The sequence below is a fragment of the Crinia signifera genome, chromosome 11 (genome assembly GCF_055691185.1).
Source record: "Crinia signifera chromosome 11, ASM5569118v1, whole genome shotgun sequence".
NCBI lineage: Eukaryota > Metazoa > Chordata > Amphibia > Anura > Myobatrachidae > Crinia > Crinia signifera.
The window spans coordinates 110,113,951-110,258,129 of record NC_139227.1 but is presented as its reverse complement, the minus strand read 5'-3'; the positions used below and the strand labels follow the sequence as shown (position 1 = coordinate 110,258,129).

General features: G+C 42.1%; 1 protein-coding gene and 1 long non-coding RNA gene across 4 annotated transcripts; one reads left to right on the top strand and one right to left on the bottom strand.

Moving 5' to 3' along the window:
• Positions 1–61,544: 61,544 nt before the first annotated feature.
• Positions 61,545–132,640, top strand: BDNF (brain derived neurotrophic factor). Of its 3 annotated transcripts, none has more exons than XM_083164217.1 (2): positions 61,545–61,791; positions 125,905–132,640. In XM_083164217.1, exons 1-2 carry the CDS (start codon positions 61,789–61,791, stop codon positions 126,670–126,672), a joined length of 771 nt encoding a protein of 256 aa, XP_083020343.1. In that variant the 5' UTR covers positions 61,545–61,788; the 3' UTR covers positions 126,673–132,640. The 3 variants fall into 3 exon arrangements, with proteins under 3 accessions (XP_083020343.1, XP_083020344.1, XP_083020345.1); XM_083164218.1 differs by lacking the exon at positions 61,545–61,791 and adding an exon at positions 85,484–85,821; XM_083164219.1 differs by lacking the exon at positions 61,545–61,791 and adding an exon at positions 86,674–86,988.
• LOC146045424 (uncharacterized) lies at positions 68,533–120,779 on the bottom strand. Its single transcript, XR_014465434.1, has 4 exons — positions 120,687–120,779; positions 116,331–116,465; positions 72,140–72,249; positions 68,533–70,740 (listed from the first exon to the last, which is right to left on the bottom strand). It is a non-coding gene; the product is annotated as an uncharacterized LOC146045424 (long non-coding RNA).
• Positions 132,641–144,179: the final 11,539 nt, after the last annotated feature.

The following is a 144,179-nucleotide window of genomic DNA, read 5'->3' as shown; positions in this document are numbered from 1 at the left end:
ATTATGCCGCCGCCCTTGTCTGCTGGACGAATAGTAATGGAGTTATCGTCTCTCAATGATTTGACCGCTGCCCATTCTGCCGAAGAGAAGTTGGAATGTCCAATATGATGTTTAGAAAGAATAGTTCTGGAATCTTGTTCCAATAATCTCCCAAAGGTTTTAATCGACGGGTTCAATGATGGGGGGTCAAATTTCGATTTTGGTTTAATTTTTGCAGGTACAGTATTGGGGTTCGACTTGATTAATTTGTTTGTCTTAATGTGGATGTACCACTTGTAGTTACCTAGTGCCAGGTAACTCATTCCATCATCCCCATAGTGGCAAGAAATTCTTTATTAGACATAGATTAAGCTGTAGTTCAAAATTTGTTGTGTACCTTATAACCTGTCCGTGTGGTCGACACTATGTCGGCAAGACGGACTGTACCTTAAAGGAACGTGCTGCAGCACATCGTTCTGCTATTAAAACAGCGTTGACCACAGGACATAGTGATCAACCTGTGGCACGCCATTTCTTGGAGGCGAGACATTCTCTTACATCACTTAGGTATAAGATCATAGACCATGTCCCCCCTCTTAAGCGTGGGGGTGACAGGTCCCTGCTGCTATTGAAAGCAAAAAGCCGCTGGATATTTACTCTTGATACATTGGCGCCCCGCGGTCTCAATGAGAATTTGGGACTGTCGTGCTTTTTATGATTGCTTTTTTGATAAGTATCATACTGTCACTGTCATCATTGTACTGTATATTTTGTTTATTCCATTGCGTTTATATTTTGATGCCGCTTGGCTGAGAGATCAGCGGCAACCGTAACTTAGCTCACTCCCATCCCTACACATGTAGGTGCATATAGTGGTGAGGCTTTTTATGCATGTATTAATCTGTGGTCATAGTGTGTTAGTTTGTATGTCCAGTATTTTTAATTGTAAATGTTTTGCTTATAGATGTTTGTTTATGGTGTTTCCTTGGTTACTCTGTTATTCCAGATTGGTCATTTTGTGTCACATGGTGCGGACTCTCCGTCAGTCTGTGAGCGACAGAGCCGGCGCGTGACGTCATCAGTGGGCGTCCCCCCGGCACGGCGTGCACGGACGGAACAGTCTGATAAGGTATTTAATCTGTTTGTATTTATTCATGTTCATCTCTCTTCCTTGATAAAGGGGCCAAATGGCCTTGAAACGTTGGCAATAACCAGCCTGTGTGTCATTTTGTTCTGAGTGCCACCGTCTGACTTCTACATTTAGCTGCGTTCAAACAACCAGCTTACCGGAGGGCACCAGCTATCCAAGTGTCAGTAACAGCCTTGCTGGCGAATTGGCTTGTTTGGAGTGCCGCCTCCAGGATCTATATATATATATATATATATATATATATATATATATATATATATATATATATATATATATATATATATAGTTGCATAGTAGGTGAGGCTGAATAAAGACTTGCGTCCATCTAGTTCAACCGATGTTTATAGTAGCTAATCCCTTGTTGTATAGTATGTTCTGATATTTTAAAGACAGATTGTTACTTATTCGTACCCGTGGATGTTTTTAACCAATAAATGTTTTTCCAACCTTATTTTAAATGTATTTATAGTGTCTGCTGACACCACTTCTCCAGGAAGAGAGTTCCAAAGTTTGACTGTTCTGGCTGTAAAGACATTTTTTCTTCTAGATGAACAAAATCTTTTTTCTTCTAATCTAAACTCGTGCCCTCCCATCCTAGATTCCTGTCTAGCAGAAAAAAGGGTGCTTGACAGTTCCTTATATTGGCCCCTGATATATTTGTACATGTTGAGCATGTCCCCCCTTAAACGTCTCTTCTCTAGTGTAAATAGTCCCAGTTTGCTTAATCTCTCCCCGTAGCTTAAAGTCTCCATTCCCCTAATAAGCTTAGTTGCTCTTCTTTGGATTTTTTCTAATTCTATGATGTCCTTTTTATAGTGTGGGGCCCAGGATTGTACTCCGTATTCGAGGTGCGGTCTAACCGATGATTTGTACAGAGGCATAATTGCTTTTGAATCCCTAGTTTCCATGCCCCTTTTAATACATGCTAAAGTTTTATTGGCCTTTTTAGTTGCTATATTACATTGAGCACTACACCCTAGTTTGTTGTCTATTTGGACTCCTAGATCCTTTTCGAGAACTGATTTACCCAATTCATCCCCGCTTAGGTTCTAACTAGCACACTGGTTATGTCTCCCAAGGTGCATGACCTTGCATTTGTCCACATTGAACCTCATCTTCCACTTTTTTGCCCACTCGTCTAGATTGTCAAGATCATTTTGAAGCGTGGTATATACATATATATATATATATATATATATATATATATATATATATATATATATATATATATATAGTAGGACATGGAAGATATAGCACTCCAGGCGACTTGATAAAGGAAATACTCACAGACCAGTTAAGGTTCACAACGTTTCAATGCCCGTTTATTAGTGGCATTTTCGTCAGGTATCATATATATATATATATATATATATATATATATATATATATAAACAGAATAGAGGTGCACTGTATCACCAATACCAATTCTTTAAATGGACATTTATTAGAAATTTTCCAATATATGTGATTTCATCAGCATTATCAAATATGTCACATAAAAGATCAATCCGCAGACCAACGCGTTTCGTCCTTCGATTAAAATTAATCATAACATGGCAGCAAGACGGTCGTTGGATACAAATTTCTATTTGTCCTGTCACCAATGTGGATAAATCCTCTCAAGTGGGAAAACGCTGTGTAGCAAGGTACTGCAACATAAGTATCCAGGTGGCAGCAAACAGCATGCTTTGGTGCAGTTGAAGACTGCTGAAGTAAGGATAAGCACATGAGGTAAGAGGTCCCTACTCCTGAGAGCTTACATTCTAAAGAGGGGGATGGGGGGGGATGAAGAGGAAGATTCTAAAGAGAGGGTGGGGGGATGGGGGGGATGAATGGTTGAGCTCTTGAAACATATATGGCTCTTAAAGTATGCCACTCTGTCAGTGTGGATATACTGTATAGGAACAAATACCAGGATTTGCTTTATGACATGGAAACTGGACATAACCTTAGGCAATGAGCTTGGGTTGATATTTTGCACAACTCTGTTCACATACATGAAGAGGAAAGTTTACTTTCACCACAATGCATTCAGTTCAGTAATGGATCTTGCCAAAGTGATGGTGACAACAACAGGTTGACCCTTTCACACGAAGTCAGGATCCAGGTTGCCCCACCAATATCCTAAGTCAAGGGGTATAAATTAGGAGAAGCCCTGGTTCTATTCTTTTCCAGTTCTTTTATGTCCTGCTTGCTAATACATATCTGGTATTTAATATAAGGAATCTGAGATTATCATTCTAAGCTGCAACCTCCAATTGGAGTCTGCCTGGCAGAGAGCTGCAGCTGTCCACTGATGGATGTGGATGGCTCACAACTCTGAAAAGTGTTTTGCTGGAGCCAATAAAATGCGCCCGTAAGAAGAAAGACCCTACACCAACTGAAGGACATGGATAAGACAGATGAGGGGAGGATGAGAATGACTCTATGAGGAAAGTGTGTAACTTACCGTCTCTACTTAATGGAGATAACCCATTCACTGTGACTACTATGGACTGAAGAGGGAATTGTTTGAACGATTATATAGCTGAGAACAATGATGTAAGATAAATAAACTCTTTGATTTGCCAATGTTGATGTCTACTGTATTACAGACTTCCGTCAATCCCTTACTGCTGGTTCTTCTGTGTGTTGAAGGCTTGCTCCAAGCATCTACTACTATTTCATTAAAATATTTCTAGCAATCCTCTGGAGTCTCCATCGACTGTAAGATGGGAGAGAAATAACCTCAACATTTAATTATTTCTGTGCATTGCAAGGGGGACAGTTGTAAGTTTTTTTGCCTCCAGCAACAGAAGTGTTATGACCCTGGGCTGTTTCTGCAGTATCTTTTGGTAGATTGAAAATAGATCATAGGAATAGTAAAATGCTCATCTGTAACATTGTCAGGAATCTTTTTTTTTTTTTTTCAAGGCCTTCCACGCTCTGTTTGGCCTTGTCTCTCCATCAATGCAAACGCTCTCTTTAAGTGATGGCGCACATGAAGCAGATTGTGAATGGGCCATACAATGCTGGCTTCCTCTTTGTTATTCCCGGCTGACTCATTGGGTTTAAAAGCCTTATGGATACTCATGTGTTTTTCCAACCAAACTTTAAAAACTCAAGTATAAATGTTCTATTTTTATATTATTATGTAAATAAGTTGGATGGCATTAAAAAGTACCAAGTTCAGGATAAAGGCTGAAAGGAATATTTAGCTTTATTATGATTTGACATTATATTATAGTTAAATAGCAATTTGCAGCTTAATAATGGGCCATGACTGCTAATTAAATAAACATTTGATTCATGTTTATTTGTATGTCTGCTTGTATAAGTCAAACTATATATAAAAAGAATATTTTTAGTCACTACAAAGTCGACATTTATATATGTGTGTGTGTGGTGTGTGTGTGTGTGTGTGTGTGTGTGTGTGATTTAGGGGGATACTGTATGTATAAATCCTTTTTATAGAGTGTACAAGTAGACAACTGGAGCCGTTGTAACCAATCAGTTTTGAGGTAGCCTTTATCAAGTACAAAGGATGAAGCTGATTGGATGTCCACTTCTCTACTCTTTAAGTTAGGGTACATCTATTGTTACATTTCAGTAATTGTTAAACAACGTTTTAAACCAATTGTAGAATCAGTCAATCCCTCCAATGAAATTGGGACCAGTCTTTAAATTAACAGTGCTAGCCTGCTTTCACAGGGCAGTATTTAAAGTAAAATTAACAACAACATTATTAATGTCCTTTTACAGTAGCAGAACTTCAGTCCAAGACTGGTCAATGTATTGATGATATCTGTAAGTGGAAGGAGAGAAGCAAGTAATATAATGCAACCTACCCCATGAGTTACTGGTACTACTCTGATCCGGTGGATTCTCTGCATCATAGGCAAAGTTTCACTTTAATGCACCTTTACAAAGAGCAGGACAATTGAATAGACTTTGCCAGCCACTACAGGGAATTCTGTAGTGTCTAGCCAAGTCTATTAAATTGTGCTGCTCTTTGTAAATGGGATTGGCTTTTAAGTCATGCAGACAATTTTTCTTTTTATTTGTGAATTAACGCAAGTAGCCAGTTCTCTTCAATTCATTTCCGTAACGATAATGTCATAAGATGCATCTTAACTAACACAATTTTAGCCCACATATCTAAAAAAACACCATAAATACAGATTGTGGTGCTTTATACATTGTTAATAACCTGTATAGCCAGAAAAGGCTATGATATAGAAAATTTAAGCAACTCAGAAGTATCATTTGATCCTGTGATTGGGGCTTGGCCAGGCTGCCACATACATAAAAATTAGGCATAAATATTTTAAAGGGTCACAATTAATTTGATTTAATCTTCTCTAATTAAATTTAAGATAACTTGCAATCCTTTTTTTTAATGGATGATAAATATCCAGGTCAGAAAGTTCAATAGTGTTGATGATTGGATGATTGATTGATTGATTGACTAATTTATTTATTTATTATATTGTCAATACATTCTGACTTTCTTAATGAGAAACTTTTGCCATGAAAAACTTTCTGATATTTTAAGGTGCCATGATTCCACAAAGTTTGGGAACCCCTGGTTTGGGTGATTTCACGGGAATAAAAAAAATATTAAAATTCACATATAAACGTTGGTGCTATAGTGTAACCCCCCCCCTGCCAAACATTTAAACGTTGATGATAAAAAAAATTGGTTAATGACTGTTTTTTGTATAACTACATGAGTGATATTTGGGTATATTTGTGTTGTTTTTTTTATAGTGTGATTTTATAGTTGGTAAATGTTTAGTTTCAGTATCATTAAATGCCTTGCCTTTATTGTTAGCATGTAAAATTGCATTTCTCACATCCGTGTACTCAGTAACTGGCAATGTTTTTTTATGAACATGTATTATTCATGTGTAGTCCTTTTATCTGTGTTAATAGAACATTGCCCAGGAAATGTGAGTCTTGACAGTCCGGGAGAAGTTACCTCCAGCAAATTTCTCCACCCTAGTGCAGGACCATGTCCTGTCCCTTGTATCCCCTTCTGTCCCTTGTATCCCCTTCTCTTCTGGTTCAGTGGGCCACGTGTTGCGCCCCTGCTGGGACTAGTAATTCCACACACTGCTGCCAGGAGGAGGGTGCACCTGCTGGAGCCAAGGTGGAGGACTGGCTGCTGGGGAGAAAGGTTGAAGCTCTCCCCCTCCCTCCGGGTGGTTTTTCCATGCTGCCCTAGCTCCGGCTCCCTAGCCACTGTGTGCCCTCCTGCCGGCTCACGGCTCTCCCCGGCCGCTCCCTATTGTACTAAATGAGCTGGCCCAGAAGCTGGAGGCTGCCAAGCTGCCCGGGGGGAGCCCACTGCTGACACCCGAGGCACCGGAGAATGGGTAGGTGGAGGAGAAGCCGGTTCTCCTGCATGCGGATCCGGCGGTGTCATGGTGGCTACAGTGATCGCTCTCAGAAGGCCACCACACACAGTGACTTTGATGGCCTTCTGAGCGATCATAACCAGCAGGTCTGTTCCATATTGCGGTCCTGCAGGCCGGCGCATTTGTATTGCTGTGTGGGCTACACACACAGCAATAGTCAGACACTTTCTGAGCGGTTTAGTAAAACCACTCAGAAAGTGACTGAATATCGCTCCATGTGTAGGGCCCATTACACCTGTTGAATGCACAACCTGTGCACCCCTTGATTTCCCTGTCTTCCCCTTGAGTCCTAATACCCTCAACGATCATTGCTTTCTGATCTTCTAAATCATTATCTACTTCTACTGTGTCTTAGTAGAGTCAGAGAAAAAAAGACTCTTTTGCTGGGGCACTCTTTGGAATTTGTGATAGAATTAACGATTTAAAATATAACTTTTAATCAAATTCATTTAAAATATGTGGCACAAGGTGACATACAAACATAGATAAATAGTCAAAAACTTTCAACAAATTTATACAGCGATGTGTTTCAATTTCCTGCTACCGTTACTGCGTGGGGTTCTATAAGTGTATGTACCCTGGAAGCTAGGAAAATATTTCAAGAGGTGGAATTCCTCTAATGCACAGAGAATTGATACAATAAGCAAATAAACTGTTACATGTTAAATGATTATTATCTTTCTGTTTGCTTCATTTAAATAAATGAAACCGTATCCCTGCTTGGTTCAGTGAGTGCTTGATGATAACATTTTAGCTTCACATATGTCAATTATACATACACCAAAGATTTGCTCAGGTAAGTAGTCCTTTTAGACAGTAATCTGAGTAAAAATTTACCAGAGGGTGAGATGCTTGGTTGCATAGGAAGAGGAATAACCAGCAGAAAAAGAAGGATATAAATACATTAGAGAGTAATCATAGAAAAGCAACTAAAATGGTGCATGACATCACAAAACATACCCAGAAAGACTAAAAAACTCTCAATATGTATAATTTGTAGCATAGAAGGAAAGGGGGACATGCCCTAAAATTGGATGGAGGCAGGTTCCGAGGAAATGTAAGGAAAAATTACTTTACAGAAAGGGTTCATAACTGTCATCAAATTCTGTGTTTCTAGGCTTTTGTGATATAATGCCTTCTTAATACAACATGGCCTTTAATAAACTAGGAATAAGACTGCTCAGGCATCCTGCAAAACACAGAAAAAAATGGATTTATAGTGTTCAGTTGCCATAATGTAATATATACACATATATGGGTAGTCTTAAGAAAAACTCAGTAGTACAGTAGCTGATTGAACACCTATGGTGAATTGAATGGTATTTTTAACAAGTAGAAGAAGAATAGATATTTGCTCAGGGTTAAAAACCATGTTGATGACATAAAACCACATTTGCCGGCATTCTCGCTGCCTCCTCTGGCGGAAGGAAGCATCCAATTCATAGAAGCAGTGGGAATTGGCTCACTAAAGGGAGCTGTGGGGTGGTGTGATGCCGAAAATGGGGAGGCAAAGGGACATAGTTGCACCTTTGCATTATTAAGGCCACTTCCCCATCTGTCATTGAATCCAGGAAATCTCCTACAGAAGTCAAATATCCTGGTCTTGGCACTCCCATAAAATGGTGGCATGACTCCATTTTGATATACGGCAGCCATAGCTACCCCTAAATGGCTGCACAATATTAATTACTTATCCAGAGCTTGATTAGCAATGGGGCAGATGGGACTAAAGCTCCATACCTCAACATTGAATTAGGCCCATGATTATGATGAGATGATTTCCATCCATCAACATGTCAGCCTTAAGTTTTATATTGCAATTTATCGGTTGTTGAGCATTTAGTCCAGCTAAACCCCTGATGATGGTCAACATTCCCAAGAAACCATAAATACCTACTTTTCTTTCAGGGTGCGGGGTGGACTCTGATGTCACCAAGCCCTCCTTCCATATTGGTAAAATTTAATTTTTGGGTTTTCAGAAAGGGTGTGTGGTTAAAATGACACTATTCTGATTATTTTAGCCCCACCCACTCCCCGCAGCTAAGCGATTGCTGGTGTTTGCCTCTTCATCCTTCCCACACCACTAAGATGTGGGTGGGATGCAAGAGATCTGCCTACTGTTCCGGAGATACTGGGGACTCCTTAAAAATCATGAGTCTTCCGCAATCTCTGGGAGAGTAGGCAGGTAAAAACTAGTGTGAAATTCAATATAAACTTCCCAGCTGAGTGGGAGTAGTACAGTAGTACTGCATTGTTTGCACACAGGCAATTTGAGTTTTCTATTGCTATAGTAACTGGAATAGAAAATCTAAAGCTGTCCAGTCAGCTCAAACAGCCCCCATGTCCTTTAGATCTCACACACATAAAAATTAATTTTAAGCATTTAATGTGGGTTATTAAGCCTATTACATGCTTCTTGACATAGATAATCAAAACATTAGGAACCTTGGAGTCACATTAATGAACATACATGTAATGCTTTAAATATATTGTTTTGTCTATGCCTTGAACAAGCATTTTTTTTTTAAAACTGAAATTTACAAGTCCTTATATTTGCCACAACTCACTGAGAGATAATGTGGCTGCTGGCCCATACTGTAGGATTGGCTGTGGACCACGTTCCCATCAACCTAACATGGTCAATCTAGACACCATTGATCTGTTGACTGGATATTGGTAGACAGTGGAGCCCAGACCTGATTAATCACCATGAGGTTTGCGCAGTGGCAAACGCAGGATTTTCAGAAGGGGGTTTCCAGAGGTCAGGTCAGGTCAGTTAAAGTATTATAGATCGACCAAATGTATATAAATAATAATAATAATAATAAATATATATAGTGGAGTGGGCTTAGTATTCATAATTTCCTGGTGGGAGGACAGCTTGCTTGACTGCAGATATCTCCAGTTCCCGAAAATAGATTTCTTAGATTTTAATGGAATTAAAAACTAGAGAATCCCACCTACTAATGGCACTGGGGACTAGGGGATCAGAGTTCAGGAGGCAGAGCAATCTTCCAATGAGGATATAAAACTACATACCAGGTGTGTGGAGCTGGAGCAGTAACCAGCTGCTGGAAGGCTGATATCTCTGGTTCTGGGAACAGTAGAGACAAGCTACAAGTATCCATCAAAGGGGGAGAGTCCCAGCTTTTGGAATATAGCCTCAGAAAAACTCTCCGTTAGACAAAACCTGAAATATCTGACTGGGAGGAGCAATTAACAGGCTTGGATGGGGACCACTGCTTTGAAGTCAGATATCTCTGGTTCCCAAGGGCCGATTTTTAAAATTCTTGTACCGATGGAAAGAGGGGACCCTCAGCTTTCAGCCTAGGGCACTTAGACTCCTGGGGGGGTTTCTGGGTACTCAGAAACCCCCCCTGCGTGCGCTACTGGTTCGCGGTCTTTAAGCTTGGTCAGAACCAGAGGGTCAAATATAACACTAAGGGACTGTCAGGGAACACAATACAGCAGCCCAATTAAATATGTTGCGCGTCTCCTGATTCACTGATCCACAGATATCCAGTGATAAGAGCCCTATGTGTTTGCATAATATGGGTCGAGGCTTGTGATTGGACATGCTGTAATGTAATCACACAAATGAAACACTTTTTAAAAGCATATATTAATATTGAATAGGACATTGTGGAATATGTATCAACCATTGGAGAAAGATAAAGTAAAGAGAGATAAAATACCAACCAATTAGCTTCTAATTGCCATGTTACAGGCTGTATTTGGAAAAAATGACAGTTGGGAACTAATCAACTGGTTATTCAGATATGGTTGAAATGAACATTGCTGCTGCTTACACGAAATCAGCAATGATGCTCATATATGTTAACCCTTTGAGTGCCAACATCTCTGTGAGAGATGTTCAAAATATCAGCTAAAAACGCCATAGTCGCTCACATTTGTTATATAAATTCAAATAAAAAATGTTTTGTAAAAAAAAAAAAAAAAAAGATTATATTTCCTATATATATAAGGGAAGCATTATAGGTCATTATGTTGAAAAAAAAATTTCTTGCCACACATATTTTGACAAATTTGCTTGGAACTCAATGGTTTAATGTAGCAGGAAGCCTCTGGTATTATCAGACGCGTTTGGCAAGCATGTGGGATCCAGTGCTATTTCCACAATGATGTACACTATTATATGGCTGAGTGAACCTCAGAGGTCACTCACACCTGCCACTGCAGATCCTCCCATGAGGCCAGGAATCTCCATCAGAAGACAAAGGCCCTATCCTTGGCACTCCCACAAAAATAGGTGCATCATGCCTCCGTTTGTGAAACAGCAGCCATCGCTGTCCTCAGATGAGTGCCAACTGCCAATAACTTGATGCCTGTAGCTGTAGTGCATCCAAAACGCAAGACCCGTACTGAATATGCATATGACGGTTCAGAGCATAAGCAAAGTACCAAATAAAAGTACTGTGTGTATTTGCCATTAATGCCTTGAAACATGAATCAGACCCATTAAAGGTTCATTCTAGCACCCTGCACCTGCCACTCTATGGCAGTGCTATTTTTTCAGCAGGAACCAGCAGGAACTCAGTTCCTGAACCTCTAATTATATATGACATCATCAGGAACTGGGTTCCTGTCCTGGGCCAAAATGTACTTTGCATTATATAAGTTTTGTTTTAAAGTCACCTGTGAGTGCCTTTGTATATACAGTATCTCTCTCTCTCTCTCTCTCTCTCTCTCTCTCTCTCTCTCCCTCCCTCTATTTTTATTTAATCAATCCACCCCCAGATCCAGAGTTCCTGGACCTATTTTTCCAGAAAAATAGTACTGCTCTCTGCTGTAGTGCTTCGAGCACAATGTGGTCTGTATTTCTTCACTGATATGCAGATAGACCTGTGCTAGAAGCCCCACAGCAGAGAGTGACACACCAGGCAGGGAAGTGAAAAATTGCAGGGTGCTGGACTGAACACTACATTATCTCTGCCCAAGGTTCGTAAATCTCCCTGTGTATTTTATGTATTTATCAAGTAGTAAAAAATATTACTGCTTATAGTATCTTGGCGACATATATTCAATAGTCAACAATGCTATTTAATTGTTCTGTTGTTATCTGATAGAATTACGCTCACACACTCATATAAATAAAAGTGCCAGGTGAATTTGTCAAAATAGGTGTGGACATTGGCAAACAAACATTTTTATTCATCAAAATGACCTGTAATGTTTCATTTATATTGGAAATATAATCTTTTTTAACACAACATTTTTCTATTAGAATTAATAACAAATGTGCATATTTTGACATGTTGACACTCAAAGTGTTAAAAACTTTACGAAATGGGTTGTACTTAACATTTGCATGACAATTTGATCACATTTAAAATATACTTACAAAATAATAGATTTCTAGAAGCAGTGCAAAAATATAGCAGTTAATTGTGTAAACATAAAAATTTGCCTGAAGGATTGTTCAAAGAAACCCCTAATTAGATTGTATTGAGAATATACCTTTACTGCTACGAGGAGATTAGAGCAATTTAGTAAATTGCAGGTTAGCTAAAACTGAAAGTGAAAAGCTTCAAAAGAATAAATTAAAAACAAAAGACAATTTACTCCTGCCAGTATCCCCACCCTAAAAAAAGAAAAAAACTCTAGACTTCCAGGAGGCAGCAGCAGTGTCACAATATAGAAGACGAAGGATTCAAGCTTTCACTGTGTCCCATGTCAGCTCATTTAGTTTTTTTTTTTTCAAACAAAGAATGTGGAAATTAAAGACAAGTGATTTCAGATTTTTAGATGTGAGTCATGCACCGGGCTGTTTTGGATTCCTGTATGCTTCCTAATGGATTTTTCTAGTGTGCCGTAGCACTAATGGGCACATTTCCCTTTTAAAGTTTTCCCCAAAAGAGGACAATTATGAACGATGGTTTACAGGAAAACGGTTGTAGAAAATTAATAAGAATCCTTGGGCAAAATGTAATAGGGTGATATTTAGTCATGTTTTAAAATTGCACTAAAACACATGCAAAAAAATCGCACATTTTGTGAAAAACTAGCAAATGTAATAGGGTGCGATTTTTTGAACAAAGTCGTAATACGCATGTGATTTAGTGCAATATTTAGTAAGAAAAAAGTGTGGTTTTTATTAATGAAAATGTGCCATTTTTAGACGTGAGATTTTTAGATATGTGTGATTTTCTTTAGACATGAAAGTGTGCCGGTATTTAGTAAAAAAAATGGTGTGGGGGTATGTATGTTCCAAAAATAGGTTTAACGCACCCCCACCCACTATCCAAGCCACCCCGAAGCATGGCGAGTGCAGCGGAACACGTCCTCCGACTTTTTCATTACCCCACTATCCACGTTGGCGTGGAGTTGATTTTATATAGTGTGGTGAGCGCAGCAAGCCACCGAGCCCGAAGCGTGGCGAACGCAGCGAGCCCCGCATGGGGATGCGTATTACTTTACATGAATTCCGCATCCCCTCGCGGGGCTCGCTGCGCTCGCCACGCTTCGGGCTCTGTGGCTCGCTGCGCTTGCCACACTATATAAAGTCATCTCCACGCCGACGTGGATAGTGGGGTAAAGAAAAAATTGGAGGACGCGTTCCGCTGCTGCTCACCACGCTTCGGGGTGGCGTGGATAGTGAGGGGTGCGTTAAAACTATTTTTGGGTCATACAATCATATAATTGTATACCTAATGTCATGGCATAGCACCCCAGAAAATCGATTTTGCGTGAGGTACGATGTCATCCGATTAAATGGCCCTGGGGACATAACAGCAGTGAATAAATTAACTTTAAAATTGCATCGCATCGCATCACATGCGATAAAAATTGCATGCAATGCGATGCGATGGCCAGTGAATAAATTAACTTAAAAAAATTGCATTGCATGTGATAAAAATCGCATGCGATGCGATTTTTTTTACGCAGAATAGCCCTCTATGCAATTAACCTAGTGGGCGCCATGCTAGGAAACAAGTACCGAAATTTTTGGGGTGATTTTTGGTAACATTTACCAAAAATCGCACCCTATTACATTTGCAAGTTGTATACTTTATAATGGGAAAACATCTGGATGGGAATTGAAGTGTTCACAAAACTTTAAAAAAAAAGGTCAAAATGTGTGAATTTTGTGGAAAAGGTAAGATTTTTAATACAATTTGCACCCTTTCACATGTGCGATTTTGGGAAAACGTGCAAAATTTGTGGGTAAGATTTAATCACAACAAATTTTAAATGTACAGTATGGTTAAACTTTTAAATGGAGTCAGTTACATAATTACATTTATAGGATATACTAATAAGAATGGTAAATTATATTTAAGCATTTACCCTCGTCAAGATTTGAAATCTTGTTTGCCTAGGACAGAACTGTTTTGAGATGTTATTTTAAACTTAATTATTTCGAGATTCATGCTCACTCCCCATACTGGTGGCAGGGCTACCAAGATCTCATATGGATTCCGGTGCTAGAAAGATGGCATGGCCAATAAAAGGGGCATCTCCATGTCCACATGACATACTGGACATTGTTAAGAATGTTCACACAATAATTAGGGAATTGCAACAGTTCTGTAACAGACCTGGACCCCATTGGGGCCCTCAGAGAAGCCTGAACTCACGTAAACTGTACCCGCCCCTGTCCCCTCTCAGCAACCCTGACTGGTGGGCACTGGGTAACTGCAAAATTTGCTGATTGATTGAAAATGGATTTTTTCATAATCAGTAACATTTTATGACAGCAATCATTTTTCTGATGAAGAAGATAAACAAAAACCTTTTTAAACTTTGCTGTGTAAAAATGTATAAAATAAAAAATATTAATGATAAAGTGGTTGGTTTCCTTTTTTGAAAATTACCACTCATATTCTCAAAATGACGCTACTTTCAAAATGGCTGCAACATTTTGACAACATTGTGTGCTGTAGAAACAACATTCAATAAAAGAATGTAAATGTCTTCCATGACTCATTCAGGCTTTCCATAAAGAGCATGGCAGAATTACGAAGACAGAAGATGATGATTTATTTTTTCTAAGACAAAACTGCTATACACACGTCATTACATAGTGCACAGCATTAACATTTGGTCTAATGGGCCGTATAACACAAATCAGCATAACCTCTTTAGCTTAGAAGATATACCTTTCTAATATATAAGTTATAAAGTTTTTATTTACACCTTACATATAATGTAGGGAATGTTAGTTTTTGACAGCGTATTGCCTTCACTTTACGTTGCTCAACACTTCGTCTTAAGAGGAATATTGCTAACACTACTGGCATTATATCTGTGCATCACATCTGTGGGCAAAACAGCCGGTGTAATGGTTAGCATTACTGCCTCACAGCGTTGAGTTTGATTCCCACCAGGGCCCTAATGGAGTTTGTATATTCTCCCTGTGCTTGCATGGGTTTACTCCGGGTACTCCGGTTTCCTCCCACAATCCAAAAATATTCTGGTAGGTTAATTGGCTCCTCACAAAATTAACCCTAGAATGAATGTGTGTGTACATGCAGTAGGGAATATAGATTGTAAGCTCCACTGGGGCAGGGACTGATATGAATGTTTATATATTCTCTGTACAGCGCTGCAGAATATGTGTGCGCTATATAAATAACATAATAAATCAAATAATAAATGAATACATTCATCTGTGATACTGACATACCACATGCATTTATTGGTCCTACAGAATAAGTTACTTAAATTACTTAATACCCAAGAGGTTTTTAGAGGTACCCTCCCAATGATCTATTGGGTGTTAGCTTTAGGCTATAAATAACATTTAATTTCAGTAGGTTCCGTATTGAAGTTGCATTCTAAATCAATTAAGACCACTATTAGCTGTATGATAAGCTGTGGGTATTATTGTGATTAAATAGAAGAAACATCTGTTTTGCAGTAAACCCTATCATTTTAATTTACAAGTTAAAGAAAACACACAGTACTATAGGGAGATGCACTGGAGAGTGATAAAGTGAAGAGAATCAGTCAGCAGCTAAATAACATGTTAAAAGCTGAGTTTAATAAATGACAGTTAGGGGCTGATTGGGTGGTCATTTTTCTCTATCTACTTTATCTCTCTACGGGCTTAGTAGAAAACCCCCATAGTTCTCAGTACATTAAGCATTTAACTATTTTACTTTAAGAGTGCACCCATCCGGGCACTTGACATGATTCTACCCCTACCTATATTATCTTACATCCTATGATCATGCAGGTCTGGTTTATGGGTAAATTAAGAGTGGTAGTAATTTACATTTCAGGGCAATACAAATATAGCGTTGATGTTCTTTCCAGAAGCTAATAGTTTGATTAACCTTACATGTGATGAACGATAAAGTAAAAATTATACAAAAAAAAGAAAGAATAAAACGAGCAGTTAAAAAAATAAACTGGAAAGTAGGAGACAATTTGTGGGACTGTGTTTATGGTAAGTCACACATTTAAAAAAAAAACAGAATAAATTAATGTTTGCATATGTATTATATACTACTCATAGATGTATGTAATATGTGGAACTCCTTTTTTTCTTTTTCAACATTTATACTGAAAGATCTCTTCGTTTTGTCTGCCCATATATAATTTAAGCATGCTTACCATATATTACCTTATCTTATCTTATAGTACAAATAATAATATAAAAGAAAAGGGGCACATATACTATTTTTATAGATAAGAGGACAGTATTACCATTTCTTATTAAGAAAGAGAAACTAATACTATAATTAATAGGTAAGGTAGAAATAATACAGTGTCAATTCTAGCCATATTTTGTTTAGCTAAAAAAAAAATATGGGCTGCAGCAATTCTCAAATTTGTTTAAAAAAAATCTGTATCAAAAGATGCAATAACTCCAACCTCAAACCATCTAAAAACATAACAGTGTATGTAAATAATCAATGTCAATTAAAATATATTAATATATTATTAATATTAATATAAACAATTTAGTTTATGTTGTTCTGTGAATAATGTTCATATATATTCATAGTATTTATTCAAACAGATACTTCTGGTAAAGAATATCTCAAAAGAGAAAAGGCAATACATTATTTTCTAATACGTACTGTTATCTACCATTGGACTCTATGGAGCAGATAGAAAGCTATTAAATATTCCTTGACATCTAAGAATGCTGATTAAAGGACAAAAATAATTAAAAAATATGTATTAATATTTGATTAAAGCAATTGTTTAATCATCAATTTAAAAAATTGTGTTTAATTTATTTTATGTATTGCTAAACCATTTATACAAAATTAATAATGATTATTATTATTATTGCGATTATTATTATTATTATTAATAATAATAATAATAATAATAATAATAATAATATTAGTACTTAAAATAATAATAGCCCAAATCCTGGAATTGAGTTCTACTCCATATGAAGTTAACAGTTGGCCGAGTCATATATTTCTCCCTGGTATTTTATTGTCAGTGATAACATGTTTTATCATAGTACTAGAATATCTTCAATGCCTGTTAATGAATAGCCTCGATAGTCTTTGTCAGACATTTACAATTAGATATTGACTTTGAAAAGTGTCACATCACCTGACCAATGAACATCTGCTTTGGTACCTTAAATTATTGAAAATATTTTTTTTTACAACTTGTTAATAAATACTTTATTTTTTATTTTATTTTTTTTAAATAGCCATGATAGGTGCAATATTGAATTTTAAAGAAAGTACAGTATAAAAACCTTTGCAACATTATTGCATATACAGCAATCTAAATGCCAATTGACTCAATAAAGTAGTTTTTTGTGGGGCGGCACTGTTTTTTCTTTGCCCTCTTGTTTTGGTTGGGCACTTTTATACAATTTTAAAATTATTTGTTGTTGTTCTTCTTCCCCAAGATGAAGACTGAGTTCCATGAAAGTAGCTACGGCTGAGTTCATGGTTAAAGGAGTACACTTGAATCTTGTGGCATGAAAGGCCCTTGCCACTTAAGGCCCCCTATAGTTCCAGAAAGCAAAGCTACTTTGCCAACTTCTAAATATTTAAATGTATTGGCATTTTTATGTGTAACTTCCCCTTTAATTGTATACAGTTCTTGTTGTAATCTTGCTTTTTTAAATTACCCAGCAAAGTAAATTTTCATGCTCCATTTAGGTAAGGGACTGATGTGAATAATTTCATCGGCCAAAAACCAAGCATTCTCAACTATTGACACAACGTAAAGCTATTTTTGTTCATGGAGAAAAGTTCTAGAAAATAAACATTTATTTTTGTTATGTTTTAAAATACCTTTAGAGAAAGGTGAATGGAGTGAATCACCAGCTATAAAAAATTGGCCACAAAAAATAAATTTCACTGTAAAAATATAATCAAATGTAAAAATCTGAAAATGTATAAAAATACAGATTTCTATAAAAATACAATAGAGAATTATATTTTGTGATGAATATATAACAACTATTGTATATTGTATACACTCTGAGCAAGGCCATAGTTATCCGCTCAGTTTCATGCCTGCTATCTTTAACACTGCTTTATGTATGTTCTCTTTTTCTACATTTTCTAATGCTGAAAAGCACTGTGACTAATAACAAATAAACAACACATAATAATAATCATAATTATTATAATAATAATTATATAGTATTTAAATAGCTTAACGATTGGTCGAGAAATTATTGATCTTAATAAAACGGCTTGCATGTACACTACATCTAAAATCAAGAATTGCAATTTTAATCAATATTAATAATAATTGAAAAATCAATAAATTAAAAATAAAGTCAAATACATATTTTTGCAATGCACAGGACCATATTTACAAAAAGAAACTGCAGTGAAAATAATTGTTGCTGAGCTATATAACATTTATTTGTTATTATGAATATCATTTTTTTAATCTCTATCTATCTATCTATCTATAATACAATCCTTATTATTATTGACAGTATATTACTAGAGAGTACAAGGGTGCATTTACGATAAAAAAGAACATTTATTAGCATGGTTATTCCATATTCCACAATATATAAGGTGTGGTGTACTAAACATCAAAATGCAGGTTTGATGCCATTCTGATGCATTAAAGTGACCACAATGGTTTTCAGATATATCCTATGCGGACTGCCATCACTGCAGTCCCCATAGAATATTATGGGGCAGTTAAATGCCAATACGCATCAATCTCTGGAAAGCCAAACTTTCAGGGGCTATTGTCTCCAAAGTCTATGATTTTATGTGTTCAGAACTCCGGGGGGTGATATAGAAAGTGATTATTGAAGCATATGTCGTTAACACCGGTACTTCTATAAAAAGGGGTAGGACATATCACACAGAATTTGCAATACCGTACATAATATATCCTGCCCATGCTGTGGAAGATATGGAAGTGGTCTGCTTATGGAGAACTCCTTACTGTTAGAAATTTTGTGATGAGAGCATAATTATCATCTATACCAGGGCTGGGCGATACCGGCCCTCCAGATGTTAGTGAACTACACATCCCAGGATGCTTTGCATAAGTTTTGCTATGTGGCCATGCTGGGATGTGTAGTTCATAAACATCTGGAGGGCCGGTGTTGCTCAGCCCTGATCTATACAGTATATATGTCTAGTGTCCGTGAGTCTCTGAAGCATTGCCATCCTTCTGTAGTAGGAAAGCTTACCCTTTTGATTGGGCATGGGAGTGGTAAATGGATAAAAACTACTACAATAAAAATATCTATACAATCATTCGTGAATTTGTGTGTGTGCATATATTGCCACCAAGTGTTTTTATGTGGGGTGAAAGCTACTCTATTTTTTCATTGAGGAAAAGAGAAACAACAAGCTTATGTGATCAGTGACGCATTGAATACAGGTTCCACTGCCAGGACAGAATGAATGTGGGAAGCCTTCCAACGCATTTCGTCATTGGGACTTAAAAGTTCCAGTGATAAAACGCGATGGGTGAACTCCTACAATCACTTTGTCCTGGCAGTAGAACTTGTTTGACGAGCCAGAACCTGAATTTAATGCAACATTGATCATATAAGCTTGTTGTTTCTTTTTTTTTCTTGTCATCGACAATTGTATTGTTTTTTTTGTATATTGTTACAATAAATCCACCCATACTATTGGGTGCTATTGGCCTTATGAATATAATACTGCACTATGTGCACCCCCTGTCTCGCTTTTAAATATGTTGTTTTTAAACCTCATTGGAACAACCATTTTAAATGGTTGTTGCAGTGCTTGTTGTACCTTGAAAAGAAGACACCATCCATGTTAATGGCGGAGGTGCTAATGTAAAATATAAGGATATTAGTATGTATGACCATCAATTTCCCAGTCTCTCAAGACTCATATCTCAATGTTTTCTATAGTCTCAAGTAATCTCTGTGCCTCTCCAGCCTCTGGCACTTTAGTCTCTCCATCGTCATGTCATCCATGTCTCTCTGTGACAGAGACAGAGACTCTGTCATGTCATCCATGTCTCTTCATCTTTGTCTTACTATCCTAATGATCCACCAGCTCCAGTACCTCTTTCTTCTCTAACACACTCTATCTCTTTCTCAGTTTCCTGTCACTCCCCATCACTCTTACGTCTGTCCCCCACAAATAATCTCCCTCTGTGGGAGGGATAATAGGGGTCTGTCATGGGATGCATCAGCTCCAAGCAATGATATGTGTCTTCCCCAACCTTATCATCTCAACTACTTCACTCCTCAAGTGTCTCTTTTATCTTTGTACTTCCCCTCTCTCTAGTTTTTACCTCTGCCCCCCCCCCACTCTCTCATCCATTTCTGTTCCATTTATTTTACCTCTGTCCTGCTCATCCCCAACTATACTACCCCTCATTTATTTTAGTTCTGCCCCCTCTCTCCTCATCCTCTCTCTTCTTAAATCCAGCAAAAGGGTGTGCCATGCAGAAGTGTGACAGTGGCTGTGCCAGATAGTGAATACTGTGAGGTGAAGGAAGGGTGGAGCTCCCTGCACCTTTTGAAACTATCCAATGGGGGGGTCTGTTGGCATGCTTGTGCATGAGAAGTTTAGCTGAATGCCGAATCCCGGGTGCACAGCACTGCTGATCCCTAGAATCACGCAGCCAACATTATTTCATACAACATTATGTATGTTCGTATGTGTTATCCAGTCAACACACCAAATGGGTGGTCTGCAACGCTGCACCACTGCCTAACACACATCTTTAAGGTGACTTAGAATGGGTTGCAAGGTTCCTTATAATACAGCAATTGATGACATCAGAGCTCATTGATTATACAAATATTATTTACAGTTGTTTACATATTGTTTTAACCACACTGATGTATAGCAAAAGTAGAACTGATTGCCTATGTACAATTATATTAGAAAAACAGACGGTGATATGTAGTTTGTTTCCATTAAAACTAAAATTACCCTTGCAATATATGTACAAACTGATAAAATTCAGTGCCAGTTGCTTTGATAACACTACAGAGGAAACTGTGAAACATGTATCACAGCTCCGAAATATTGAGGTGCATATTTCAAAATTAGTCAGAAGCATATTTTTGAACGCTGAAAATGTTCTCTCTAATACTAACGTCCAGCTGTTAAAATGCCACTTAACACATGGTTTAAATGTACAATGTTTCCCTTCCTCTCTTCAAAAATAAGTATTTTTTCAAAATTCCCTTGTACGGTATATTTTTTGCCTATTTACAAGATAGGAGTTATATTTCTTGGATAACTGAATAAAGCCTTCATAATTCTATTACTGTTGTTTTATGCTGAACAAAAATCTTTTAATAAATATCAATGTTTACTAAATCAATTCACAAAAATCAATTCTAAACAATAGATCTTACAGCGAAATTGTTTCTTTAAAAATAAAAAAACAACATATTTAATGATGTAGTTTTGAGACTTTTTTTGTGTTTTAACAGAAAGGGAAAAAAATATGTTAAACAAATGTATATTTTAATTTTTATACAGATCATTTCTTTTTACTTTACCATTTGTTCGAAGAATTAAAACAAAAAATGTGTCATTTGATGTGCTTTAAATTAATGTGCTAGATATTGCAAAATTTCCCATGGTGCAACCTGCTTTTAGATTTTAGTAGAGTTATTAATACACAGAAGCCTATACACAGTATTGGACATGAATGAAAACAGATAGCATAAGGCCACACCATCACCTGCAAGAGGTATGGACATTAATATCTGATTTTGTTAACCGTTTGAGTGCCAACATCTCTGTGAGAAATGTGCAAAATATCCACTAAAAAGGCCATAGACATTGCAATACTATATCAATCCAAAATATCAATATGAGTTTGTCGATTGGCCATCCAGGATGAAAGAAATAAAGGTCTTGGTGCCGTTGTAGGGAGTATGGAGTAGAAAATGCAGTGCCGTGGGCTAGAGGCTGATTTTCCAAAAGCAGCTTAGAAACCTGCGTAAGGCCCAGCTAGTCCCAAGGGGCCCCATAAAGATATCCTGCCCATCCAAAATGTTCCCGGAGGTTGTGCAACTACCACAACATGCATCTCGTAGACATTCCTCCACTCCTTAAATCCCTGTGATGTTCTAGGTTAGGATGAAAAATATTTGGACCCTCAAAAAAGTTTCATCCACTGTTTGTGTTCAGTTAATTTACTTTAAACGTGACACACGTATTAAGCCTACTTCCAAAAGACCTAGAGCCTGATTCAGATTTTTACGCATTGCCAAGGGTCACACAGCTGAGCATTTACCAACTGCTGGAATCAGCAGCGAACATAGTGCTGTGAATTGTTTGAGGATGGCCCCAAACTAGTATCTTGCCTAGGGCCTCATGAGGTCTAAATTTTCCTCTGTTGTGGGAGTTTAGCAAGTTTCTGGAAGCTCTCCTACACCTAACATGGGGCTGGTGCTAATAATTAGGGCTTCTGCTTCCGGAGGTTGATTGGTAATGAGCGCCACAAAGAATCCTGGTCCCGGATGCATTCTAGAAGCCCATTGGTTACTGTATCTGACCTAAGAAGGTTACCCCAGCCCTTCCCTGATGGTTACAGTTCATAATATCCAAGTTTGTTTTGTGAATGCTTTCAGACTCTGTGGTGTGTTCCGGAACCCTGGTTCTATTTGGAAGTATTCCTCAGTTTGTTCTGCATGACTCCAGCCTTGGTTCGTTGGGTAATTATATTCGGTGTATATTTTTCTCTGCCTTGCCTTAATTATACTATTCCACAACTGCTACTATCCTGTGATCACCCAATACTGTGTTCAGTTCTGGAGGCCATATCTCCAGAAGGATATAAGTACATTAGAGACTGTACAAAGAAGGGCAACTAAAATGGTGCATGGCCTACATCACAAAACGTACCAGGAAAGACTAAAAGATCTTAATATGTATAGTTTAAAACAGAGAAGGGAAAGGGGGGACATGATAGAAACTTTCACATATATCAAGGGTTTTAACAAGGTACAGGTGGGAGACATTCTTCACAGGAAGAGGAGCAACAGAACACGAGGACATGCACTGACACTAGAGGGAGGAAGATTCAGGGGAAATCTGAGGAAGAATTACAGAAAGAGTAGTGGATAAGTGGAATAGCCTCCCATCAGAGGTGGTAGAGGCAAATACAGTAGAGCAAATCAAACATGCTTGGGATCGGCATATTGATATCCTTACAAAGAAATAAGGATCAAATATGGTTTGAGGTAACATGTTTAAAAAAGGGGCAAACTAGATGGGCCAAATGGTTCTTATCTGCCGTCAAATTCTATGTTTCTATATAAGCCCCTACTGTTGGGAGTATAAGTACTTAGGCGGCATCCTAAGTACCAGTAAGTCATACTATAAGGGAACAACGGGCAGCTGTTATTGACAGAAGACCTCACTAGTGTGACTCCAGAGATATCTAATAACTACTTGGATATTTTTTAACATTATACTTGCTAGACATTGGCAGCAGAGGAAATGACTGAACTGCTTGCTGCATTGAGGATCCTCAGTGACAGAAAGGTGTTTTCTAGTTCTTACAGCTTAGGAAAGCATAAAGGGGGTTTATTAAATAACAGTGATAATCTGGGTTAGTTGTGGAAGAAGGAGAGTGAAATGTGTCCTTTATTAAAACCCAAAAAAGTAATGTATAATGTACATCCATCCTAGATAAAGGAGCATAGTTTTGCCATTGAGGAACTCATGTGGTTCTAATATACTCCAAAAATGAGGTCTTATAACTAAGCCATGATGTATTTAACATTTAGGTAAAAGGGGAGAACGGGGCACCACCATGGAGTAGTAATCATAAGGTGTCCAACAAACCCCTAACTACAATATTGAGCAAGTTAGCAGAAGTCTTTTTGTAATGGGTACCGGACGGGGTCCCGACAGTCGGGATACCGACAGTCATTTACCCGACATCGGGATCCCTGCTGTTAAAACACCGACAGACGAGTTCAAGATGGCCACCGGCTATTATCCCTCGTGGGGGTCCATGACCCCCATAGAGGGAGAATAGAATAGGTGGCAAGCGCAGCGAGCCCACAAGGGGCTTCACTCTTTGAAAAAGCTCAGCAGATGAGCGAAACGCGTTAGAGGTCCTACCCAGCACCACCTAGATACTGGTAAACTGCTGCCATACATTCCAAGGACTACAAGGCACTTATCAAAATCTGGCCAGACTTATTTCCATCAGTCCTTCCAGCTCCACGAGGAGATCAAATACACCTGACCATTTATCCTGAGGAGAGAGACGCAGGAGACAACAGCGTCCACCCCTCAGGCTTGAGACATTGATCACAGCGGCACGGCGGGCGTGAGCCGTCAATTCCATATACCGCTGCACCATCCATCACTGTGTCCACCTTGGGCTGTCGATTGGAGCGCCCCACGAGTGTGAGGTACAGGGTCAGAGCCAGATACGTGTAACGGCATTGCGGGTGAGAGCCGCACATTCCAACTGCCACCTGGCACCGCACAGACCCGGCTCATCCACAGCTGAGGACAGACTTACAATCATCTTGCTGCGGCACCAGTGTGTCCACTGCTTTCTGTCGATTAGAGCACCCCACGAGTGGGAGGAATTGGTCGGAGGTTACCTTGTATAACGGTATTGCGGGTGAGAGCTGCAGAATCCCAACTACCATCTAAACTCCACACAGACCTGCTCATCCACAGCTACGGATACAAAATACCGTCCCCTTGATAGAAAGGAGAGTGAGCACGTCACGGGTGAGAGATGTCTTGTTCCCCCATTACTCTTGCATTGCTCACTCCTTTCCCCAACAGACATTATATCGGCTGGACATTGCCGCAAAATTTAATACACATTGCAACCGTTTAGTGGTGTCCGGACTGACCACTTTATACATTATATTGCGAATTATACAAAAACTGCAATATTCTCCGCATTGGGATCCTATTTGGGAGTGTACATGACCCATCCCGATACAGGTTGTATGGCAAAATTCTAAAAAGCAGTATACCAGTAATATATATGCAAAAATATTATTAATCTATTAAATGTTTACTTTTTGATTATATTTATACAATTTTACTTATGTGTTGTGAAATATATTATATTTGAAATAAGGTGGCCACCTATTATGTATTTCTATATTCATATTTTATAGCAATATATCTTATACCCTCTTTTTGCTAGCTTTTAAAAATAAAAAAATAAAAAATAATAAAAAAGTAATTACTATGTCATTTGTATTTGTGTTTGTGAATTCAGCCAAAAGGTCAATTGAAAAATTCAGCGCAGAATTTCCTTTGTTCTGAAGATTGAGTGTCTGGTTCTAAAAGTCTGAGACATATATATATATATATATATATATATATATATATATATATATATATATGGTTCAGACCTAGACCAATTAGAGGTGAATACACTGACACCTCTGTATAAATTCTGCAGCTTGGTTGATATAACCTCATATTGAGTGGGTTAAATATTGAAATATATGAACAAAAAATATAATTTATTACGTATTAGCGCCTGCCCCTCTAGAGAAATCTAGTGCTCTTGGCTTTATTGCGCTCGCCATGCTGTCTGAGTCCGGCCAGTCGGGATCCCGATGTCGGGCTAATGACTCTCGGGATCTCGACTGTCGGAACCCTATACCACACCATTTTATATTGTCCCACAGTAATGTTAGAAATGTTGTGCTGCCGATTTGTCTTAATAAATTATGAAAGAATTGGGAGCGGCAGCATATTCAAAGCTGAGGTATGTCCAAATAAAGAATCTGTGCCAGTTTACTACTTATATAAGTAGTCTTTACCATTTGGGATAAAGTAATATCAATTGCTTTTGCAAAGTTTGAAAACTCCTATTTCATCTGTTGCCAAAGAAGATGGCTGGAGGCATGTTACACTCCATGCAGAAAAATAATGAAAATAAAATAAAAAGTTATTAAATGCCTTTATTATGTAGCTGTCTCAAATTAATAATCAATGTTCTGTACATTGTGGGCCAAATTTTCGGATGTAACAAAACCCACTGTTTATAACGGCGAAGAGATGGTCAAATCTCAGCCAGTTTTGGAGCCTATGTTCTGGCCAAAATCTGCAGATTCATGCTTGAAGATTAAAGGTCAATTGACTTCCATTTCTTTAGGTCCATAGCAAATAAAGGTCAGGCAGATATACCAGAAGCAAGCGAGTCTCACAGCTACTCTGCTTCTGTAAGTTATTTTACCAAAGTGAAGGGAGGTTTGACTACATTTTTTATATTGTGATCCTGTTTATAGGATACTTCCATTGTGTATAAAAATAAAGTTCTGTTGGATTTTGTCGCTAAGCTGTCAATAGCTTCTAGGTTGGCAGAGATTAGCTTATAAAATGGATCAAGAGAGGACTCTGGAGTTGGGAAGGGTGCTTGGTACAATGTCTTTCAAATGCTTGAGAAGGCCTCAAGGAATGTTCTGTGCGTTTGGATTGGGTAATAATATTTTGATGTATTTCTTCAGCATTATTGTACTGTGAAGTTTCTGATCAACCACAAATTTAGTTGTTACAATTTTCTGTTGAAAACATTTCAGCGAAACAGATTCAAGCCCAATGTTGAAGTCTCACACCGTTAACAATCTACTTGGGAAATTGGGGAAAGGGAGTGTAATTAGGTAGACTAACACCTAAATGCATAGAGAGATCAGAACCTATATTTCAATAGTACTCAATGTGACAGTTGCTGTTTATAATGTTGACATTAACAAAGTGGAAAATAGAAGGTTGACATTAATATTGACACCTACAACATTGCCATAATGTCAGCATTTCCATTAGAGTTAGCTGCAGTTAGATCTAGGGATAGGATTAGCATTAGGGTTACAATTAGGGTTGGAGATAAAATAAACTTTAGGGTTAGGGTTACCATTCGGGTTACAGTTTGTGAAAACAGAGTCATATCACTGCTGTTTAGGTGGAGGGAAAAGGCCGGAGGTTTCCGTCGTTGCTCAGAGATTTCATTCCCTCTAATTGGTGAGGTTTTTGATCAAATGTTTTTTTTTTTTTTTAAATAAGTAAATAAAAAACCAAAGGTTGAACTCGATGGACGGACATCTTTATTCCACCTTAAATACTAGGTGACTATGGTGCCGCCTTCCGCTCGATTGTGAGTGATCTGATTCTGCATTCTATGACTCCTCCAACCCAGTGAGATGCATTGAGGTAAATGACTCGGGAGGAATTGGCTAGTATCGGAGTCAGATTTGTACACATATATATATATGAACCTGAGGGTAAAACGTAAAATCCTCTTGGTAAACAATTCCTGTATTGAACTTTTATGTATTTGTATATATATATTAATCATATTCCCTCTTAGGTGCCTCTTTTCGTAATGAAACATACCCAAACTATATATCCTTTCCTCATAACCCAATGACTCTAAACCCTTAATCAATTTTGTTGCTCTTCTCTGAACCTTTTCGAATTCCAAGATGTTTTTTATGGAAGGATGCTCCGAACTGTACACTGTATTCTAGATGAAGACTTTCCAATGATTTATACAGTGGCAAGATTGCACTGTCTTCCATTGCCTCTATGCCCCTTTTAATGCATGCTAATACCTTATTGGCCTTCGCTGCTGCTCCTCGACATTGAGCACTGCTGATTAAGGTGCCCATACACGGTACAATTGCTGGGTGCGATGAGATGCGCGCTCCCGTCACACATCTCATCGCACAGCTCAAAAAGTATGTGCTGCACATACTATATATACTAGGTCTCATCTCATCGCATTGCAAAACCTATGCAATGCGATGAGGTGCGATATTGTATACAATACTGTATACAATAATTGTACCGTGTTGTTAAATCTGCTGTTGATGGGCACCCCCAAATCCTTCTCCATTAACAATTCCCCTACAGTCTCCCCATTTGAATTATACATTGCATGCTTGTTACTGGTCGCAAAATTCATAACCTTACATCTATCTATATTAAATCATATTTTCCATTTTACTGCCCATTGGACTAGTTTATATAAATCGCTCTGTAAAGAGACCACATCCTGATCTGATTTTATTACCTTACACAGTTTAGTGTCATCTGCAAAAATGGACACTTTGCTCACTAAACCATCGACAAGGTCATTAATATTTTAGAAAGAAGTGGCGCCAGCACAGAACCTTGAGGTACACCACTTAAAACTTTATCCCAATTTGATGTGATTCAAGCTCAACTATACATGATACCAAAGGCTGGGAGTCTTGAACCACCCAAGGCCTACATATTTCATGGATTGACCACACACCCAAGAATGATATATCTATCTTATAAAATGGTCCCTGTTGTCACAAAATAGTACTATGTGAGAAGATGTAAAGTGAAACAGATACAGAATAGGAGGATGTGTTTCTTTTCTGTGAGCAGTGTCTCTGTGAATGATGTTAGTGTTCACAGCTGTGGAGTGATACAGCAGTGGCTCTGTGATGAGGTTGGGTGACAGTTGGAAGTAGTTCTGGTGTGCAATCTTTGGCAAAGAATGCACTATCGTGTGATTTGGTATATCCAATCATAGTAGTGGGATTTCTCTCATTATAAGACACTTTTATATATAGTCCTCACCCACCGCCCTTCATGATGACCATGATGATACGTAAAACTTTCTGGAAAAATTATCTACGTAATTGTGAAACCTGTAACGCAATTGGTTCAGTGGTTTTGGAGTTTATCTAAATCAAACCAACCAACAAACAGACATACATTCATTTATGTATAGATAACTACCATGTCTATAAAAACTGCTATGGTCTAAATGAATAATCAGGGCGTAACTACCATAGGTGCAAGGGGTGCAGCTGCTATGGGGCCCAGAGCTGAAGGGGGGCCATATTTGCTGTCTAACTAATATATTTTACATACTTTTTCACCATCAGTTGCTAAATATGGGGCCCTTACAAACTTTTGCTAATATCTAAAGGTACGCCTCTGTACACACCTCCTGTATCTAAAGGGGCCTACACATCGTTGAGTGACCTGAGCAATGTAAGAGTGGTCTGAGGTCAGCAAGATCACTCAGCACACATCGCTGTATACCGATGCGTCAGCACTGTGTGTCACGGCCACTGTTGACCAGCGATTGAATAGATTTATCCAGCATGCTGGATACTAATCACTGGCCATAGCAATGAGTGGGGCCACACTTCGCTATTGCTGTGGTCCCTGCGCACTGGGGAATTTTCTAAGTGATCTAGTGTGATCACTTTGAAAATGCCCTGAAATCTCCCTATGTGTAGGCCTGGGTATCTCGAGTTGAACTGAAAACTATCTCTACAAGTTTTTAATTAGAGAAGCATACAGTATCTAGCACATTATTAGCCACTTTGTGCTCTTTACATCCGGCATCCTATGTTAAACCACTAACTGGAAAGTAAGACCGTCTATATAATAGTCAACCTTTTATCAGAGTTTAAAAGGCTGCAATCTGCCACAGAAAGTAAGAAGCATTAAAATGTGATCTTTCTGCTACAGCGTTTCCTACACAAGTAGTGACCTCCTCTAGTCTCGCTGTAACCTTTAACAGGTGGGAAGTGAGAGTAAACACAGACTTCGAATCTCTCCCAAAGGAGGAAACAGCGGCTTGTAGTCCTGATAAAAACATTGTCTTAAAAGATTCCATTATGGTTGTCATCTGCTGCAAAAATACAACATTCATACAAGGTGACAAATCTGTCTGCTTCCAGTTTATAGTGGCTCAGTGACAGGACATATATTACGAGCCATGATTGTCAAGTAAAGCAAACCGTGGGATCAATGTGCCCAATTAGGAATACGGTAAATGGGTGTGGAGACCCTAGAAAGTTATTGTTTAATCACCCTTATTATTAATTAAATAATACAATAAAATTTTATTTAAGTTATTGTTTAATTTATTTGCTCCACTTTTAGATATGTATGTTAACAGCCCGCAATAAATATTTCTCCTATAATGTATCATCCAGCATTGGGTAAATGAGCCATTGGTAGACGTGAGTGAATATTTCACCATTTTGATTTAACCCTGGTTCTCTGATCATATGAGAATTTAAAATAACATTCAATCCTGTGTAGTTTTTTTATCTGACTTTTAGGTTTTCAATTATCTGTAACTGACCTGGTAACTAGCCAAGGTTTGGCTCAAGTAACCCTAAAAACCTAATGTGTAATTCAGGTATTACCGAACTTCCATCTTCTAGGCAGAGTGTGCAGCCCATAGAGCCGAATTGGACTGCATGGCAAGGCAAGGAGTGGCTTTCTACAGGAAGCAAGCTCTCTGCCTATGGCAGCCTGGACTGGCAGTCCCAGAGGAAGGGAACACCTTCCAATGGGACTGCCGTACTGTGTGTAACTGACAAGTTGACTGGCAGGTCGGACTTCCACAGTGAAGCAAGTACAGTCTCGCAGACTTTATCTGGCTTCACTAAGGCTGATCACAGTGGTGGGTTTTACCTGTGGGGGCTGCAGTCCAGCAGCCCATTTGCAGAACTGGGAACCAGTGCACAAAACCATAGTTTGGTTATGTTTGATCTATACCATGTGTTAAATCAAATGATTAGAGAACAGGCTTTTCTCTGTAATCTGTTCTATACCGTGATTGGATACACAGCCCTGTCATTGACGGGTCACATAGGTACAATTTCCTACATCCACAAATACTTTTATTCAGCTCTAACATGTAGGAAATAGTAAATTGTCTACTAATCCACCTGCACATGATTCTAAATCAATCCAACTGCAATTCATATTTATTAAGGAATATTTGCAGGTTTATCCCTGAAATTCACCATTTCCTTGGGAACCCACAAATTTTAGGGATCCAAAGCATTTCACAGGGAGAAACTGTAACAGAAAAAGAGGAACCCCCATATGTTTCTGTGTGGCTGTTATGATGTTGGATTTACCAAGTACTGAACTGCAATGTAGATGACCTATGGCCTAATGTATGGGCTAGTCTTTCAGAGAGGTGCCTGATCCCTCTTCATCTGTCTGTAAAGGTGCATGCACAGGCTGCCAGACACGCATGTGCATTACAAGTCCTGAACCCTGAAGCAGGGTGAAAGTGTTAGCTATTGCTTCGGTTCCAGCTTTTCACTGAGATGGGCCCTTATTGGAGCCCATGTCCTGGCAAGAGAAGACAAAATTAATGTCAATATTTACATTGGTACTTGTGTACTTTAATGGCTCCCATCGCATGCCATTGCATGCCATATGTAGTGGCATGCGATGCGATACGATTTTCCCGATTTTCACACTTCTGAAGAAGGACTCAGTTCCGAAACGCGTCAAGCTTGTTTTACCAGCTTTTATTCATTGGACTTGTGCATCCTGGAGGGCTTTGCGGCTTGGATCCCGAGGACTGTGGCTGCCTGTTTCCGGAATCGGGGAACCCAGACTGGAGGACAGAGAACATCTTTGCCTGCTGTTTTGCCCTTAAGGAGTACTTGTCTTGTGCTTTTACCAAAGTCACTTTATTGTAAGTGCAATTATTGTATTAAATTCTTTTTACTCAATTGATCTGTACTATGCTTTGTTGTATTCTGTCTCCCCTGCTTTATTATTAGGGGAGAACAAGAAACCTGTGGAAATTGGTACTACAATCTGTGAACCCCGTTAATCAGTACCCTTTGCGCATAAGTATATTTATTATATGAGGTGTTCCTTATTTACATACAGTATTGTCATCTTGAGCGCTGACTCTTCAGGTTCAAATGGTCAACACACGTGGTTTACAAAAGATTTTTTTTTTTCAACTTTTTAATCCTTTGCCATTCACTTGGACTACAATTAATTGGGATTAGTAACCTTTTCCAGGTGCAACGAGCATCCTTGCCGGAAGCAATGCGAGCAAAGCAAGCCATGCGAGGGGACACGCTACACGCATAAAATGTGACTTCAAATGGTAAAAGGAACCTAAAAAAAAATTGTGCCAACTTGTGTCAGACACATTGCCAAGTGGAGCTTTTGTACCTGTCTACCTTTCCCATATCGACAAAATGACCCTGTGATCCTGTGACCTACACAATGCCAACCATATGGAGTCAAACTAGTCACTGTCGACCTACTTAGGGTTTACCAACTGATTCAAACCCATTAAGGATACCCTTAATGTCTCTAGCCCCCCCCCCCAACCCCCACCACCACCACCATAACTATATTTGTTCCAGGAATCACCTGAGTCTCCTTCATTTGACCTTCCCAAACCGTTATACATCCTGCATAGACTAGCACTGTGTATATTTCCCTCTGTACACATATACAGGAAACAATGATTGAATTTTTAAAACCATAAACACTCTCCGAGCATGGCAAATGAAAGCCTGCAAAGCAATGGAAAGTGGAAAGAATGTTTTATGAAAGCAAAATGAGAAAAGAACTCTTCTCTGTCAGGGTTCATAACATGAAAAATCCCTACTTGGAGTCTCAATGACATATTCTCACTTAAAAGGTTTGTGCAAGCTACACAGCTCTAGGTGATACTGAGTCATCATGTCTGTGTTTGAAACTCAGCGGTGATTGGTAAACTTTGATGAAGTTCTAAAATGAAGGATAATAATTATATTCTCTCCTACTGCCTGTGGTCAAGCTGTAGTTGCAAGTGGGTACTTTAACTTACTTGTATTGCGTAAATCCTGCAATGCAAACGGCTTTATTTTGTAGCTATTTATTCAGTTGGTACTAATGGGTTTCACAATAATTATTCATTATTTCTAACAAATACATTCATTACTTCTAACGTAAAGATTGACAATATTTAACACTCCAACTGCTAATAAATGTTAATTGGCCATTAATGTATTGTGGCAGATACAGCATATTTCCACATGAGGATTATGTGGAGAATCCAGACCAGGTTTTGATCAGCAGCAGCAAAAGGAAAATTAGATCCAGTCCATTTTTCCTAAGTGGTGTGATCAGGGTTGGGCTGATGAAGCAGCACCTGTGTTCTCCTGATATAAGTGTTTCCAAGGCAGAGGGATATTGCTTTTGATGGTGGAATACCCGCCCAAGTGATAGGCCCGGTGTGTGGGCTACAGTAGGGATCACTGGAGCTTTCTGAAGAATTTTTACTATGCTGGGACACCTGTATGCTGCAATGCTGTAATCATTCTTGCTGTGCTGATTACCTGGTATGCTGTTCACCCCATACAAAATAAAGACCAAGACTTCATCTTTATCCAGTGTATGTGATTCCTTGTCACCGTATACTATATTGGTAATGAGAAAAGGGTATATAAAATGTGACTTACAGTAATAAGACTGTAATTATTGACATTTTTAAATATTGTGCATTAATCACACATAGGTGTAGATTTATTAAGATCGGTGAAGTGATTAGGTGTCTGGTCTTTATCACTGGCCAATCAGCTACTACCTGTCATTTTTCAAACCAAGCCTGTAACTTCATAGTTAGGAGCTGATTGGCCGGTGATAAAGTACCAGCCACATTATCACTTCACCAAGCTTAATAAATCTGCCCCATAGTCTTTACACCCTGGCCAATTTTTAAAGGGCAAAATGCACCCTTACCAGTGATCGCTAACACAACCTGCCTGTGCCATGCCATTGACAAGGCATCTATTAACAATAGGTGAGGCAGGTGGCGCTGACCAGTTTGCTCGGCTGCGAGCGAATGCAAGAAAAAGAAGGGGGGATAGCAGCGCTCTAAGGGGAATTAACCCCAAAAATGAACATTAAAATTGGATGATCTGTACAAAAATGTATTAATATCCCATCATAATTGGTACATATTCTAAAAACATGATAAAAGTAAAACAATTAATATCAAGCATAGCCCATATCCACAGTATAGCAGCAAATATATTGGAGAGTCCGTTCCTATTATGGCCGGGTTGTAGAAACAATTTTAGATAGTTACCACTCCTGTTTAGATGGAAAAAGGCTTTTGAAGACACCATCCATAAGTCCAAGTGGCCGGCCCAAGCTTGGCACAAATAACCGAAGTCCACTGGCAAATTGATGGTTGAGTGGGTCTTGTGTAGCCGATTGGAGACACGCTGGTGCACCAGGTGGAGTTTCAGTGGCCTCCCAGATGGAAAGGAGATGGCCAGAAATAATCAATCCTGTAGGGCTGGTCCGGACTGCGATCCCAGATGTACAGGTGGATGGGGGCAAGCACTACTGACGCATTTCGCTGCTCCTAGCAGCTTTATCAAAGGTATGGTTCTAGGATCGTAGTCCGGACCAGATCTACAGGATTGATTATTCCTGGCCATTTCCTTTCCATCTGCTGAGACTGACGCCAAGCATTCCCTCTAGTCCCCCCCCCCCCCTTATAGGGTTGGCACTAGATTATTTTTCTCTTTTCTTTGCGAGTGAATGCCGCCTAGCAAACTGGTCTGAATAAGGCCCTATGTGATTGAGCTGAAGATATAAAATCTGCCCAGGCATGCATACAAGATCCCAAAATAAGTTGTTACAAAATACCAGAGGCGTAACTATAGCACCGCAGCCCCCGCGACCGCGGGGGGGGGGGGGGGGGGCGCTGTGCATGTGTGGGTTCCGGGGGCCTGTGGTGCTATAGTTAGCCCCCTCCTGTCCGCCCATCTGCCGCCCGCCAATCCGCCACCCGCAGCCTTACCTGACTTCACTGGTGGTCATTCTTCTGCTAGGGAGACGGACCACAATAAAATGTCCGCCCCATATAGCAGACAGTTCTCGGAAACTGTCTGCTTTATGGGGGCGGACATTTTGTGTTGGTCCGTCTCACTAGCAGAAGAATGAAGCCAGCAAGGGAGCCGGGACGGGACCAGCAAGACAGGTAAGGCTGCGGGCAGGGGGTGCGGCGGGGGGCGCCCCCCATTAACGGCGGGGGGGGGCGCCCAATTCATAGTTACGCCACTGCAAAATACCAAATGTTAAATGCAATATCTGCACTAATATAACCTAGAAAAAGGCTGACATGGACGAATCAAACTCAAGATTGTACTATATAAGAATTTATTACCTACATGTAAGCATAAAACCTATACATTTCAGTGTGCACACATAAAAAAAAATCACAAATGCATAAAAAACAACAAGAGGTGGATCTTTAAAAAATATTGGAAAATTAAAAAGCCTTGATGCATTTTTTGTTGGAAAAAAAAGGATACTACAAATAACATTGGGTTGTGCTGTAAGTCCCAGGAAGTCTTCCTTGCAAGCAGGGACTTGGAAAACCACAAGTCCCAGCAGCCTGAGTATTGTGGGGCCTTCTGGTATTTGAAGTCCCACAACCAATGTTAAAATTAAAACACACTGACGCCCTGAAAAGTACAACTTTAATATCATACATGCATACACACCCTCACACACGCAAACATACTGTTAGAAACTGCACGGGCAACGCTAGCGCGTGCCCGGCAGTCTCTAGGCGGCGCGTTCGGCAGTAGTTGGGCAGTCGGGACGCCGCCGCGTCACTATGACGGCAGTCTCTGGGCGGTGCGTCCTGGCTATTTAAACTTCCGGACCGGGACACTCAGACGCCGGTTATAGTTCCTGACTCAGCGTCTTGAGTATTCCCGGTTCCAGGCTCCTGTCTCCGTTGGTTTGCATTCGGCTGCAGTGTCCCTGTCTTGGCTTATTCAGCGTCCCAGTGTCCATCTCCTGGTTGCTCTTCCTGGCAGATCCTCGCCCAGGCAGTCTGTCTGTGGGGTTCAGATAAGTTGGGGTTTACCCTGTTCTCTTATCTTATCATTCAGTGATTGTTATTGTGTCAGCTTCTGTGTATTGTTACACCAGTGGGTATTCATATTGTGTCAGCCTTGTGTATTGTTACACCAGTCGGTATTCAGATTGTGTCAGCCTTTATGTATTGTTACATCAGTCAGTATTTATATTGCGTCAGCCTTTGTGTATTGTTACACCTGTCAGTGTTTATATTGTGTCAGCATTTGTGTATTGTTACACCACTGGTTACTGTTTCTCCCCAGGGGGGTCTTCGTTAGGGTGTGGCACTCACACACCTCCTCAGTAGGGCCGGGTGGTCCTCGCCGATAGGGTCTCAGTTAGTTTTCCCCTTGTTCACCTCTGGCCTTGGCGGCCGCGTTGTCACTCGTAAGACCAGGTGGCATCGGGGTTGGAGCCTGACTAACGGGCTCCTTCGGACGCGGCTATTAGTGGTGAAGCTTAGTACTGCACGCGTCCGCCAATTCCACTAGGTGACAACGGAGTTAGGTTCGGTGAGGTCACCCAGGTTCCTAACATTATAACCGGCCACACACACACTTCACCCCCAGACTACTTTCTTGCTGTCATGGATCCGGCTCAGCAAACTGCGGGCCACGCTCTGGTGGGGCAGATGCATACTCTTACTCAGAAACTCCAGGAATTAACCCTTCGGGTTAACTCACAAGAGGAACGGGTTCATGGGGCGTTATCCTCGCCAAGAAACCTCAAACCCAAGTTGAGTCTCCCTGACCGTTTTTCTGGGGATCTGTCTCAGTTTTTTAACTTTAGGGAGTCGTGTAAGTTATACTTTAAACTCCGCCCTGTGTCCTCCGGCTCTGAAACCCAGCGAGTGGGGATGGTGATTTCTCTTTTGCAAGGAGACCCACAAACCTGGGCTTTCGGGCTACCTGCAGCATCCTTGGCCCTCGCCTCAGTAGATGCCTTCTTTTCCACTATGGGGGTACTGTACGATGACCCGGACCGTGCCGCTTCTGCAGAATCTAATCTCAGAGCGTTACGGCAGGGGGGGGGGTAACGCAGAAGCGTATTGTACCCAGTTCAGGAGGTGGGCCATTGATTCAGGTTGGAATGACCCCGCGCTGCGTAGTCAGTTCAGAATCGGCCTTTCTGAAACCCTCAAGGATGCCCTGGTCCACTATCCTACTCCTACCTCCCTTGATGGAGTTATGGAACTAGCTATCAAGGTGGACCGGAGGTTTCGGGAGCGTCATAGAGAGAGGGAATTTGGAGTACTTCCCTCAGCTCCGCAGGGAGATGGTTCGGACTTGGCCGGGGATGAGCCTATGCAGATTGGGGCCACCCGTTTGTCTGCCGCTGAAAAGAATCGTAGGAGGCTCAAGGGTCTTTGTCTGTACTGTGGGGGCCAGGGTCACCGTGCTGTTGTCTGCCCATTGAAGGCGGGAAAAGACAGGGCCTAGGTGAGTTAGGGGGAACTCACCTGGGCCTATCCCGTTTATCTCCCCTAGACTCTATACTCATTCAGGTGTCCGTCTCTAGTGGTAACCGCACCATTGAAATCGCTGCTTTTATTGACTGCGGTGCAGCCGGCAATTTTATTGACGAAGGGTTGGTCTTTTCACTGGGGCTCGAGCCCATTCCCTTGGCCAATACGTTGTCGGTCTGTGGTTTAGATGGTCATCCACTCTCTAACAGCAGGATAACTGCATGCTCCCCCTCTCTTCAGCTCTCGGTAGGGGCTCTTCACTCCGAAGAGATTTCTTTTTTGTTGTTCCACTGTCCACTCACGCCACTCGTTCTGGGGTTACCATGGCTGAAGAAGCATAACCCCAGTATAGATTGGACCACGGGGGAGATCACACGTTGGGGGTCCTCCTGTTCTGACCATTGTCTTTCTCTACCTCTCCGTGTGGTCCAGTCTGTCCTTTCTTCCCTACCTTTGCCGTACAGAGACTTTGCCGATGTTTTTTCTAAGAAAGAAGCGGATTCGTTGCCCCCTCACCGCTCATTTGATTGTGACATTGACTTAATCCCCAATGCCAGGTTACCCAAGGGACGTCTATATGCCCTTTCCGGACCTGAATCCCAGGCCATGGATTCGTACATTAAGGAGAGCCTTGAAAAGGGGTTCATTCGTCCCTCAAAGTCTCCCGTAGGTGCAGGGGGTTTTTTTGTAGAGAAGAAGGATGGTTCTTTACGTCCTTGTATTGACTATCGTGCTCTGAACAAGATTTCCATCAAGAATTCCTACCCTTTACTTCTCATCTCAGTATTGTTTGACCAAATTCGGGAAGCGAGGGTCTTCTCTAAAATTGACCTTAGAGGGGAGTATAATCTCATTAGGATTAGAAGAGGGGATGAGTGGAAGACAGCCTTTAATACCCACACGGGCCATTATGAGTATCTTGTAATGCCGTTTGGCTTGGCCAATGCTCCTGCAGTCTTCCAAGTCTTTATCAACGAGGTCCTGCGGCCTTACCTGGGCTTATTTGCTGTAGTCTATCTAGATGACATTTTATTTTTTCCATATCCCTTCCTGAACATCGGCAACATGTCCGTATGGTCCTCCAGAAGTTGCGGGAGAATCAACTTTATGCCAAACTCGAAAAGTGTGAATTCGAAGTGTCTCAAGTCTCTTTCCTGGGCTATGTCATCTCTCCCAAGGGTTTTTCAATGGATCCAGGTAAGGTCCAGGCCATCCTGTCTTGGGCTCGTCCTACCAACCTTAAGGCTATTCAAAGGTTTTTAGGGTTTTCCAATTATTATCGTAAATTCATCCGTTCTTTTTCTGATATTGTCGCCCCCATTATTGAGTTGACCCGCAAGGAAGTAGATCCGGAAAATTGGTCTCCGCATGCTGTAGAATCCTTTGACAGGTTGAAAGAAGCCTTCAGTTCTGCTCCCATTTTGCTTCATCCAGACCCCAGGATTCCTTTTCTTGTTGAGGTCGACGCCTCGGATATAGGGGCCGGAGCGGTCCTTTCTCAAAGAAATGTCCATGATCAAAATATTCATCCTTGTGCTTACTTTTCCCGCAAGTTTTCCGCAGCCGAGAAAAATTATGATGTCGGAAATCGCGAGTTATTGGCCATTAAGTGGGCTTTTGAGGAGTGGCGTCACTGGCTTGAGGGTGCCAAGCACCTCATCACCGTCATCACCGACCACAAGAACTTAGCTTACATTGAGTCGGCCAAACGTTAAAATCCGCGACAAGCCCGGTGGGCATTGTTCTTTACCAGGTTTCATTTTATCATTACGTTCAGACCAGGCCCCAAGAACATCAAAGCAGACGCACTATCTCGCAGTTTTCAGACTTGTCAGAGTGCCGGGTTGGAAGAAGCACCCATTGTTTCACCTTCCATGATTTTCACTGGGTTGACCCAGGATCTGGCCTCCCGTGTTCTTGCTTCTCAACCTTCAGCTCCTCAAGAGACTCCACAAGATCGCCTGTTTGTCCCCAAATACTTGCGAGAATTGGTCCTCAAGGACTTTCATTCCAGTAAAGTTTCTGGACACCCTGGCATTACTAAGACCCTTGAACACTTGTCCAGAGCAGTCTGGTGGCCCACCATAAAACAGGATGTTGCTCGTTTCATCTCTTGTTGTTCTGTTTGTGCTCGTCATAAATCTTCCAGAATTTCACCTGTGGGTACACTTCTTCCTTTGCCCATCCCAGAAGTGCCGTGGTCCCATATTTCCATGGATTTCATTGTCGACCTTCCTCCATCTGCTCACTTTACCACCATTTGGGTTACGGTCGATCGCTTTAGCAAGATGGCACATTTTATTCCTTTGCATAAGCTTCCCACGGCCAAAGAATTAACACAGTTGTTTATTACCCATATTTTTAGACTTCATGGTCTTCCCGTGGATATAGTTTCGGACAGGGGGTCTCAGTTTGTGGCCAGGTTTTGGAGACACTTTTGTTCTTGTTTAGGGATACAGGTCAGTCTCTCGTCTGGGTACCACCCACAGTCCAACGGACAGACCGAAAGGGTCAATCAGGCCTTGGAGCAATATTTACATTGTTTCGTTTCTAAGTGTCAGAGCAATTGGGCAGAGCTGGTACCATTGGCCGAATTTGCTTATAATAACTCCTATCATGTGGCTTCCAAAAGCTCGCCTTTTCTGTGTAATTATGGGTTCCATCCCAAGTGCAACTCCTTTTTGGCTCCCACAGTTTCCTCTAGATCTCCTTCTTCTACTGTGTCTCTCCTCAGGAAGTCGTGGCAAAAGGTGCATCTTGCTCTCAGACAGGCTTCAGCACGCTCTAAGATCTTTTTTGACAGACATAGGAGGCCATGTTTATTCAGAGTAGGACAGAAGGTTTGGTTGTCTACTCGTCACATTAAATTACGCCAGAGATGCCCTAAATTGGGACCCAGGTTTATCGGACCATTTCTGATCACGGAACAAATCAATCCGGTAGCATTCAGATTACGGCTCCCCAGAACATTACGGATCAATAATGTTTTTCATTGTTCCCTTCTCAAACCAGGCTGGATGACTTCTCAGTCTGGGCCTGCACAGAACAGTAAACCTGTCATCATTCAAGGTCATAAAGAGTTAATTGTGGAACAAATACTAGATTCCAAGATCGTTTGGGGTCAACTCAAATTCTTGGTCCATTGGAAGGGTTTCGGGGAGGAGGAGAGGTCCTGGGTGCCCGAGCGATTCCTGCATGCGCCCAGGCTCAAAGCAGAATTTTTTCAAAACTTTTCCGTCCAAACCTGGGTCGAAGGGTTCGGTGACCCCTCCTCAAGGGGGGGGGGGGGGGGGGGGTACTGTTAGAAACTGCACGGGCAACGCTAGCGCGTGCCCGGCAGTCTCTAGGCGGCGCGTCCCGGCAGTAGTTGGGCAGTCGGGACGCCGCCGCGTCACTATGACGGCAGTCTCTGGGTGGTGCGTCCCGGCTGTTGCTAAGCAGCCGGGACGCCGCTGCGTCACTGGGCGCACACTTCCGCCGGACAGCAACGTGCTTCCTGCGGCTCAGGCGCAGCCCCTTCCTCCCCTGCCGCAGCGGTTGCCTAGGCGACGGGGGACGCCAGGCGTCCGCGGCTAGGAAGGGGTGCGCCGCTCGCAGCTGATCCATCAGGCGCCTTATTTAAACTTCCGGACCGGGACACTCAGACGCCGTTTATAGTTCCTGACTCAGCGTCTTGAGTATTCCCGGTTCCAGGCTCCTGTCTCCGTTGGTTTGCATTCGGCTGCAGTGTCCCTGTCTTGGCTTATTCAGCGTCCCAGTGTCCATCTCCTGGTTGCTCTTCCTCGCAGATCCTCGCCCAGGCAGTCTGTCTGTGGGGTTCAGATAAGTTGGGGTTTACCCTGTTCTCTTATCTTATCATTCAGTGATTGTTATTGTGTCAGCTTCTGTGTATTGTTACACCAGTCGGTATTCATATTGTGTCAGCCTTGTGTATTGTTACACCAGTCGGTATTCAGATTGTGTCAGCCTTTGTGTATTGTTACATCAGTCAGTATTTATATTGCGTCAGCCTTTGTGTATTGTTACACCTGTCAGTGTTTATATTGTGTCAGCATTTTTGTATTGTTACACCACTGGTTACTGTTTCTCCCCAGGGGGGTCTTCGTTAGGGTGTGGCACTCACACACCTCCTCAGTAGGGCCGGGTGGTCCTCGCCGATAGGGTCTCAGTTAGTTTTCCCCTTGTTCACCTCTGGCCTTGGCGGCCGCGTTGTCACTCGTAAGACCAGGTGGCATCGGGGTTGGAGCCTGACTAACGGGCTCCTTCGGACGCGGCTATTAGTGGTGAAGCTTAGTACTGCACGCGTCCGCCAATTCCACTAGGTGACAACGGAGTTAGGTTCGGTGAGTTCACCCAGGTTCCTAACACATACATATACTCACTTTTCCACGCTGCCCCGCAGGCCAGTCCTTTTCTCCATTAGTGACCCCCGGACTTAAGGATCCGCATGCGGGTCCACCACAACAGTGAGGGAAATCCTAGACATCAGTCACTGGGACTCAAAGAGTCTGGTGCTGGTTACATTTCAGAGTTTTGGGGCTTAATTTTTACCTTAAACACTTTTACAGACAGAACCATGCACAGATCTCACTGAACTGTTCTGTTAACTTCGCCTCACAGAGCCAGGTATATTGTTCTGGAGCTTTTTGGTAATGATGATGCAGTGCAGTAAGTCACCATTACATCAACATCAGGGGCTAGATGCAATATCATGCCCCCTTTGTGTGGTACTGTGATAGGAGGCCACCTTTGTGTGGTACTGTGATAGGATGTCACCTCTGCGTGGTACTGTGATAGGATGCCCCCTTTGTGTGGTACTGTGATTGGATGTCTCCTGTAAGAGGTACTATGACAGGATGTCACCTGTGTGTGGTACTGTGATAGGATGCCCCCTTTCTGTGGTGCTGTGATAGGATGCCCCCTTTCTGTGGTACTGTGATAGGATGCCCCCTTTCTGTGGTACTGTGATAGGATGCCACCTGTGTGTGGTACTGTGATAGGATGCCACCTTTTGTGGTACTGTGATAGGATGCCACCTTTGTGTGGTACTGTGATAGGATGTCACCTTTGTATGGTACTGTGATAGGATGCCACCTGTGTGTGGTACTGTGATAGGATGCCACCTGTATGTGGTACTGTGATAGGATGCCACCTTTGTGTGGTACTGTGATAGGATGCCACCTGTGTGTGGTACTGTGATAGGATGCCACCTTTGTGTGGTACTGTGATAGGATGCCACCTGTGTGTGGTACTGTGATAGGATGCCACCTGTGTGTGGTACTGTGATAGGATGTCACCTATGTGTGGTACTGTGATAGGATGTCACCTGTGTGTGGTGCTGTGATAGGATGTCACCTTTGTGGGGTACTGTGATAGGATGCCACCTGTGTGTGGTACTGTGATAGGATGCCACCTGTGTGTGGTACTGTGATAGGATGCCACCTGTGTGTGGTACTGTGATAGGATGTCACCTGTGTGTGGTGCTGTGATAGGATGTCACCTCTGTGTGGTACTGTGATAGGATGCCACCTTTGTGTGGTGCTGTGATAGGATGCCACCTTTGTGTCTTGCTGTGATAGGATGCCACCTGTGTGTGGTCCTGTGATAGGATGTCACCTCTGCGTGGTACTGTGATACAATGCCACCTGTGTGTGGTACTGTGATAGGATGCCACCTCTGTGTGGTACTGTGATAGGATGCCACCTTTGTGTGGTACTGTGATAGGATGCCACCTTTGTGTGGTACTGTGATAGGATGCCACCTGTGTGTGGTCCTGTGATACGATGCCACCTGTGTGTGGTACTGTGATAGGATGCCCCCTTTGTGTGGTACTGTGATAGGATGCCCCTTTTGTGTGGAGCTGTGATAGGATGCCACCTGTGTGTGGTGCTGTGATAGGATGCCACCTTTGTGTGGTACTGTGATAGGATGTTACCTTTGTGTGGTGCTGTGATAGGATGCCATCTTTGTGTGGTACTGTGATAGGATGCCACCTGTGTGTGGTACTGTGATAGGATGCCACCTCTGTGTAATACTGTGATAGGATGTCACCTATGTGTGGTACTGTGATAGGATGCCACCTCTGTGTGGTACTGTGATAGGATGCCACCTTTGTGTGGTACTGTGATAGGATGCCACCTGTGTGTGTGGTACTGTGATAGGATGTCACCTGTGTGTGGTACTGTGATAGGATGCCACCTGTGTGTGGTACTGTGATAGGATGCCACCTGTGTGTGGTACTGTGATAGGTTTACACCTCTGTGTGGTACTGTGATAGGATGCCACCTGTGTGCGGTACTGTGATAGGATGCCACCTGTGTGTGCTACTGTGATAGGATGCCACCTCTGCGTTGTACTGTGATAGGATGCCACCTCTGTGTGGTACTGTGATAGGATGCCACCTGTGTGTGGTACTGTGATAGGATGCCGCCTCTGTGTGGTACTGTGATAGGATGCCACCTGTGTGTGGTGCTGTGATAAGAGACCACCTCTGTGTGGTGCTGTGATAGGATGCCACCTTTGTGTGGTACTGTGATAGGATGTTACCTTTGTGTGGTGCTGTGATAGGATGCCACCTTTGTGTGGTACTGTGATAGGATGCCACCTCTGTGTGGTACTGTGATAGGATGTCACCTGTGTGTGGTACTGTGATAGGATGCCCCCTTTGTGTGGTGCTGTGATAGGATGCCACCTGTGTGTGGTACTGTGATAGGATGCCACCTGTGTGTGGTACTGTGATAGGATGCCACCTGTGTGTGTGGTACTGTGATAGGATGTCACCTGTGTGTGTGGTACTGTGATAGGATGTCACCTGTGTGTGGTACTGTGATAGGATGCCACCTTTGTGTGGTCCTGTGATAGGATGCCACCTGTGTGTGGTACTGTGATAGGATGCCACCTGTGTGTGGTACTGTGATAGGATGTCACCTCTGTGTGGTACTGTGATAGGATGTCACCTGTGTGTGGTACTGTGATAGGATGCCACCTGTGTGCGGTACTGTGATAGGATGCCACCTGTGTGCGGTACTGTGATAGGATGCCACCTCTGTGTGGTACTGTGATAGGAGGCCACCTGTGTGTGGTACTGTGATAGGATGCCACCTCTGTGTGGTACTGTGATGGGATGCCACCTGTGTGTGTGGTACTGTGATAAGATGCCACCAGTGTGTGGTACTGTGATAGGATGCCACCTGTGTGTGGTACTGTGATAGGATGTCACCTCTGTGTGGTACTGTGATAGGATGCCACCTGTGTGTGGTACTGTGATAGGATGCCACCTGTGTGCGGTACTGTGATAGGATGCCACCTCTGTGTGGTACTGTGATGGGATGCCACCTGTGTGTGTGGTACTGTGATAAGATGCCACCAGTGTGTGGTACTGTGATAGGATGCCACCTGTGTGTGGTACTGTGATAGGATGTCACCTCTGTGTGGTACTGTGATAGGATGTCACCTGTGTGTGGTACTGTGATAGGATGCCACCTGTGTGTGGTACTGTGATAGGATGCCACCTGTGTGCGGTACTGTGATAGGATGCCACCTCTGTGTGGTACTGTGATAGGATGTCACCTGTGTGTGGTACTGTGATAGGATGCCCCCTTTGTGTGGTGCTGTGATAGGATGCCACCTGTGTGTGTGGTACTGTGATAGGATGTCACCTTTGTGTGGTCCTGTGATAGGATGCCACCTGTGTGTGGTACTGTGATAGGATGCCACCTGTGTGTGTGGTACTGTGATAGGATGCCACCTGTGTGTGGTACTGTGATAGGATGTCACCTCTGTGTGGTACTGTGATAGGATGTCACCTGTGTGCGGTACTGTGATAGGATGCCACCTGTGTGCGGTACTGTGATAGGATGCCACCTGTGTGCGGTACTGTGATAGGATGCCACCTGTGTGTGGTACTGTGATAGGATGCCACCTGTGTGTGTGGTACTGTGATAGGATGCCACCTGTGTGTGGTACTGTGATAGGATGTCACCTCTGTGTGGTACTGTGATAGGATGTCACCTGTGTGCGGTACTGTGATAGGATGTCACCTGTGTGTGGTACTGTGATAGGATGCCACCTGTGTGCGGTACTGTGATAGGATGTCACCTCTGCGTGGTACTGTGATAGGATGCCTCCTGTGTGTGGTACTGTGATAGGATGCCACCTGTGTGTGGTACTGTGATAGGATGCCTCCTGTGTGTGGTACTGTGATAGGATGCCACCTGTGTGCGGTACTGTGATAGGATGCCACCTGTGTGCGGTACTGTGATAGGATGTCACCTCTGCGTGGTACTGTGATAGGATGCCTCCTGTGTGTGGTACTGTGATAGGATGCCACCTGTGTGTGGTACTGTGATAGGATGCCTCCTGTGTGTGGTACTGTGATAGGATGCCACCTGTGTGTGGTACTGCGATAGGATGCCACCATTGTGTGGTACTGCGATAGGATGCCCCCATTGTGTGGTACTGTGATAGGATGCCACCTTTGTGTGGTACTGTGATAGGATGCCACCTTTGTGTGGTACTGTGATAGGATGCCACCTTTGTGTGGTACTGTGATAGGATGCCACCTGTGTGTGGTACTGTGATAGGATGCCACCTTTGTGTGGTACTGTGATAGGATGCCACCTGTGTGTGGTACTGTGATAGGATGCCACCTTTGTGTGGTACTGTGATAGGATGCCACCTGTGTGCGGTACTGTGATAGGATGCCACCTCTGTGCGGTACTGTGATAGGATGCCACCTGTGTGTGGTACTGTGATAGGATGCCACCTGTGTGCGGTACTGTAATAGGATGCCACCTCTGTGTAATACTGTGATAGGATGTCACCTTTGTGTGGTCCTGTGATAGGATGTCACCTTTGTGTGGTACTGTGATAGGATGTCACCTCTGTGTGGTGCTGTGATAGGATGCCACCATTGTGTGGTACTGTGATAAGATGTCACCTGTGTGTGGTACTGTGATAGGATGCCACCTGTGTGTGGTGCTGTGATAGGATGCCACCTCTGTGTGGTACTGTGATAGGATGCCACCTCTGTGTGGTACTGTGATAGGATGCCACCTGTGTGTGGTACTGTGATAGGATGCCACCTGTGTGTGGTACTGTGATAGGATGCCACCTGTGTGTGGTACTGTGATAGGATGTCACCTGTGTGTGGTCCTGTGATACGATGCCACCTGTGTGTGGTACTGTGATAGGATGCCACCTCTGTGTGGTACTGTGATAGGATGCCACCTGTGTGTGGTACTGTGATAGGATGCCCCCTTTGTGTGGTACTGTGATAGGATGTCACCTGTGTGTGGTAATGTGATAGGATGCCACCTGTGTGTGTGGTACTGTGATAGGATGCCACCTCTGTGTGGTACTGTGATAGGATGCCACCTGCGTGTGGTACTGTGATAGGATGCCACCTGTGTGGTACTGTGATAGGATGCCACCTCTGTGTGGCACTGTGATAGGATGTCACCTTTGTGTGGTACTGTGATAGGATGCCACCTGTGTGTGGTACTGTGATAGGATGCCACCTGTGTGTGGTACTGTGATAGGATGCCACCTGTGTGTGGTACTGTGATAGGATGTCACCTGTGTGTGGTCCTGTGATACGATGCCACCTGTGTGTGGTACTGTGATAGGATGCCCCCTTTGTGTGGAGCTGTGATAGGATGCCACCTGTGTGTGGTACTGTGATAGGATGCCACCTTTGTGTGGTACTGTGATAGGATGTTACCTTTGTGTGGTGCTGTGATAGGATGCCACCTTTGTGTGGTACTGTGATAGGATGCCACCTGTGTGTGGTACTGTGATAGGATGCCACCTGTGTGTGGTACTGTGATAGGATGCCACCTGTGTGTGGTACTGTGATAGGATGCCACCTGTGCGTGGTACTGTGATAGGATGCCACCTCTGCGTGGTACTGTGATAGGATGCCTCCTGTGTGTGGGGTACTGTGATAGGATGCCACCTCTGTGTGGTACTGTGATAGGATGCCACCTGCGTGTGGTACTGTGATAGGATGCCACCTGTGTGGTACTGTGATAGGATGCCACCTCTGTGTGGCACTGTGATAGGATGTCACCTTTGTGTGGTACTGTGATAGGATGCCACCTGTGTGTGGTACTGTGATAGGATGCCACCTGTGTGTGGTACTGTGATAGGATGCCACCTGTGTGTGGTACTGTGATAGGATGTCACCTGTGTGTGGTCCTGTGATACGATGCCACCTGTGTGTGGTACTGTGATAGGATGCCCCCTTTGTGTGGAGCTGTGATAGGATGCCACCTGTGTGTGGTACTGTGATAGGATGCCACCTTTGTGTGGTACTGTGATAGGATGTTACCTTTGTGTGGTGCTGTGATAGGATGCCACCTTTGTGTGGTACTGTGATAGGATGCCACCTGTGTGTGGTACTGTGATAGGATGCCACCTGTGTGTGGTACTGTGATAGGATGCCACCTGTGTGTGGTACTGTGATAGGATGCCACCTGTGCGTGGTACTGTGATAGGATGCCACCTCTGCGTGGTACTGTGATAGGATGCCTCCTGTGTGTGGTACTGTGATAGGATGCCACCATTGTGTGGTACTGCGATAGGATGCCCCCATTGTGTGGTACTGTGATAGGATGCCACCTCTGCGTGGTACTGTGATAGGATGCCACCTGTGCGTGGTACTGTGATAGGATGCCACCTGTGTGTGGTACTGTGATAGGATGCCACCATTGTGTGGTACTGCGATAGGATGCCCCCATTGTGTGGTACTGTGATAGGATGCCACCTTTGTGTGGTACTGCGATAGGATGCCACCTTTGTGTGGTACTGTGATAGGATGCCACCTGTGTGTAATACTGTGATAGGATGTCACCTTTGTGTGGTCCTTTGATAGGATGCCACCTTAGTGTGGTACTGTGATAGGATGCCACCTGGGTGTGGTACTGTGATAGGATGTCACCTTTGTGTGGTACTGTGATAGGATGCCACCTGTGTGTGGTACTGTGATAGGATGCCACCTGTGTGTGGTACTGTGATAGGATGCCACCTGTGTGTGGTACTGTGATAGGATGCCACCTGTGTGTGGTACTGTGATAGGATGCCACCTGTGTGTGGTACTGTGATAGGATGCCACCTGTGTGTGGTACTGTGATAGGATGTCACCTGTGTGTGGTCCTGTGATACGATGCCACCTGTGTGTGGTACTGTGATAGGATGCCCCCTTTGTGTGGTACTGTGATAGGATGTCACCTCTGTGTGGTACTGTGATAGGATGCCACCTCTGTGTGGTACTGTGATAGGATGCCACCTGTGTGTGGTACTGTGATAGGATGCCACCTGTGTGTGGTACTGTGATAGAATGCCACCTGTGTGTGGTACTGTGATAGGATGCCACCTGTGTGTGGTACTGTGATAGGATGCCACCTGTGTGTGGTACTGTGATAGGATGTCACCTGTGTGTGGTCCTGTGATACGATGCCACCTGTGTGTGGTACTGTGGTGGGATGCCACCTGTGTGTGGAGCTGTGATAGGATGCCACCTTTGTGTGGTGCTGTGATAGGATGTCACCTTTGTGTGGTGCTGTGATAGGATGCCATCTTTGTGTGGTACTGTGATAGGATGCCACCTGTGTGTGGTACTGTGATAGGATGCCACCTGTGTGTGGTACTGTGATAGGATGCCACCTGTGTGTGGTACTGTGATAGGATGCCACCTTTGTGTGGTACTGTGATAGGATGTTACCTTTGTGTGGTGCTGTGATAGGATGCCACCTTTGTGTGGTACTGTGATAGGATGCCACCTGTGTGTGGTACTGTGATAGGATGCCACCTTTGTGTGGTACTGTGATAGGATGCCACCTGTGTGTGGTGCTGTGATAGGATGTCACCTGTGTGTGGTACTGTGATAGGATGCCACCTTTGTGTGGTACTGTGATAGGATGCCACCTTTGTGTGGTACTGTGATAGGATGCCACCTGTGTGTGGTACTGTGATAGGATGCCACCTTTGTGTGGTACTGTGATAAAATCACAGAGTGGGGTCAATGACTGCTAAGTGCGTAAAAGGTCGCCAAGGCTCTGCTGATTCCATAGTCGAAACATTCTGAACTTCCGCTGCATTCATGTAACAACAAAAACTGTGTGATGGGAGCTTAATGGAATGAGTTTTACATCACCAAGTACATAGTCCAGCATCGAATGCACTGTGTAGCGCACACGGAGACTGTAGCGTAGTGGAAGCATTTTCTGTGGAGTGATGAATCACGCGACTCTGTTCGGCAGTCAGATGGGTAAGTCTGGGTTTGACCTGCACAGATCCCCAACCCCATTGAGCACCTTTGGGATTGCGATCCAGTCCTTCTCATCCAACATCAATTAACTATATTGGCTGCCACGGGAATCGCCCAGTGTGCGCCCAGCAATACATAGCCCGACAAAATCTCTGAGCAAGTTTAAATGAAAGAATACTGAAAGGGATGTCACACAAATATTGATTTAAATTAAATATCTTATTGTTTATTTACTAAGCATTTTGTAGAACAGCACAATTCCCTTTCCATCTTCCAACTTGGATACAAATTCAAATCTCCCTCTGGAACCAAGAGGTTGAGGACATCATTCCGCTTCACCACACTCAGCGGTAGGAGTTGGTAATTTGTGACATCCTGGGCTACTCCTGACATTTCCATCTTGTTCTCCCTCTGCATTTCACAATTGGGGACTCTGTTTGATCTGAATAGATCCATAAAATCAGGCCACTCCGGGCCACTTCTCAGTAACAACATTTGTGGTGAGGACTTCCATTGACCAATTTTTTGCAATTTTTACTTGGTATTATCAATGTTTTTAAATGCTGGCTCACTATGTTATTTTTAGTTTTATTCATTAAAATCTTGTAATAGACCCACCAATCTGGTGCTATGCAGTCAAAATCCCGACGGTCAAAATCCCGATAGGGTCAAAATCCCGAATGGGTCAAAATACTGACAAGGACAAAATCCCGACAAGGACAAAATCCCGACATTCAAAATCCTGACAGGGTCAAAATCCCGACATATAGAATGTACAGGTGAAACAGTCTACATGACTTTCAGTCGACAGGTGCGAGGTCAACATGGGTTTTTTCACTGTTTTTTGAACCGACATGTGCCGACAGGAGGTATTTCATGCCCTACCATCCACTAGGGCGTGGTGGGAGAATAAAATAGTGTGCCGAGCGCAGCGAGGCACTGTGCCCGAACCACAAATGAATGCCACCTCTCCTCTCACCAGATTACTTCCTCATACTTCCTCCTCCAAGACTTTGCCTGTGCTGTTCCCTACCACTGGAATTCTCTCCCTCTCTCTATCTATGAGACTTTCCACCTCCCTCACCTCATGAACAGGACCCTCTTCCCTTCATGTGCTTTTTCTTACCTTACTTATACCATCAGTTCCTCTCCTCTGTCTATCCAATAGTGGATAGATATCTCTTATTATTCTTTATACTCGTTTATTCCCTGGTCTCATTTAATCCAAACTATAGTAAGCAACTGTTGTTATATGTTTTGTATCTCTTTTTATTTTTACCATTATTTATAATTGTATTTTACTTTTGTACTTTTCTAGATTTGTTTAAATACTAATACCCCTGATGAAGTCTCACTAAACGAGACGAAACGCATTGGGTTACATTTCATCTTGTGAAAAATACCTCTGTGAAAAGAACTTCACTCGTAAAAGTGTTTTAAAAGCTTTTTTTAATAAATGCTATATGTTTTAAAAACTGTTATTTGTGTCTATATTATAAAGTGAAAGAGAGACAGGAATCACCATTTATTGTAAGGGCGCCCTCTGATGAAGTCCCAGTGACAAAACTAGTCAGGGCCTGGCTATCCGCATTCACTGGCTTGCTGCTCCTGTGGACTCTCCGCCCGATCCCGCTCTCCTTCAGGCGTCTGCCCGCAACCCAGCGGGGGGCGCTTTTGAGGTACTCGGTTGTTTGGGACCAGGATTGCCCAGCTGCCTAGCCTGGTTGATATATGTCATGTCACGTGGTATCCAGTCCACCCTGTTTTAATACTGGTATGAGCAAATGCCCTGCTCCCCTTTGTCCAACATTTTTTATTCATTAAAAACCCTTTTAATGCACCATGAAGCGCACCTTCCTCTTTGTTTTTGCCCAGATTTCTACCTCATTGGATCCTTGAGGATTTGTTTCTGAAGGTTGCTGCAGTCCGCACACATAAGGACTTTGGTCTTGGCTAATATATTCCTTCAACTTAGCTAAAGGAACATTCACTGGATTTTCCAATTCCTACACTCAGCGCTGGTTTTACTATTTGATACATATATATATATATATATATATATATATATATATATATATATATATATATATATATGAGGGAGATCATTTCTTGTTCATACTGATATTTAGTATGACTGACTCACTCAGCTCAGTAGCTGGAGGTCAGTGCAAAGTCTATCATGTTAATTTTGTGCTTGCCTACACACTCATGTGCACACTTACAGAGATCTCTAGAGCATGTAATAAGCTGATAGCCAATGAATCTGAACCTCTAATTTTAAATGATATTGTAGCGAGCTCTTGAACCATTGCAACCTATTCATAATGCTTCTTAACAGGATGTGTGAAGGGTGCTGTTCACCGATTGAAATGATATAATAGTACGCTTCCAAGGTTATACCACAGTCCTACAAAAATGTATCTTATTTAGACAATATTCATTTGTCCTTAAACGTATCACAACAGCGAATATATGTTTGTCTGCTTTGTGTTTAAACAATTTTGGGAGATCTTTGATGATGACGTTTTAGTTACATTTAGCTCTTTATTGCTTTATTATTATTTAGCTTCACTTGGAAATGTTCCAATGGCGGAATGGTTGCCAATCACTGATAATACATGTTAGTTACAAGAAGCATTTATTGATGGCTAGCATTTTCTTTACTTAAGCACTGTGACAGGGATACACAGGCGATCCCGGCGGTCAGTGTTCTGGTGGTCAAAAGACCAACCTGGGCATCCCGATACAGAACATCCTGACATGGGCTCTGCCCCTACTTTTCTTCCCACCTCCCGCACCCTAACCCTTCCCTGTAGCATCCACACCCTCCCTACTAGTGCTTAACCCTAGCCCCGCTTACCCAAAGCAAACCCCCCACCCGTTATTGTAGCCCTAACTCCCCTCCACCCCCTTTCAGCCTAACCTTTGGCCCCCCCACCCCCCACTGCCACCTAAACCTAACCATCCCCTCCCTTCTCTGGCCACACGCTAGTCTGTCTTGCATACTCAATGATCAGGATGTAGGGGGATACGGACGTATTGTCGACAGGCAAAAAGATCGATAGGGTTCTAGGTCGACATGGATGAAGGTCGACAGGTGTCTAGGTCGAAATGGGACACGGTCGACATGGTTTTAAGTCGACATGGGTTAGGTCAACAGGTCGTGATGTCGACATGGGTTTTTTCACAGTTTTTTGAGCCGACATGTGCCGACAGGCGGTATTTCATGCCCTGCCATCCACTAGGGTGTGGTGGGAGAATAAAATAGTGTGCTGAGTGCAGCGAGCTGCAGTTGACTTCCAACTGTGTCCATGTCGACTGTGTTGACATTCGGGTCAAAAAACTGAAAAACACCATGTCGACCTCGCGACCTGTTGACCTAACCCATGTTGACAAAACACATTTGTCGACCTAAACCCATGTCGACCTTGTCCCATGTCGACCTAGACACCTACCGACCTTAACCCATGTCGACCTAGAACCCTGTCAACCTAGTTGCCTGTTAACCCAACGATGTAGACCTAATGACTATCGACCTAAGTCGGGTCGACTATATGATCCACACCCAATGTAGGCTGTCAGTATTCCGGCATTGTCATGCTGATCCTTTCGAAGTTCCATCACTGGAGTTTTGAGTCTGGATGTCTACATTTTTGGAGTGTACCGACCGATGACCTAGAGGTCCTGAGGACATCTACATTGGTCACACTTGATTTTGAACTCTGTGAGGTGGAGAAGAGGAGACTGTATGTCTTCTTAGGGACGAATGGTTCTATTTCTTACCACTGCTATTATTTAGGTCACATATATCGGCGCGGGAGGACAAATCATTTACACCTTGTCATTGTTCATTGGCCTAGGGGTTGTGGCGACACCGCTGTAGTGGTATTACCTTTGGCAGCCGACTAGCGCCTAGGGAGGACTTTCTATCCTTCTTCAGTGTGAATGCCGGCATCGGTTTTCTGGCCACCAGAATGTTAACTGCATCCTGTATGATGCTATATTAGAATGTGTCGAGAAATTGGAGGAATTGTCAATGAGGCGTGAAGAAAATCACAGTATTACCATTTTGTGTGTTTTATTGCAGTGTCAGGACCTCAACTTACTGGTACTGTTACTTTATTGTCCAGTCAATAAATGTAGCTGGAATCAGCACCCAGTCTAAGTTGGGTTTGCCTTCTGATAGGATTTGGAGTATGTTCAAAACACTTGAGCCATTTTTTTGGTGAAATGCAACATACTGTACAGGAAGTTTGGTGCTGATTCAATGCACTGTACGATCTACATCTGCAATAAAATGAAGAACTCTACATGAAACCTGCATTAAACCAAGGAAACAGTAGTAGGTGTATTGTACATTAGCATTAAATAATCCATTCCAGATGCAGTTATGAAAACATTCTCAAATCCACTGAGCCACAATTATGTATGAGGAATGCTAAATTACCCTTCCACAGGGGTTAAAGTGTGTGTACTATTATTAATGTGAGGGGGAACAGGGTGGAAATGAGTTCCACCACCTTTAATGGTAGAGGGAACCGAGTTCCACCTCCACCACAGCCCTGAACAGAAATTCCAACAGAAAAGCCTGTCCCAGCAACTTCTTCTTCTGGCACAGCGTTTGTGATGTCATGCCATCACCGCCGCTGTAGTGAAGAAGGGCCACTAAGAGGAGAAGGCTGTGTGCTTGCTGAAGACAGGGCGAGAGGGGGCTGGAGGAACTTAGGGGAGCTGAAGCTGCTGGAGGTACACACTGCATGGACACAGCAGCACAACTGTGGGCATTATGTGTATAAGGGGCACTACTGTGGGTTTTAAGATGAATCAAGGGCACTACATGCGGTGTAATGTGTATATGATTGTGCTACTGTGTTTTGTCATTTGGTGTTACTATCCCTTTATGGGAGGTAGGGCACAAATTCCCTGGCAATGGTCTAGGCTCTGCCTAATGAAGGGGGGGGGGGGGTCGGTGTTAGGGTAAAGGAGTTCCACCACCTGTCCAGGACCACTTTAAGCTCTGCCCTTGCATTATATTTAAGCAGTAATTAAAAGAAGGGGTATTTGCCCACTAACCAGCATCAAGGTGACCTTCTATCTCTGGTGGGTCCCTAATAATAAGTTTGAATCTGGGACTAGGGACCCCCAAAAAAGCGGGCAAAAGCCAGTCACCTCAGTGTGCTGCCCCATGCTGTGACTAAGGGGGTTATTCTGGTTGATGCGGGCGGGCCGCATTCTTTCGGGCAAGCGTGATTCCACCCACAACACATCCGCACACGGACGGAGTCAGCACCCGACAATGGGGAGTGGCGTGCATATGAGCGTACGCTCCCGTGCACGGACGGTTCACAGCCCCAACGATCGGAAACAGAACGCAGCTCCGATCAGAGGCGGTGGCGTACGCCCGAGCACGGGAGCGTATGCGTCACTTGTCTGGACCAATGTGAAAATTGGTATAATCCAACTTCAAAGGGAAATAGAGCTGTGTAAATAAATTTTTGGAATTGTATGTTTGTGTTGCAGTGAAAAAGTTGACACATGTCGACTCCTATGAATTGTTTATCCTGCTTTCTAAAGATGGAAAACACACTTGCACTAAGGGTGTAGATGGTTACAAAATAACTAACTGGACATATTGAAACATGTGTATTAATACTACATAAAAATAAACCAACCTTTAAATGGTGAGAAGTGTACAAAGAGAACCTTCTGTCTGGCTGTCTGGCTTGCAGGTACTGAATTGAGGCATTTCACTTAATAACCTGCAGCTATGCTTAATATTGCAGTCAGGTGTATGCAATTTACTTGTAATTGGCATTAATTAGCAGACCAGGGCGGCCCCACTCAGGCGGAAAACTCTAAAGGTGTGTACACACGGCAGATACTGCTGTGAGATGCGAGTCCCGACGCGATCAGATCGCATCAGGACTCGCATCTGACTGCATGCATGGAGGGGCACAATTTACACTATATAGTGCAGATCTGCACTATATAGTAATGCCTGCCCTCTCTATCTGGCTGCCGATATGCGCTCACACGGGAGCGCGCATCGGCAGCGCATCTGGCTCGGAAGCCCTAAAAAAGCATGCGATTTGCATGCGATTTGGCTTCCGATGTTCCCTATATCGGGAACATCGGAAGCCAAATCTAACCGTGTGTACACACTATAAGAGTGGTATAGAGCACTCTTTGGCGTCTGACTGTTTTTGACCCAAAATGCACGGTGCAATCGTCGAGCAAGGCGGTTGTCCCTCCGTGCCGTTTGAGTGCACACCCCCGTATATGCCCAGGTATACGCCCAATTTTGCCCAGTTTTCTGGCCTCTCCCCTAAAAACGCCCACATCATGCCCACTGTCATCGTGCGATTGCGGATAGTATTTTTTGCTTGGGACAGTCCGTTGGTGTGCTGACGCCGCACATGCGCATAGCGAATGGTACACATGCGCAGTAGAAAAAAAACTCCGGACCGTGCGAACACAGTCCACCAGCACCAACCAGAATAACCCCCTAATGTAGTAAATGATCTGGCCACTGCTAAACCTAAAGGCCATTTCTCACTACTTATTCTTCTAGATCTCTCTGCAGCCTTTGACACTGTCGACCACTCTCTTCTCTTACAAACACTACAATCCCTAGGTCTTCAGAACACAGCCCTTTCTTGGTTCTCTTCCTACCTATCTAATCTCTGACTCTACCTCCTCCTCACTACCTCTGTCAGTCCGCGTTCCGCAAGCCTCAGTCTTAGGTCCTCTGCTTTTCTCAATCTATACCTCCTCTCTTGGCAAACTAATCAGCTCTTTTGGATTTCAGTATCACCTGTACGCTGATGATACTCAAATCTATCTAACCTCCCCGAAATTGTCACCATCAGTATTGCTCCGAGTCTCTGAATGTTTTTCTGCCAACTCATCTTGGATGTCATCTCGCCACCTCAAACTCAACATTTCCAAAACAGAATTATTCATATTCCCACCAACCAATAGTAGTAGTAGTAGTAGTGATATCTCTATCACTGTCTAGAACACAACAATTAATCCTACTCCACAAGCTCGCTGACTAGGGGTCATCCTCATCTTTGAACTGTCCTTCATTCCTCACATTCAATCTATCTCTAAATCATGTTACATGCATTTAAAAAGCATATCCAAAATTCGACCGTACCTTACACAAGACACTGCAAAATCTCTAATCCATGCATTTATTATATCACCCATTGATTATTGCAATGGCCTCCTTACCGGTCTTCCTATGACTCATTACTCCCACTTACACTTGCAGGTTTTTTGTCAGGCAGCACCCCCCACCCTATGGAATGCCCTTCCACGCACATCACGACTCTCCACTAGCCTCAAACTTTCAAGCGTTCCCTGAAAACTCACCTCTTCTGGCAAGTTTGTCATATTCCAGAACCCCCACAAAACCACCAGTAGCATTCAAATCTGATTGCATCCCATCAGGACTGTCTTGTAATCTGGTGGGACAGCCATGCTATGGAATTATATAATCTTTTATCCCTCCTATTATCACTATATAGATTGTAAGCTTGCGAGCAGGGCCCTCCTTCCTCTTTGTCCGTTTGTTTTTACCCGGTTTGTTTAATCACTGTTGTTTCCAGTTGTAAAGTGCAAAGGAATATGCTGCGCTATATAACAAACTGTAAATAAATAAAATAATAAAAATAAAATCACCTTGAAAAAGCTCTCCTTTGAGTGACAGCGAAACGCGTTGGATATCTACTTGGGAACCTGTCTTGGACTTATTGCACTTTGCCTGCCCATTGATCTGGACTTTGCTGCTTTCACCTCCCACACCTTTATATTTCCCATCTCTTCCAGCATAAGCGCACTTTGGAGAGGATCCCCACATGTTTGCAAGTCCTCTATAGGACTGGGACACCTCCATCGATACTCTGGGAATACTAGTTGGAGCACTTTATCTCTCCCAAGCACCAGCGCACTTTAGAGAGGATCCCCACTGACTTGCAGTCCTCCATAGGACTGGGACACCTCCAGCGATACCTTGGGATTACAAATTGGACTCCAGTGACCCTTTGGCCCCATTTCTCAAATCGTATTGGGAACCTGATTGACCAGAGCAGGTTTTAGTAGTAGTAGTAGTAGTACGTTTATTTATAAGGCGCCGTAAAGTGTCCGCAGCGCCGTACATAGCAAACAAAAAACAAATGACAAGGTAACGTACAGGGTGTGTTGAAAAATACAGTATAAATAGGGGTATAGCTGGTAGAAATAAAATCAGCATCAGTTCAGCAGTAGGTGTCAAAATTGTCGAGGAGACTGAAGATGAAGCAGAGGAAGAGAAGAACAGGAAAGGAGGACAGGTGAGGTAAAGAGGTAGGGTGAGTACGTGAGGCAGGAGGACCCTACTCATAAGAGTTAACATACTAAAAATAGGTGGGTGGACGAACGAAAAACAACAGGATAAGTAGGAACGGAGGCAGGATAGGAGGATCAAAAGAGGTTAGGAGGAGGGATAGGCTAGTCGAAAAAAGTGGGTTTTGAGGGAGCGCTTGAAGGAGGTAAGGGAATCAGAAAGCCTGATGGGTGGCGGGAGGTTGTTCCAGTGCAGGGGGGCAGCGCGAGAGAAGTCTTGGACACGGGAGTGGGAGGAGGTGATTAGGTGAGAGGTCAGTCGGCGGTCAGCGATGGAGCGAAGAGGACGGGAGGGAGTGTGGATAGAGATCAGTGAAGAGAGGTAAGGAGCGGTGGAGGAGGAGAGAGCCTTGTAGGTGGTGGTGAGGAGTTTAAAGAGAACTCGGAAAGGAATGGGGAGCCAGTGAAGAGATAGACAGAGGGGGGAGGTGGAGGTAGAGCGGCGGGAGAGGAAGATGAGCCTAGCAGCAGCGTTAAGAATGGTTTGGAGAGGTGCGAGGCGGGTGAGAGGTAGCCCAGAGAGAAGGATGTTGCAGTAGTCAAGGCGGGAGATGACAAGAGAGTGAATGAGAATTTTGGTCGCGTCAGTGGAGAGGAATGGTCTGATGCGCGAGATGTTGTGTAGGTGAAAGCGGCAAGACTGTGAGAGAGCACGAATGTGGGGGGTGAAAGAGAGGGAGGAGTCAATGATGACACCGAGGCAGCGCGTTTGGTCGGTGGAGGTGATCTCGGTTTCGCCAATGCTGATGGAGATAGTGGGAGAAGAGGGGATGTTCGGGGAATGGAAGATTAGAAGTTCAGTTTTAGCCATGTTTAGTTTCAGGAAGCGTTGGGTCATCCAGGCTGAGATGGCCGTGAGGCATTCGGAGACCTTGGACAGGAGTGATGGGGATAGGTCGGGGGAGGAGAGATAGATTAGGGTATCATCAGCATAAAGGTGGTAATCAAAACCATAGGAGCTGATGAGGGTGCCCAGAGAGGTGATGTAGAGGGAGAAGAGAGGGCCAAGGACTGACCCTTGGGGAACACCGACTGGCTGCGGGGTAGTAGGAGAGGAGGAGCTCGGAGTGGAGACGGAGAAGGAGCGATCGGAGAGGTATGAGGTGAACCAGGAGAAGACCGTGCCAGTGATGCCAAAGGAGCGGAGGGTGTTGAGCAGGAGAGGGTGGTCAACAGTGTCAAAGGCTGCCGACAGATCAAGCTGGATGAGGATAGAGAAGAGGCCTTTGGATTTAGCCGATAGTAAATCATCTTTATTGACAGGACCATATTGTCACATTGTTTTTAAACATTGAATTTTTCCTCTCAATTAGTAATTTTATTGTTACTCTATTAATAGTATTTATATATACATTAAATATGTTTTAAACACTCTATTGGGTGCAATCATTAAAACGAGCGCTGCAATACCGTCTTTGTTTTTGTGAAATAAATAAAACAATAAATAAATAAATAGGGGAAGTGGGTGAATGGGGACTTAGTGGGGTGACAGGAAGATGTACCGGGTGACAGTAAAAGGACAGAGGGTTATAGAGAAAGGCAGACGGAGCCCGAGCCCGTAGCATGGGTGAGTGCAGCGAGCCCCGCAAGGGGACACAGAAAGTACACAAGTACCCAAGCTCCATACAGTTAGGGATATGGGAAGTGAACCCATGAACTCAGTGCTGTGAGGTAGAAATTGTCACCAATACACCATATGTGTTGCTCACAGAGAGTGATAAAGTAGAAAGATGTAAAGTACTATCTAATCAGCTACTAATTGCCACGTTACAGACTGTGTTTGAAAAATGACAAATAAGTGCTGTTTGGTTAACTAATCTTTCTCTACTGTATCACTCTCCAAGGCTTACTACATCTGCCCCTAAGTCTGCTCTACAACCCCAGAAAATAATACTTACTGACTTAAATGATAGCATCAGGTCATACTAAGATATGTGTTTGTATGTGTGTATATATATATATATATATATATATATATATATATATATATATATATATAGAGAGAGAGAGAGAGAGAGAGAGAGAGAGAGAGAGAGAGAGAGAGAGAGAGAGAGAGAGAGAGAGATCAAGAGAGAGAGAAAGTGAGAGAGAGAGAGAGAGAGAGAGAGAGAGAGAGAGAGAGAGACAGGCAGACAAACAGACAGGCAGCAGACAGATATACAGTATACACATATAAACATACTGGGATAAATTTACTAAGATAGAAGTTTGATTTCAGATGGGATGTTGCGATGGGCAACCAATCAGACACTATCTATTATCTTCTAGAAGGTGCCAAATAAATAACAAGTAGATTCTGATTGGTTTCCCATAGCAACATCTCATGTGAAACAGAACTCCCATCTTAGTAAATGTCCCCCACTAAATCTATCACTCCACCTCTATCTCTATGGCCAAGAGTTCCAAAGCAGCCAGCTGACCCTACTGTACATATGATGTCGTGTATAGCAACACTGCACAATATCACATACATGATTATAATAATCAGCAAACTATACTCTCATCACATCCTGAAGAAAGACAAAAGTGTCAAACTAGATAGTCGTTTACTCACACTGCATTCACGTGTAGCACCATATTTGTTACTGGCTCTTATAACAATTAGAAGACGAAAAAAACCTATGGATTTTGGCAAATCATCCTCTGGTTGCTTGATGGAGCCTCCAGTAAATTCATTTTACCATCCACACATACCACAACTGCGCTTCCATTCCATCACTCAGAACCAGCACTTGTTGCTTTGCAAACCCTTCTCTGATCGTACTGCCAGTGCGCTGCTGTAGCTACAGTTACTGCACTGTACTGTGATAGGCAATCTGCACAATACCCCGCAATCTTCAGTTTGCATTGCACAGTGTGAACGCTCTATCTAAATCAGGAGCAAGTCTCTGAATAAGACATAAACCAGCCATAGCCCCAACAGCTTATCACAGTAACCCTGGTACTAGTAATGAGCTGCTTGGGTGCAGTCAAGTGTTTTATGTAAAAATGAGTTAAAGATGATTTAGAAACCACGTAGGTCTCGCAGATCTGGAACCACTACTCTCAGCATGCCCTATCAACATCTGGTACACTGGAACCTATAGATCCACTGCAGCAGAAGAGCAATTGGTTGTTTAGAATGATACGATAATTGTCATGACTTATTGTGATGTAAGTGACAAAGTGCAGCCACCTGTGCGCAGACCCAACTCTGTATACAACACAAACACACAGTATCATCATCCTTGTGCTGCCACAGGCAGACCACGTACAGTACTGTATACATGTTGGGGGGATGCAGCTTCCATTGAGTGTACATCAGGAGTAAATGGCTTCTGACCACTAATGTATAGTCACAAGTCATTGTACTGTCTATATACCCAAAGCTGAGTATACTGACAAGTCATTGTACTGTCTATATACCCAAAGCTGTGTATACTGACAAGTCATTGTACTGTCTATATACCCAAAGCTGTTTTCTCTTCAATGAAGAGTTTGTCATAATGGAAACTTTCTAAAGTTCTCTATGCTTAGACTCCAAGATGTCGAACTCCCTAGTCTACTTTCTTTATGGCATATTGCTTATGACAAACACAAATGTAACCTTACCTGCAAGCTTGTATAGAATCCCCAGTCTCAGTTCAGCTTGCAAACCCCACAGAAGTTTATTTAGATAAGCATCCTGGGTGAGTGGTAACTTCTGATGAAGCAGTTCTATATTACTAGGCTGCAGTCTGGAGAAGAAGTTTTGCTCTGTTGTATAGTTATTTAGCAGTCCCTGATAACCTCCCTTATTGACTGGGATCACCTGGGATCTAAGGGATAAACGTGTCTGTCTGACAGAGCATTGCATAAAGCTATAGGTTCAGAAACATCGTTGCCAGTTGCCTCCTGTCTTCTAGTCACCAAGGTGGTTGAGAGTTTAAGCTTGCGGATATTACATTCATAAGTCACACCAAGTGGTGGGCGATCCACTGAGCAAAGCAATAGTCCTCACATGATGACTTCAAACAAGAGACATTACCTTCCAGCATCTGTTGGAGAGACTGGATTTTAAGACACTTGTATCTCCAGGACAGCAACATATAACAATGGTAAGTAGCAATACTAATCTTTTTCATCTTAAAAATGATTCATGTGCTGCTTTCAAGGAGATTTGTAATTCATGGGGCATTTTTTAATGTCTTACATCTTATAGATATGTATGCATTTATAGTAATCACCCAGGCCACCAGACTCGGGCTTCCAAAGAACTTTAATTGAAATGCTATGATTTAAGTGTGTGATTACAGGCTGCGTATTGCAAACTTGGACGTTGGAGGCTGCATTTTACTAGGTGCACTCTGCTAGGTACCTGTAATATCCTAGCAGCTCTCCTGATAACCATCAGTTGGGAGCAGGGGATTTTCTGCATGCGACCAAGAGAGATAATTGCAGCTCCCTATCTTTACAGCAATGTGTTAGGATTTTCTAGCCAAAGGGAGAGAGTTGGCTGTTTCGTCTTCTGCAAGAGGTGCCTAAAGTCTACCGGTGACTATGGATGGAAAAAAAAAAAAGGGTATTTCCTTTGTCAAGCATAGGGGTCCACATAACATGTGATCACCCATTTGGCAAGGTAATATTCACGTGATATAGCGTGGGTATGCAGCAGTGTGGAGCATTATCAAGTGTGGTTTTAATAAGGCAAAAATAACGATAGCCCTTTAAACAGCTGGTTGCGTTTCAGCACCTTGGACAGTGGCTGTAACTGGGAAGTGCTGAATCGGAAAGAAGCATCCAATTCATGTCTCTGCCTGTCTCCTCTCTTGATGCTCTCACACATGGCATCTCCTTTTTGTTTCACCCCAACTGTTTGAGGAGGCTATTCCACTAAGAGATGCACCTAAGTTTTGTCGAACTTGGACATCTCCCAGAGGATAGAGCACAGAGCTTACCATCTATAGTGTTAAGTTTAGGAAAAGCTATTATTTGGCTCTCGGGACCTATTGTAACGAATGATTCTTATGCTAGCTTTCAATAAGGTAAGCAGGGGGTTAGATTGTGTCTTAGATATGTCTCGTTTGGTTGCATCTCTGGAAACATCCATTGACAGATACTGTATCGTAATGTGTCGATTAGCATCCATTAATGCCCCTTTCATTTTGCATGGTCCATGCATTCTGTAGTGATATGAGCACATTAAATTATCTATACCATTCATTCATTCATCGCTTGCCTGGAGTGATCTGTATATAAGAATCATGTAATGCCAGACCTTGGAAACCAATTATTTTAATTATTTGCTAATGTAGCCACAGGAAGAAAAAAAAATGGAAATGTGAGTTTTGCTTTAAATCTATGTACGTAAACGATGTAGCTAATAATACAATATAGCCGTGATGCTAAAAATAAGATTTGGAACTCAGCAGTTTTTTCTTAAAAAAATCACAAGGGTCCCAAGATACTAAAAGAGCGTGTTCTACTGTGTGCCCTCCTCCTTGTATGTAACAGCCTGGAAGTCACCGAGAACCACATTGATCAGCGGTGGAAGGGTTACCATTTAAAAGGGAGAGGATATACCTTAACCCTATATATCCCTGCCAAGCAACCATTCGCAGACTAGAGCAGTCAAGCAGGGGTTAATGCAGCCCGGGATTCATATCCCAGTCTTTCTGAGTCACAATGGTACGTGGTACGTAATTTAGAAGAGAAAACAGGGGGGCACAGGGTGGGTGGGGAGAGACCTGCTGTATGTAACAAAAAAAAAAAAAACTCTTAATGTTTCTATATGGGGAATCTCCAGTGCCTGACAGCGAAATTAACATGTTCTAAATGACGTAGGCGCACCATATGTGTATAACCCAAAATATTCTGCATGGGTGAATGCTATGGAGACGGTGCTCCAGCACAGATATAGGGAGCAGTGTGTGTAGATGGGATTACAGATATGCTGCATCAGATAACACACACACACACACACACTGCTCGCAGGCAAGGCTGTATAACACAGAGTCCAGGTCAGATTTATTATTTTATTGTAAGGCAGGAGACACAATGAAAGCACCAACTCTATGCATTCTACAACTCCGAACCCTTAAAGTGTTCTGGGCTGTATTATGTTAATCCATTGACTGTCTGCCAGGCTCCTGTGTTTGCATACACATTGCATAATGTAATACAAAAACCCTTCGCATTGTCTCCCACTATGTCCTGTCATCTACCAATTAGCCCCCTATTTCCAACCCATCATCTATCATATTTAAATGACAATGGGGGGATAACCCTAAAGATGGAAATAGACATTTATAACGACAATATATGAAGTTCTATAACACCTTATATAACCCAACCTAGATGACAAGGCAGATGAGGATGTGAGTGTGGCACAGTAATGACAGGGTGGTGGGTGGGTGGGTGTTATCTCTTAGTATCAACCTGGTTTAACTGGAGACTGGATGGAGCACAAAGTGTTCTGAAATCGACCTGTTTTCTCCCAGATCCTGGAGGGGGGATTTCTGATCAATCTGATGAAATTTCCAAGCGTGCAGCGAAGGAACTCCAGCCCAGCCACCCACCTTCACAGATGGTGCTTCTTTAAATACGATTCTGCAGGGCTGAACGTTACAACTGGAGGCTGATTAATCCACAGCAATTAAAGGCACACCGCTTTCTCTTCTCCCCTTACCCTCCTGCACTACACCTCTTTCACTGGCACATGCTGGAGGGGGGACAACACTACTTCTTTTATTTATTTTCCATCTTTATTTGGTTATTTTATTTATTTATTTGCTAGCAGGAACATAATATTAACAGCTCAACTGTGATTGCAGTAGGTCTCACCCTCCCCTTTTGTTCTAGATTCTTATTACAGTTGCTAAGGGTTCCCAATAATAAAGGGAGATTTAACTCCTGGCTGGCTGGCTGGCTGGCTGGCTGGCAGCCGGCGATGAACTGCATTGCGTTACAGATCCCAGTCCGGCAGGCTAAATAGAATTATCACCAAGCTGCCAATTTGTCTGACGGCTGAGCAGAGGAAATGACACACAACACTTACAGTGGATAGCCATTTGCAGCAGAGGGGGGTGATTGTGCTGCTTGAAACGTGTAATTTACTACAGCACAGAGGTGTAATTTCCCATTCTGTTTAACTGCTCTCAATCACACCCTATGAAAAGGGTATCGTTACTGTTCATTAACCCGATTCAGCCCATTACTCTTGTATTGCCAGGGTTATTGCTATCCAGCATGTAAATTGCTCTAGATCCACATCCCATTCAATAGCCGTCTATCTGTACAGATCTAGATTATTAATTGTATAATATATATATATATATATATATATATATATATATATATATATATATTATTATTATTATTATTATTATTATTATTATTATTATTATTAGATAGATATATATATAGACATGCAATGACAGATCAAACGTTACATGCTGAGAATAGTCTGACTGCATCTATTTTTACCCCTTACCGTCTGCACTGTACCCATAATTAAAGCACACTAATATTGGATGCTTGCCCTTGATTACAGATTTTCTTTGCACGTCATAAAGAGTCAGTGGAATGTTTCCAAGTCATTTCAACTAATCAATTTCTAGTGTCACTGAAGCAAATTAAATATGTGCAAGTGTTTAAATAAACGTATAAATAGTTGCCCATATAAATATTTCAACATTATTTTTGTGCAAAACAAAGGTCAACAACTGTTTTACCCAGAAGAGCTTGCAATCTGCCCAACTGCCTGAGCCCATCTTCCCTTCTGATTCATGGGAGACTGGGATTGCTAGAGGATTAGTGACGCCAGCAGCAGCATCCAATGCCTTACAGGGAGTGTTAGGTGTTGCTAGAACTCTGCGCCCGCCCACTCCGGAATTCCATGAATGATGCACTATAGACTCTGCAGTCAATTGTTACTACAGAGAACGATTTGGATTGGTTTAAAGTTGTGGGCACTGTGAGCGTGTGTACAGACTACTACATAATGGTTCTAGCCTTATGCTATTACAGTCTACTGCATACAGAGGTACATAGAGAGTGTATGTAGATAGATAGATAGATAGATAGATAGATAGATAGATAGATAGATAGATAGATAGATAGATTGTAGATATTTAGCAGAGATGCATTACAAAATAGAAAAAATACATTTCAATATAGTTTCAAAGTGATTTAAAGCTTATACATAGAGACAAAAAAAAACAAGGTTAAACGTGACTAAAATATTATTGGATTACTGTCCTTTTAGAAAGCAGGACTGTAATGCCCTATACTGTACTGCACTTTGCAAATTTGAGTTGTGCCACTATTTCATCATCTCCTACCAAGACCAGGTATAGGCATTATGAATGAAGAGTACATATGTGTGCCAGAATAACAGAACACCAGTAAAAAGTATTTCATGTACTACCCTGTAAAACCCCATGGGATGTCTTGTTTGTCCATAATGATATATATTCAATTATTAAAGGTGCTGAAGATTGTTATTGTTCTATAAATGCATGTGTTGCGGTTACATTGTTTTGATGTTTGTTTTTCTCAGATGGGATATGCAAAAATGTTGGCAAATTGCCAGTAAAAAACATGACTCCCTCTGGAATAGGCCTTAACTGGAATGTCACAATGGGCCTTGTAACCTCACATAACCAGCTTGTTTTGACAGTGGAATTGGTTTTGCAGAAGTTGACATTAAAAGAAAATGTCATGTCTTTCCTGACTGGTGAACTTAAACATGCTCGCCCATACATAAATAAGCAATACAGCACAAACTAGTAAACATATTTCATTTTCCTTTATGACAGATTTTGGACTGTATATAAAATGTTGCATCACATACTGTCAATTCTAAATATACTTGAGGACAAGAAAAAGCTCTGTGCCCATATAAAGACTCAATCAAGGATGACTTTATTTGTTGTAATGCATTATATTTAATTTGGAACAAAATGTTATTTGTTGGAAGTGATCATTGCTGGATTGCCACCACTCGTTCCTGTTTGGCACGCCAAATTTGCACCCACGACGTGGAATCGTTACGCTGCAACATTGCCACTTAATGGTTTTGAATTAGCTGTGGGAGTGCATTAGATGCATGCACATGCCGGTGGGATCATGCTGCCCATTGCCGCATATGTCGCACCTGGTGATTGGCACAGCAACGATGAGCGTAGCTACATCTGTATTAAATTGTTTGAAATTACTCATACATTTTTCTGTATACGAATGGAACACTCACTATGAGTCATGTAACACAGTCGATAATGCAAGCCTCTAGAATACGTAGGCTCACAAAAACAAAACCTTTTATTACACATTATATATTCATTCAATTGTGTATATATCGTCTATTGTCTGCAGTGCTACCAATAAGATTGTTAATAACACACAAAAGAAAACTGGCTGTAGAAATCACATTTGTAAATTAATCTTGATTATCATCCCGAAGGATACCAACAGTTGTATCTTCGGTTTGTCATATATTTTTTTCGAATCTGCAATAAATTTTTTGTTATTTCTTATAGAATATTGATGTAATTTAAGGACAGTTTCCCCACCCTTTCCACTTCCTTACATTTTATAGATTTTTTTTTTCTAAGTGTAATGATGCTTCTAGTTTTCTAAAGTGTACAATAAATCACTTATTACACAATATTTATATAACCGCCATGCAATAAAAACAATTAGTTTGTAAATAATCATATTTCATTTTAAATATAGTACATGTTCATTATGAGAATATATAACATTTTCAGAAAAATATAAGGGAATAAGTACTTAAGTAATGAAATGTTTATCACACGTCTATTAATATTTACATGAACACATTTATATGGAACGTTGAAATATACATACATACATAGACTCCAGAAAAATAGCATACCCCCATGGTCTTGTTACCATGGATCCGGAAGTGGAACCAGTTTTTGGTATTTCCTTGAGACTGCTCATTTATTCTTGAAGAACTCTTCACCCCATTTATATATATATATATACAGTATTATGTAGATTTAAAAGAAAGGTCATTTATAGTGTATTGTTCAACTTACTTAGCAATGTATTTTTCTTTTTCACAGAGAGCTCTTCGGAAAACTTAAAGCGTTTCTCAGAGCAAATTATATATATATATATATATATATATATATATATATATATATATATATATATATATATATCTGCGTGTGTATGCTTATTTATAGTAAGCTTGATAAACTCTAGTCCAGATGAACTCTGCTTCTTTAACCGAAGCTGAATATTGCACAGTATGTGTCCTCTTCCAAGCTACATCTATTTTTCTAATATTGTGGCATAACATGCGTCATAAAAGTGCTGTAAACATCTGTTGTGGCATCTGTTGTATCATGCAATAGAAAATCAGTAAAATAAATAAAAATCAAGAAAAAAAAGTAAACATAGCCACATATAATATTCATAATTTACGTATTTAATAAGGAAAATATTCTATTTCCCAGTGGGATATTTTTATAAAGTTTTTTTTTTAATCTGTTTTTTTTTTTTAAAAATGGTCATTAAAACAAACACTTCATTTTGACCATAGAATAATCTATACATATTAATTTATAGAACTAACAAATTCAAATTATCCATTGGCTCCAACAAAACAGTGATCTCCCAACTTGCTACATGAATAGTAGGAAAATATTTGGCAAACAATTACTTTTTACAGTGAGTTTTTGGATTGACTTATTGTTTGCCCCATATAAATAACCATGCATATTCCTCTTCATCATTACCATCATCATCATCATCAATCATCATCATCATTAATATCATTATTGCCCTTACCTTCTATTCTGTTGTTGGTGTTTTTTATAATAATAATAATAATAATAATAATAATAATAATAATAATAATAATAATATTAAAACATTGTCATTGTGTTAATGCAAAACACTGAATAAATTGAAATAAAAAATTATATTCTTTATATTTACATTTATGCACATTGCTCAGTGGTAGTTTGTATTATTTTTACACAATTTATTAGCAATTGACAGAGATTTAAAGAAAATATATATAACAGAACGCCATTTATAAAACATATTAAACTTCCATGGTGTCAGAAGTCATTGTGATTCATTTTTATAAGCCCGATACATGTTCAGTATTTGTTGTGTGAAGAAAAACACTCTACAATAATTGTGTTCTAATTTACAAATATAGGATATATTAATTACTTTTTATGCAATATAAAAGAAATAATAAAATATTCCACGTGGGTGTGTACATAGTAACGGAGATAACAGAACGCAACGTAAGGCAAAGTAAGGGCAACGTGTACAATAAATCGGTGTTTATCACCCTCAAAGTTAATATGAAATGAGTGCCACCATCTGCTGTATTTTGTAAAGACAATTATATAGTAGTGTACTGATTCCGTGAATTATAAATAAATTGTATTTGTCTCTTTTTTTTTAAAGGCATGGATAACTCATTTGGGGGGAAAAATGCCAGATGACATAGGTGTCCTCATGTTCTATTTCCTAAATATTACAGGGGTTCATAAACTATTTAAAAGAAAAAATATTTAGAAATGGTATAAAAATGACATGATTAATTAAACAGGACTTATTATTCCAGATAGTAATTGTGTGTGTCCAGAAATGACTTATTATTTTACGGAAGACGATCGAACATGATCCGAACCGATACGGTGTAATGAAATAAAGGCATAGGCTGTCCTAGTGAACTATTTCCTTTGATATCTGAAGTGTTAAGAATCACGATATATAGAAAAGCTAATAGTATACAGCACTATAGTTGGAATATCTGAGGCACAGTATTAATGCCCATGTTGACATACAATCAAATGTATGGGGATTAACACTGAATGATAAAACTGAATTGCTTATAGGCACAAAGAACCTCTAAGGAACCCTAAAGGACAACTGTAGGTTAAGTTTTTGTTTTGTCTTTCTCTGGGCCCAATGTGGCCTGTTCTATCAACTTTCATCAACAGCCTGCCTGAAGCCCCACATGCAGTAGATTGAAAACTTTGCAGGACATCATGATTTGTCATACAAAAGGAAATCTAAAAATTGGTTTCACACAAATTGGATAGTCACGTAGAACGGACAGTTTTAGTAGTTGGATTAAAGCTATTTTCAAAGATTTCCCTTAGCCACACACTTTGTGCTCTACATTAACTGTCCTTTCAAAACCCAAATCACCACAAATCTGATTCACTTACAGTATTACCAAATACTGAATAAATAGTTACCGACACAAGGCAAGTGGTTCAATATACTGCTTGCCTTAGCTACAACAGATGCTACATTGAATGTATTCAATTGTTCAAATAGTTTGATTGCTCTGGGTCCTGGAATTGTATTAGTTTCAAATCATAGTTCATTTAACAAGAACTAACATTCATTCTAAAATTTAAAAAAAATTCCAAGTTTTTACCGGATATTTTTTTTTTTTCAAATAATTATAATTAAAAAAAAAAAAGAATTGTCATTGAAAAGTATATTTTAAAAAACTACTGCAATTTAATTGTTGGCTGTTATTTAAGGACAAAGGGTAGCGGGGACCATTTATAGAGCAGGAAATATCCTCAAAGTACATTTCAGAAAAACATAATTACCAATGAAAATGGAATACAAAATGTCCAGCATAAAATATTACATAAAAAACATACAGATCGAGTCTCCCATTGCCAGAAATTTGATATCGAAAATATTCCAAAAACCAAAACATTTGGGAGCTTGACTGAAATAGTGCCACCCTGCTTTGTGATGATTCAAAGTCCAGAAAACTTTGTTTCATGAAAATTTATCAGTTTCAAGATGGCACTCATTAGTCAGATCAAATTGGCGTGGTGCAAGGTCCAGACAGGAATAGTATAAAGACTTTATCTCCCAGCATGAGGGAAATTACAAAACCAGCACACACAGGATAAGGTGAAAGCAAAAAAAGTTGTATTGGTGGAATTACAGCATAGTTACCACATCAGAGGTACAGTGGCTCGACCGAACAGCCATTTCAACCGGCAAAGGTCCATTTTTCATGTAAAATTACATTTGAATATCTGCAAATTTGAAGACATTGGATTGATAGTCACTTTTATTAAAAAATATATATCTGAATATATTGCACTTACATCAAATCTATTGTTGCTTTCTGTAATTGTAATCTTCTGTAAATATGAAAATAAATGTGTAAAATATAGATTCAGAGGCATGCAAATGGTTTACATGTCCCACAAAGTGAATTAATTTAATTTGTAAGGCAAATTTTATGCTTTCTGTAGGCATATCATCCATGCAGATCAGTGGAAAGCTATCCGCCTCTTCACACGTTCCTACTCAAGTCTTCCGAGTATTTAAATGATAGTGAATACAAGTTAGTATACAGTATATGATCACAATTTCAAAAATAGGTTAAACAATACATTTCATAAAAGGTAGATACGTATATTAAGAAATCAATTGTATCGTTATTAAAATATAGTATATATATATAAGTTTACTGTTTTGTCTGTGCATAGTACATCATATAAATTAGGCTTAAATGTGCAAAACAAATGCACTATGTTCACCATTTCCAGTGAAGTACATTAAAACAAATTGCTAAAACAAACTAATACTGCACATTTTGCCAAGACAGTCCTTATTCGTGGACCCCAAAAGTTACGTGGTGAAACTTGTTTAGGTAGATCATGATGTGGTTTCAGTAGTTTTTAAAGTGGATTAGGAGAGGGTATTTTTTTGTCTCAGTTGTTCTTTTTGATATGTTGGGTGGTATGCATCAGCACACCAGTTAATAAAAATCAGGCTCATTATCACAGACTACCATATATACTCGAGTATAAGCCTACCTTTTCAGAAAATGGTATGTCTCTACGCAACAATGCTGTTGCTAAGTCACTTGCCATTGACTGTATTATCTGTTAAACCCTAGTATGTATAAATAGAAGTAACTTAACACAATAAAAAAAAACAAAAGCCTTCAATAAGTTTTTGTGAATATATATATATATATACTGTAACCAATTACAGCACGTATGGAATATGAAATAAAAACATTTAAACAATATATACAGGATTACACTAATGGTGATTATTTTATGCAGACATAACCAAATGAAAGAGCAATCACATGCTTGTTTGATTCATATAGGGGTGTGTGGATCCTGCTTCAAATTAAATTACATATTGACATGTAGGATTCGTGTGCGCTTAAACACTCTGTGCCACTGTTGATATTCTAACGGTGGGCTAAAGGTTGTTCTATTTACACCAACCTCATCTACCATTCATCACTGTGTAAGCAAGTTTGTTGGCGGAATTGCAGAGGAGGTACTGTGATCTCAGTCAAATGAGAATAAGAATATAATAATAATACTTAATAAAGGAACCCGGCAAGCCCTCTCTTCCGTCCTGCCACCCGTCTATCTGTAACGCCAACTATTACGCCCCTATACTTACCATGTTCTTGGCTGTGCATTCTTCTTTCTCCTCCCTTGGCTACTGCTAGGCTAAGGTCTGTCTCTTCTCCTTAGCTGTTGGAGCACACGCATGTTGGAAATGGGGCCAACCTTAATATATATATATATATATATATATATATATATATACCTTCCCTTGGGATTGAAGGTCACCTGAGTCATATATATATATATATATATAAGAAAAAATAATAATAATAATAATAATAATAATAATAATAACACTAGATTATGGATGCAACATCAATAAGCTGCCTTAGCAAACTGAAAATAAACAGATCCACAATTCTGGCCAAAACACATTTCAGAGTGAACCCAACTCTCATTGCTTTTGTCATCGATGTCACGGTCTTGGACAACACACCCAACTCTATCTTCCTCGCCCACTCTCTCAATATTCACCTAAAACAAAATCAAAATGTATCCATGTCTATCACATGATGCCACCATTCAGTCCTATATCAGTCCTTTACTTCCACAACTCTGCTGTCAATAGTCCTCTTCTTTCTCCAGCATTATATTTATTTTTACAATCATTGTTTCTCACTTTGCAATTAAATTCTGATGTCCTCTTTCTTTCTTTTAACTTTCTTATTCCCATGGTTACAAGCGAAATCTCCCCCAACCCCGGCATCCATGCACACCAATTTACTGTTTCTGCTCCCATCGTTCCATCTTCCGTCCACCGTGTACTTCCACTGCCGCTATCCTTATTCCAACATCTGCACACCTCATCTCCTCTGTTCTCTGGTCTACAATATTTGTGTAACAGAATTGAACATGCATTCGTGATTTATTTATTTTCAAAATCCCACAGCCTGCTTCATATTGCAGTAGCCCATCTTACCTCTTTTTGTCCCAATGCATCTATCTTCCACAAATAACTTCCTCGGCCACTCGTAGACTCTGAGAGAAAGAGTCAGCATCATTTGTCCTTAATGCACTTTGTGAGTAAGTCATTGTCTTCTTTTAAAGACTACGCCATCAATCTATTGTATCCAGTCAATCTTTGTATTGTTATTATTTGTTGCTTCGGAGGTCTACGTTCTAATTCCTTGACAACTTTGCTGCCTACCTCAGTCTTTTTTTAATCTTTTGCTGTCTCCCAAAGGATTTACGTTAACCAATCCTAGAGAAACAATATCTTGGCTCAATCTTACTCTCTAACGCATCTTATTTCTTCTCCATTTTGCATCTAATCTACATAAGAGGCTTGAGTTCACCGTTTCATATATTACATATTATTTAAAAAGGCCACATCTTTAGAGCTTACTACTCATACTTGGGGGAAGATGTATTAAGCCAGATGAAGTGATAGTCGAAGGTTATAATACAGCAGCCAATCAGCTTCTAACAGCCATTTTCAACCCCAGCTATAACTAGACAGTTAGGGGCTGTTTGTCTGCTGCATTATCACTGGTCACTTTCACTTTACCGGGGTTAATACATCTGCCCCTTGGTTTTTTATATCCTAAAACATAAGCACTGTTGGCAATCAGAATGTCAGAATGTATATACAGTAGATCAAGGGATGCATGTACCGTCAATGTATATCTGCTAGCCGTATAACTAAATAAGATGGTTTACCATCATGTCTACAATTGTACTGCCAGCGAGCATAATGTGCTTAAATTAGTTTAGCACATATATTAACCTAACAGAGCCTGCATAACAGGGTCTACATCAGGGGTGGGCAATAAGTGGCCCTCCAGCTGTTGATGAACTACACATCCCAGCATGCTTTGCCTTAGTTTTGCTATTTGACCATACTGAAACTGATTCAAGGCATGCTGGGATGTATAGTTCCTCAACAGCTGGAGGAACGCTTATTGCCCACCTCTAGTCTACATACTACCCTCTTTGCCCCATTGAAATGTAAGCTCTCTGATGAGCAGGGCCTTTTTGTTGGCACTTTATTTCTCTCCAATGTATCTCTCTCCAAGCACTGATCAATCTTCCCCTTAGTCATATTGCTCTACCACCCTCACAATGTGATATCGCAACAATCACACCTCAATAATAACAATATTCTCTTTTGTTTGTCAAATTTGAGGATGTTCTTAAGTTCTTTAATGGTTAAATAATTCCATTTTTACCTGCACAATAAAAACTAATCTATTTAAAAAAAAAAGGTTTATACATAACCACATCTCTAATTGAATATTCTCTGTGAAACAGCCTTTTTGATTGGCTGACAGGACTCCCATCATGTTTGATAACTCATGAATTACAGAAGGTGTGTGGGCACTGTGATACCAGGAAAAAGCCATAGATCACACCTAACTATCTCATCCTTGTGGAGATAATTAGGAGGGAAATGTGGGTGTACAAACCTGTAAGCTGCTCAGAAGAACTAGTTCACTTATTAGTGTACTTTATGGACAATTGACAAAGTACACCCACGCTGAACAATTTTAGTCTTTGATTATGTTGATATTAACTGTAAGAGTTTGACATATCTCAAATAGTTTTTTTTTGGCCGAAAAACATTCTGAATTGATTTTTGATTTTTCCAAGAGCTAATTTATGGTCATCTGAACTTTAAAGCTGATGCATAAAAATTAACTCCAATTTTGCTTTTTTGCAGCAGTACTGAAAGTTAAGATGAGAATAGATTTTGAAAGCATAGAATTATTTATTTTATGCTTATCTGTGTGTGTGTGTGTGTGTGTGTGTGTGTGTGTGTGTGTGTGTGTGTGTGTGTGTGTGTGTGTGTGTATATATATATATATATATATATATATATATATATATATATATATATATATATATATATATATATATGCAGAAAGAATGGCACATGGCATATTGTAGCCAGACAAAGAGCAATATGCTAAATCAAAACATACATACAAAACATATGAATGTTTTGATTTTGCACATTGTACTTTGTGCCTGCTTCAGACCTGTTTGCAGGGCTTAAGTTTTTGCAGATGGGTGAAACTGTGCTGCACTGCAGGTGCAGAGAGAGTTAGATTTTGGGGAGTTATTTTGTTTCTGTGCAGGGTAAATACTGGCTGCTCTTTTCTAACACTGCAATTTAGATTTCATTTTAGATTTAAACACACGTCACCCAAATCTAACTCTCTCTGCACATGTTACATCTGCCCCACCTGCAGTGCAGCATGGTTTTGTCCATCTGCAAAAAAAACCGTAAGCCTTGCTTAAATTTCAGAACAAATTTATTTGTGTCGGATTTGCATTTTTTTAGATACATTTATTACCAGTGAAGGAACCTGGATCTTCCAGTAGGAATCTCAGGCAAAATGCCAGTCCATGCACTGGTAAATACCATCATCCCCAATGAATGAAGTAAGCATGCCAAAGCCTATCAACATTCCAAGCCATGTTAATTGTGTTCTTTGGCAGGCTGGGTACCAGATGGCCCAACTGTGAATCAACTACAAAAATGTTCTAGAAACTTTCTGGGAAAGAATCAGAAAAAAGCGGCCAGGGTTGTGGAATTTTTTTTTCATCTTCCATCAGGACAACGCACCAGTCTACACAACTCTCTGTGAAGCGATTTTTGGCCAGGAATTAGATTGCAGTGCTAGAACACCCTCCATGCTTAACAGACCTATCAGTGTGTGACTTCTTCTTTTCACTAGAGTCAAATCTGTACTCAAGGGAACCCATATTGCACCAGAAAATGACTGATAACATATAATGAACTACAGTATAGATTTGACCAATGGAAATCAGAATACAACAGTGTGTGGATGCATAAGGAGAGTACATAGAAGGGGGCTATATATGTCTGTGTATATATATTAACTGTAAAAAATGATTTTGAGGCTCTTTGAAAATTAGAACGGTGAGGGGGAAATTTACTAAGTTGGGAGTAGAATCAGATACTATCAATTATCTTCTAGAAGGTTCTAAATAAATAAGAAGTAGATTCTGATTGGTTGTCCATATCAACATCCCATGTGAGATAGAATTCCCATCTTGGAATAGTCTTCAAACTGAACAATCCCTTGGAAAAATAAACAAAACACATCAGATTTAAAAAAAAACAGCAATAAACTCTGAGACATATTTTGTGCCGGTTCCTCATTTAATGGTTGGAAGAATAAGTGTCGGTGTGGATATTGACAGACAATGAGACTGCTCTGTGTATGTCAGTGAGTACATTCCACATCTCAGTGTTACCATGGCCTGAATTCTTATATGATGTTAGAACAGGTCGTTCTTCATCCTCTTATAAACAAAGACAGCAGGGCCTGTCATTTTGGCCAAAGGCAAGTGTGAGCGCTATGGGAAAACCCAAGAATAAGAAATAAAGTTGGACAGAATAAAAAAGAAAACTGTCCGCAGCATTGACAAAAGCCCCAAGGTATCTAGACATGCTTTAATAGTTTACTTAAACAACTTCTAAATTTACAGTGCAGTGCGTAGTCTGTAACTACACAAGCTCGCACACACACACACACACACACACACACACAGTGCTTAATGTGTGTCATACCAGTACTTCACATCAGTGGCCATCAATGGGGCTGTCACTGTTCAAGTGCCGGTCAAAAAGCAGGAAGTTGTGGCGTTGTTTACATTTGTTGCATATCATGAGCTTGTCACAGCTGATGGACTTGCAGCCAATCAGGACTAGCCAGCAGAATTTTAAATTTAAGCCAATCATTTGCTGAGTGGCTGCTGGTATGTAAGTCGTGATTGGTTGCTTGGTAGAGCAGAGATGTGGTGTGAGAAAAACCGTGCTGTGATTGGTGAAAAGAGCATTGCTGCAATTGGTGAGGGCAGTTGTGCTGTGCTGTGAGGAGAGCTGTGATGGGAGAGGGGTGCTGTGATGGGATATAGGTGCTGTCATTGGAGAGGTGCTGTATTTGAAGGGTTCTTTCATGGGAAAGCGGTGTTGTGAGTGGAGGGGGGGGGGTGCTGTGGTGTGAGAGTGGTTGTGTGCTGAGATGGGGGCTGTGCTCAAAGCTCCAGAGAGCATGAGAGTGGTGCAGAGTGGTGAGGTGGTAAGAGGGGGAGCTGTACAAAGCAATGATATGGTGTGAGGGGAGCTGTGTTGTAATGAGTCAGGAGAGCTTTGGTGTAAAAGTGAGGGAAGTTGTTCTGTGTAGAAGGGGTGCTGTGCTGTGAAGGGTGCTTTAAATAAAAAAATGGGGGTGCTGGGAGTTGAGAGGGGTGCTGTGTTGTGAGGGGTGATGTGAGTGGCGCCCATTATGTGTAAAGGGGTGCTGGGTGTTGAGAGGGGTGCTGTGAGGGCTGCTGTGAGTAAAACTATGCTGCAAAGGGGGTGCAGGGAGTTATTAGGGGTGCTGTGAGTGGAACCTATTATTATGTGTAGTGGGGGTGTTGGGTGTTGAAAAGGGATGCTGTGTTGTTAGGGATGCTGTGAGTGGAGCCTAGCACTATGTGTAGAGGGGGTGCTTGGTGTTGAGAGGGGTGCTGTGCTGTGTGGAGTGCTGTGAGTGGAGCCTAGTACTATGTGTAGAGGGGGTGCTGGGTGTTGAGAGGGGTGCTGTGCTGTGAGGGGTGCTGTGAGTAGAGCCTACTACTATGTGTAGAGGGGGTGCTGGGTGTTGAGAGGGGTGCTGTGCATTGATGGGTGCTGTGAGTGGAGCCTAGTACTATGTGTAGAGGGGGTGCTGGGCGTTGAGAGGGGTGCTGTGCTGTGAGGAGTGCTGTGAGTGGAGCCTAGTACTATGTGTAGAGGGGGTGCTGGGTGTTGAGAGGGGTGCTGTGTTGTGAGGGGTGCTGTGAGTGGAGCCTAATACTATGTGTAGAGGGGGTGCTGGGTGTTGAGAGGGGTGCTGTGCTGTGAGGGGTGCTGTGAGTGGAGCCTACTACTATGTGTAGAGGGGGTGCTGGGTGTTGAGAGGGGTGCTGTGCAGTGATGGGTGCTGTGAGTGGAGCCTAGTACTATGTGTAGAGGGGGTGCTGGGCGTTGAGAGGGGTGCTGTGCGGTGCTGCGAGTGAAATCTAGTACTATGCTGTTAAGAGGGTATTGGGAGTTGAGAGGGGTGATGTGCTGTGATATGAGAGGGTTCCGTGCTGTGATGGGTCAGGCCTCAGGCCCGTGGTACATGTTAGGTGGACGGAGACCTTTGTAATTGTCCCTGGGCATGAGTTCAAGGTCACTGTGTCAGTAATTTGAAGTCAATATTTTGAAGTTGGGGCCTGGAAATATCAGCTTTTCTAATATTATTTCCATATCCCCGATTAAACCTTTTACAGATTACACTCATTTCACTGCTTCCATGCATTGCCTTCCCAACTATACCATAATTGCTCTTGTTATGGATCTGTAATATACAATTGATTTTAGTTGAAAAAAGTCCTCCATAGATTTAGTAAACCGTGGATAGGCAACTTTTACAGGTCTCATTGACTTATCGTAGTATGTATCTGAGCCTACATTGCTGGCCATGCGAGTACAGTACATGTCGATGCACCAAAGTAGGGGAGCCACCAGTTTTTAACTCCCTAATCGCCAGCATGACTCCCTACTTTTTATATCTAAAACAAGAGTGGAAGGGACATGCAGTGAGGGTGGGGCCATAGTGTTTCTTGGCAAGCCCCATCACTAAGGCCCCATCCACTTTCCAAGAATGAGGAACTGAAGACATGAGGGTGACTGCCTGTTCTCATAGGAATCCAAGAACTCTCCCTAAAATGTGTGAGTCTCCCCAACATCCCAGGAGAGTAGTAACTACAGAATTCACTTAAAAATGACAATTACTTCTATTAAAATTCCATCACTTTTAAAAGGACAGGTGTCTGTTTGGAACTGGTGACTATTTAATTATTTACAAAAAGTTGTTGTTGTTTTTTAAAATGTGAAAATACTGCATTTATCTTGCGGGAGATATTACTAAAAAATGATTGTTCCAAAAATGTTTATTACAAAAAAAAAAACATGCCTCTGCTTAAAATTGCAATAAAAATGAATTCCTTATTGGTCATTTTAACGTAGTCCATGAAGGAGTCCGTGATGGAGTAACTGGAACCAGTGAATAATCATTGTATGTCTACAACATAAGCCTACTGATCCATATTAGTATAAATGTTGCAACCCAATTGTTCATACAGTTGGAGACTCTCTCAGAGCGTTTCCTGGTGAAGCAATCATCATCGCCTTCCGCCACCTTGCACCAGAAAGGGGGGGCTCCCACATGAAACGCGCACGCGTTCAATTCCCGGAAGCCCTGTGCAGCCCTGTCCCCATCTCCCCGCTCACTGCCTGCTGCTGCCCACTGGCTCCCCACTCACTGCCTGCTCCCTGCTCATCTCACTGAAGCGGAGACGGGCAGGGAAGCACCATGACCCAGCTCCCTGCTGCCCAACGAGAGGGTCACAAGAGCGAGTGAGACGCTCACACGTCCCCGCCATCACCATTCGCCGACAGAAGCATCGCCATGGCGAGCTGGCGGGATGATTAGCAGGCGCTCCATCTGCAATATGTTATAGTTCACTTGTCTAATGTACATTGATACCTGTAGAGTTCTGGTCTCCTTCGTTTTAAAAGTATATACCTTTTTTTTTGTCTGAAGGCCCTAGAGCCGTACCTCAATGTGCTCTGATTGATGGCTCTTTAAGTGTTGCTTAGAATTTTACCGACTCAGAAAGTTTCAGATACGTTCTATTTCCTGCAACTGTTGTCAACTTGAGAAATGTCATTGTTAGAACTCAACGGTTTGAGACGAGTCAACACAACAGTGTATGCAATGATCTCAATTGGCCATGCCTCTTAGTGGCTGTTGTACATGTGTTGACCTTACCCCCATTTCTCGTTGGCCTTCCTTGTCGTTTTAGAATCATTAACATATTACCTAGGGGACAGGAGTGACTGACAAAAACATGTTTCTCTGCACCGAATTGGTTTCAGTCCGTGTTATAATCTCAGCTCCAGCTCTGTCCCCAGGCCCCTTGGGAAATTGAAAGGTTGACCATACATGAAAAAAGACTAATAATATTTGTCCGGATCCTGTAAAAGAGAGAGGTTCTGCCATCCTGAGGCTCCAGCCTTCACACGTTTATACATATACATTAATGTCAATCTCTTTGTAGCACAGCCTCAGAAATGGCTCTTGGTACAAAGCAGGGGGAAAGAAATCTTTAGCACTTGAGCTGTAATCATCCTCTGTCATGCCATGATTAGGGCTGTAATCTGAGAGAAAGCTGTGGTGCCTGAGGTCTGCAACCTTTGTAACAGCCTTCCATCAGTTTAGAAGTACACATGTGTCAGCAAAGCTGTGATTCACAGTTGAGACAGAGGGATGGTTTTGCTTTGTTGGCAAAGCGAAAAAGCACGCAAATGGGAAAAATGATGCTGCGCTGCAGGTGGAGCTGATGTAACATGTGCAGAAAGATTTAGGTGGAGTGTGTTTAAGATGAGGGTTGATAAGGCAGTGATAAGGGAGGAGAAGTGATAAAGTGTCTGGTACTTTATCACCAGCCAATCAGCTCCTTTTTAAATCCAGCCTGTATTTTAACAAGTCAGGAGCTGATTGGCCGGTGATAAAGTACCAGGCACTTTATCACTTCTCCTCCCTTATCACTGCTTCATATATCTACCCCTCAAATCTATATTACAGTGCACAACTAAAGCTATCTAACATCTGTAGGCTACATGCAAAGCAGCCAGTATTTACCTTGCACAGAAACAATATAAATGCATTTTTTTCTAGTTGCATAGCAACACGGTTAAATCTAAACTCAAAATGATTTTTTTTATTTTTTTTTGCTTTATTGAATCTGACCCACAGTACGCAGTTATTGAGCACATTCCATTGAATGTTCAACTTCAATAAAACACCTCCAGCAATAAATACTTATGGGGGATGGGGTACTTACTTAAGGCCAGATGTAGCAAGCTTCAATAAGTGATCAAGTGGAGAGTGATAAACAGCCAGCCAATCAGCTCCTACCTGTCATGTTACAGACTGGGTTTGAAAAATGGCAGGTAGGAGCTGATTGGCTGGTTGTTTATCACTCCCCATTTTATCACTTTGTGAAGTTTGATACCCGGCCATACAGTACGCGCCCTGCAGAAAATCCTAAACAATAATTGTTGATCTTAAACGCTCTCACACTGAATTTTGAGTACATGTACATGCACAACATATGCGACACAAACTGAATCGGTCCAAAAATATAGCATTTTAGTGCTAATAATAAACATATTTGCAATATATGATAAGATTTTACCCAATATTTCATTTACTAATACAGTACATGCAGTGGCGTAACTATTACATTTGCGCCCCCCCTGCTTTAAATTTGGGAAGCGCTCCCCCCCCCCCCCCCTTAGGGTTAACAACCCCCCTCCCCATGCAGCCGATACCTCCTGCCACCGCCGCTTCTGTCAGGTCCCGGCTCTCCCGGCTCCTGCAGCATATAAAAAGTGACACTCAGAAAATGGCTGCCCCCATAATGCGGACAGATTTTGAGGATGCTAGAGTTGGCGGCAGCCTCCTCTAGCAGCCTTAGAAATGGTATGCTGGATGGGAGCAGCCATTTTCACTTTTTATTATCTGCAGGAGCCGGGACCCGACAAAGGCGCCGGCGGCAGGAGGTACCGGGCAGAGGCAGGGGCAGACGGTAGCGGGTAACTATAGACCTGCAGACCCCCCCCCCTCCGGCGCCCACACCTTCTCAGTGCCTCCCTGCCACCGCAGGGGCTGCGGGGCTATAGTTACGCCACTGAGTACATGTGTTTAGTGCATGTCAGTAAAAAGTATGTCAGAAAAAGTAATGCCAGTAAAATTAGAGTTTTCTAGAATACTTGCTCAATTATGTCAATTCAAAATAGAACGGCAGTGTTGGCAAAGTCTAATACACTATGGGCCTGATTCAGACTTGCTCGTTAAGCAGCGTATATTTGGAGGTTAACGCCGCGCCGGCGAATGCACACCCACCCCCCCTTGCCATGCGCGGCAAGCAAAGGTGGTTGCTTACCATTGAATGACTTCTGTTCGCAGCAGAAAAGCCGCCAGGACTTACGTTTCTGCTGCACGGTCTTCTCCAAATTAGGGATGGTCTCTGATGTTATGTGAAGTCATCCACCCACCCCGATCGGGCCGGGGAACACCTGCGTTCCATGGAGCATGCCCAGAGTTTCTATGTTCACGCCCATGAAACATCATGTGTCCACCCCGGAACGCCCCCTGGCTGCCAATGAAATTGTGAAAGCCCCGGTGAGTGAAAATCTCTCCAAAGGCCTTCGCTATTGGGTTTTGTACCAATGCACACCCCACCATTGGCGACAGGGCCGAATTTGGACCTTAACAAACAGGTCTAAATCGATTCCTACATGTATTACTGTGGACAAACTTGGGGCAGGATGTACGAACGAAAACCATTTTTTTCTTTGAAATACAATTAACTACTATCTGGATTTTATTTGGATCACGTAGAGTATTTATTTTCCCTTAAAGATGAAATCAGGATACTGGTTTCAGCACTAATGTGACTATATATATATATATATATATATATATATATATATATATATATATATATATATATATATATATATATATATATATATATATATATATATATACTGTATATCCAAAGAGGCCTTTGCCTTTTTTTATACTCCAAATCACACATTCTCCATGAGTCCAGATTGGTGGAATATTCTAAGTGGTGTATTTAAAAAAATGATAATGGAATGATGTCTTAAATGATGTTGCCTAATGAAATTCTGTAATAGCTATTGATGGCTAATCCTTTACAAGGCCATTTCTTATTCATAAGGAGACTTCTCCCATTGGCTGGAGTAGCTGTTATATTCTACACAGCAGGTTAGACATGGCCTTAATCAATACTCTCTGGTTCGGTTGTAGTCTATAGACCAAGTATGTTTTTATAGACCGTTTCCTGTAGAACCCTTTTTGTACAATGCAAACAACATACTCCGAATGAGAGATTCATCAGCAACGTAATTAGACAAAGCGTTCTTATAGCTGACCTCAGCCAATTAAAATTATTAATAGCATGAAATGCTGTAATGCCAAACCTTGGTATAATGACATCTCATTTGTTTAATCACGATTTCTTGAATATACTTAACAACAGTCATAGATGGCGGCTGAGAATGATAGCATATGACAGAATGACCTTTAGCGTGTCTGAGAACAGGGTGGGACAAGGCAGATGATGTAGGAAGGTTGGAGAAGTTCATGTAAAAATGTTTAGTGATTTATTAGATTTTAATTAAGTGTAAATCTCTAGTAGATAATGACTTTCTCAAAACTAGGATTTTATTTTTCAGGCCACAGAGAAATAAGGGAGATGTGGATACTCTTTATAAAAAAATAAAAATAATCATTAAAGGGACGCTTTGATCTGCATTGCATCCTACGTACTGACAAATGGATGACACTATTGTAAGCGTCATTTGTTAAATAAACACTTTAAGAGACCCTTCTTGCCAGCATAAACTGTTTTCCACAGAACCCTGTACTAACTTCTCCTAGGATGGTGCAATGCCCAGAGAAAAAAAAGTGTAAGGAATTGTTCCAGACACAAAGCAGATAAACTCCATCCATTATTCAGCCAATATGTCCCGTCCCCTCCCCAAGAAAGACCCTTTTCCATATACTACTACCAGCCCTGGGGAAAGAAGGGAAAGGTAACCTAGACTTGCCACTGTCAATAGCTGTGTTCTGGATCTATCTAGAGTATTAATGCAGGATCTCTGCAGGAGAATGAGGTAAAAAAAAAACATTTAGTGTCAGTAATGGCCACTGTCACAGACATTGTCTGCGTACTGAAGATGGATGGGTGGATGGATAGATAGATAGATAGATAGATAGATAGATAGATAGATAGATAGATATTAGCTAGACATAGGTTACAGACAGACAGACAGACAGACAGACAGACAGACAGACAGACAGACAGACAGACAGATAGATAGATAGATAGATAGATAGATAGATAGATAGATAGATACTATATTTTAGATGACATTTATTATATGTATTTTATGAGCTGTTCCATTCTTGTTCCATCTTTCAAGTGTTCTGAAGGCAGACTGCAATATCCGAGGCACCTGTGTTCCCATTAGCACAGTAAATATGCACTGACTAATATTTGGAATAGTAAAGTAAAATAGCCCAGAGACTATCTGGTCTCAGTAGATGGAAACATGACTAACCTCAGGCTGTTGTGTTACAATATCTAATAACCAGGTGACAGATGAGGTGGTATTTGACAATGAAGGCTCTTAAGTAGAATTTATATTGCTGTCTGCACAAAGTGACAGAGCCCTTACAGATGATGCCAAAGTCAAGAGCACAGGCACAGAAGTGACATCCCCTCTACTTCTCATATATAGTGTGTATATGGATAGATAGATGTATATTATACAGTATATGTACTAATAATATCTAGCACAGACACAGAAGTGACATCCCCTCTACTTCTCATATATAGTGTGTATATGGATAGATAGATGTATATTATACAGTATATGTACTAATAATATCTAGCACAGACACAGAAGTGACATCCCCTCTACTTCTCATATATAGTGTGTATATGGATAGATAGATGTATATTATACAGTATATGTACTAATAATATCTAGCACAGACACAGAAGTGACATCCCCTCTACTTCTCATATATAGTGTGTATATGGATAGATAGATGTATATTATACAGTATATGTACTAATAATATCTAGTACTATAATATATATACACATATATGTATATATATATATATATATATATATATATATATATATATACACACATATTTTTTTATACATATACATATTTTACAGGTTTTAATTTTTTTCTATACATCTTATAAAATCACATTATTGTTTGTAGAACAATTTTTGGTTTTCACTTTATCTAGGAATTCTAAGTATAATTGAATAAGAAATCTGTATGTTAAATGTTTATGTTAATTGTATGCAAATATAAAAACACACATGTATGTATATCAATCTATGACTGGATCGATAGTCTGTAATATCTCAATATATATATGAGAGAGAGAGAGAGAGAGAGAGAGAGAGAGAGAGAGAGAGAGAGAGAGAGAGAGAGAGAGATATTCACTTTCAGAAAAAGGCAGGGTAATGAAAAAGTTGCATTGAAGCAGTACACGGGTTAATTAAAAGGGAGAGAGGGAGATAGAGGGAGAGGGAGAGAGAGAGAGAGAGAGAGAGAGGAGAGAGAGAGAGAGAGAGAGAGAGAGAGAGAGAGAGAGAGAGAGACCCATCCCTCCTCCAGGGGTCCGTGTGATGCTAGTGTATCACTCAGTGGAGTGCCTTTTCAGAGGCTGAGGATGTGTCACGTGAACACCCACGTCAAAGAGAGTAGAGCAGACTTGTGTGGATTCCCCTCCCACACCCCATTCACAGCTCCAGAGGGCTGATCATCCTGTGTCTAACCCTAGTGAGTTACAGTAGTAGGAGCTGTCTCTCTCTCCAAAAAAAAGATCAAATGGAGCCATTCAATGAAGAGACCCCACTGCCTTCACCATGCAGTTTCCACTATCAATAATTTAACTTATCTTTGCTACAGACACAGAAGATCAAAGCTGCACATTGCTCTAGCTTTTTGTTTTCCATAGGAAGTTGCAGGAAAACATTTCCAATTTATACAGAGTTTCATCTGAGATTTCCAAAATACAAGTGTGTTGATGTGTTCATTGGAAAATACTAACTGAAAAGGTGGGTCATTAATTTATTTTTGTACTGCATTCAAAAGATAGGTCTGTAGGATATTATTATTTATTATTAAGTATTATCATTATTATTATTATTATTATTATTATTATTATTATCATCAGTATATTGCAATTGTGGTTGGCAGCATGAGCCTAACTGACATTGCCACCTGAGTTTCTTTAATGAATAAAACTTATTTTATTTCCCTAATTTTAAAGGACAAATAATACAACCCATTAAATATTTACATACATGCACATAGATTGCGAGGCTTTAACGCCAATTACATGAGCAAGTGACGTTTCTGACCACAGTGACATCATTGTCTGCCTTGCGTTTTGTTTTGAAAACAATATAAAGAAAGGTAAATAAAACAATGATACAGTAAACAGTTACTTGTTCCATTTGCTGGTGATTGTTACATTTGCTGATTGTTACATTTGCTGATTGTTGCATTTGCTGGTGAGCCCTGTCTGACACAGAGAGTATTTATAAACCAAGGAATCTACTTGTCAGGGTTTGTGACGCCAGTTCCATAAACCAAGCATAAAAAAAGAACTAAACAGAGAATATTTTTTTCCTGCTGTAACTCCCAGATCTCAGCTCTCAGACTAAAAATAAAATAACTCCCCAGGTGATTCCATTTGCATTTCAAACAGCAGCAAAGTACAGAGGAAGATGCTATTGCCAGAGCTGGCTGCAGACAGTGCCAGCAGCTGGGCAAAACATCTAGGGGAAAGTTAGCTTGTATGTAAGGTGTACAGTGTGCTAACTCCTCTCAGGTTCCCATTATTATTTCATAGTGTTGTGTGATAGGGGGGGGGGTATGTTGGAGGGATGCTCTGTCACTTTAAGTGCCCAGCAGTTGTGTGGAGTGGAGAGGACTTTGACCAATAGAAGTACAAAGAGGAGCCTAAATAATTTCTCACTGACAAAAGCCCAAGACATTCTGGTCTAAACGGCTTGCTAAACTCAACAAGCAGGGCTATAGGCGCAAGCAGGACTCTGATCTCCCCTCATCATCATTTCATGAGACATAGGAGCCTCCGTCTGTCACTCAGGCGCAGAAAGAATCTTCTGTCTAATCACTAGCATGGGAGTATCTGTGAGCAGTCAAACTTTCATCGAGCTTTAGAATAAATGAGAAAATCAAACTGAGAGATCCAGAAGGTAGGCTATGAAGGGGGGGGGGGGGGGAGGGGTGCACAGAGTTTGCAGGATCTTGTGTAAATTGGGGTTTCTGGGTTTTATTGGGGGGTCCAAAAACTTATGTAGGATGCTCCATCCTGCCACGGTGAGCAGCAAGATATTTGTGCTAGGAACGTATTGCATAATGTACAGTATTGTGTGGAATTGTCAGCAGCTCAGCCAAGTCTTTTGTGTTTGATGCAAAGCGTCTGTTGTTTTATACTGTTGTAGGCTACAATGTAAAGGTTTGTCACTGTGTTAGTATCATTGATCCATATATACACAATAGTTATTATTACTTTCTATTAGTCACCTTTGTTTAAATAGGTTTTAAGTGACATATGATGCTGATCTGTAATAATGAATACATTACATGATCTGCTGTGTACAATTGAATGGGTTAATAATGGTTTTGGTAGATAACGGAGAAGCAGCACAAGGCAAGAAGGGATTCCTAATATTTCCCTCCCTTCACGATGGCTCTGGAACGGAATGGGGTACTGTGGAATGTGCTGCAACTTTTTTTTTTTTTTTTTTCCAAAACATGTTTTGACTATTAGGAGTTGTAGGGTCTGAGGTTTCCCCAGCGAAGAGTTAAAGGGGACTGCCTGCCCCCAATTGCAGAGTATTTCCCTGCTCTGTTCTCAATCCCAAAATTGGCTGCGTATCCTCAGTGTGTGTGTATGTGTGAGTGAGTGTGTGTGTGTGTCCTCCAATGCCAAAAAACATGTGTTGGATACAGTTTACTTAAGTCTTCTAAATCTTCTTCTAGTGAAAGTAATGGTACTCACTATGATGGGATCGGAGGGATTTGCAGTGGAGTGAGGGGGGATGTTGATACCTGCAAATCAAAATAATATGAGGGGTGTTTGCAGTGGCATCTGGAACTGAGCTATACATGTCCTTCTTGAATTTTATCTCCGACATCTGCGCTTAAGAAGTAACACAGTGCCCTCTTCTGGCCGCAAGGCGCACTGCAGCGAGTTTCCTAGCAAAATATTTCTGCACATCTGAAATTCATATAACTTTAAATGAGCTCAGAATCCATATTCAAACGTTCTAATACTTTCATTCAGGTTCATTTCACTTCTGGATTGATCTAGAAGTTCGTGTATATGTAGACCTGATGCATTGACACATTTGGTGCTGGGTGTATGTTTGGCTTGCACATGGGTGAGAAATATGGTTATACATAGATTCCATTAGATTTGACGAGGCTTAGCTCAGAAAGACTTGGTTCCTGCATAAATCAATAAGCCAGCATGCAGTATGGTGCCTGTACTGCCAGATATGGGTTCATTCTAGATTAATAAGGGAGTTTACATTGAAGTTTTAACTCAAGGAATGAAGTGTTCTCAGCCCTACTCCTGTTTCTGTACTTCTGTGTGGCAATATTTTGTGTGGCTCCAGTTAACACAAAACCACTACCACCACCACCCCCCCCCCCCCCCCCCCCCACACACACACACTGTTAGTTGGATTATACAGAATCTAATGTTATGTTTGCATTCCCCTACATGCTTCTGACAGATGACGTGTTGATTTCTGCTGAGAGATAGAGACGAGGTTGGCACCTACACTGTATAGAGGTGGAAGCTTATGCCAGCTGATGTCTTTTAAATGTACAATACAGCTCTTCAGCTGCCAAAAAAAATTAGGAGATTGTCAGCTCTGTGGACCAGGAGAATAGCATTGCTTTGGACTTTTATTTGTATTACAAAATACTGTTTTAGTCTATAATCTGTGTCCTTTTTTGTGTGTGTTTTCCTCTTTCAAGAGCTTGAGATGCAAAATACACTTGTTAAAATAGAACCTTTAATGGAATTTAAAACATGCAAGTTACAATAACTGGAATTCCAGAAGAAGAAGAAAAAAGGCTTTTGTTTTGGATCTTTATATGTAAAACACAAACTGTAGTACCTGCTGAACAGCATAGCACATCCTAACTCTACGATTATTATTATTATTATTATTATTATTAATAATAATTGTATTATTATTAGTTTTATTGTTATTAGTATGATGATGATTATTAGATTACTATTAATAATAATATTAATAACAATAATATTAACGTGTACTACTACTACTTCCTCTTGAGCTTATTGTAGGTCTGATCTTAAACTTCTTCCAGTATTTGGGATACTAAGGAATGTGCTTCTCTATTTGGTACTTAGTATTTTTCTGAACTTTTTCAATTTTTGTGGATAAAGTTTATTGACCAATCTGAATGTAGATTTGGTCTTTAGTGCCTATTTCTATTGAATGTTTTCGTTTGAAAGCATCTGGAATCTGAATTTGAATTCCAAACTATTATTTTACAACCCCTGTCATTGTTCCCATGAAAATGACTTGGCATGCCTGTATTTGTAGTTCTAGAGCATTAGGGGTGCGTAAAGGTGATCCATTATGCAAAGTGATCTTATATTATTGATTTGTAGTAATGAGCGAACAATTGCATTTAAATTTTTTTTTTATTTGCTTGTTAACCTACCTGTAGTTCATTTCTACTACTTTATATATATTTTACATTTCATATATACTTATTTGATAGCTAGTTACCAGCCTGTCGAAATACAGAACAACATACCAGTAATGTCAGCGCTCGCTGGTGGACGCCCCCAAATGTGGCAAAACACCTGATTTGCTCCAGTTGGGTGCCATCTAGTGGCCGCAGATGTGTAAAACAATTGAATTCCCCCCATAGTGGTGAGGAGCAGTGTTAGTCTTTAATATACATAGAACAATGAGATCAAATATATTATATTTTGCATATGAAAAGTAACTATTATAATGCCAGGTGCAATGATGACGTCTTCAAACTAGAGCGGAGGTTAACAATGAGGGCACCATTTCTAAGTGTAGAACTTGTACTAGATCCAGAGGTTCCTTAGAAGCCAAGAGCTGAGGCTTTACTATTTTTAAATCTCAAAGATGAAATTTAATATTAATACTATTCACAGAAAATACCTTGTTGCACTGCAGTAAATAATGAATTAATCACGATGGACCAACCCAATTTTATTGACCACCCCATTGGTCTGTCCTTGTGTACTGAAGCCACATTCCTATCACCTAAATTATTAAAGGGGAGTGATAAAAGTGAAAAAAGATAAAGTATCATCCAATCAGTTCCTAAATGTCATTTTCCAAACACAGCCTGTAACATGGCAGTTGGTACTGTGTGGGCCGATTTTTTAAAGAGTGATATTCTTCTAATCCTTGGTGCTTCAGCCAATCAGCTTCAAACACATGAAAGCTGGGATATGATTGGCTCTAGCAGGCGTAATGAATGATAACAAGAATACCACTTGTTGATAAATCTGTAATTGTAGCTTTCTTCCCCTTTCCATGGGTTAGGACACGCCCCCTATATCTAATTCTTTCATGTTGTTCAATGGTATTTGCTTTCCCCTTTTAGCTTATTCATAAGAAATGCGGAAATGTGTTTCGTCATCACAAACTATTTGTTCAGTGTTTTGATCTGTTATGTTAATGGTCATCGGCCAATGGGTGTTCCTTAAACCCATTTATATTTGGATCAGTTGCAGTCAGATGTATTGTTTTTATGAATGCTTTATAAAGAAGAGCCCACATTACTATTACAGTCTGCAGTTTTTAGATTGTAGCCACAGCAAGATCAATAGTCATCATTTATTTAGTTTTCTAGTAAATGAGGTTTAATGTATGCGGATAATCTTGATGTTGTTTTCATTTGGAAAGGATTGGAGATAGATCCGACAATGGCCAGCCTCCATAAGTATATAGATACAGAGTATATATATATATATATTGTACACAAGGCAATTTGCATTGGCAATTGGTATGTAGACACAAGTGAATGAAGAAAGGGGGGGGGGGAATAGTGGAGGGATGAGTAATATTTGGCTGTTCAAATTAAACATTTCTTTAGAATGTGTGAAAGCCAAGTATAGCTTGTTTCAATTATGGAAGTGTGTCAAAAGAATGTGTGAAATGTACAAAGAAATCCAATACACATCGGCTTTAATGAAAAGGCATAATTGGTTCTACTGACGCAATCGGTAGACCTCACAAAGTTATAAATCAGAGTTTCCTGCAATCATTTTAATGTCACTGAAGGCAATAGGTCCTGAGTGGCCAGTTTCAGACTGATTTGTTGTTGCTTGTTGTTTGTTGTAAGGTTAGCTAAGGCTGAACTACAAATCCCATGATGCTTTGCTAGGTTTCGTTCAACTGAAATGTAATCTTATTTTGCAGGATTACAGCTGTGTGCTATGATTAGTAAACGTGCAGTCATTAACATAAATGGGCGTGGCCAATTCAAATCATCTGACTCAATGTGATCTCATCTGCCTGTCTCAGTTGGGTTGGTGCAATGTCCGTTCACCAAAGTTCAGACTTACATTTCAGATTCCCACTTTCTGCCGAATTGGGGGGAAGGCGTTGACGTCATGTGAGGTCCGCGTCTGCCCCGAGGAGGCATCGCCACGCCCGCAGTCTCATGGGAACGCCCAGTGTTTTTATGTTCCCCTGCTGCTGCCTCCTGTCCGCCCCCGGCCCTCCCTTCCAGGAGCGGACGGCTCGGCGAGTGTGAATCTCCCAGGGTTTGCACATGCGCAAACCACAAACACCGGGGGAAGAGGCTGATTTTTGGACCCAAACAAATGGGCCTGAATCAGCCACATAAGCCCCTGACCAATAGCAGAACGAGAGCATGCACCTGTCCGGGCGTGGGTCATTAGGTTGACGAATTGTTAGGTCAACAGTTGTCTAGGTCGACCCCAAGAAGTCAACAGGCACAAGGCTGACATAGATAAAAGTTTGACACAAGCAAAAAAGTCAACATGCAGATGGTCAACACATGAAAAAGGTTGACACGTTTTTGGGGGTTTGTTTTGTTTTGGTGGCCCCAATACACTGTGCGACTTCTTCTATGGGGGAAGTCGCATCTTATTTCCCTCGAGCTGCCCCGGACCCTCCCGGGCGGCAGGATCGCATGCGAAAACAAGCATTCATGTGTGCAGACCCCCCCCCCCCCCGCCATCAGAATGGGAACAAATGTGGCCCCTTCTGAGTCAACATGAATCACCCCCAAAGTATCTCACGATGAAAGTATTGATCTTGCAATAGGTAATGACCATACCGGGCATCACTGTGCATGCTCATAAGAACAGGGCTAGGATATCAGGAGGGTAGACCACTATTACTGGGCTGTTACACAAATTTGGTTAAGATGCCCATCAATACCATGTTCCACTACTGCATTACAATGTGATTTTTAAGTAAGGAATATTAAACGGTCCAACGTGGACCCTCAAAACAGCTCACAGACCTTTTCTTATTCTGTGTTCTGTCAATGGGGCAAATGTACATGATGCCTCTCATATAGCCTTCACCAGCCCCCACCATCCCCTGGAAGGGGACGTGCGCGCACACACACCCCCTCACCCGACCCCCCCCAACCCTGCCCATCATCCTGAAGCTGAGGTGGGCAGGAATTCCCTGCCCGTTGCCGCCCACCACCAAGCGATGGGGACACGCATGCTTGTGAGATGCTAGCACGTCCGGGTCAGATGGAGCACCTCTCTGCCAGCTCTCGCTAGCGGAGGGGATCTGGCACGGGCTGGGGATAAATGAGAGGCACCCCATCTGTATTAAGACTGGAGAATAGATAACCTGGAGATATAGTGAAAGGAGATAACGGACCAGCCAATCAACTCCCAACTGTCATTTTCAAACACAGTTCATTGGCTGGTGCTTTATCTCCTTTCAATTTATCTCCAGTTTATCTCTTCTTTAGGCTTAATACATCTGTCCCCTTGTATGGAGAGTTTTACAGTTAATTTATAAATCATACGAATTGTTTATAAACATTCCAGCATCTGCGACTTCTTTATATGACATTACTATATGTATGTTTCATTGATTCAATTTTTAATTGAATGTGAACACAAGTCGTACTTAAGAGTCAATGGTAAAAGTAAGATTATAATTACAAAATAACTGAATCGTCAGCATCTGGAAGGAAACACAAATCCTTTCTATAAATGGTTTTATGCTGTTGATTTATTTATATAGCAGGAAGAAAATAGGTTTCAATATGAGCTTTCCGCCTAAATGGAAAATCTCTGTGTGCTATAAGCTGAGTCTCCTGAGTAAGTGGGTTTGTCCTCTTAATGATAGAATTACTAACTTGACTTGTTTTGAAACAATTCTGATGAATACTCGGCTTTTCTTCATTGTTGCAAATTTGCTGTTTAATTTGAAGACTGACTCATCTGGCTCTCTGTAATTCTGAAACAAGCGCTCTCAGTTATGTCACACTGCGAATTGCCTCCTGAAGAGGGGTTTTGAAAAGAAATCCTGCAGAGTCCTCATTGAATGCAATATGTAATAACTCCTTCAGCAGTGCTAGCGGATAGAGATATATTCTATGTGAAAAGAAATGAAGCTTTCTACGCAAAATTACTAGTTACGCAGCCATAGAATAAATATTAGGGTCTGTCGTAAATGAAATGAAACCATCTGTATAATAGGTTTTGTTGGAAATGTTTTAGCGAGTAAAGCTAAACAGACAGTTTTCTCATTGTTTTGGCAGCATTTGTGGTGATGTCTAGACACAGGAAGGGCAGCCATTTTGAAATCAGAACCAATATTCTCTATTAGGTTAGTCATTCACAGGAATCCAGTGACATCATAGAAATACTGGGGCAGCCATTTTTTTTGAGGGGGGGTATAAGCCAATGTTCTTGAGATGGCAGTAATCAACACTCTCGGAACTAGTGGCAAGAATGTATTTTTCAATTATAATTACATTTTCTTTTACCTCGTCTTGATCTAGATATATAGGCACAATGCTGTTGTGGAAATGGAATAGACAACAGGAGGAAATTATAGGCACTTAGCAAGACCCCCCAATAAAGGAGTTGTTCTGCAGGTGGTGACCACAGACCACTTCTCAGCTCCTATGCTTTCTGGCTGATGTTTTGGTTACTTTTGAAAGCTGGCGGTGCTTTCACTCTAGTGGTAGCATGAGACGGAGTCTACAGCCCACACAAGTGGCTCAGGTAGTGCAGCTCATCCAGAATGGCACATCAATGCGAGCTGTGGAAAGAAGGTTTGCTGTGTTTGTCAGTATAGTGTCCAGAGCATGGAGTCGCTACTAGGAGACAGGACAGTGGAGGAGGCCTTAGGAGGGCAACAACCCAACAGTAGGACCTCTACATCTGCCTTTGTACAAGGAGGAACAGGAGGAGCACTGCCAGAGCCCTGCAAAATGACCTCCAGCAGACCACAAATGCATGTGCCTACTCAAACGGTCAGAAACAGTCTCCATGAGGGTGGTATGAGGGCCTGACATCCACAGGTGCGGGTTGTGCTCATAGCCCAACACCGGGCAGGACGTTTGGCATTTGCCAGACAACACCAAGATTGGCACTCTTCACAGATGAAAGCAGGTTCACACTGAGCACGTGACAGACGTGACAAAGTCTGGAGACACCAAGGAGAACGTTCTGCTGCCTGCAACATCCCCAGCATGGCCGGTTTGGCAGTGGGTCAGTAATGGTGTGGCATTTCTTTGGGGGCTGCACAGCCCTCCATGTGCTCGCCAGAGGTAGCCTGACTGCCATTAGGTACCAAGATGAGATCCTCAGACCCCTTGTGAGACCATATGCAGGTGCGGCTGGCCCTGGGTTCCTCCTAATGCAAGACAACGCTAGACCTCATGTGTGGCTGGAGTGTGTCAGCAGTTTCTGCAAGACGAAGGCATTGATGCTATGGACTGGTCCGCCAGTCCCCAGAAATGAATCTGATGCTATGGCACTTAGTTTTGCCCGGAGACTTGGATTTATTGTATGCACAATACTGGTGGCTTAGGATGATAAGAATGTACTAGCATTAATAACACAGTTGTAAAAGTTCATTGGAGCATTGTGTGCAGAGCTCACCCTCACATCCCGCACCCATAGAATTATACATACCACTCCTGTGGTGGCAGCCGTCACTGCAGACAGAGATCACTGGGAGGTTCACTGGTTGCTAGTTGAAACAACTCACCTCCTTTAGAAGGTTTGATACAGCTTCCCATATGGGCGGTAGTGAAATTGTCCAGAGAGAGCACTCACTGGTGACTCCGACATACCTCCTGTCCCCTGTCAGTTTGTTTAGACTTTGCCTTACTTTTCCTCCCTCCTCTGTCTGTCTCTCTCATCTCTGTCCCGGAAATGGTTAGCAATCACAGCAGCAAGTGAGTTGGGACAAATGCCGGGCCCATGTAGTGGGGGCGTCTTTGGCTGCAGGCACTGATTGTGCTGGTGGGGGAGAAGTATGTCTGGCAGCCAGTGAGAGCTGTGATGGGACGGAACAGGGCAGCCAGTGAGAGCTGTGAAGGGAGGGAGCAGGGCAGCCAGTGAGAGCTGTGATGTGAGGGAACAGGGCAGCCAGTGAGAGCTGTGGTGGGAGGGAACAGGGCAGCCAGTGAGAGCTGTGATGGGACGGAACAGGGCCGCCAGTGAGAGCTGTGATGGAAGGGAACAGGGCAGCCAGTGAGAGATGTGGTGGGAGGGAACAGGGCAGCCAGTGAGAGCTGTGAAGGGAGGGAACAGGGCAGCCAGTGAGAGCTGTGAAGGGAGGGAACAGGGCAGCCAGTGAGAGCTGTGATGGGAGGGAACAGGGCAGCCAGTGAGAGATGTGGTGGGAGGGAACAGGGCAGCCAGTGAGAGCTGTGATGGGAGGGAACAGGGCAGCCAGTGAGAGCTGTGATGGGAGGGAACAGGGCAGCCAGTGAGAGATGTGGTGGGAGGGAACAGGGCAGCCAGTGAGAGCTGTGATGGGAGGGAACAGGGCAGCCAGTGAGAGCTGTGATGGGAGGGAACAGGGCAGCCAGTGAGAGCTGTGATGGGATGGAACAGGTCATCCAGTGAGAGCTGTGATAGGAGTGAACAGGTCAGCCAGTGAGAGCTGTGATGGGAGTAAACAGGGCAGCCAGTGAGAGCTGTGATGGGAGTGAACAGGGCAGCCAGTGAGATCTGTGGTGGGAGAGAACTAGGCCTAGATTGATAACAGCAGTAAAATACAATAGATACTACCCAGGGGCATTTTAAAAGAAGAGAGGGCCCACTTGCAGTCTCCACTGCTGGACCCCTCCTCTCTGGCAGCTACCAGACACTGGCATCATACATGTAGTGATTGCTGACATCGATGAGGAAATTTGAAATAAATCTGTATTTCAGTACAATTAGTCGGTTGGGTATGGGATCCCACCGCTGATAATGTCGGTGGTCAGAAGACCGACCCTGGCGTCCTGATAGTCACTATCCTAATGTTTCTAGGGTAAGTATTCTAATCTTCTCGACAGGAGTTTTTATTTTATTTATTATTTTAGGTCAATGCCAACACATGAGCACAGGAACCTCCAAATAGTGTACCGTGTCCCCCTGTCCAGCTCACTTACTTTGCCATGCTACCGATGAGCTTGGCTCACTTTACCAATCCCAATCGGAGTCCCTATGGATGGTAAAGCATTAAAAAGAAAAAAAATCATGTTGATATTTTAATTTGCCAACTTTTGTCATGTCGATATTTTGCCAGTGTCAACCATTCATCAATGTCGACCTTTTGGTGTTGACCTGCAGACTGTCAACTTGGACATTGTCTGTCAATCATACAGATACCAGTCTGTCATTGAAGTACTAGAGAACAGGAGAGAGGAGGACCCTGCTTCGGAAATGGTATAGTGGATAGAAACTGTCTAAGTCGACAGTCACTAGGTCCACCACTTATGGTTGACAGTGACTAGGTCTACACCTGAAAATGGTCGACATACCATAGTTCGATATTGCCAGACGGTCGACACAAGCTTGAGGTTCACGTTGACATGGTTGACACTCAAAAGGTTGATGCAAATTTTTTGCGGTTTCTGTGTCTATGTCGACATGGACACGTATAAGTGTACCGTGTCCCCTTTTATGGCTCGCTGCGCTCACCATGCTTCAGGCCTCGTTGCAATCGGAACACTATTATATTCTCCGCCTACGCCCACTTGGATAGTAAAGTATGAAGCAAGATGTTCTACGCCAAAAAAGTTAAAAACTTGGGTCAACCTTTTTAGTGTAGACCATGTCGACCTTCAGCTGTTTCGACCTCCTGTCAATACCGACCTATGAGATGTCGACAATTTCCAGATCTCGACCTAGTCACTGTTGACCATTAGTGGTCGACCGGGCGACTGTTGACCTTCACATTGTCGACCCAGGGACAGCATAATCCCTGCTCCTAGGAGCTTACAATCTATATTTTTTATGAACATGTGACAAGGCTGTGATGAACTCCCGCCCACTTACGCTGCATTATGGGTAACCATCCCAGCTGCAAACCCCGGAAGTCATTTTTAAAGATTGTCAACTGTAAAAGTGAGGCTTTTTCCAGCATTGTTTAGACCGAGGTCGAACTAGATGGACGCAAGTCTTTATTCAGCCTTATCTACTATGTAACTATGTAACTATGTGTAAATTAGACCATTTTAATGACATCACTTTTACGTTACACCTGTTGTGTGATGCATTGACGAGAGTCCTCATTGCATAGCAAATCTTCATATTAAACAGCAAATGATAACACTTTTACAGCACTCCCATGTAGGTAACAAACAAACAGCATTCACAGCAACAGGCAATTAGCAGCCCGCGCCATGTCCTGCACGGTAATAGCTACATCCTGTAACGTGCATTTGTTACAGGAACGATCCTCATGCTGAGACACTGTCACCATTGTTAATTGCACTCTCCTATAAATGAACGTGTCCTGTCATGCTTGATTCACACATGTGACAGCATTAATTGCAATTATCCATCCTGTTCCAATTTGTTAGCTTTACGTTTATTGCCAGACCCAATGGTAAGACTCGCTTGTCGGTCATTTAACTTGCACTATTTAAGCAGAAGTTTACGATGAGTGTGGCGCTGAATTCATAAAATCCTTAGTTTTAAAGGCAGGGTTTTGTTACACGTAATGAATGTTTGGTGCTCCCATGGCAACAGCATTCTCATCTGTGTGTCAAATTAAAGTGTAATCTAGGCATCTCTAATTGATACAGCTGTCATCAGATAAGCCACATAGTACAGCCAGAAGACGGAGACCAACTAATACATTTCATGCTCTAGTGACAGCTGAGATAATATACAAGTAAGATATTTGTTGCAGAATAATTTCCTTCTTATTAAAAGAGAATTCAGGCAAGATGAATGTTTCCGTAAGCATCGTTTCCTCACCTGTTGTTTTTTTATTTCTTATTTTCACGGCTTCCCTAACCTGAGTTTGCGATCCCCCCCGCTTCGGCTAACAAGATGTCAATAGATCTTGTCGATGTCCCTTCCGGCATCGCCTCCTTAATGAGGCGAAGCAGGAAGTGTTCTAGCAGCGCGATACATCTGTCCTTTAATTCCGGGTATGGGTCAATGGGTAGACCAAGTTTAAGTTGACATGCATTCAGTTGACCACTGAAGGCCAACAGGCCATAAGTCGATGCCTTTGACGGTGTCCACGTTGACATTTGGGAAAAAACTTTTGACTGTTGACCTTGCCCTTGTAGACCTAATGCTTGTGTCAACCTTCCAACCCTGTCAACATGGTCAACCCAATGCATGTTGACCTACTAGGGTCTACCTAATGAACGTATCCTCTAAAGTCTCTATAAAGCCGGGTACACACTAGATGACTATTTACACAAATTTGCTAATAGTGATCATTCGTTACAATAAATTCTTAAAGATTGTTTAGTGTGAATGCACTATGGGGGTCATTCAGACCAGATCACTGTTGTGCAAATTCACACAGCGATTGATTATTGAATGCATACGGATCGCAGCACGCATGCGTGATGACAAACTGCGCCAAAAGGACTGTATTTTCTGGGGGTGTCAGGAAAAACGCTGGCGTTCCCAAGCATTTTCACAGAAGGCGTGTGACGTCAGCTGTGCCCTCGATCAGCCTGCCTCTGCAGCACAGTTCGGCATTAGAGAATCATTTGATGGTAAATGAGTTGTGTATAGATTTGCAGCTAGCCGCCAATCGGCGTGATTATCGCAAGTCCTTCAAAGGCTTGCTCAGGGTGGGTTTTCATGTTGACCTCAGAGCATAGATAAGGTCTGAAGATCACTAGTACACAGGGGCGTAACTATAGCACCGCAGCCCCCGCGACCGCGGGGGGGCGCTGTGCATGTGCGGGCGCCGGGGGCTGCAGTGCTATAGTTACACCCCGCCGCCATCCCCCACAGTCTTTACCTGTCAGTCTTCAGTACGCGCTGGTCCCGGCTCCCTTCTTCTTCTATGAGGTCCACAACAAAATGTCCGCCCCCATGTAGCAGAAAGTTCTCTGAAACTGTCTGCTGCATGGGGGCAGACATTTTGTGGTGGTCCTCATAGCAGAAGAAGGGAGACGGGACCAGCGCGTACTGAGCGTAGGTAAGACTGCGGGGGATGGGGGGGATTGCATGGGCGGCGAGGCGGGGGTTGGTGCGGCGGGGCGGGCAAGAGTTGGTGCGGCGGGACGGGCGGGGGTTGGTACGGCGGGGTGCGTGGGTGGGTGGTGCAGCACGGTGCGTGGGTGGGCGCCCTCCCTTTAACGTCGGGGGGGCGCCCAAAAGCTAGTTACGCCACTGCTAGTACATGTTATGACTAGGAGCAATTCATTCAGTGCGTACACTACCAATGAAGAACGAAATGTCTTCATGTATTTAAATTACACAGAAATTCAACAATTTAATATGCCAAACGACTCACATACGGAATATCATTTGGTTGTTTGTAAAATCGCTCAGTGTGTACGCACAGTATCGTTTTTCCAGGAGATCCAGCGAGTTCAAGAGAAATCGTGAGCGACATTGTATCACCATCTATTTAGCAATTGAACTTTAGTAAATATAATTTCCTTAAGAAATGACTAGATTATAATGTACACACACGGTCAGTCAAAGGGAAGCATGAAATTTGGTTTTACTTTTTTTTTTAAAGCGGCAATCATTTACACTGAAAACCAGGGTGATTTTGGCATGGAATTGATTGCTGTTTTTAGAAAAAAGTGTGAAAACTCCCCAAATGTCTCACTTTCTGATTCTCCCACCCTATTACATTTATCCCTAGATGTTTATCATTTTTATGCTGTTGTTTACTTTACTTTATGCTGGGGGGGGGGGGGGGGGGGGGGGGGGGTCACAGAGAGAGAGAGAGAGAGAGAAAGAGAGAGAGAAATGAATATATTACAGATGTATTAGCAGCTAGTAGGGAGACAGGAGATAACACCATATGTAAACTAGGCTGTCAGAGCATAGGGTATTAACATTGGGCTCTTGCAAAACATTGGTAGGAAGTGGTAATGTGCGATTTACCAGTCAAAGTTGTACTGCTCTATCCTGTCTGAGTTTCTGGGAAAATGTTCAGACATATCCCATGTACAGTACAGTGTTCCCTCTAAGCTGTGCGCACGTGCGCGCGCACACAACTCGACGAGCGTGCGCACAGACATGACAACAGAGCGCACAAAGCAGCAGTGGTCCTTTTTTGCAGTTGTGGACTCAATTATTGTGTGTTTCACCCATTAACTACATTGTGTGCTGTGTTTTGAATGTTTAAATGTTTAATATAATTTTGAAGTAAAGTTAACACAAATGCTGAACGTCATTTTCCAGTTATATATAAGTGACGCACAAAAAATTTAATTTCCTTCCTAAGTTGCACAGCCAACATCTTTTACCGCACACGGCCTTCGTAAAATTAGAGGGAACATTGGTACAGTACTATCTGAAATGCCCCATAGAATGCTATTAGGTTAATTTATTAAACATGATGAAGTGCTAAAATAGAATGTGATAATGCAGCAGCCAATCAGCTCCTGTCATTTTTCAAACCCAACCTGTAATATGACTGTTAGGAGTAAATAGCTGCCTTCCACTTTATCACTTCACCTTAACTTAATAAATCTACCCCAGTAATGAAAGCAAAGATATTAATTTACAGTGTTGGAAAAGTGTCTTTTCTGTCATTTGGAGCATCCTAAATTTTTCTGGTGAAAATTTGCATAATTAGCATCTGGTGCTATTTGCATAATAACAATAAATGACATTAATTACAGAATTGCTGAGTGATACTTGCTTCCAATTAGGTGTCTGTTGAGGGTTCAAATCCCTTATGTCAAGATCCCCATCTTTGATGATCTATTTTGTTTTCAAATTATGATCACTGGACATTGTAAACTGTGCATGGTTCTGTTGTATATAATAGGGTTCATGCAAAGCACTTCATATAATAGAGAAACAGGGTAAGAGAAAACTTAATAGGTACGCACTGTGTGGCTTAATCTGTACTGGCAACAATACAATGTGGCATAATGTGAACGAGGGTACTACTCTGGTTCCAAAAATAATATAAGGCATACATGCTGACTTTCCAGCTGCCCCCTCTGGTATGCAATTCCCACTTTACCAGCATTGTAAAGTAGGGAGCAGGCTACAATGATGCAACTTTTTGCAATTGGTACAACCGTCCTTTGCAGCCGTCCGGTCTCTCAGATTGTTGCAGGTGAAGTTACAGGAGGCTGTAGGGGGGTGGTGAGGCCAGCTCTGGGAGATTTGCCTGCCTTTGCAGAATGGCGGGAGTGCCTCCTGATTTTCGGGAACCTCTTGCCAATCCTAGAAAATAGGCAAGTATGAACTAGGGTATCATGGGAATAAAATGAAAATCTACTACAGAGAGCTGTCTCTCTAAGCATTTGGACAGGGGCCCCTTCAAATTGTTACATTATGTCAGGGGTTCTCAATCAAGTCCTCAGGACCATACACATTTCACGCTTTCCAGGTCACCCGGCAGGTGCACTTATTGCTCACTGACATATTTTTAAAGATCCACAGGTGGAGCTGATTATTTCCCATAATTCTGTGAGGAGACCTGCAAATCATGCACTGTGTGGGGTCCCGAGGACCTGTGCTCTATGGGACCCATAAATACTGGCTACACTCCTGCCTGTTTATGATGTGGAGGCAGTTTTGCACTGGTCAATTGAGATATCAATGAATCTAACCCTCTGTTGTTCTGCAATTACAAAGCCCCCTAATCATGCCCAACAGAGATGAACATTGGAAAGGTTCTGTTGTTTGGTCTGGTTCTATTACTGTGTTAATGGCATAAATCTCTTGTATCTATTTACATTCTGACCTCTGACTAATAAGCAACCCCTATAAACCTGGGTGAAATAAGACCATCAAGATCCAATGGGAAGTTCTCAAGGAAATGGCCCCGTAACGGCCTATACGTGCTGCGTTGTCCACTGGGTCACTAACTGTTAAACTCCTACGATGACAACCTTAATTTAAACACTGCATAATACATAGGAGCAGACATAAGCTACCTACCCTGTGGTATAGAGTTCTGCAAGATTACACATAGGCCAACTTTCTGTATCAGCCTCCATGCTCTGACAGACAAGCAGAGTAACTTAATCTGACAGATTTACGCAATCAGGTGCATGCAGATTACAGTGCCGGGGCTGCTTCTCCAGTTTCATCAATTACCGAAACCATGGGATATGAGCAGGCAGCACCAGGGTCGGTGTAAGGCTTCTCATCACTCTAGGCAAAACTTCAACCTACTGCCACTCCCCCCCCCCCCCATAATGCCACCAATAACCATATTCCAACATCAATGCATACTTGCCTAACATTCTGGAATGACAGGGAGCCTCCCAAAATTGAGTGGTCTTCCCAGCCCCTCAGGTAGGTGGGAAAGACCCCTGCTTTCTCTGGAGGCCCCCAGCACCCTCCCCTTTGCCTCCCACAACAGAGTACATGAAGAGAAGGCAGCAAAATAGGAAAGTATGCCTCAAGAGGAAGTATGGAGGTGAGGTCGTAGAGGTTCCACAGCAACCACCTGCATTAAGTACAACAAGGATCCTCACAGACATCCTTGATTTTTTGCTAGGCAGACTTAGTGGTGCCCCCCTAGATCCTGGCGCCCTAGGCAGCTGCCTAAAGCTGCCTAGTGGTAGAGCCGGCCCTGGGCAACACAGTGCAAAACAAGAGTCAGTGCTACAGAGTCACAAGGCAGCCATTGCACTCACTGCGCATGATTCTACGCCGGCAATCATGGTTCTTCATGGCAAAATGCCAAAACACAAAATAGTGATACAACACCTGTTTCTTAAAGCCCCACCTGCCATATGTACAGTACTTACAGGAGGGATGGGGCAATTTCTAGTTTATCTGCCCCATCGACCATATTATAGGTTTTTAAATATCCCCATCACACCGTAGAGCAGGGGTGGCCAAACCGGTCCTCAGGGTCTACCAACGGTCCACGTTTTCCCAATTCCCTAGCTCAGTGGTTCTTAACCTCGGCCCTCAGGACCCTTACACAGTGCTCGTTTTCCAGGTAACCAGCAGCTGCCCTCTGTATCACCAACTGTCACATTTTAAAAACGCACAGGTGACCTGGAAAACATAACCTGTGTGGGGGACCTGAGGACCGATATTGAGAACCATTGCCCTAGCTGGTGCACAGCTGTAGTTATTACGGTCACATTTTCAAACCTGCTGCATTCATTCCTACTGTAGATCCACAGGTGGCCTGACAAACAAGAACTGTTGGTAGATCAGGACCGGTTCGGCCACCCCTGCTGTAGAGGGTAGGGGTGGATAAGGCGCCATAAAAGCCAGTACAGATATCAGTTGGTATAATGTGGGGTTTTAATGGTTAAAACAAAGCTGAATTTACAAGACCCGGAGCACTCGACCTTTAGTTACTCAATCCGACCGACATCCCCCTAGTAATATAAATGAATGACTTGTAGACAATGTGAAACTCTTTTTTTACAAAACCACTAGGATGTCAATTACAATCAAGCCTGGTTCAACAATCCTACAGTCTGTGTATCACATAACACAAGCACTGTTCTCGCAGAGCTACCAGATAACACGCTGTAAATAATTCACAACTCTGTTCCAACAAACAAAACATGAACCTCTCGATTTTAATTTTATTTCCAGGGTGAAGTGGGGATTTGCACCTTGTCAGATCTTCCCTTGATATTCTGTGACTTTATTTATGGAGAGCTCCCTGCGGAGAAGATGAACAGAACCTATTGTAAATTCTTCTTCTTCTTCCTACTGTATTATACAAATATTTGACTTGCATCAGACTGGATTACTCTCGGGTAACCTTAGATGATGTCAGCTGCCCACCCCTGGCGCCCACGTCACCAGCGATTTCCAGTGGAATGCCCATGAAACTCTGGGCATTCTCATGGGCGCGACTATGTGCCGCCGCCCCACGCCCGCAATGTTGGGTGCGTGCACCCGGCGAACAATCTGTTCCCCGTGGCCGCACGCACCGGCCAAAGATCGGTCCCCATGCGAACGTACGGTCCGTGTGAACGGATCGGAATAAGGGCCATGGTCGCTAGTGTGAAAGTCGACATACATTAAAGGTCGACAGGGCTTAGGTCAAAAGGGATACGGTCATTGTGTGTGGATCGTTTGGTCTACAACAAGTAGGTCGACAAGCATTGGGTCGACACCACTAGGTCGACATGCAGCAAGGTCGACATGGGTTAATGTCGACATGGATCAAGGTTGACATGGGTCTAGGTCGACACAAACATTAGGTCGACGTGTGCTAGGTTGACAGTCAAAAGGTCGACATGGGGTTTTTCACTTTTTTTTACCCTAATGTCGTCACAGTCAACATGGACACAGTTTGAGGTGAACCGCATCCCCTCGCATCACTTGCTTCGCTCGCTATGCTTCGGGCACGGTGCCTCGCTGCACTCAGCACACTATTTTATTCCCCACCACCACCACCACGCCCTAGTGGATGGTAGGGCATGAAATACCACCTGTCGGCACATGTCGGCTCAAAAAACAGTGAAAACCCCCATGTCGACCTTTTGACTGTCGACCTAGCCCATGTCGACCCATTGCTTGTGTCGACCTAATGCCATGTCGACGTAGACCCATGTCAACCTAGATCCATGTCGACCGTGCTACATGTCGACCTTGTGGTGTCGACCCAATGCTTGTCAACCTAGTTGTTGTAGACCAAACGATCCACACCCGGTCAAATATGAAATAGGTCGACAGGGCCAAAAGGTTGACAAGACTTAGGTTGACACTAGGAAGATCGACAGTCCGTTTGCAGCTGGAGAGGCTCAGTCAGAGACATCATGGCGTTGCTCAGGGGTCCCATTGTGCAAGTGAGTTTTGTACAATTGAATCACAGATTTTCAGCTTTCTGTTTATAGCAGCAATAACGACGTCTATTCCTCAAGTAGAATCCACCGTTCACCAGACAAACATCAAACCAGTACAGTAAGGAAAAAATAACAACAATCTCCCGAATGTTTAGACAAGACCCAACATTCGGTTTGCACTTCTCTGGACTCTGCAGCCTACACTTCATTAAAGTGAAGTTGGCAGGGACATAAATGTGTTTTTCCTTTCTTGCCTTCCTGCTAAGGGAATGATCTGTGTACTTTACTTCTTGTTTGATTTACACACGCAGCCTTTGTGAATGCCTTTCTGCATATGGCACTGGAGACCGAGAGATGCATCTGCCTTTTGTTGTCTGTTGTAATAATAAAAAGGAGAATACCGCAGCATTTGGGGATAGAATATAGAATATGTATAATGTGAGCAGACTGCGGGCGTCACGTGAAACGCCTGGGGTATGGTGCAGGTTCTGCTTGGCCTTGATTTGCGCAGCTGTATGTATATTTCCTTCAGTGCACACAGGTATGGCAGAAACCTGTGCAAGCTGGTGGAATTTGCAGAGAAGCAGATGTTTGCAGTGGCCAAAGGGAGTAGTTGGAATGAGTGTGTGGGGTAAATGTACTAAGATGGGATGTTACCCAAAGCAACCAACCAAATTGTACTTCTTATTGTTTATTTAGCACCATGATTTTCAACCTTTTTCAACATCATGGCACACCAAACAAGATTTTAAAATTGCCAAGGCAAACCAGCAGACCCCACAGGGGGCAAACAAGCACGCTGGTCCCCACAGGTAACAAAAACATCAACTAATGATGATTAATGTATGACAAGAAGAGGCCAGCAGCCAGATCTGGACCCACTGACCTCAATAAGGGGTGGTCCCATACAGGGGTGGATTATCCCACCGGGAAACTGGGCCATTTCCCACTGGGCCGGTCCAGATTTGGCCGCATTCCTCCCTGGATGGGCCGCCGACCATGCTTCCAGGGCCGGCCGGTCCTGGAGAGATTACATCATCCTATGGGGAAGATACTTGCGGCCATATTTGTTTTAGGCAATGCCGCTGCCCATCTTTATAATCAGGCTGCTGCTTGTCGCTCTTGGGTGACGTCACTACGTCACCCGCGACTGAGCGGCCTCCGTGTAACCAGGCTGCGCCTGGGGCTGGTCGCTCATGGACCCGTGGTGGTGCAGGAAGCGGCCTGGATGGAAGCGGCCTGGTCAGTACCGTTCCCTCCCACCCCGGGTCAGTAGCATTAGTGTTTAGGGGAGAGGGGGCATCAAACCTTCTGCCGAGGACAATTGTCAAGTCAGAAGCCAATAAGAATGTAACTTAGGGATACATTTAATAAAGCTTCTAAAAAAAGAAAGGAAAACATGTGATGTTGCCCATAGCAACCAATCAGAATCTATCTATTATTTCTCTATTGCATTCTAGAACATTTTAGACAGAATGTGATTGGTTTCAATGGGCACTTCTTTTCATTTTGAGACACTTTAATAAATTTACCCCTTAGAATTTCATTGGTTGTTATAGGCAACAGTGCCCTTGTCGCTTTTAGAATCTCTAACTTAATCTTAGCACCAACACTAAGCTCAGATTGCTGAATGAATCTACAGGAAGCAAAGAGTTTGGGTGCAACTTAGTATTAGCTTCGCCATTGCACAGCCATTTTGAACTGCTAGTGTACTACCTGAAGCAAGGGCCACTGCAGGCCCATCTTAACGTTTAGGAACGCTGGGCTGCTGCCCATGGTCCCAAATTTTAGGGGCCTTTGAGCATGGGCAACATTTTGATGGGGAACATTTTCCCCTCTTGGCTGGTGTCTCTGAAGCTTCCTGGGAGACAGGTAAAGAATGCTGCCTAGTAGCTCTGATTTATGAATGACAGTCATAGCAGCCAGAAAGCATTCCCCACCTGCCCTCCAGCGTGCACCCAGACTGGCCATCAGTATGCTGATTGGTGGATGTACTGGGCCCTGGGCCTACTGTCATGTACAATGCATACAGTTGTGCTGGTAAAGGATAACAATTATGTAAGTAATAGCAGTAACAATGTGACTGACAAGGAGGAATCATGTTGACTATGCTCCAGTCCTAATTAGATTTACATTTTACCAGGGCCGGATTAAGGTCTGTGGGGGCCCTGGACAAAAAAGGTCGGCAGCCCTCGCCCATTTGAAATGAGGCACCGGCTCGTGAGCCAATAAGAGCTCGCGCGTGTGTTTTGCATTATTTTTAGACACACCCAATAGGTGGTGCTAGACACACCCCTTTGACGGTGCACCCCCTGATAAAATGTGCTGGTTGGAGGGTATGCATAAACAATTTCTCATTTTTACAGTCAACCAAAGAACAGTAGGACATGCTTATCACTTTATTTTGCCATTACAAAATATAAATGTATTTATAAAGATATTGTATATGTGCTATACAGTAGCTTGCTATATAGTTGTACCTTACAGTTCTCCTGATGTTGTAGAACTACAAATACCACATTAGAGACCTCACCTTAGACTCCGACATTGTGTTATCGCTTAAGCAGCTTTAGTTGTCCTTAGTAGTGGCAGACGGCGTTACAAAAGCCACGTGGTCCGTTTTTCAATTCATTCAAACCAGCTGAAGCGAAAGCTCGCATAACTTACTGGCAATACGGGAAAATTGCAGATTTAACTCTGAAAAGCATTTTTTTTCCAGTCTGTGTACAGAAATGCAATATTGTAGTTGTATTAAAATGCAATGTAGTGTATTTAACAATCTAAGCCCAATAAAATATCCCATGTCCTTTTTTGGAGGAAAGGTAATTGTTTAATGCCAAATACCATTTCTGTTTAGTCTTGTTTATCTTTCAGCATTGTCTATAGAATGACATGGCTGCGCTTCCTCACTACTTCCATAGATTCCTGTCTGGCTCATACATTCAGGCGATGTGAACTCCAAAAAATGTGACCTACCCTAGGACATGGTAAAAAATACACGCAAAAAAAGGGGCATGGCCACACTGCAGGGTGTGTCGCCACTGCAATGGGCGTGGCCTTTACCCCTTGCACTATATTATGCTTAACGCAGTAATACCCCACACAGTAATACCCCTGATGCTATATTATGCCCCACACCATACTTGCCTACTTTTGAAAACTAGTTTTAGGGAGATTATAGTTGGTAGTAGAATTTTGCACAGAGTCCCATTGAGGGGGCATGTCATGCTCCACCCAAAGGGCATGTCTAGTTCCATATATGGAGAGATTGTGAAAATAAATTGTGAACGTGGCTCCTAGAAGTGTGGGTGTGTGCTGCTACATCTGAGAGGAATCTTTTAAAATGACTTATATACAAATGTAGATGAGCCCCAAAGCAGTTAGTAAGAGCTACTGTACTTGGTAAATTGCTGGGAAATGGTGCAGATGATTCAATGTAAATGTATCTATCTCTTATTCCTTTTTTCTCAAAAAAATTTAACAGTGTAATGTGAGCTAGGTGACATGAGGGAGATTGCTAGACTAATGAGGGAGGTAGGGAGATTGCTGCTATGTCAGGGAGTCTCCTGCAGAATGCAGGAGGGGAGGTAACTATGATGTAACAGTGTAATGTGGGCTAGGTGACATGAGGGAGATTGCTAGACTAATGAGGGAGGTAGGGAGATTGCTGCTATGTCAGTGAGTCTCCTGCAGTATGCAGGAGGGAAGGCAACTATGACCCACACAGTATATAATTGCACACAGGATTGATTAAGATGGGCAACCTCCCATTTTAGTAAATAAAGTTAGTAAATGAAGACTGTTACTTTTCCAGGATACTGTACATTATCCTAAGAATATATATATACACTAGTAAGCCAACTCGAAGCAAATGCTTATCAAGCTAGTCTGTTACCTTGTGATTGCCTCTGTGTTTGTGCCTGTGTGAGAGAAAGATGTAGTTTCACTCCCCGCCAACAGATGGCAGTGTTTCGGAGACATGCAATCAGACACTAATACATTATTTTTAGAAAATACATCTTTCTACTTAATGCCATATCCCATGCATTATTGTTAGTGCCCTGTTACATTGTCATCCATTGAGTTTGGATTCCCTTTGGACATAAGGGCAGTGCTAAAATGTATTTCTGCTTTTGCTGTTCAGTACTGACGGCACAACCTCTGACAGATTAGAGGTTACAAGCAAAGGACGTATTTCTATATAGTGACATAAAAATAACAAAGTCACTCTGACAAATTGAGCTGGGAGTTAATTACCCCCAAAATAAATTACCCGTGGATAATTGAGATGCTTGCTAGTGGCAGCCATGCCATTCATCATACAGCTGTATATGCGACATAACACATATGCAGGGCGTGTGGCCGTGTCTCTGATGTGTGACAGCCGTGCATTAGAGGATGGTCACATGTTGTGTTGTCAGATGGTGTTTTGAATCTTTTATCTTTTCGCTTACTGATGTCTTATTAGAAATAACAGATTTTGTCTGAAACACAATTTTGGGAACGTAGCTTAATTTCATCATTTCTGCATTTCACAGTGTATTTTGTTATTTATTGTTTAACTGAAAATCCATACATACATTGTTATCTAAATCAGGGTTGCCTATACCCCGGAATGGCCGGAGGCTCACGAAAATCGTCCCCCCCCCCCCCCCCCCCCCCCCCGAATCTCCCTGGCCTCAGCGATAAATTACAGCAATTCATGGCTTTTCTGGGGAGGGGTGGGGCTAAATATGCAAATTGCATAATTTGCCCCCCATCGAAGACCCCCGAATTGTGTGATTTGTCGTACTGGGGGGGGGGGGGATGATGACGTCTGTATCTCCCCTGGGCATTCCCCCTGATCCTGCCCGCCCCCTCTCCTCCCCTGACACAGGGGGTTCGCACAGGTGCATATTCCCGCATGTTTATTCCCAGACCCCCGCACCATCTAAAAGGGGGTCGGGATTTGACCCGTGTCCTGTTTAGATCACCTGGTCAGCAGCAGTGTCCTGACCCTAGGTGTTGCACTGAGTACATTTAATACAATATAAGATATTTCCTCCTGTCTGGTGTCAGCAGCTCTGTACCCTCTTCCTGATACTAAAGTCATGTGTTCAAGGGCATGTGGAACATCACCCTGCTACGGCCCCGAGTGGTATATTGGGGTATAGCTATGGTCAACCCTAGTGTCTTTTGTACTTCTTTTTTTACTGCTGCTTTAAATTTTCTGATCAAACCAATTGAGATTGTGGTTTACAAAAGCAGCTGCTTCATAACATTAACCCTGTAGCATACAGTACCTGCAACCTGCCCAGATTTAAGTGGGAAAGTCCCGCTGCCCCAGCCGTGGGCTGCATTGTCCCCTGGGCAAGCGGGAGGCTGGGAGACACTGTAACTGCTGCTAATTGCAGCCTGTGCGGAGCAGCGGTGAATGGACAACGTGTGTGCGAACTGCGTCTATGCAGATTCAGTTGAGCTTAAGCGGGAATGTCCCTGTTTTCAGAGGTATGTTTTGCACTAAAGAACGAAAGACTTGTGCAAATGCTCACTAATGATGGCACTGATGAGTAGCCACTCACACCTGCAGATAACGGTGAGTGTTCTACCATGTAGTAGTCACTATCACTCCTGTCTTCTATTCCCCACCTTTAGCAGTTCTGGTTTTGTGATGGTGGTGAGTGTCCATGAGGAAATAGCCATGGTGAGCAGTGAGGATATGGCCATGGTGTACTTGGGGGTATGGCCATTGTGTACTGTGGGGGTATGGCCATGGTGTACCGTGGGATATGGCCATGGTGTACAGTGAGAAAATGGCCATGGTGTACAGTGGGGAAATGGCCATGGTGAGCAGTGAGGATATGGCCATGGTGTACGTGGGGGTATGGCCATGGTGTACTGTGGGGGTATGGCCACAGTGTACCATGGGGGTATGGCAATGGTGTACTGTGGGGATATGGCCATGGTGTACTGTGTGGATATGGCCATGGTGTACTGTGGGGATATGGCCCTGGTGTACTGTGGGGATATGGCCTTGTGTACCATGGTGTACTGTGGGGTCATGACTATGGTGTATCGTGGGGATATGGCCATGGTGTACTGTGGGGATATGGCCTTGTGTACCATGGTGTACTGTGGGGATATGGTCCTGGTGTACCATGGGGATATGGCCCTGTGAACCATGGGGATATGGCCATGGTGTACTGTGGGGATATGGCCTTGTGTACCATGGTGTACTGTGGGGTCATGACTATGGTGTATCTTGGGGATATGGCCCTGTGTACCATGGTGTACTGTGGGGATATAGCCTTGTGTACCATGGTGTACTGTGGGGTCATGACTATGGTGTATCGTGGGGATATGGCCATGATGTACTCTGGCCACAAACCAATCCCTGATTTTTGACTCCCAGATATTAGGAAGCTTGTGTGAAACTAATACCTCTTGAGTCATTATATATAACAAGCATCTATAGGTAACTGAATTGAATCGTGGGATGTCCTGGGACAGCTAGGACTATGTGATTAATAAGACTGGACTGTCCTTCATCAATGCCTCTCATTTATTCCAAGAAAACAAATGACAAATGTGTTGGGCCATGTAAAGACGATGCCACAAATGATCAAGGCCTACCCCTCATAGCTTCTTCAAACCAATTGTATGGATATGATAATGTAAACAATCGCCAGCCAAATAAACAATATTCATTTAGACCTTTAGCGGGCAATTCAATCCTTTGTGATGTGCTGCCATGGCATGCAGCTACATCCTGTACATTACCACTTGTTTTGCCCAGCCACTGTACCTTCACTCAGTTTGCTCTACACCTCTATGGGATGTCAGGGAAGATGAATGGAGAAACCCACCACTGAGTGCCTTTAAAACTGACCCCTAAGACAAGCACCACAGGGGGTCTATTCATGGAGCAGTGAGCCAGCGAAGAACCAATCACCTTGAAGTAACATTTTTTTTTGCAGAACTACAAGTCCCAGCGTGATAGCACCTCATGTAAATCGGGTGTGCATTCTAAGATCCCCCCCCCCCCATGAAGTAACATTTATCAAGTCCATTCTATAATAATATACATAGATGGTTGGTTGCCATGGGCAACTTCTCCACTGGCACACTCCTCCACTCTTTTCACTGCTTCATGACTAGACCCCATAATCTGCCACTTGTGCTAAATGAGGGCACAGTGTTGTAGAATTATCTCTATTGCAGACTCATATGCAAGTGCATTGTGGGAAGGGGCTTACCTAGAACATATCATTCTACTACAGTATATAAGATTACTGTTTAATAATATTTGCCCTTATTGGCCGATCAATAGGGCTTCCATATTAAGCCACTTCTGTTTGGGAAACATTCCATTAATTACCATGTTACAAATCAATCAATTCCATGCGATTTTAGCAACCTCTATTTTCTTTGGTGAAGCTGCACCTGCAAAACTGTCCATCTGTATTATTGTAACCGCAGCACCTGCCTAATTACGTACGCACTCTATTGCCGGGCCATTTAGCACACAGAGCCTTTGCCAGGTCTTCGCTCGCCACCATCATTAAACAAATTCATAATTGGGCATTTTACGGCCTAACAGTATTTTTTTTTCTCTCCCGCTATTCTTTTTGTCTGACATCCTAATTTGTTATTCTGGTATAATTTTCATTTGTTGTGTAAACCATAATTACGATCCAGGGGTCACTGAGCAATCTGTTTCCATTGAAATTAACTGTTCGCATGCATGTGAAATATTTATTAGGCTTGATAGCGACACGCAGCATCTTGTCTTTTGCATATTGCCATGGCAACGGCAGGCCAACTAACACTTTCCCTGTGGAAAGATGCTCAGATTAAGATGGCCTACGGAAAGATGCTGATATTAAAAAGATAAATATGTCTTTTCCGGTATGGCAGTCATGTGAAAATGACGCATGTGATCTGTAGCGAAGTCAAAACATCCCACAAACTTTTTCATTAAAGTGTTTATCCGTAGTGACGATGCCGCCGACAACCATTTTCCGTCATACATTCCACCATGAAGATCATTTCTGTTCTGTTTGTTGGCGTGATTTTATCTCATATGTAAGAAGACTCTCCATATATGTTCTGGGACATTTCAAGATGACTCTGGGAAATAATCTGTGGCATAAGTTCGTCCCAGTTTCCCGGAGGCAAGATAAATATTGGTTACCCCCCCCCCCCCCACAAACACCACCTTATATAGATATGTGCATGCATGTGTAAATTAATGTATGTATGTATATGTATGTATGTACAGTTTGTCTGTATGTATTGTATGTATATACAGTATGTATGTCTGTATGTATATACAGTATGTATGTATGTCTGTATGCATGTATGTATGTATGTACAGTATGTATGTATGTATGTTATGTGTAAAATAAAGATAGTGTGACAACTGGTTCTTCTAGGAGGGGCGGTCAGCCACAAGAGAAATATCAATGGCTGACAATTAATACCCCTTTTACACCACTGCAAAAAACCCAGGTTTTTCCCTCATGGACCCAGGTCAATGACGGTGTAAAAGGGGTCAACTCGTGTCCATTTACACAGGATTTCTACCCAGGTCCTGACCAGGGTGGAAAATGGGTAGTGGGCAGTGTAAACGGGTATGCTGGGTCGTCCGACCCAGCTCCCGTTACAGCAATGGGTATACAGCCTCCGCTGTTGTCTACTGTAGTGCAGACAGCAGTGGAGGCAGGGAGGAGGTTAATGGATGCTGCAGTTGTGGACAGGGGCTAGGGAAGGTGCAGGGAGGCTGGGGGCAGCCCAGCAGCAAACTTTGGTGCTGCGCTTGCCCCCAGTGTGGTGGTTTGGGGGCATGGCAATCCCGGGGTTTGGAGATGATGTCATTTACACTGCGGGTCGGCACCAGGGCTGGTGCAAGCCTCCCCCCCCCCCCCCCCCCGCCCCAGGCAAATGCTCTGCCCGCCGCCCAATGCACCTCGGCGGCTCATTACCGCTCTCCAGTGGCAAATCCCGGATCTGACCTGGCTTGGAACAGTGTTCCAAATACCGGGCTGGATCCAGGATTTTGATATAAAAGGGGTATAACTGATTCAAACTTGCAAGGGAGGAGAGGTGCCCCCCTGGGGGCAGGATCCCGGCAACAGATGACTCCATTGCCTCCCAGCGTTACACCTCTGTTGTGATATCAAACTTGTTTCCAAATGATCTATCATGTTTACAGTAATATTTTCTTTAATGTTATGTGTAGGTTTCTATACTTTAGTTTTGGTGATATACATTTTTTTGTGGGGGGGGGGGTAGGACTTGTTGATGTCACTGGGGCAGATGTATTAAGCTTGATAAAGTGATAAAATGTTGAAACTGTAAATTGGAGGGTGATAACGCACAAGCCAATCAGCTGTGTTTGGAAAATGACAGTTAGGAGATTATTGGTGGCGCATCATCACCTTCCACTTGATCCCCACTTTGGGGCAGATTTATTAAGCCCGGTGAAGTGATAATGTGGCTGGTACTTTATCACCGGCCAATGAGCCCCTAACTGCGCTTTTTCAAAACCAGACTGTAACTTGACAGTTAGGAGCTGATTGGCCGGTGATAAAGTACCAGACACTTCACCGGGCTTAATAAATCAGGGGTAATTGGTAATACAAATGACAAATATAGATGGATCTCCCTGTTGACGGAACACTGTATTCGTGAAATTGACATTTCTGGCTGGGCAGTAACGGAGCCATGATCATGCAGAGCACGGAACTGCGCTGTCTGGTGGTTGTATCTCAGGCTCAAATTCCAGCTGCTTGTTTGTAGTGTGCAGAAAAAGATGGCACCCAGTGTTGAGTGGGTGTAGGTCACGGCTGTGGATGGAAAGCAAGTGGGTAATGTAATCTCCGGCATCAAGATGTATAGATATGTAACATAGACAGGCGGGTAAGGCGTATAAGGTAGCGAGCAAGCTATCGCGGGCCCAATCTCGTGGCTATAGATGCACCCGACAGAGATTTAGCCCATTGTCTTGTAGGTAATGGTAACAGATTGAAGTCGATAAAAGGTTATTTTCTGTGCACTTATGTGTTTTTTTTTCCACTGAGAACATAAATTATTCACATTTTTTTTTTAAATGTTGCCTTCTGTGGACCCTGGAAAGTAATGTCAATTTGTTTGGTTGTCAGGCTCCTGTAGAGATGTAAGAATGATTGATACATAATTCTTCAGGATACAGTAGAATTGCTGACAAACTGCATTTTTAGTGGCGTTGCGCAATGTCTAGCTATATGTTAAAATGCCCTTGGCTATAATAAATTATCTCACCCTGTATATTAGTTACTTAATTCACCAACCCAGCAACAAAGCTGCATCAGTACACACAGTGCCGGTGCAAGGCACCGGAGTAACCCAGGCGGGGAGGGGGGGATTTAGGGGAGAGCTCTGATCTGGGGAGGGGGGAGTTGCAGTCGCCGCCGGTGCAACTCACCTCCATCCGGGGAGTTGGGACCGGCTGCAGACCCCCGCCCTCCAGTGGCCTGTGCCCTGGGCAAATGCCTAGAACTGCCTAGTGGTGGCGCCGGCTCTATACTACCCTAAATGTTGGTAGGAGGCCTGATAATTATGTCAATAGTCAGGAGCTGATTGGCTGCTTGCTTCTCATTCTCTATTTTTTGAACTTTTTGAAGTTTGATACATCTGGCCCATAATGCTTAAGGGCCACAGGATGATTTCAGGGCATTTTGTAAGCAATATCACTAGATTACATCGCTTGTAGAGGCCATAGCGATAGTGCTGCGTGGCCCCGCGCGTCACTATCGCCCGATAATTAATATCCAGCATGCTGGATAAATCTATTAGTCATGTTCTCACCGGAGAACAGATCGCTCAGCACACATCGCTGACACATCACTGTATGCTGAGCGATCTTGCTGAGCGTTCCGAGCCATCTAGCATCGCTCAGAACACTCAGCAAATCTCCCCGTGTGTAGGCTATACCTGACTACTTTTCATCACTCCTCTCCGGGAGGCTGTTGTGAAACTACAAGTCCCATCATGCCTTGCCACAGTTTTGCTATTCTCCCTCTATGCCCACTGAGATGGTTAAATATGAACAAGACGGTTTAAAAAAAAAAAATCATGAAAAACTCACGTCAACCTTTTTTCATCTCGACCTTTTGCTTGCGTCATCCTTTTGACCACGTCGACCGACAGTTGACCTTGACACTGGCTATCTAATGACCGTATACCTTTTCTTGTTGCCACAAAGGCACAGGTTTATAAATGCCTATAAAGAACCATGGAACATTGTAATTCTTTTTGGGATGACTCTATCAGTTTGTATAACATGGCGTTCTCTTGCTTGGCTGCCGGCCCATCCATCGTGTGCCACAAGACAGTCTTGCAAAACGTCAAACTTGGACATAACATAGTTCCCCATAGAGAATCGGAGCATATTATTACAAGCTGTGAAATATTTAAACCATTGTGTGCATAAATAATGGAAATAAATCACATCCTCTTATGATAAGGCTGCTAAAGGGCATTTAAGTGTACGCTATAAAAGGAACTGTAATATATACAAGCGCTTTACGGCTAATTGAAGTTTAATGTGCTTTCCAAACATCTTTAGCTTTCTCCTGTTAGGTTCCGTTCTTTAGGATGGTTTATATATGAATTTGGCCATACACCCTCCCTGAGGCCAATTCAGAAGACATTGCATTGTGAACTGTATTTATGTCTTCATTCATTTTCTAGTGGCCCTGATGTTAATTGGAAACTAAAAAAGTAAAGCAATATAATTCCTAGTGCAAAAAAAAAAAAAAAAGAAGAAGAAGCTTGGAGGAGGCAAAGAAAATGATTTTCAAAGTTTCCCCATTGCAATGCACATGTGGGATGTGGCCTAGCGGGAAGAGGGCGTGCAGCGGCGTAGCTTTGTTTGGGGCGGGGCGCCCCCCTCCCCGCAGGTCCGTCCAGCCTCCCCCCCCCCGTGCCTGCCCCCCGTGCCCCCTCCCCCCATTGCCGCATGCTTACCTGTCCACGCGTCCCGGCTCCCCTCCTGGCTTCAATAAATTCTATGCAGACGGACCACGATAAAATGGCCACCCCCATACCGCAGACAGTTTCAGAGAACAGTCTGCTTTATGGGGCAGACATATTATCGTGGTCCGTCTCCATAGCATTGATTGAAGCCAGGAGGGGAGCCGGGACGCGTGGACAGGTAAGCATGCGGGGGATGGGGGGCGGGGGGATTACTATAGCACCGCAGCCCCCCCGGCACCCCCATATGCACAGCGCCCCCCCGCGACCGCGGGGGCTGCGGTGCTATAGTTACGCCACTGGGGGCGTGGTTTATACTTGTAATGCTCCCAAGAGAACTCGAGCCCCGTTTCGCCACTGTGGGGGCATTAATGCACACAGCGTCTATTCACGGGTGACAGGGGGGACTCCCATCTGCCCCCACCCCCCTGCCACAGGACACTGCCTGCCCCAGGCGGGATGCAGGAATGTCCCCAAAAAACGGGATGTTCCCGGGGAAAGTGGGGCAGTTGGGAGGTATGGTAAAGTGACCCTAAAAAAACTCTACTCATGTAGTGTAGTAGATGGTGTGTGAATAGTACTGTATATAAACACCTGGAAAATAAAAAGGTACGAAAGGTTCCTAAAGGCAGGTAGGAACGCACACAGGGGCTTATTCAGACCTAATTGCTACGGTGTGCATATTCGGAGGCTAGTGAACAGGTAAACTCCGCCCTGTGAACCCCCGTTGTCCGAATCCCCTGGCTAAGCTGGTGGTTACTTACCATTGAATGATTTCTCCTCTGTTCGCAGCCGACAATTAGCCTAGGACTTACTTTTCTGCTGCACGTTGGGTGGCGGGCGCTAACGTCATGTGACATCAATCGCCCGCCTCGAGCAGGCCAGCCGAGCGTTTCTATAGGCACGCCCACCGTTTTTGTGAGCATGGCCATGAAATGACGGGTGCACGCCCCTGGCTGCCAATAATTATGTGACTGCCCCGAAGGCGCTCGCTGTAGGTGTCTGCACATGCGCAGCCCCCCACCATCGCAGTTGAGGCTGAATTTGTACCTCTGCAAGCAGGTCTGAATCGGGCCCCACCGAACTTTGCATAAACAGCTGACCTACAACATCTGTGAAACTCCCCAAATAGTGCACCCCCCCCCCGATTCCCAAGAGACAAGTCTTTCACTCCTGCTCTTACCAGGCCAGAAGGAGAAATGTCAGGATGCATTTGGCGTCCGGTGCCGGTGATTGGTGTCCGGTGCCAGTGATTGGCGTCTGGTGCCAGTGATTGGTGTCCGATGCCGGTGATTGGCATCCGGTGCCGGTGATTGGTGTCCAGTGCCGGTGATTGGTGTCCGGTGCCAGTGATTGGCGTCCGGTGCCGGTGATTGGCGTCCGGTGCCGGTGATTGGCGTCCGGTGCCGGTGATTGGCGTCTAGTGCCGGTGATTGGCGTCTAGTGCCGGTGATTTATATCATGGCACTGCAGCGGGTGCTGGGTGACCTGGATTACTTACCTACTTTCTTCATCATGTATCGCTCCATCAAGTATGGGGTAAATTTACTAAGATGGATGAGATGGATGGGGAGTTCTATTAAAGATGGGATGTTGCCCATAGCAACCAAACAGATTCTACTTATAATTTATTTAGCAACTGCTAGAAGATAATAGATATAATCTGATTGGTTGCTATGGACAATATTCCACCTTCATTAGAACTATCATTGCTTGATACCTCTTCCTGGAAATATGGATCCTGTTTCAAAATGGCTGCCTAACCGATCATTATGTGTATCCTGTGTGTAGGCCAGGGCCCACTGTCATTAGTCTTGATACAATAGGAAACATAAAGTAGTCAGATATAAACTACCAGCCAATCAGATCTTCGTATTTCAAACACAGCCTGTAATATGGCAGTTAGAAGCTGATTGGCTGCCAATCTGTTTACTTTATCTGTCTCCAGGTCATCAAATTTTACGGTGCGTACGACTACGCACTAGACGATATCTTTAACAACGTTAATGATGAGCACTCCTGCGGGTCGTTAGCGATTGTATATGCAGATCGATGGAGGATATCACTAGCGAGAGTCATACTAAATGCAGTATGGCCCCTTCTCCCCCCACCGTCGTTCATCGCTGCAGGCATCGGCGAGTGTGTATGCACTGGCCAATGCCAAGTCCCTGTTGCTGCCGATATCTCACTGGGTACTTGTCATCGTCTGCGTGCCCATCTTTAAGCAAGTATCAGCTGAAATCAGTTAACATTAGCACATCTTTATGAAAAATGATTGTGTGCCACTTTTAACCCTGGATCTGCTGGTTTTGATTCTAAATGTCAATGGAGTATTTTCTGGGACCATAAAACGCCTGATACATCTTTGTATATATTCCCGAATGTTGCCAGCGGTGATTTCACAGAAGCTGATGCTATATTTACACCATATTATGCCTGGGTCAGCGCTTACTGAGAAACTGGGAAACATTTTATTTGACATCCTACTTTAATATTTTGGTTAATGAGTTTTCTGTAATTAGCAAGTAGAAGACTCGCGGTGGACAGTGCGGGACTGCAAAGCTTCAGCGTAAGTGGCACATTCCTATATGTAACATGTATGGTCCAGGTCAATGCTAACCCTGGGTGTAGAACATTAAGGGCCTTATTTTGGTTCACACGCAATGCTGCAAAATTCAATTCTTAGTTGTGGATTAAATGCCTAAAGCTGCCTAGTGGTGGCGCTGGCTCTGTGGACAAGCACAGTCAACAGTGACAAAAGCTTGACCCAAGCAAAAGGTCGACTTGAGTTTCCCAATTTTTGGGGTGTCAATGTAGACATCTCTGAACTCCCAATCAGTGCACTGCGTCCCCTTACATTGCTCAGTTGCCCGCTATGCTTCAGGCCAACCTTACCCTTCCCAATCGTGGATGGTAAAGTATGACATATTCTTAAAAGCGAAGAAAAATACCTAAAAAACCCGAATGTCGATATCGACCATGCCATGTCAACCTTTTGTGTGTGTCGGCCTTTTGATCATGTATACCATACGCATGTTAGGCATGGGATGCGGTGAAACGGTCGGCAGTGTCTAGGTTGAAACTCAAAAGGTTCACCAATAATGATTGGCAGACAAATGGTCGACACACTAAAAGGTCGACGCGTGATATGTTGATGTGGTCAAAAGGTGGACATGAGGGAGTGGTCAACATGAGGGAAATGTCGACATGAGTTTTTCACAATTTCCCCCCCAAAAAGGACTTGTTTATACATGACCATCCCAGCGGACATAGAGTGGCGGTCTATTGCATGTCAACGTTTTTTGTGTGTCAACCTTTTGCCTATAGACCATGAGTGGTCGACCTTTTGCGTGTCGACCCAGGCACTGTTGACCAATGGACTCATACCCGTTGACCGATGTATATATATATATATTACTGTCCTACCACCCGGATCCGGCTGACCCCAACTACCGCCCTAATAAAGTACCTTGAGCTGTTTTTTCCCTTTCCGTCTCCTGCGGACACAGAGTTTGCATAACTCTAATCCATGTCTCTGTTCTCGCTGTCCCTGGCACCGCTACTGAGGTGTAAAGCGTTCCACGCATGTTTTTCATATTTGGAAGGATATAAATATCCCCAGCTCACCAGCGTTACATCAGTGAGTCAGTGATGCAGTCACTCTGAACCAATGTAAGATGTGGAGGAAGAATGTGACTCCGCAGACTGTAAAAACAAGGCGCTCTGTCAGAGTCTGTTTGGGGACTTTTGTCTCGCTCTTTCCTTTAGATCTCTGAATCATTGCTCCTGCTCTCAGTATAGAAACAGGCCTCTTGCAGTAATGCAGAATAACCATCTCTAACAAAGAGGGGTGAAGCACTGTCTTATTAGCCCGGCCCACTGACTATTACTCACGGAAAATGGAGGCATTGTTTGTCGGACAGTGAGCGCACGTTCTGCGGTGGATATACCCACGCTGTCATATCTTGTCCTTACAATAAGCAGTTGTTTCAGCTGAAACCCAGTCACTGATCAGTATATTTTTGGAAACGTTTATGCTGTTAGCTGGTGCTTCTTCAGCAGCGTGCACGGAACAATACAAACTTTCTTTTAGTCTTCGTTACCACCTAATGACCTCTTACCTTCTTTGGAGATCAGAAGCGCCCCTTCGCCGGGCATCGAATTATTAATAACGGCTTATGCCGAACATATGCGGTTATTAACGCAAGGGACAGCTCTTGCGATAAGAGACGGGAGTCCATCTGCGCATGTGCAGAGCATGGCGCCGGCCGCAGGGCATGCTGGGAGGGATCCATGACGGATCCCTCATACATCGCTGCGGTAAGAAGCCCATAGGCTTCTGCAGGGAATCGCCAGCTTTTGCTGGCGATTCCCTCCACAGCGCTGCCACTGCGGAGGGGCCATAGAGCATACAGAAATGCGGTAAAACCCCCAGTAACAGGGTTTTTACCGCATTTCTGTCTTAGAGAATCGCCCCCTCTGTATGATAGAACAGGCTAAGGGGGTTTTTCTGGTTCACACACAAAGGCACAATCTCTCTCTAATGGACAAAACCATGTGCACTGATTTGTGTGAGTTATTTTGTTTCTGTGCAGGGTAAATACTGGCTGCATTATTTTAACACTGCAATATAGATTTCAGTTTGAAGTACATCCCCCACCCAAATCTAACTCTCTCTGCACGTTACATCTGCCCCACCTGCAGTGCATATGGTTTTGTCTATTAGAGAGAGATTGAGCCCTTGTGTGTGAACCAGAAAAACCCCCTTAGCCTGTTCTATCCTACAGAGGGGGCGATTCTCTAAGACAGAAATGCGGTAAAAACCCTGTCCATTAGAGAGTGACTTTGCATTTGTGAGTGAACCAAAATAACCCCCTTAGCCTGTTCTATAACACAAAATGAGCCAATCTCTACAGGATACATGCGGGTCACTGGCAGATGGGATGCCGGCGTTAAGAATACCAATACCGGTATCTCGATGTAGGGAATCCAAACAGGGGTCAGGAAATTATGATTAACCCCCTGCCGCCCCATCCACCTACCCTGCAGCCTAACACTAACACACAGAGACCCCCTCCCCGCTGCTTAACCCTAAGCCTCCCCCCCCCCCCCCCCTTGAGCCTAAACTTTGGTGGTAGTCAAGACGCCAGTGTCGGTATTAAGAATGCAAAAATAAAAATGGAGTATTATGGGATGAGACATGGAACTCACTGCATTATATGTCATCGCCAGTTTTACCTTGTGATATCAGTGGTTAATGGAGCAGTAAAGACAGATATGTAGGGAACAAACTGTGCAGCTAATGTGTCTACATCTGTTTTGATCTTGGAACTTGTAGCAAATCAAAATCTTGCCTATAACCAGTGATTTGCATGTCCCCTCCCACATTCCTTATGCAAGGCATTTTAGTGTGTGAGGTCATGCTTATTTATAGCAGAGGTATGCGGCTGCAAATATAGAAATACTTTCACTCCACTTTAGCTTTTATTGTTATAAATGGAGAGCTTACTGTGTCTTTATTTTAGGCCACCACACCGTAACCTTACTGACTAGTCCTCCTGTGTAGCTGGTCCAGAACTCTGTAGGGATTAAAGAAAATATCCACAAAAAATACAACATCAAGTTACCAGCTCCAGTCCTGTCTCTCCACGACCAGCAGAATTGTGGGAATCTCATACCAGACATCAATGTAATAACGTATTCCTTCCCTGTGTCCACAACAGGTGGCGGAGGAGAAGGACATGGTCTTTGGAACTGAATGTACAGCTCTTCGGCTCTAGAAACAGACGTGACGCTTTTTATACTTCAGATATTAGGAATGACTAAATAAATAAAAATATTTAATAGCTCTGTGTCAACGATGGCGGGAAACCATCTTTGTCTCCTCCATCAATGGCAAAAGTAGTTACCGTTGGTTATAGACCATTGATGATTTAAAGTCATCGATGGACGATGGCCATTGCTAGGAGCAAGTGTTTTTAAGCTGTGGTTCTGGGAGGAGAAATCGAAAAGTGCTGTGATGATCACAAAAAAGCATTGTATCTTAAGAAAAACATTTTATAAAATACATTATTGTAATATACATGGTCTACCCAGAAAGTGGAGATAGAGTATAAATACAGTATAGTAGCAAATAATTAGGGATGGCCATTGAATGGGTCAACATAGATAGTGTCTAATGATGTTGAAATTGGTACTTTACATAGATGGCAGGAAACCTGCAGAAGACACCCCATTTTTCTGGTAGTCCCCTACAGCACTGCCCACCTCTTAGTGAAATGGGCAGAGTAAAGACATTAAAGTAGGGAACCCCAGTGTCCCTGAAGAATGGTCAAGGACTAGTGATAGATCTATGTGGAAATTCATCATTTGGCCCCACCCCTTTGCAGATTTGCAATTTCCTTGTAAGGGGGTGGGGCCTAATGACTAGCCTGGCCGCACCCTCTTCATGGCCCACTTGCATATCCTCTCCGGGCTTCTTCCGGAAAGACGGATGAAAAAATGGTAGGCAGGTATGAGTTTATTAATCTTGTGAGTTGATAGATGTAGGTGTTTTATATAATAAGTGCATTTGACCAATTGTGTCGAAAAGTATACCCTTGAATACACAGAAAAATTATAGGGTTAAAACTAAGTCCAGTGAATGCAGCAGGTCATTCATGGAAGGGCCAGAGATGAGCAGGACGATGGCGACATGACCAACTACTGCATTTCTGCTAGCCAATGGATGTTTGTGTGACCCTTGAAAAAAATACAATACCAGCATTGCAGTAAGATCAAAGGGCTGGTAGGTTAGCTACACCTATGCTCATTAGCAAATTAGCCTATACAGTGCCGTTTACTGCGGCTCTTCTTTCTGTTGTCTGCTTCCCATAAAAGATTCAACAATAGAAAAAGTGCTGGAGAAAACTCACATTCCACTATAATGTTCATGAAAGTAGATTTCTGAATGTGTTACTACGGCTTCGCTGCAGTTGCCTAGTAACATTTCCCATAATGCCCTTACAATGCTTTTTACAGAATAGAGGAGATCATTAAAAATTAAATCTCTATACTGCTTCTGACATGTAGCATTTGCTCCAGAAAGCTCGTAGGTTATCTCTTCCTGGTTCTAAATCCTAGGACAAATATTTGTGCAGGATTCACTCTCTCTTATAAGAACAGGAAACAAAAGATATTGTGTAAGCTGAGCTTGGGCTATCATTATTATCAGTGCCGGAGGTTTTTCCTCAATAAAGACAATGTTTCATCTTGTAGAAGGTTAGTAAGTAAACAGAAGATAATGGAATCAAGAGCTGCCATGTATGAGTGGATAGAAAATGTCATTTAACAGATGTGTGTCATCTATTTCGACTTGGATTCAACACGAATCTAGGGTGAAATTTAATAGGGTGAGAGAATCAGAAAGTTAGAGATTTGGTAAAAAATCTCCAGGTTTTTTTTTTTTTAAAGCGGCAATCATTTACACTGCAAAACCAGTTCGATTTTACAGTGTAAATGATTGCCGCTTTAAAAAAAAAAAAAAACCCCTGGAGATGTATTACAGTTCTCTCCCTTTCTGATTCTCTCACCCTATTACATTTCACCTCACATCTTTTATCAAAGACTTTCAATCCCAGGATTCTTGGGATACCGGGGATTGAGTTCATCAATGTAATGATGAACTGTAATCCCCCCTCCCCAAACCGGCCATCTGCAGAGGTGCAGACAGCAGCAGGACCCAGAGCAGTGTGGTGGGCAGGAGGCAAGCAGTGCAGAAGGTGGTAGCAATGCAGAGGGCAGTAAATATGCAGCGGGCTCTAATCCCGAGATTCAAATCCTGGCGATTTTTGGGCCAAATCCAAGAATCCCAATGATCCTGGGATTGGATTCAATTTATTGCTGGATCTGTCAAAATATTCTTGCCTGCAGTGTCTATTTGGCCGGGTGATAGCGACGCTGCGGAGCCGTGCATCGCTATCGCACACAGTGTACACATGGGGCGATACAGGCAAACCTTCTAAGCGATTTTGACGATGTAGTCAAAATTGCTTAGAAGAATTGCCCCTTGTGTACACGGTTAAAGCCTTTTCTGATTATATAACTACAGTACTTCAATAAGTTTAATCATAGAACAATTTGTGGCAAATCTAATTAATTAAAATATATAGTTGACTAACTTTTGTTTGTATCTTTCAAGTGGCTTTTAGATATGTGTGTGATAAATACATTTATAATACTAGTATTTGGGATGCATTGTATGCTGGGCTGCTAGTTTCATTGTTTGTGTTGCAAGTGTTTTCCCCCTGTCTCCTATCTGCCCCCCACTACCCTCACCCCTCATCTGTCATTTCTGCACCTTACGTCGCCCCCATCATCCTGGTTTTCATCATTCACCTTCCCATCTCCCTGTTTCATATATCTGTCTCCCCCCTTTTCAGAACTCTCATATCTATCTCCCCCCCACACACATGTCTCTCATATCTCTCTCCCTCACCTCCCCATCTTCCTGTCTGTCATCTGTCCCTTTCCGTAACTCTCATCTCTATCCCCCCCCCCGTCTCTCATCTCTGTCCCCTTCATCTCACCATCTCCATCTTTCCCAGTGGCTCAGTCTGAATATCTGCTGCTTATTTTTGAGCCAGTGGCTCTCCAAACTTTGTCGGCTCTACTACTAATCACTTTTATTCCTGTTTTTTTTTTTGCAGTTTCATCAGGTGAGAAGAGTAATGACCATCCTTTTCCTTACTATGGTTATTTCATACTTCAGTAGCATGAAAGCTGCCCCCATGAAAGAAGCCAGTGTCAGAGGACAAAGTGGCCTGGCATATCCGGGTCTTCGGACCCACGGTACTCTGGAGAGCATAGGTGGGCCAGTGAGCAGTTCAAGAGGAGGAGGACTTCCATCCCTAACAGACACCTTTGAACATGTCATAGAGGAACTCCTAGAAGAGGAACAAAACATAAGGCAAAGTGAGGAGGACAAGGATTCTGATCTGTATTCATCAAGAGTTATGCTGAGCACTCAAGTGCCTTTGGAGCCCCCTTTGCTTTTCCTTCTCGAGGAGTACAAAAACTACCTGGATGCTGCAAACATGTCCATGAGGGTCCGGCGCCACTCAGACCCAGCCAGACGTGGGGAACTGAGCGTGTGTGACAGTATTAGCGAGTGGGTGACTGCGGCGCAAAAGAAAACTGCAGTCGACATGATGGGGCAAACGGTTACTGTTCTTGAAAAAGTCCCAATACCCAAGGGTCAACTGAAACAATATTTCTATGAGACCAAATGCAGTCCTATGGGCTACACGAAGGAAGGTTGCAGGGGCATCGACAAGAGGTATTGGAACTCGCAATGCCGAACTGCCCAGTCTTATGTGCGCGCTCTCACTATGGATAGCAAAAAAAAAGTTGGTTGGCGCTTTATAAGGATAGACACTTCTTGTGTATGTACACTGACCATTAAAAGAGGAAGATAGTGAATTTATCTTGTATAGATTATATTGAGAAGAAAATTATCTATTTGTATATATACATAACAGGGTAAATTATTAAGTAAAAAAAAAATGTTATGGACTGCATGTATAAATGAAGTTTATACAGTACCGTGGTTCTACAAATCTATTTATTGAACATATTCATAACCTAAGGGAAAACAGAGTCCTCTGCGCACAATGGATCCTGTTCTCTGCTGGAGGGGCTAGGACCCCTATTGCTGTGCAATTCTTCCTTGGCCCCTCCAGCAGTACACGGGTTAAGAAATAAGCCTGCATTACGTTCCTCAATAACATTGTGGTTTTTTGACGTTGCCAAGAATTGAAAACATAAAAAAATGATAAACAAGCATGCATGCTGCTTCAATTGTGAATTGATAACACTCTGTCTTCATCCAGGCAAAAAGGAAAAAAAAAAATTTGAACCAAAACATTCTGTTTACACTTTAGACAGTATCTTTATTCATGTCGGTATTATATCTGTTTACTGCTTTAAACTTCTGATAGCGTTGGAATTAAACAATGTCAAGGTGCTGTTGTTATAGCTCTACTGTTTAATTTTTAATTTTTTGTGTTTTTTTTTTATTTTAAATTCCTGAAAAAGTTGCAAAGAGCTTGTTATGAATACGTGTTCTAGCTGAAAAAAAAGCAGACCTATATTTAATTTTTTGTATGTTGTGAAGGTGTTTGCAAACTCGAATCAGACTACTGATCAAAAAAATAAATAAAAAAAAAGTTAAGGCAATTAAAAAAAAGAAAAAAAAAATCAATGTTCATGTTATAAACATTTTCGACCTGCATTCAAAAAGGTTCAATTTCTCAGATTGAAATGAAGATATGGTTATTTTTTTTCCCTAACAAGCTTTTGTGTGCTACAGCTGTGTATGCTATTCTGAATTTAATGCAAGATTGGTGCATTTTCTGGAAACTCATAGCAAAGGAAGTTGCAGATTAGTCAGCGGGAATTTTAAATATCTTGTGAAAATGGACAGAATAATCAAGGGATCTGTTGACATTTGCATTACAAATGCTACCTGGGTGTTGTTTATCTAAGCACTTTTGGCCACGTAACATTGTCCTCTTAATGCTAATAAGCAAACAAATCAGATGTGAAGCACTCACCAGGTTTCTAGGGAAAGTATCAAAGAATTTGGATGTTGTGTGCAGGACACTACAGAGTCGAAACAAAATTATAGCCGATGCTAAACATTATTTTATAACAACTTCACGATGAAGACGTGATTTCATAAATATAGTCAAACAACTTTTAAAATGTTTCCCATGACTACAGAGAAAATATCCTTTTTTTTTGTGAGTGATATGGTTGGTCTAGCACACACAAGAGATGCATTCTGTAGGCTATATATACAGTTAACAAAGGTACTAGTACAGTAAAGCTGGCCATACATCAGAACGATATCAGGCTCGAACCCACGATTCATGCAATCGATTGTGTGCACATCAGAAGGTATTTTGGTGTGATGCGCAGCCAAGAGGTCGCTTAACTGATCATACGTGCTGCACATAACGATCCGTCAGGATGGATTATGGTTGTAAGCAGATCGTATGTGTTTTATAGCACATACAATCGCTCATTTGATTTGATCATACGACCTGCATACGATCTGCATTCTAATATATGGCCAGCTTAACTCCCAACTGTCACTATTTTAGTGACATTGAATGGGGCACACAAAGCAACAGATTGGGCTCTGGATGGGAATAGATGGATTGGAGAGCACGTTGGTTAAATTGGGATGTGGTTAACATAAAAAAGGGTCTAACATAGAAACAGAATTTGACGGCAGATGAGAACCACTTGGCCCATCTAGTCTGCCCCTTTTAGGCTTCAGAGGTCACAATTTTGCCTGGATAAATGTGAGTAGGGGTTGGGTCTGCAAGGGAGATGATGCCACGACCCTATAATGAAGTAATCGTAGCATGCCACCTTCGGTAGTATACATAGAGCCTTAATAGTCGCAACTGGGACTGGCCATGACGCCACAACTTGACCATGATCCAGGTATTGGGGTCTGAAATATATCTTTGCAGGCCCTTATATTGATTATTGGTCATTTAAAAGCAGTCATTGTTTGCAAATCAGCATTCCCCAGGATAAAATAGTGTTCCAGTTTTTAGTTATGAAACTGCAATTTCAGTTATAGAAAGATCCAATGAAAACTATACCTAAACTATCACTCATAACATTGAAATTATATTTGTAACTGACTATTTTAGCATAAACATTTGGTAACATTAATACCCCTTTCATACCGCACCAATAACCCGGTTCAATCCCGGGTTGCCCTGGGTCGGCGTGCGGTGGGAAACGGCCATGTCAAATATGTTGGGTCCAGTGACCCAGATCCAGTTCACTTCTATTAAGGAGGCGGATACAGTTCTGCCTCCTCCCCCGCCCCTGCCTGATAACGTTAGTGACCCGACAATAAGCCTGGCATTTACCATGGGAAATGGGTAATAACTGTTCTTGAAAATAGTCAACATTTCTCAGATTTTCAGCTTCCAGATTTCCAATCTAAATCGTTCAGATCACTCAGCAAGATCCATCAGCATAGTATTCTCCGGTGAGAACACTGGCCCTGACCGCGATGAACTACATTTATACATGCGGGGCTGCACATCGCTATCGATATGGTCCCTACACACGGAGCAATGTAGGGGCATTTTTAAGTGATCTAATGAGATCTATCCTACAAAAGCAGTAGTTCATATTTGCTAGCACATCCATTCCAAAACAAAATCCTCAATTGCAATTAAGATGATCTTCCCTGTAGGTCATAGTTCAATTATCTGCTACCATATTGCTGATATAAAGCACAAAGTAATATATACAGTCTCAGGGTCCTGAGTAATCAACGCTCTATGCTAATGTGTTTTATTGAATAGGGGATTAGATTGTAAAAGCCCCAAACACTCTATTGCGATATACAATAGATACACGTTGACTGCAGATGTATTAAAACTTTTATTTTATTACAATAAATCACATCCTCTTCTAATTAAATGATCTGCTAAACATGGGTGAAGTCACCCTTTTAGCAGTAATTAAGTTACATTTTTAATTGGTTGTTTTTACCATGGAGAAATAGCACACATTCCTTGTTTACATGCCGTAAAGCGACACTCAGATACAATCATGGATTTGTTGGTTTAAGTCAACCAATCAGAAACATTTTTGCTGCCCACATTTGTTTCACTGGAAATTTCGACTCCATATGCAAAATGCTCAGTATAATAGGAAAATGTAACAGCTTCCTCCTTAAGCGTTTATTACTCCTTATCTTCCATAATGAATCTGACAATGATTTCAGCATCTAATCCTGCAGACCATTTCCCAAATTGCCTTAAACATGTATTTGGGAATAGTTTTGAAGGTTGGTGGACAAAAAAGTTTATGTCATTCATAGGAACTAACAACTTGAAAACTTTTATTGCTCTGCTTTCATAAATTTCTCCTATAAAATCTCTTGTAAATCATTACGCCCTTTCAAAATATCTCCGGAGAACAAATAGAAATGACTGCCAGACACAGAAGATCAGTTTGTGCAAGCTCATAGTCATCAGCATGTCCTATGGTGGCAAAGGCGTAGGTCAGATGAGGATGGCACAAAGCAGAGTGCACTACATCATGTGCCATGTAACTGTGGTTGCCATGGCAGTCATAAAACCTAGATGACTAATTTGATTAATTGCAGCCTCATGAAAACATAACTGGATTTTTATTTTCCTATTTTTTTAAATGGCATTGTTGCTTTAGCTAAGCATGGGGGGGGGGCAGATTTCTTAAATGTGGTGCACATTAAAAGGTGTTGTATCTAGAAAAATCAAATATAATAATTTTCTACAATTAAATAATACAAAAATAACGGAACACAATTGGTTCCAATAGTCTGCAGCATGATTTTAATGTGTTCCAATGTTATAAATGAGCATAGATTTGTTTTTTTTGAAACTTTGCTAAGGAATACATAGCTTTATGTTATGTTCTTAAAATCACTATACATGCTCTGCTAATGAGCTAGGAAGGAACTGGTTTGACAACCTCAAAAAGCACAGGTTTTCATACTAGTATTTGAGAAAGGTTATGTACTAGCACAGCATCAAGGCAAAATTACACTGTTCATAAAATTAGATAGACTTTGGCAAATTTGCATCTAAATTATAAAATACATGGAGTGATGTCAGTACATATGTTTGATGAAACATTCCAATTAATGTAAAGAAACCTTATTAAAGGGAAAATCCACCATTAGACACATTTATCTTTCAGAGAGATATTTGTTTCTTTACATTATTCAAATTATATGACAAATGAGAATTTTTAAAATAAACAGAATATCTGTTTTCCTACCTAACAAAACAAACAAATCTGATTTTGGAATTTTTCTATAATGTGCTAGTTCGAAAAAAAAACACCTTGTTTTATGTATTTTATTGATGGTTGAAACACCATAGTCATCCTCATAAAATTATGCAATGCACAACAATTTTAAAGTAATGACTTTGTTGATTAATGATAAAATGGTACAATCTTTTGGCCATTTTATTAAACTGTTATTGATTTATAATAAGCTAGACAAATGTGAAACTGTCCTTTCACATGAAGTCGTAAAAAATAGTTTCTTCCTAACTGATGCGCCACGGTCTTAAGAATTAAAATCGGTGTCAAGGGAACCGTTATGGGGTCCCCGCCAATGCTCAAATTGAAGATTTAAGGGTTTATAAAATATATATATATAAATAAGTTATAGTTCCACAGTAACATAAGTGCTATTCAAGTTATTAATGAATTGGACCAAATATACATTATCAATGCACAATCATAGATAAGATTGTAATATTAAACATGTTCTGTAAACAAAATGTAATCAGAATCACAGGAAAGACAGCTAACCATCTAGTGCAGGATTTATTAAATCAGTACTATGATAAGGACGGTTTGTGGATTCAGCAAATGCTGCAAAGATCGATGTATAGCCACTAATCTGCATCTTTAAAAATGTATATTTTGTAACCAATGGCAACTAAAGTTTTGATGGCACTGGGTGCTAGTAACTAGTTGACTGATATGGCTTACAGAATATATTGCTGTTTGCACCATGTTATTAAATAATATATTTTTTAACTGTGTTAATATAAAAATATGCTTTCCCCATGTAGAATCAAAGGAATGGTTAGCCAAAGAATAGAGTAAGATAATCGACTGTCTGATTATTGGAATAGTGCTATGCACCCTAGATTACAGTTAAGAAAAAAAAAACTGAAAATTAATAAAAAGCAGACTCTGAGAGTTCCCTAGTTATGTTACTTTGTCCTGTGTATACATATTTATGTTGGTAAATATATATATTTATATATACACTCACAATCTGTAAATATTTGTATGTATGAATATGTATATACATGTACATATGTGGATACATATAAAAATCTATATTTATATATGCTATGGATAAAAACAGAAATCACTATCCTTAAAATATTTAAAAATTAATTTTTTTTTTCATGTCGATTTCTTTTTTAGCCCAGTGCCTAGGATCATTTGACATATATTTGAGGATTACGGCTGAGGAAGACTGGTATCTGAAATTAGAATAAAAATTATATATATATATATATATATATATATATATATATATATATATAAATTTATATATATATACACATACTTTTTGGCCATAAAACGTGGCCTTCCTCAAGACACCACCATTGCTAGACACAATACATAAATACTGTACACAGGGTCACCTTAAATTCCCTAAGCAATCAATTAACCTAAATGCCCCACCTCCTTCTGCTCTCCTTGCCCGGAAGTAACATCTCATATCCCTAGGGAAAACGGGTTCAATCAAATTATTTACTGCTGCACTCTCTCTCTCTATCTATATATATATATATCTATATATATATGAGGGGGTACAGGGTCGGCGGCACTCGCAATGAAAGAACCACACCAGGCGGATATAACCAACGTTTCGAGGTCAAGCGACCTCTTTATCAAGGTGCATCAACTTTGATGCACCTTGATAAAGAGGTCGCTTGACCTCGAAACGTTGGTTATATCCGCCTGGTGTGGTTCTTTCATTGCGAGTGCCGCCGACCCTGTACCCCCTCATATTGCCAGCTGCACAGCTGCCTATGGACGGGCACCGCTTAATTCATCACTGAAGTGACTACTACTGTGCTTGGAGTGCCACCATCCCTCGAAATCTGCATATCTATATATATAGATATATATATAGATATATAGATATATATATCTATATATATATCTATATATATATATATATAGATATATATATATATATTAGTAGTCAGATCCGTCTAAAAATAATAACCTGCCATCGCTCTAATTTATGCTGCAATTTTTCTAATTTGAAATCTCAATGAAAAATGGATTTTCAAGGACATTATTCAGGTTTCTGACATTATCCATAGCCTATATATCTATTGCAAAATGAACCCCAAATATGCAAATGTCAGAGATGCTATGAGGCAATTAGATGCAATGTCAATGATATATTCAGGAGTGCTTTGGAACCAATCCATATAGTACAGCATTATTATATGCCACAGCAAACACACCTCTGATGCTAGGCTTGGCAGTTCTAGCTGAACCAGGCTGCAGGACTGACTTCCTTGTCAATCATATTTATTTATTTTTCGTTATGCCGTGGTCTGTTCGTGGCAAAGGTATATTTTGCATGTCACATACCTACCGCCTTGTTAAAGTGAGACACTTTGAATATGTAAGTTTCATGTATGTGGCCTTGTTCTCTCTGGAGGAAAAAAAAAGTATATATTTTCACAATGTGTAACAAATATTTATTGTATGTTAAGTATATTTATATAATTATGTTATTGAAAACATTGAGAATGGCATTTAAACTGAAACGCATTTGAAATCATATTGTAAATAGGATTACCTCTATTTAAGTGTATTACATAACATATAATATATGTTCAAAAAATAGAAATTTTTAATGTTTTTAAATATATTTTCAAAATATACAAACTATGTTTGGGACCATGCTTTTTTCTTCTGTCTGCACATTCACACGTTTCTTTAGTGTATTTATCATTTCATGTCATATATTATATGAGTTACACACTTCAAATCAACAATCAAAACAATGTTGATTCTTAGAAGCTGGGATTGTGATCGAAAAGGGTTAAATTTAAAAAAATGAACCCACATTGATTATAACATATGGAAGGAGATTTACTTCATTTTATTTATTTTTACAAGAGCTGGTTTGGTATTTTCATCCTTATTTTTTTAGTGTATTTTTGCCGAAGGCATTGTGGGTTATTTGCTCTTTATGTCTTCTAAGAAATAGGCCCTACTGCTTTATCGTGTATTACATGCCTCATTTTGAAAGTGTTACTTGATGAAATGCAAAATGCGGGCAAGTTTAGGAGCACTTTATAGAAGTATTTTTTTTTCTAGAGCAAAAAAAGTTGGCCTTATTTTATAAGGATGAAAGTTTATTTTGGGTTATTTTTCTTTTTCCGCTAAGTGGGATGTTTTCACATTTCATGAGATCGTGGTTTAATAAAAACAATTAGTGGTCGGTTTTGCTGATTTTGACAATGAAAACTGAAAAGTGATTGGCAACGTTTGGGGTTGTAGCTAAAACTGTCAAGCCTACATCTAAAATATTAGCTATTACTAAAAAAGTTGCATGGGAAGCCTAAAAAACAAAACAAATTTACTTCTAAATACAAATACATGTGCAAAGCTAAGTATGTCACTTTATTACAAATGTTCCGCAGAGAAAATCCTTCTTATTTGCTGATTTTTTAAATAAATCTATTTGGTATAATATATCTAGGATACAAACTACCAGGATTTGCATTATCAAAAAAAAACAAAAAAACTTGTGGGTGTTTGGTTGGCAGGAAGGTGAAAAACATATAAAAAAATAAAAAGAATAATAATTATTTACTGGCAGAATTAAGTGAATTTAACAAATAACTGAAAGGACTTTTACAGTTCCCGTCACTAACTTATTAAAGCTGAAAATGCGATTACGGAGCTTGGACATCTGTAGCTGGCGTTATCCAATAGAATTTCTTCACAATTCCAAATGAGAGGTATCCAATCAGATCCCTCCCATCACCCCCTGCGGCTGTCATATCATTATGCACATGCGCAGAGGTACTCACATGTCCTAAACACTGGAAAGGTCTTATAGGGAGAACTGTTCATTCCGATACTAATCGCATGTGTAAGTGCATACACAAAAAGTCTGAACATGATAAGTGGCAGTTTGTACTGCTTTGCAGGTGCAATGTTTGGTGCATCCCACCACCAAAAACGACAGACTACAACAAAATGTCACCTGCTGTAGCCATTATATCTGTCACACAATCACCACATTATTGAAAAGAGGTAGAATAAATATTCACAATGGTTTGAAATGATAAGTTAAGGGAAATTAAAAAGAAAAAAAAAGTTGAGAAGCCTTTTGGATGTTGGCTGCACAAATGAATTCAATATGGCGGTGTCACAGCTATATATAAATATATTTTTTTCTGTGCAGGGTGAATACTGTCTGCTTTTGCATGAAGACCACAAATGTTAGACAGCTTTGTATTTACAACACCCACATCTCACTTTCTCTGCACATGTCACATCTGCCCCACCTGCAGGGCATAATGGTTTTGCCCAGGTACACAGTTACTTGCTTTTTCCCACTTTACCTCCAAACCAGTATTAGTCCCAATGTGATCAACATATAGGCCACGTTGCACCTGAGTATCAGAATTTATTTCACAGCACCCCTAGGCCAAAAGTTTTCTCTTTGGATAAAAACCCCCATATATTTGTATCTCATCCTTCGGGCCAGTTATGTGGTAATGGACAGAAATCCCTTCTGTTTGCGTATTACATTGGTTCAAAACACTTTCATTTGGTCATGGACCACCAATCCAGGGCACCCTTCAAGTCCCCCCAAGCGCCCGAGGGTGCCACAGCACACAGTTTGAGAACCACTCATATAGGTCCTGGTACAGAGTTGATTAAAAATACTAAATCTGTTTCAACGAATCAAATCATGGTCCTAATTCAGACTTGATCGCTGCTGTGTGAATTCGCACAGCGGACAATTGTCAGTAGACTGGGCATGCGTCTGGGCCGCAATACACGTGCTTGACACAGCCCAGCGCTAAAATCCTGCTCTTTTTGGATCGCTAGCCATTTGCAAAGTGATTGAAAGGAAGCCGGTGTTTCGGGGTGGTAGCCGGACGTTTCAAGGGAGTGCTGGAAAAAATGAAGGTGTACCCAAGCATTTTAGGGGAGGATGTGTGACATCAGCTCTGGATACGATCAGCCTGTTTCCATCGCAGCCGCTGAGTAAGTCCAGGGCTATTCAGAGCTTGCACACGCGTGCACACGCCTGCACACGCCTGCACACACTGGTAAAATCACACTTCGCAAGCCGTGCACATCTATTCACAAGGTTGGATTTCATTCTGGCTGGGTGGCAGTTACCTGATCGATGGCAGCTGAAAATGATCAGCCGTGCGATCAGATCTGAATCAGACCTCCATGTTACACTACAGGTGGGGCAGATGTAACATGTGCAGAGAGAATTAGATTTGGGTGGGGTGTGTTCAAACTGAAATCTAAATTGCAGTGTAAAAACAAAGCAATCAGTATTTACCCTGCACAGAAACAAAATAACTTCCCCCCCCCCCCCAAATCTAACTCTCTCTGTACATATTTCATCTGCCCCACCTGCAGTGCACATGGTTTTGTCCATTTGAGAAAGATTATACATTTGCGATCAACTCTGAATCAGGCCCATAGTGTAGCAAATTATTACAGTACAAGGGTTTATAGAGCAAGTCTAGCTAAGTACTATAACAGACATTATTATGAACATATGGTCACGGCCTGGGTATTATATTTTCTGCTTTATTAAACTCCTACAAGCATGTGTAAAAACTATTAACTACTTTTATAAATGGCTGCATAGGGTTATCCATCAGCCACCCATGATGAATAGCAATCGATGGTCTGATGTTGGTGGTAATTAGTTTTGCCAATGATGGGAGACCACCATTAGGGAACATCGGTGGCTGATTGTTGATTCTTTATTTCAGCCACATCATTGAGTATGCGTGCACTTGGTCTTGCACATACGCAGTGACATCACTAGGGTTGGTGTCACCCGGTGTAGTAACTGGAGACGGGATGCTTGTGCGCACCGGTGGCATGCCGAAAAAAATGGGGGCATGTCCTTTCAGAAGGGGCGTGGTCTGTACCGTCATTGGATTGTGTACCTACAGATTGCACATATTAGCAAACTTTGTAATACCATTACACATAAAGCCACATGTCGTAATGCCAATTACACATACGGCCACACATGATGCCCATTACATACTATATAACAAACCATAATGCCCATTACACATAAGGCCACACATGATGCCCATTACATATCATACAACAAACGGTAATGCCCATTACATACTATATAACACACCATAATGCCCATTACATACTATATAACACACCATAATGCCCATTACATACTATATAACACACCATAATGCCCATTACATACTATATAACACACCGTAATGCCCATTACATACTATATACCACACCGTAATGCCCATTACATACTATATAACACACCGTAATGCCCATTACATATTATATATCACACCATAATGCCCATTACATACTATATAACACACCATAATGCCCATTACATACTATATAACACACCGTAATGCCCATTACATACTATATAACACACCGTAATGCCCATTACATACTATATAACACACCGTAATGCCCATTGCACATAAGCCACATGCCGTAATGCCAATTACACATAAGGCCACACATGATGCCCATTACATACTATATAACAAACCGTAATGCCCATTACACATAAGGCCACACATGATGCCCATTACATATCATACAACAAACGGTAATGCCCATTACATACTATATAACACACCATAATGCCCATTACATACTATATAACACACCGTAATGCCCATTACACATAAGCCACATGCCGTAATGTCAATTACAAATAAGGCCACACATGATGCACATTACATACTATATAACAAACCGTAATGCCCATTACATACTATATAACACACCAATGCCCATTACATACTATATAACACACCGCAATGCCCATTACATACTATATAACACACCATAATGCCCATTACATACTATATAACACACCATAATGCCCATTACATACTATATAACACACCAATGCCCATTACATACTATATAACACACCGCAATGCCCATGACATACTATATAACACACCGCAATGCCCATTACATACTATATAACACACCGTAATGCCCATGACATACTATATAACACACCGTAATGCCCATTACATACTATATAACACACCGTAATGCCCATTACATACTATATAACACACCAATGCTCATTACATACTATATAACAAACCGTAATGCCCATTACATATTATATAACACACCGCACTGCCCATGACATACTATATAACACACCGCAATGCCCATTACATACTATATAACACACCATAATGCCCATTACATACTATATAACACACCAATGCCCATTACATACTATATAACAAACCGTAATGCCCATTACATACTATATAACACAATGTAATGCCCATCACATACTATATAACACACCGTAATGCCCATTACATACTATATAACACACCGTAATGCCCATTACATACTATATAACACACCGTAATGCCCATTACATACTATATAACACACCGTAATGCCCATTACATACTAAATAACACACGTTAATGCCCATTACATACTATATAACAAATTGTAATGCCCATTACATACTATATAACAAACTGTAATGCCCATTACACATTTGACACCTAAGTGCCACTTACGTACATTCTCTTTGCTAGAAACTTCATGCTCAATGCCAGGGGCTTCATGCCCGATTCCAAGGGGAAATGCAATTTCTTGTTGCCTGTAGAACACCGCTCCCTTTGTATAATAATAATAACGGGACACCACAGGCTTCTCCCTTTGTATAATAATAACAAGACACCACAGGCTGACACCCCCCCCCCCCCCCCTGCATAATAATAATAACAACAGGACACCACAGGCTGCTCCCCCTGCATAATAATAACAGAACACCAAAGGCTGCTCCCCCTGCATAATAATAATAACAACAGGATACCATAGGCTCCTCCCCCTGTATAATAACAATAACTGTGTCCCCAGTGATCTAATACTGTTACTATAGTGATGAGAGCCAGACACGGGGGACACTGGACAGCATGAGGTAACAGAGTGACACAGGGCACAGAGAAGGAAACAGAGATCCCACCTCACACTGGAGCGGATCTACCTTCAGAAAATAAGCGTGCCCGACTTCTTCCACCCATCCTTCTTCATGGGCCAGCAGATCCTGTTGTGGAGGATGCTGGAAATGCTGCGGAGCCGACCAGGAGCCGCTGCTGATGCTGGAGACGGATGTGACGCAACATGGCTCCGTCTCCGAGGCAATGAGAGAGAGACGTTCGTCATTACCAGTCTCATGAATTCCGGGAGTCATGGGCAGTAGTGGGGTGCGGCAGCCCGGCTAATTTTTGTGTCACCCCAATGACTGGTGACACCCGGTGTGGGCCGCACCCCCCGCACCTGCCTAGTGATGCCACTGCACATACGTAAAGGTAAAACATGGATGGCCAACCATCAATAGCTTTCATTTATCGACCAGGACGGTAGAGATGTCAATGTCCATATCTACTCGTGCGGTCACATAGGCATAACGTTCTTTCAATTATATGAGGGTGGTTTAATAGGTAAGGTAACTAGACCTCTCATTGCGTAAATGTATTGAACTTGTACATATACTGTACATGCAATTAATAGTATGACCTTGGAACAGAATGTTTTTTCCACATAGCTCCCATCCTGTTCCAACGCACACAAAGGCATCTATCCCTGCATAAAAGAAATCAGAGTCAACCAACACATTGCTCATGAACAATGTGTGCACAGTGTATGGTTGGTGTAATGGTTAGCCTTACTGCCTCACAGCACTGAGGTCATGGGTTTGATTCCCACCATGGCCTTTAACAGTCATGTGGAGTTTGTATATTCTCCCCATGTTTGCATGGGTTTCCATTGAGCATTCCGGTTTCCACCCACAATCCAAAAATATACTGGTAGGCTAAGTGGCTCCCAACGAAAAACTAACCCTAGTTTGTATGTACATGGGAAAACTAGATGGGCCAAATGGTTCTTATTTGCTATCATACTGTTGTCTATGTTTCTATGTTACCCACTGAGTTCAGTTTGTCAGCAATATAACTTACTCAAAGATGACTGTCCTCCTGAATTAGAGCTTCAATGCAACACAAATTGTTATCTGTGGTGGATGCGTTTGACCGGAAGATCGCTGCTCAAGAACATCTGCACTGCCATTATTAAAGGTGATGCACCAAACTCCAACGTGTTTATGTGACATCATGGTAATGCCATAGACCTTTGCAAACTGGCGATGGATTTAAGCTGATGTACACTTTCAGTTAAAAAAATTGATTATACTACGCACCTCAATGTTTGACCCACTCGAGCCTGGTAGGTATGCAAATAAAATAGAGAACATTACACACCTGGATGGTCTTGTTACCTAAGCATTTATCATTATATAGCGATGCCGGCATGATGACATCGCCGGGCATCGCATTGCGGTAACATGTGATGCCGCCTGGATGTATCAATTTGAGGGCGCAGGGACAGGGCTCCGAAAGGAGCCTGTCCCTGCGAAGCCCTGACCCGGAAGCCGGGGGGGTCTGCGCATGCGCGGTTATGCGCTGACCCCAGCCAACCCTCTTACCGCACTGCCCTGCCCGGGCAGTGTGATGTGTAGCCGTGGGCTACAATGGGCTATCGCCATATCAGAATGGCGATAGCCCAGGGGTGTGAAGCCGGGCTGCCCGATGTTGATACATCCGGTAGCTTTGCATCCCCCATAGAAACCTATGGGGGATGCGGCCGGCGGCGGTGAAGGGGGGATCGCAGCAGGGATCTGAGATTCCTGCTGCGGTTCCCCTTTAATACATTTGGGGATACTAAATATTTGCGGTTAACCCCCGAAAACATCTGCAAATATTGCTTGATAAATGCTGCCCTAAGCCTTGCAAATCAGGAACCATACTTTCCTGGCAAATGTGTATAAATACATTACTAAAGAAATAAAGAAAATCTGATTATTATTTTTTATAATTATTTACTTTAAAAAAATACACATAATTTCCCAGCTGAAAGCAAACAAACACAATAGTTGCCCAATGTGTTTCAGGCTTCAAAAGATTATGTAGAAAGATGGTTTAAAAAACAAAACACAATGTTCTATAAACTGCACAAAAACACAGCGTAGCTCTGTAAACGTAAATTGTTGCAATATAAAGTCCTTGCTTCTGTAGCCGATATATATACAGATCAGTGCATAAACATTTTGGGCCTAATTCAGATTGGAGCGCTAATTGCACTTTGATGCTGAGAAGAGAAGACAGATGAAAGAAGACTGCAAAATAAACACTCATAAATAATGGAAAACTAATAACATTTTGCTAAAGTAGCAACACAAAAAGGTTAAAAGAACATATGATGAGATTATGTATTTATTGACTGGGTTTGTTTCATAAATAAAATTTAAAACTCTTTACATGAATACTGTGTTAGCAGAAAACAAATACAAGACACTAATGCTGCTTTCACATTGCCCAAATGTTTGAGACCCGGTATTTTGAAATGGTATTTAAAACGGTATATTACTGTTTTAAACCCCTTTCACACTGCACATAAATACCAGGTCTCAAGCAGGTTTCCAGTGTGAAAGCAGGACAGACAGTAGCTATAAGACAGCGTAGTGCATATGTAATGAGCCGCTCATTACATATGTGCATATGTAATGAGCCATTCATTACATATGCGAATATGTAATGAGCAGCTCATTACATATGCACTGCGCTCATTACATATGCACTGCGCTCTCATAGCTACTGCCTAAATCCTATATACTGGTTCAGAGCTGCTCACACTGCACATAAATACCGGGTCTCAAGCAGGTTTGCAGTGTGAAAGCAGAACAGACAGTAGCTATAAAACAGCGTAGTGCATATGTAATGAGCGGAATATTACATATGCGCATATTTAATGAGTGGCTCATTACATATGCACTGCACTCATTACATATGCACTGCGCTCTCATAGCTACTGCCTGAGTCCTATATACCGGTTCAGAGCCGTTCACACTGCATAAAAACGTCTCTGAACCATGTAGGACCCATTTGCAAATACCAGTTATTTGCAACCAGTAAATGCAGACTGGCGCTTTCCCACTGCAGCTCTAACCGTTTTAAAAGGCTAAAAATTCGACAATATACCGATTAAGAGCTGCAATGTGAAAGGGGTAAAATAGGACAAAGAAAACAGTGTACACTTACCTGTTTACCAAAAATGAGATCTGGGAAAACACCATCAACCCAAGATGGGAAAGCCATAATCTTACGACTTGTTAGAACCAACTGTGCACAGTGATGAAGGGATTTGGAATTCCAAGGTATCATGTATTAGATATCGATAAGGATCCCTAACTATTTGAGTTGATTTTTTCCCCATAGAGAAACACTAATTCCCCTTTCACACCGGCCATCTGGCAATTTCCCAGCATTTTTGACTGCCAGGTCATTTTGCCGGGTGCAGTCGGACCTTAATTCACATCACCCGCAAATTGGCTACACAGTATCATCATCTTATTCTCATTACACCGTACATAGTGCCCCTGATTCATATTAAACCACATAATACAGATGGAGCACCTCTGGTGCTTGCGGGGGCTGGCGATAGAATCACCAGCCCATGCCAGCCGCCAGGCCCCGCCATCTGTCAGAAGGGGACGAGCGCGCACGAGACGCTCACCTACCCTGTTCCGACAGAGCTGACTGCCAGTCCCCGCCCCCTCACCGCCGGTCCCCGTCCTCATGCTGCACTGCAGGTGAGGGAGATGTAACATGTGCAGAGAGATATAGATTTTGATGGGGCGTGTTTAAACTGGAAGATAAATTGCAGTGTAAAAATAAAGCTGTCGTACATCTATGGGCTACATGCAAAAGCAGAAAGTATTTACCTTGCACAGCAACAATCTAAATGCATTTGCATCCCTTACATTGCAACATGGGGCCTGATTCAGTAAGGATTGCATATGATAAGCTGCTTGCAGCCTGCAAGGGCAAGGAATCTGTGTCGTGTGGTGCAGTCCTTGGCTTGACCACTCCCGAAAAACATGTGCATGCGCAATTTCACAATCATCGGGTAACTGTGCTGCGGAACGCATAAGCTATCCATAGTGAATTAGCCCTATGGTGTGTTCCAGACACAGAATTACTTTTTTGCTTACTGAATGTGGCCCACAGTGTAATATCTGCAGCCCTCCCAGGTAAAATCCACCACTGTGCTCTGCTTAAGTGAAGCCAAATGCAGTTTGTGAGACTGCATGGGCTTCAATGTGACTGGCAGAAACTTCCTATTGGAAGTTGGACCTGCCAGTCACCCAAGGCAGTCCCATTGGGAGGTGATCCCTCCCTCCGGGATGCCTCTTTGGCTTCTATGGGCTGCAGCCGAAGCAGCCCATGGAACCAGGAGCATGCACCAGTCCCTGTGCCTGTCATTTGTATTGTGCGAAGCAGCCCATATAATCTGGCCGCATGCGCAGTACAAAGGTCGGTACTACACATGCGCCAAATCCTGTCACCATTGTACACGTGCTGGGACCACAGCGGCAGCAGCAATGGTGGCGGGGAGTCCAGTAGCGGGGACCAAATGGAGGAGTGGTGGCGGGGACCAGGAGGCGGATCGGCGCGGGGGGGGTGTGTGCCAGCATAGCGGGCAGCGGCAGCCCCGCTCTTACTGTAAAGTAGGAGCCGCCATTGGAATCTGCTGTATTGCATGGTGGGACGATGAATGTTGGTGAAATAAGTGTGCAATATGCACATCTGGGAATCAATATAAAACGAAACACGGGCATGTTAACATTTCACTGGTACTGTGGGTTACTCAACTTTTTTCTGTATCTAAAACTCATAAGAAAGAATCTGATAAATAGAAACAAAAGTTCAATTATAAATCAAACGCTAAAACATGTGGACTTGGTATTAATACTGAACTTTCTGCAAACGTTGTCAGACTAATAATAAAATAGAGAGATTCCAGGCAAATGTGTTTTCCTGCAGGTTCCTATAACTTTCTGCCAGATAAATAACTTTGTTAGATAGAGGCCCAAGTAAAAGCTCACAGTCATTATGAAACAATTGCATGCTTAGGTAAATCAGGCTATTGCCTAAAATGTATTGTAATGAATAGTGTCTACAGCAATTCATACAATTCCAATATCTTTGCTCATATGTCCACAGCTGTGAAAAGGTTT